The sequence below is a fragment of the Cibotium barometz genome, chromosome 32 (assembly GCF_041138505.1).
Source record: "Cibotium barometz isolate CiBa-2024 chromosome 32, ASM4113850v1, whole genome shotgun sequence".
Taxonomy (NCBI): Eukaryota; Viridiplantae; Streptophyta; class Polypodiopsida; order Cyatheales; family Cibotiaceae; genus Cibotium; species Cibotium barometz.
The window spans coordinates 47,115,745-47,259,923 of record NC_141077.1 but is presented as its reverse complement, the minus strand read 5'-3'; the positions used below and the strand labels follow the sequence as shown (position 1 = coordinate 47,259,923).

Genomic DNA, 144,179 nt, shown 5'->3' with positions numbered 1-144,179 from the left:
CAACATCACTATCACTAGTGATAATCAGATCATCCACATAAATGACTAATAGCATGATCTCTCTATTTATCTTTTTCACATAAAGTGAAAATTCTACATTGGATATCTCAAATTCAATGGTGACAAGATACTCCTCTATTTGACCATGCTCTGGATGCTTGCTTTAAGCCGCACAAAGCTTTACGTAACCTACACACAAAATTTAGATATGCATCACTCTCATAACCCGATAGCTACATCATGTATACTTCTTACAAATCACCATGCAAGAAAGCATTCTTTAAATCCATCCAATGTAAAGACCAACCCTTCACTGAAACTATAGTCTTCTCACAATCGGAAAAAATGTCTCCTCATAGTTAATGCCATAGGTCTATACATAACCCTCACCAACCAATCTTGTCTTACACCTGCTTATCACTGATCCATCTGAGTTATGCTTGACCTTATACACCCACTTACATCCAATTGTCTTCTTTTTCTTAGGCAAAGACAACTCCCATGTTGCATTTGCATCTAATACTATCATCTCCTCATTCATGACATCTTCTCGTTTTTTATTTCCAAGTGCCTACTCAAAACACGTGGACTCCAATTCTTGTATTGCTTTTACCATGTAAGCATAATGATCAAATGTATATCCATTATATCTCAACCTATCAACAGGATATCTAACCTTCGTAGACCTACGAACATTTAGATCGCTACCATCAGGTGTCCTCAAAACAGTCTTGGTTCTCCTTAGACCAGAAGTAACCTAATAACAGAATGCTAAGCTCCTCATCAAATGTATATTCATTATATCTCAACCTATCAACAAGATATCTAACCTTCGTAGACCTACGTACATTTAGATCGCTGCCATCAGGTGTCCTCAAAACAGTCTTGGTTCTCCTTAGACCAGAAGTAACCTAATAACATAATGCTAAGCTCCTCATCAAGGCTCTGTTCAGAGCCACTAGAGTTACCATCCATATATAGATAACCTGCTAACAGATCAAAAACAAAAGATTGATCTACCTTTTCCTTTCCTTTGTGTGATACTTGTGTGCCTATATATATCCTCAACCTGCATGACCATGGATTAACACTAGATCCACTGTTAGAGAACTCTCCGGATCCACTAAGCACCTATGATTACTATTAGAGAACTCTCCAGGTCCACTACACACTTGTGATTACTGCTCAACTTATGAGACATCATTACTTCTTATATCTACATCTTTTGTTGCTTTCACTGGTACATACCAACTCCTCATCTCATCAAAGATAATCTCTACTTACTCGCATCTCATGAGTGATAGGGTTATATTATCTATAACCTTTCTACTCCAAAGCATAACCAATGAAGATGCAATTTTCTTCCTTTGGATCCAACTTTGTTCTCACTTCATCAAGAACATGCACTTATGCAGTACACCGAAATACTTTCAAGTGAAACACATCTAGTTTTATGCTTGTAAACTTCTATTCAAGCATCATATCATGAACATCTGCAGCGGAGTCATATTCATAGTGTACACATTGCATTTGCTACTGCTTCTGTCCAAAAATAATCTGACATTTTCTTTTTAAACATCAAGACACGTACCACTTCTATAATGTGCCTATTTTGCAGTGGGATCATATTCATAGTGTACACACCGCATTTTATACTGCTTCTGTCCAAAAATAATCTGACGTTTTCTTTTTAGACATCAAGACACGTGCCACTTCTGTAATGTGCCTATTTTAGCTTTCTTCAACACCATTCTATTTGCAGAGTGTACCTACATGCAAATTATCTCTTGATTTCTTGCTTTCTCAAGAAATCACTAAACTCATTGGAGAAATACTCTCCCCCACCATCCGATGTGAGACATTTGATCTGCATACCTTTTTCCTTTTCAACCAAGGATTTAAATCTATGAAAGTAAAAAAAGACCTCACTTTTCTCCTTCATAAAATAAACCCATTCTTTTCTCGTATGATCATCATAAAGGTAACATAATAGCTACATCCCATAATTGTTGCAGTCTTAATCGATCCCCATACAATTGCATATATAATATTCAATGACCTTACACCTGACATATTTTTCATGTAAAAAAACATGTTTGACATGCTTACCAAGTTGACAAGCTTTATGGTAGCTTGGTAAACAAACCGATGATAATATTTTGAGCCTGTATAGACTTCAATCGATGTATTCACATAACCAATGCACGTGTGCCATATGTTAATATCTGCAATGACACACAACCATTGTTGCCTTCACCTCAAGCATGGTCACGTCTAACGTAAATATCCTACCATTTCTATTGCCCTTTTCAACCAAGCGCCGCTAATTTTCAAAGTCTTCTACAAAAGATCCTTGAGAACTAAACCTCACTTACATATCTTGCTTAACTATCTATACACCAATAGAAACCAAGTTCTTTGTAATATTTAAAACATGAAGTACATCTACAGAGTACTTCATTTTGTCATCTTGCATAAACAATGACAATTTACCAATATGCGCAATGGAATGTGCATATCTTCACCTATTTTCATAGAATTTGATTTTTTCATTTTATATGTCTTTAAACCACTCACCATGACTAGTTATATGGTTAGAGACACCAAAACCCACATACCAAACATCTCTAAATCGTGACACATCTCATGTTATGGAACTAAGCATGCATCACAAACAGTTGCTCACTTCTTTTATCACCACCCTGTTTCTTTGATAATGCATAGTTACCTTGTTACAACTTTCTACTTTTCATATCATTCTACTATTTATGGCAGTCCTTTACCATGTGCCCTGGTTTGTCATAGTAATAACACTCTTGTGTTATTTTTACTCTAATTTCTTTGCCAACCACCTCGGCCCCTCTGCCCCCCCCCCCCCCCCCCCCCACACCTCTAGAGTGGCCCCTTTCACCTGTTTGAACATTTGAATCCTATTATTGTAATTGTCCATGATTTCTATTTCCACAACAACCTCCACCTCGGCCTCTAGATGATGATCTCCCTCTGCCTTTACCTATATCTGAGTAGAAGGCCTGCTCATTTGAATTTCAAGAGAGTGAACCTCTCCCAATATTAATCTCCTCACGGATGAGAAGAGCAATCAATTTCTAAAAATCAAGCAAGTTCTCTTGAACTCCAATGGAGAAATGAAACTGATTGTATTCTTTGCCAAAACCATTCAAGGTCACAGACACCATATCATCATCACCTAGTGGTGATCCAATAGAAGCAAGGGCATCTGCAAGCCCTTTAACCTTCATTGAGTAATCATTTATACTCAGCTTTCCTTTTGGTCACATTATGGAAACTACTTGGAAATACCCTCCAACTCTTTCCGACTACCTTGGGTAAAGTACCTAGCTTTAAATTGGGCTATTTATTGCCCCAAAAGGTTCCTAATCCCATACTAAATCTGGGGATTAAGCATGTCCATATAATATGCATGTGACAGAGGTCAACCCCTCGGCATACAAGCATGTGTACAAAGCTAGAGGAATAGCAAGCTTTTAGAGGACCTATTCTACATTGGACCATATCTTGACATCAAGTGGTATGATTGGGGAGGCTGCTTCTTGTTGCTTTATGGACTTCTGCAGAGCACTTCACACTATTCCCCAGACACCTCTTCAGGATTTGGCCCTACCAATGGAGATGATGTGGAGAATCCTAGCATTAATTGAGTAGGTTACAAGGAGAGATGTCAACAATTAAAACTGCCGCCTAGTAATCAGGCCCCATCAATCATACCAGGCCGTGGACAACTCAAGGTAAAAACTATCTAGCTTGGACATCCGCAGTCATAGCTCAGACAGAAGGGTCTACATAATTCAAACCCTTGTTGTCAAGGTATAGACTTTAACCAACATACAAGGTATAGACTTTAACCAACATACCCATCACCAAGTATTGTCGAGCACCTGCCATGGGCGATGGAATAGTATTCAGGACTCGGTGTATTTGCTCTTGACCTGTCCCTGATCATTGGTGAACCTCACTTGCCCTAAATTCTTGTTTCAGAGAACTACACTTACTCATTTTGGACTCTCACAATAAAACCTACTTTCCCATTGCTGCTTAATTCATTGTATTAAAGGCATCTTGCTCTGTGCTTATACACTGATTCTCTGGAATAGATCATGCAATACAAACAGCATTCCAATTCGACCAAATTTATTGTTTTGGAAAAACACAAACATCAGTCTTATTCCGGAAATTTCTGTGTGCAGCATCTCGTGCAATGCAATTTCTTAATGTTCATCACGAGCAAGCTATCAAAGCTTCCATGGCAATATTTTAAGACTACAGACACAACTTGAAACCAAAAAGGAAGAATTTTGCAGAAGGCAAGATTAAATGAGGTATATGGTGTAGATCACTCCCTTGATTGACCAGCACGAGAAGAAAGGATAATTCCCACAATCAGACCATACAAAGCGAGTGCCTCTGCAAAAATGAGGATAAGTATCATGCCCACAAAAAGCTTGGGTTGCTGTGCATTTGCTCTGCAAAAAAACAAAACATACACATCAGAGACAAAAAGGGAAAGACTGCAGACCCAAACAATCACCCCGGGCAGTAGAAGAGGGAAGCAGTGGACGGGGGCGGGGGGTACTGTGGGGGTGAGGGGGAACCCCGGAGCCTCATCTTCATCTGAAAAGCTAATAAATTTTTTCAACCTAGAAGCTAATTTGTAAAATGAATCTTGAAAGTGGCATAGGGGGGTGCATACTGTGTCAACCAATTAACAGAGCAAACATTTACTTAAACCAAAGCCTTGCTATCGAGTTGAACAAACAAAGAAGAACAGGCTACCTGACACCTGCATCGCCAACGATACCAATGGCCATTCCAGCAGAAAGACCAGCTAAACCACAAGCAAGGCCGGACGATAGGTGCGCATAACCATCAAACAAATAATAGGCTGTACTCCTGGGATTGATCCCAGTACTAATTATCACAGCTATAATCAAGCCATAGATACCCAGCACACCAGCCATAACAACTGGAACAATTGACTTCATCACCAGTTCTGGCCTCATCACACCCATGGAGGCCACACCGACGCCACTTTTCGCAGTTCCATAGGCGGCACCCATACCTATTTCGTCCAAAATATCAACATTAAATCAGCACAAAAAGACGATGAAGCATTTGGAAAAAAAAAAAAAACTTTGACAGATCTGCCTACCATATCCAAAAGAAAGTCATGTAACTCAAGACTTAAAACAGTCACAGATAACCCCCAGCCATCAGAGTGACCAAATCCCATTCAGGTGATGGAGGGCCTTCTGCCAAACATGCAAAATCTGTCAACCAGTTGGCAAACTGATGCCAAGGCACATCGGGCCACTTCCAATCTTGTCTCTAAAACCCTTCCGAAAGTGAGTTTGGACTTCAGAAGCCCATTCAAGCCAGTCACAACGTGCACAAAGTGAGTTTGACTCCAAGACACCACACCGATAAAGATGTGATCAAGATAAAGTAGTGGATGAAACACTAACAACAGAGTTCATGTTGTGGCGCAACCACCTACTGTCCTCAATGCAGTGGACCCGCCAAGAAGACACTAAACTGTAACTCATCACTCCTAATTGAGCATATCATACACATGCACTACCACTCTTAAAAGCAAGGCAATACATGTAAATAAGGACATGGAAGCGCTAAGCATGAAGAGCACTGACCAATATCATGGCTCACTTACTTGGCACGACCTCTACAAGCGAGGCGGTCGTACAACAGGACTGCACGGAAATTGCCGTACGTACGGGGAGCCGTACGGCGAGGGGTGATCATGATCGGATCCAGCCACATTCGAATGTATCCTAGCAGAAATCTCAAACAACGAAACTAGCAACAAAATCTACGACACAGAGAGGGAGAAGGAGAGATGTACAGGAGAAGACGAGGGCTGAAGCAGCTCCAAGAAAGCCGAAGAAGGGGGCTGTTGTGTCGCCATTGAACTCGGTAGTCGACATCTCCGCAAGACGAAAGATGGTAATCACTCTCAGCCTGCACCCACCTGAGAAGACGGGGAGTCTGAGAATAAGAGTTCTGCTCGTACCGCAGATTTTAGGGTCTCCCCCGCAGCTGCGACTGCGCGAGCGCTGACCGACTGCTGCCAGTCGCCTCCACCGGACTACCCGGTGCTCCAAAGGTAGCCAGTGATAAAATTAGTTGTTCCTTCTCTTCTTCTCTTCTCTCTCTCTATATATTATATTATCTTAAGGAAGAGTTTCATAAAGCTACCACTTGGTATGAATTTGGAGGTTTTTGGAGGTTGAGGTAAAATTTGAATTAAGAAGTGGGGAGCACGGGTCAACTTACTAGTTCTTTTTTATTGCACTAGTGTGGTGAGACCTGTCTCCAACGGGTTGAACTAAGCACACTATTAAAAAAGACAACTTTGTTAAGAAGGCATCACCAATCACACACATTGAAATTCTTTCTCTCTCTCTCTCTCTCTCTCTCTCTACCTTTGATGACACGTGTCAAAGGAGAATGCAATCTCCTTTATATATAGTATAGATAATACGATGGTGTGAGTTTATCAGATATGATTAATACGATGGTGTGAGTTTATAAGATATGATTAATATAGCACAGTTTACTGGTGGGGCGGGGTGATCTGTTTATTACCATGGTCATTAAATAATTCCATTTGCTATGCTGTAAGGCAATTAATCGCGGTTGGACTTAGAATTTATGCTTTATAGTTCATAAGCAATAATAAAAAATTACAAGATGGTGTGCAATATAAAAAAAAATCCACCAAATGGTGAAAAACCTCCATCTCTAAATATTGGAGGTATATTTGAAAAAAAATCCAAGGTTTTTATAGCCAGAGTCCAAACCTTTAACTTAACCCTCAAATTTGCTAGTAATTTCCAAATTTCAAATTTATAAAATACATTGCGTACTTAGGTTTTTGTGCGCACTGAGCTATAGTTATACGTTACTATGTACTTGGGCCCCCACCTCACGACTAGACTACCTTCATCGTTGTTGAGTTGCTTCTCCACAGTAGCACCACCTACAAACTGGATGTCGTTGCCTTGTAGGCAGAGCCACAACCTTTTCATGTTGCACCTCATGCATGCGATGGAGCGACCTCCCTTCTTCCTCTTTGTCTTCTTTGCATGGCACCACCTTGCGAGGTGGAGCTGCTCGGCACTTGTTCTAAGCTCCAACATGTTGAGATGTCAAGCTCAACATAAGCTGACACTCACGAGGCACCTGCATGACCGTTCGACATTTATATCACTTGCAGGTTTGGTAGTTGGCACCGACATATCTTTGCCAAAGATTCTACAACTGGACTACACCAACTAGTCCACATCTATCCACTCCTCTTAACGTGTTTACATTATGGACCGCTTGTATATACTCTATTATGTGTGTTAGTCGCTTTATCTTCTTTGTAGACCTCTTTTGTTGTGTGAAGAAGAAGAAGAATTTTCAGCCTCTCACCTTGTGTGTTCCTCTTCTAGGGTTTGCGTGAGTATGTGTGTGCTTGCAAGAGCTCAAGCTCTCTTCTCCCCTACATCTTTTTATGGTATCAGAGCTTGGTTCATGCTAAGAGCTGAGTGGCAAGAGAGCGCAAGCTCTCCTCTCCCCTACATCTTTTTATGGTATCAGAGCTTGGTTCATGCTAAGAGCTGAGTGGTAAGCAAGAGAAGCAGTATGAGGGTAAGAGCTTCATCTACTCTTTTCTTTTTGTGTTGGCTACTACACCCTTGTTGGGAGCTCTTCGGGAGGCACCGGCAAACGAACTCTGATTGAGAAGCTTTCTTTATAGGAGGAGAGCTACAGAGCAACTATATGGTCCATTGGACATAATTTTTTCGGGCCGAAATCACATTTCAGGCACGTCTGAACCTCCATTTTTCAGTTCGCAGGTGTTCACAGCAGGCACTGCGGGTAAGTTTTGATTCTCTGCAGAACTCTGTTTTTTGAGACTGTAGGAAGGGCGATTGGTTGTGCAGACACTGTGTGTACTGCAAAGAGGTCTTAAAGTTGCCATTGGGTGTATGTATGCAAAGTAAGGTCACTTGTTGTGATAGTTTAGGTGCAGTATAGTACCACCGCAGAGAATACAAGAGTTTGTGCAGGTCAAACAAGAGTGCTATTTTTGGTAGATTTGTGTTGTAGACAAGATGTCGAAAGATGGAATAAACCAGATTGTTGCTGCAGAGAAGCTTGACACAAGAACAACTTCCATGCTTGGAGATTCAGATTGACAAATTTTTTGATGGGAAAAGGTTATTATGGGACTACATTGAAGGTGAACATGAGGAGGCACCAGAGATATCGGAGATTAATCCAACTACCTGCAGATATAAAAGAATTTAAGAATTGGAATTAAGGAGCAAGGAAAGTCATATATTGGCTTTCTATCAGCATACAGGACACTATGATTGGGCATATATAGGATGCCAAGTCACCTAAGGAGGCATGGGACACCTTGGTGAAGCTATATGAAACCAACACCAAGGCATGAAAGATTCAATTGAACAATGAGTTTCATACTCTAGAGAAGAAAAATATATCTGTGAATGATTATGCCTTAAAGATCAAGGGCATTGTGGAATCCCTTGCATCAATTGGTGTTTGTGTTGATGATGATGATAAGGCGAAAGTGTGTTTACGTGGTCTCGGGCCACAATACAAGGCGTTTAAGACGTCTATTTAGACTCGGGAGAACATTCCCAACTTTACAGATTTGGTGTCAATACTGATTTTATTGAAGAGAAGAACTTGGGTGAAGATCAACAATCTTCACAAAACAAAAACAATTCAGAGCAGCATGCCTTCTACACAAGTGCAGGTAGAGGACGAGATAGAGGTCGCGAACATTGCCAAGTTGGTGGCCGAACAAGTAATCAGAATTATGGTCAGCAGTAGCAATAGTCCCAGGATGCACAACAACAACACACAGGTGGAAGAGGCAAGTTTAGAGACAGGGGGAGTCAAAGAGGTTATGGTAATTTGCAATTAGCAAAGACAGCACAATGATACATGAGGGTATTTTTATTGTGGTAAGCCTAGACATGTGTAGGCAGATTGCTATAAGAAGCAGAGTGACATGCAAAATGGAAAAGTGCAGCAAAACAACTATGTATCCTCTAGAAAAAATAATGAGGATAATGAGAGGTTACTTGTTATGCATGTAGTTAATGATGTGTTTGGAAATGATGTAGCAGCATGTAAGGATGATGTATGGTATGTTAATTCAGGTACTTCGAACCACATGACAAGTCATGGTAAGTGGTTCAAGGAAATAAAGAGTCTTGAAAGACGAGGTTTTGTTGAAACACATTGAGGTACATTGCCACTTCATCAGGGAGAGAGTCTTGGTAGGCGACATCGACTTGGCCTACGTCAACACACAGGGTCAAGTCACTAACATCTTCACGAAGACCTTGGGTGCTGAGAAGCTTCGCATATTTTGAGATATGCTTGGAGTTCATGAGCTAGAGTTGAGCTTGAGGGGGAGTATTGAGATTTCAAGCTCAACATGAGCTGACACTCACGAGGCACCAGCATGACCGTTCGACATTTATATCACTGGCGAGTTTTGAAGCTAGCACCGACATATCTTCGCCAGAGATTCTACAACAGGACTACATTGACTAGTCTACATCTACCCACTCCTCTTAGCGTGTTCACATTATGGACCGCTTATATATACTCTATTATGTGTGTTAGTCACTTTATCTTCTTTGTAGACCTCTTTTGTTGTGTGAAGAAGAAGAAGAATTTTCAGCCTCTCACCTTGTGTGTTCTCTTCTAGGGTTTATGTGAGTGTGTGTGCTTGCAAGAGCTCAAGCTTTCTTCTCCCCTGCATCTTTTCACAACATGCTAGCATAGCTATGTGCTTTCCTTGCTTGGCTTACAGCTTACTTGCCATGCAACAAACGCTGCTCCATTTTCTCTTCCAGCACTACATACTATGAGAAGTCAAGATCCCTTATTAGGTCTTTTTACGGCGGCTTGACCTGCGGGAGGATTATAACCCGTTACCATTTCCCTTAACTAAAATTCAAAGCAACCACTAAGGCCTTCTAAGGGTAGGCCAAAAAGAGCTATCAATGTGTCACGCTCTCAAGAGACAAAAATTGCAAGAAAGGACTCACAAAGTGGAACTCTTAGCACAAATAAATGCGAATTCAGATATAATCAAGTCTTAATACAACCAAAGCAATGATATACAAAGTGTTGGCGGATGCAAAAGAGACACTCAAAGGATAAGCTCACAACACAGCAACTTGTTACTTTCACTTCAAATTTAGTGTAATTTTCACGGGTTAATTTTAATAACAATGTCTAATCTAATCTAATGTAAAAGTCTAAATGTGCATGGACTTTGGCCGACACGTGGGAGCACGAGGCAAGTGCGATTGAGAGGGCCGGTGGGAGCCAATTTAGAGCATCGGGACCAGGGTTGCTCTGTGTCAAACCTGCAGTCCGCTCCTCATCAGATCATGCTTCTTCTTCTCTCTCTTATGTTGTGACTGTGTTTGAACTGTTTGTCCTTAAGAGACGAGTTGTGAGACTTGTGACATCAATGTAAGAAAGAAATTACAAAAATTTGAGGTCCCCTCTAAAACCTCGCTGTTCTTGACCCTCTGGCTGAGAGCAGGCGCAAGGTTAAGGGCAGGGGCAGCAAGCTAGCAGCTAAGAAGCAGCAGCACCTAAGCAAGACAAACATAAGATGCGCCTCGTGCCATTCCTTGCCGTTTCACAAGCAAGGAAGAACGGCTATGCCGGAATGGGAGTTATAATGGCAGCAGGAATCGCAGCAGGAGCAACCCTTCTATTTCAGGTGCAGCAGAGCAAGGAAGAACGGCTAAGCCGGAATGGTCACATGTGGCAATGATAACGGTAATCTTGCTCAATCTAACGGTCAGAAGCACCCTCGGGCTCATTCGAGTGGCCAAAAGAAACCCCGGGCTACGGATCAATTGAACAGCCAGATGCAAGACTGGCCTCCAGCACTCTCTACCTTTCAGGAGACGGCACAAGGGCTGAAGACCAAGGTGATAATCCAAGATATAGCTCCCATTGAAGAGTACCAGTACATACCCAGCCCCTGTGATGATCTCGCCCTTCTCTGTCTTGCCCGTGTGCCTCGATCCGATCATAAGAAGTGCATGCAAATTAACCGTAAGTTCTGTGCCCTCTTCAACAGAGGCGATCTGTTCAAAATTTACCCGCAGACATCGGATTACCGAGCAATGGATCTACATGTTTACCAGTGACCAAGTATATCTAGGCACCTCCTCCTTCAGCGCTTACGAGAGCTTATTCATGGAGTACACGGGCTGGAGAGCGATCCAGGGAGAAAGAAAGCTGAGTTTGCTTTGGATAGGGCTAGCAAAACAGCCCTCAAGGAGAGAGAGGCTGACCAAACATATAGTTGTGTCTCATTAATAGGAGGGGCTTAGCAGTAACTGTATTTGAATTTAAAATTTGAAAATAGAGAAAGAGGATGTGTAAAAGCTAGTGTAGTCTAGAAAAGTGAGTTGAAATAAGAGATGCCTATAAAGTTTGCCAAGTGGCATGTAGGTGCAAGCCTTGTAATGTATACTAGTATTGCACCCGCGCGTTGCTGCGGCGGCTGACCAAGGTTCCAGAAAAGAACTATTCCCTCTCTACAACCATCTCTCACTCTCTCTCTCTCTCTCACACACATGCACATGCACATGACCCTCTCCCTCTCTCTGTCACGTACACACACTCTCAAATGTTGAAACTCTCTCTCTCTCTCTCTCTCTCACATGCACACACATATACACACCTGCTCTCTCTTTCTCTCTCTCTCTCTCACACACACACACACATGCACACACTCCCTCTCTCTTCTTACACTCTCCCACACATAGAAGCGCTCTCTCTCTCTCTCTTTCAATCTCTCTCTCTCTCTCTCTCTCTCTCTCTCTCTCTCACGCACACATACACACATGTAAATATATAGTATATACAATATTATGTTTTAGATACATAAACCTATACATAGACGCATATACTTATACATATATACATGTATACATATACTTATATATATATACATGTATTTAAAAATATAAATACAAACATCGACATAATTTAATTAATTTTGATTAAATTTTAATGTGCGGAGATGGGTGATAAGTTGTGGTCACTTTTAAATATATAGATAGATATATCATACACACATCTAAACACACACACACACACACACACACACATATATATACATATACATATACATACATACATACATATGTATGTATGTATATATAAATGTAAATAAAACACACACACACACACACATGTATACATACATACATACATACATACATAACGTCAATATTAGATAAAATGGAAAAAATCCCTCAAAATGGGAATGTATTTAAAAAATTTGTTTTGGCCATAACTTGAACATGCAAACTCCAAATTTGTCGGACAAAGTAGATCTAGATTCTACTTTTCAAGCTCTTTCTAATGATATGTCACATGAATATGTTTTGACAAACTTTTGGATGAGTTTACCATACCCCCACTTTTTTCATGGGAATGGGATTTTTTCCACTTTATCTAATATTGACTTTCATACATGTATACATACATACATACATACATGTATACATACATACATACATACATATGTATGTATGTATATATAAATGTAAATAAAAACACACACACACACATGTATACACACATATACATATATGTTTTCTATTTAATTTATATTTTATTAAAAACTACTTTTTATTCTCTCTCTCTCACTCTCTTTCACACACACACACACACATGTACACACCGCACTTTTTACAAATTCCATTGGGTAGATTCGTGAACTTGGTAGACTTCCTCTTTGACAAACCTAGTAAACGTCCTCTTTGAGAGATACCAATGAATGGCAAAAAAAAAGTTACTTAATCAAGCACCATGGGATAATGATAATTCGTTAACCGTGGGTTGAAGAACTTTATTGCACCATTCACTAGACATATTTCACTCCATATGTATTTAGGGCTTGATTAATTAATTAATACCTTAGTGTAGTCTAAGGTATTAAACCTTAGTGTAATTCCATATGTGCAATCACAATATCACAAGGTAACACATCAATATCACACCATCAACATATATCTCCTTACACCATAGTTGTGATCCTTAGACCAAGACGACACACACCGTTGAGCTCGATCACTCCTCGACCACAGTGGTGATTGGAGGAGCCTGCATGTCTCACATCCACCTCAACACACATGCCATAATCATAGGTGTTGCTTATACACTAGTTTTCATATATCCCACATGCACGAACACTCTAGGTATCGACATCTCAGGAGCCAGGTATGTCTAGTGCCAACATGCATACTTAGCCACCAAGCACCACCCTGCCTGTTTCACTCCAAAGTCACTTCCTTATCCATCACACCAATCGTGCTAGGAGCACACCAACATTTTACCAATAGGGTTCAAGGTCTCAGATGACCACCTTCGTGTGATGTACCCCACGGCGGATGATATCCATACGGCAATCCATGAACCTGTGTGGTACCTTCACACGCTTGTACAAACAAACAACATATATATATCACATAAATACATCAAAAATGAGGGTTTATTACTTTGATTTAATTCAAACTTGATTTCTCATAGAATTGACAATTAAAATGCAAGAAACGAAAGAAATTATAAAATTTGAACTAAAGGTCTAATCATACATTGATAAATGACTTGTAAGAGTGGTATAGTACCCTATGTGCAGCTCTGATGGAAGCCTTCTCCTCCACAAAAGCTCACAAATTTTTTTGATAATTCCAAGAGCTTGTACAAGTCCCAATTGTCTTCTTTTGGGCCTAGATGAATTATAATCATATGACTAAAGAGCATGTATAGCACTGATTTCTATGGAGAAGTACACTCTCTTCTCAAGAGAGTGTACAACACTAAATTCTATGTAGAAGTACATATTTTCTCAAGAGAAAAAATCATGGATTTCTCATGGGCAAGGGGGACTCATTATACTTGAAAAAATCATGGATTTCTCATGGGCAAGGGGGACTCATTATACTTGAAACTGACGCGGCTAACCACTCCATGAGCTCCCCTAGTTAACTCAAGGTTGGTAGCCCACAATATCTATGCAACTCAACCTTGATCTTCATGCATTATTGTTACCATATTATAGTAGTGATGTGTGTGAACACACTTAGGACCGCCGGGGCACTTTTTCCCTCACTAGGAGGTTTTTTCCCCCGTGCATTGTATATACGCCCATTATCTTCTAGGGCTTGTTATCTTTCATTTTTGGCACTCATAATACACTACTGTGTTGTGCTCAAGCTTCCTCATCTTCTTGAAGTTGTGTGTGCATTCCTGCAACCCTAATTCCAACAATTGGTATCAGAGCAGGCTTCCTTCTCCCGGGCAGCATCACCGGCACCTGCCGCTTCATCTCCTCCGATTGCAACGAGGTTTCACGAGCGTCTGCAGGTTAGTATATGCAGGTTTCGCCCTCCGTTTTTGCATTCCAAGTACTGCGCAGGCAAAATCGTCCTACTGTGCAGATTTTCTGTCAAGATTAAAATCTGCAGGACAGGTGCCCATTCGTCTGTTTTGGGCTGTGCTATATAGCACAGGTCGATTTTATACAGGTTTACCTCTTGCAGACAGCATTTACATCTAGTAGTACAGTCATTGGCCATGGCTGACAACAATGATGTATTCCGCATGTTGGCTGCTGAGGATAAGTTGGATGGCACCAACTATCCATTGTGGGCATATATGATGCGACATGTATTGGTAGCAAAGGGGTTATGGAATATTGTGCAGGGTATTGATGCACGTCCTATTGTGGCTGGAAATGCTGCAAACACATCAGAAACAGGTACTGTTGATGATGGTGCAGGCACAAGTGCTGTAGCAGCTGTTCGAGAACCACCACTTTCAGCAGAGCAGATTCGTTGGGATGGTAGAGATGCGCAGGCTCATGCCTTGATTGCGCTGTCTGTCAAACGTACCATTATCCCACATATTCGCTCCTGCAGGACTTCTAAGGATGCTTGGGATGTACTTGCCACATTGTATCAGGCAAGAAATGAGGCTCGTGTTGCTTACCTCCGAAAACAGTTGGAGAATGAGCATATGAACGAAGGTGATTCTATGGATAGCTTTTTGACAAAGATCAAGGATTTCAAAGAGCAACTCATTTCTGCAGATGAAATCCTGTCAGACAGTTCACTTGTGCAGACTGTTTTGAATGGTCTACCAGATTCTTATCAGGGTTTTGCTTCCACTCTTCGCTTGATGATGAAAGGCAATCCCAATGCCTTATCATTTGAGGAGTTAGTTTCTGTTTTGCTGCAAGAAGACCAGTCAAGGCAAAACAGGAATATTATGCGTGTCGCAGATCAAGCTTTCGGTGCTAGTCAGAGAAGCGGGAAAGGTAAAGCTGGCTTTTCTTCTAGTAAGCAGAAATCTGCAAATGCTGCGCAACCAAAGAAGGAAGACAAAGATGAGAAGAAGGGTGACAAACAGAAGACATTTTGCAAGTACTGTAAGGGAAATGATCATGTCATCAAAGCGTGTCCTAAGCTGGCTGCGAAAGAGGCTAAGAAGAAAGAGGCTGGTATGGCTGTTGCAGATGCCTCTCCTTCTAACAATGAATCTGCTAATGTTGTGCTAGATACAGAATGGGCATTCAATGCGCAGTGCAGTTATGACCCATCTTTGCATGACACATGTATGTCTGCAGTAGATTCAGATGTATGGTACTTTGACAGTGGTGCCACTAAGCATATCACCTCGCAGCGCAGTTTATTCACTTTCCTTGAGTCTGCTCCCACAGGGAATACTGTCACTTGTGCCAATAACTCCTCTTATCCCGTTAAAGGAGTTGGACAGATTGTGCTGAATGTTGCAAATGGCAACACCTTTACACTTTTTGATGCATTGTATGTGCCAGGGATCAAAAAGAATCTGCTGTCAGTCTCCGCATTTGCCAAAACAGGTTTGGTTGTAAAATTTGTGGATGACAGATGTACTGTTCATGATCTCTCTTGTGGTGACATCATTGTAGCATCTGGTTCACTATGTCGAGGGCTGTATAAGCTCAATATGGATGGCAAATGTGTAGAGGATTCAGCATGTGCTATTATGGATACGCAGGCTATTTCAAATGCAAAACTGTGGCATGCACGTTTTGGTCATCTGAATTTTGCAAGTTTGCTGCGCCTGCAGAAATCTGAAATGGTGTCTTCTTTGCCTAAGCTTGAGGCACCTGTCAAGCATGTTTGTGAGGGCTGCATATTGGGTAAAATGCAGCGTGCTTCCTTTCCCAAAGATGGATCAGTGAGAGCTGAACGCAGATTGCAGCTTGTTCACAGTGATGTTTGTGGACCCATGCAAACTCCATCATTTGGAAACTACCTTTACTTCGTGACTTTCATTGATGATTTTACCAGGCATGCATGGGTATATCCTTTGAAGGCAAAGTCCGAAGTGTTTTTGTGCTTCAAACAGTTTTTAGTTATGGCTGAAAATGTGTCAGAAAGTAAGATGGGCACCCTCCGTTCAGATCGAGGGGGGGAGTATATGTCTTCAGAATTTAATGCATTTCTGGCTGAGCGTGGGATAAAACACCAATGTACAGTGCCGTATACACCACAGCAAAATGGTGTGGCTGAGAGAAAAAACAGGTCTCTCATGGAAATGGCAAGATGTATGGTTAAGAGTCAAATTCTACCACATGGTTTTTGGCTTGAGGCTGTCATGTGTGCCACTTATGTACTAAACAGGTGTCCCACCAAAGCATTACAGGTTGTCACTCCATATGAGGCTTGGCATGGCCGCAAGCCATCTGTTGGCCATTTACGTGTTTTTGGTTGCCTGGCATATGCATTAGTGCCTGTGCAACATCGCAGAAAATTGGATGACAAAGCTGTCAAATGTATTTTTGTTGGATATAGTGCTGAGAGCAAAGGCTATCGTTTGTATCATCCACAGACAAAGCGCATTTTGGTTAGCCGTGATGTTGTATTTGTGGAAGATGCAGTTCAGCCCTTGGTTTCATGTACTAAGGAGACAGATATCAGCTCACGTGATGTCTATGATACATTGTTGCCTCTTTTCAGTGGTGCACAGTCAAGTGCAATACCTCATGAGGCAGTTTTTCAGCCTATGCAGGTTTTAAATGATGGCACAGATCAGCCTATATCTGATGCAGATGTGCATGATGCACTTGAGGATGAGAGACAAGAGATTGAGGGCTCTAGGAATATGCCTAGATGGCTGGTGCAGACTTTGCGTGACAGCAAGTTGGATGCCCCTTTGTCTAGTCGCACTCGTTCTGGCTCTCATGGTGCCTCTTATGCGTCAGATTGTTATGCATTGGCTGTTTCTAGTATGTGCGATGAAAGTGAGCCTGTTTCATTTGATGAGGCACAAAGTTCAGAAAATTGGATGGCTGCTATGCAAGCAGAATACGATGCTATTATGAAGAATAGTACATGGTCTTTATGTGACTTGCCCCCTGGCAAGAAGGCCATTGGCACTAAGTGGGTATACAAATTGAAGCGTAAGCCTGATGGCACAGTGGATCGCCATAAGGCTAGGCTTGTTGCAAAAGGTTATGCTCAAGAGAAGGGCATTGATTTTGATGAGACTTTTGCTCCCACATGTCGTATGACCACTGTTCGTAGCATCTGTGCATTAGCAGCTCATAATGGTTGGAATGTACATCAGCTGGACATAAAGACTGCGTTCTTAAATGGAGATTTGCATGAGGAGGTGTATGTATCGCAGCCTCGTGGTTTTGTTCAAAGAGGGCAGGAAAACAAAGTGTGCAGGTTAAAAAAGGCTTTATATGGTTTAAAGCAAGCTCCACGAGCTTGGTATGAAAAAATACATGCATATTTGACTGCACATGGGTTTCAGAATAGTCCAACAGAAAGCACTTTGTATGTTAAACGTGTGGATGGTGTACATCTAATCATTGCTCTCTATGTCGATGACATGCTGCTCACAGGACCAAATGAGAGTCATATTGCTGATTTTAAGGCTGATTTGAATGCCTCTTTTGAGATGTCAGATTTGGGGCATTTGCATCATTATTTGGGGATACAATTTAAGCAGTGTGATGGAGGAATTGCTTTGTGTCAGACAAAGTATATTGAAACATTGTTGCGGAGATTTGGCCTTGAAGACTGCAAGCCTATTGCTACTCCAATGGAGACAGGTTTGAAGTTGAGTCTTCATGATGCTGGAGATCACTTTGATGTCACACTCTATCAGACAGCTGTTGGTTGCCTCATTTATGTATGCATTACGAGGCCAGACATTCAGTTTGCAGTCTCACAGGTGAGCAGATTTATGCATAGCCCAGGCATTAAGCATTGGCAGGCAGTGAAGCGTATCTTTCGCTATTTGAGTGGTACTCGGCATCTTGGGTTGTTTTATCCCAAGGGGGGATCATTGCCGCCAGATTTACATGTTTTTTCAGATTCTGACTGGGCTGGTTGTTATGACACACGCGTGTCCACGAGTGGTTTTTGCTTCATGCTTGGAAGCTCATGCATATCATGGTTGAGCAAGAAGCAGCCTACTGTGGCCACTTCTAGTTGTGAAGCTGAGTACAGGGCAGCTTTCACAGCTACGGTTGAGTGTGTGTGGCTCAGACGCCTTATGGCTGATTTGGGTGTTGGGCAGCCATCTGCCACCACCATCTTCACTGACAGTCAGAGCGCATTGGCAGTTGCGCGGAACCCAGTGTTCCATGCTCGTACGAAGCACATTGAGGTGCACTACCATTATGTCAGGGAGAGACTCTCTGCAGGAGAGATCAGTTTGGCTTATGTGCCAACGCAGGATAACCTTGCAGACCTTTTCACAAAGGCTCTGCCTCGTGAGAAGTTCGAAGCTTTTCGCAAAGCTTTGGGCTTACTCCCTTTTGTGGATTCGTCCACATAGCTAGACACTTCCCTATACATGAGTGCTAGCTCTTGTTCACCGCATCACTCCAGGGGGGATTTGTTACCATATTATAGTAGTGATGTGTGTGAACACACTTAGGACCGCCGGGGCACTTTTTCCCTCACTAGGAGGTTTTTTCCCCCGTGCATTGTATATACGCCCATTATCTTCTAGGGCTTGTTATCTTTCATTTTTGGCACTCATAATACACTACTGTGTTGTGCTCAAGCTTCCTCATCTTCTTGAAGTTGTGTGTGCATTCCTGCAACCCTAATTCCAACAATTATCTATGCATCCAATCATTGTAAACTCTTACATCAAGTTAACTCCACAAGCTCCGCTGGTTAACTCAAGGCTGGTAGCCCACAATATCTATGCAACTCAATCTTAATGTTTATGTATTTTCCATGCATCCAATCACTTTAAACTCTTACGTCAAGTTAACTCCCTCATTTATGCGCAAATAGAGAATCCATGCTTATCTTCATTTATGCACAAATAGAGTCTCCATGCTTATCTCTTTGTTTTTTATTTATTTTACACTCCAAAAATTTGTCTTAAGGTTTTACACTTTACCATCCAACCTTAGACTTTAGATTTTCACCCGTTCAACCTTAGCCCAATTAAAATGTGCACTCTTCTCTATTTACAATTTTTTCCTAGACTAATGCTCACACACCCTAGCATATTTTTTTTGCATATGAATTATTATTCATATTCAATTTTCTTCAAAATACATCATTTATTTCTTCATAATTTTTTTAATATTATCTTTTTTCTTTCTAACTCCAATGTATGCACCACGACAGGGGGTGGCACATGTGCACATGGGAAAGCTTCAAACAAATTTATGCACATTTGGCCAATTAACTTAAATTTTTATTTTTTTTAATTTTATCTAACTTAAATTTTTATTTTTTTAATTTTATCATCTCAAACTCCCAAGCTTGTCCCATGAAATGCACACCTTCAATAAAGAAAAATGTGTTCTCTCACTATAATGTACACCTTAGAAAAATAATATCTCAATGAAAAATATGGTATAAGAAGAGGGATCTTACATTCTCCCCCAGTTAAAGATCCAAGATGTTCGCATCTCACAAACTGGGGTAGTCTTTTCTCAATTCTTCTTCAAAGTGGTATGCTCATTTGGGAAAATTTTCCACTTGACTAAATACTCCAATAAGATCCTTGTTAACCCTCATCAAAGACCTCTATAACATCGATAGTGGCCATCTTACCATCTTCAACAATTTTGGCCGAAGTCGCTAGAAATGTCGGATTTCATTAGAATGTACTTATAATGTATTATTTTACGTGTGTCTTAAAGGCACACAATGGGATCTTAGGTGGAGAGTACTATTTGTGGATTAGGTGTTTACATAAGCTAGAGTGGCCGAATGAGCCCTAGGACCTAATTTGTAACTTTGGCCGCCCAAGAGTGTAAACCCTAGCAGCCTACACATAAGAGGCAAAGTTACATAGGAGGAAATTAAGCAAGCTATCTCTACTTCCATATATGAGGAAGAGCGACTTCGTATGGTCGTGGAATGTATTCAGGCTATTGTAGAGCAAGAGACTCTTAGATAGGGAATCACCATGCCCATGCGACTTCCTGTGACACAAGGTTGGACATGAAATGCGCGAGGCCTTTACCTTGAGTGAGATGGAGAAAGCATCAATAAGCCCTACTGATCCCACATATGTGGTGCCTGGCTACATGATGGACCAAGCCCCCGACTACTGCTATTGTTCCTTAAGGTTACACAAGACCCCAAGAATCTACTAGCATGCGCTTCACATTCTGAGACCGTAGAGAGGTACCCACTTAAGATGCTATTAGCACAAATTTAGACTGTGGTATTGGGTACTACACCACTCATACTGACACTACTCGTGTCCAACCACGCAATATTTATTGTTAATCCCATCTTAGATTAACAAATATGCTCCTCCATTTGAGGACATTAATAAGTGTCATGCAAAGGCCTATAAAAGTTGTAGCATTATGAGACACTAGCCACCCAAGGCCTTAGTTAGTAAGTTTTGGGCGCCCAAGTGTGAATAAGGGCCAGTTGTATATAAGTCATTTTTACATAAAATGAATGGACACAATCCCCCTTTGTGCTATGAGAGCTCTTGCCTTGTCTTGAGAGAGAGTGTGAGAGTGTACTCTAGTACATGTGCCTTCTCTATGCTTGTATGCTTGTGTAGAGGAGTGAGAGAGAGAGAGAGAGAGAGAGAGAGAGAGAGAGAGAGAGATTGCCTTCTTGTATGATGGTGCGAGTGACTCTATGGTGATAGCGTGGAGGTGGAGCCTAGAGGATTGGAGCTTCTCAAAGTGAGCTTGGAGACCTCAAGGGACATAAGCTAGAAGCATTGGTAAGTTCCCTATGACGGTTGTGATCTATTGCTTCTTCTAATTATGAATGCTTAGAGTTCCTTCTTGGGAGGTGTGGTAGCCCATAACAACATTACCCATTAGTTTCATGCCCTTGGTCACAACTATGGCAACCATGGTTGCAACAATCCCTACAATAACAATGGCTCCAGGCCTCGTTAACACATCCATATTATCTACTAGGGCCACAAGAGGAACCTTTACCCAAAATCCTCGATTCCTTGCATCTTCTTCTCTCAAAATAAAAGAAAAACCAGACAACCCTTAGTTGATGTTGATGAGCAAAGAATTCCAAGAGAAGCTCTTAATGTGATGTATTTCACGAACACACACCCTATGTAACCCACACTCTTAGCTTTCTTGACAAGAAACAAACTCACCCAAAGTGAAACACAATAAAACTCTCTATAAAAAAAAACTTTGATTTGAGTAAAATGAATATAAGAAAGTATATCTTTTATAACAAAGGGGATACAAAATGATTCTTTGAGATAAGAAAAACTAGGTTAATCCTCCCCTTCTTCACCATTATCAACCATGCAACAAGTACAAAGAAGAATTTTCACCACCCATGAGCAATTGCAACACAACACCCCCAATGGGCTACAAGGATTCAACTAGCGGTAATCTTGTCCTCATTGGGTAGAGGTTTTCTCGAGTGAAAAGAACTTGAACTGTCTTGCTAATACACCCACATAGGTCATGACGAAGTTAGGCTCCTCTCTTACATGTAATATTGAGCTCTACCTTCGTACCTTTCACTGTCACACACATGCTTGCTTAAATAGGTTTCCAATAACCTTGTCCTCCTCTTCTTTCTATTATAAAAGACTAGTGCTGCAATGAGTGTAGAAATCGGTGTTCTTTATCATTAAAAAAAAACTTCTTTTTTAAGCAAAAAAAATTCTCGTTTCAATCCCGACTTCCTTCTTTTTTCTTTTCAAAAATTGGGGTATAGCGCGGCACTAGAGACATGTATGGTCTATGGGCAATGCGCACAATCATCGAGGCAACAGGTGGCTCACAACAGTCGAGGGCACCGAAAGAAGGTGCAACTCACGCAGGCGAAGGAGCGAAGCTGCCCAAAGCGTTGGGCGTGCAAGCAGCAAGAGCCACAACGCCCTCTCTAGGTGTTGTGAGAGAGGGGCACCCTTTTAGCCTATAAAGGCTCTCTTTTCCATGGAAAGGAGGGCAAGCGGGATTTTAAAAACCCATCCCCACGGCTTTAACAAAAAAAGGGAAAAAAAAAACCTTATCCCCTAAATACAAAGCTTATTGTTAGGGCATTCAAATGCCAAAATTAAATGAACCTACACATTTATTTGCCAAACAAAATAGCTAAACCTCACTAAGGTTTTCAAAGTCCATTCCTCTCTTCCCGTGAGTTCCAAAAAAGAGGGAAAAAAATCTTGATCATATTAACCATCTCCCAAAGAAGTAAAGCATTCATGCCTTACATGCTTCTCCTTTGATATGTGCTCCTCAGAATTTCCGTTGCCATGCGAGATATGTCCAAAATGAGTGAAGTAAGGCTTGAGATGCCAACCATTTATGGGGGTAGAATGCACACGGACCAATAAATTGATAAGTTAATAACTGCTATTGTCATAAACCTTTTTGATAACGAATGAACGTTGTAAAAATTTGGCATCAAAGCAATTATCTAGGTGGCTATCATATCTGAGTACAAGCATGTCCTTCTGTAAACCTTTTTCCTTAAGTAAAGAATCAAACTTCTCTTTAGCATTTTGAGAACTAGTGATAGGGTAGCTACTTCTCTATCCAATTCCAAAGCAATGCAAGTTTATGAGTCAATCTTGAAACACATCACCAGGGTCCTTATTTACCTTCTGTCAGAATTCAACACTTGGTACATCAACTTCAATGGGAGCAAGTGTTTCTTGTCCATAAACAAGATGAAAAGGAGTGAATCGTGTAGAGGCTTTAAAGGTAGTCCTATATGCCTAAGCCAATTGACAAGCATGGCAAGTTTTATAGCAATAAACCACATACATGTAAACTAGGCCAAGTATATCGTGCCTCTAAGATCTTTTTAATAGTCATCATGTGCAAAGTTTCCACCACATACCTCATCACGATAAAATTGAAGAATGTGTGGAATATATGTACCTTTTGGAACCCTCCTTAAGACCATATCCTTACCTTTGTGATAGAGAAGATCCCCCATAAGTGAATATGAAAGCCCTTTTAAAAGCCTTCGTTTTTGTATTGCTGACAAACCAATAGGTAGCTCCCCAATTTTTAACCATTGTAAAAGCTCCTTCAGAGTTTCTTCTCCTTGAAATTTGGAAACCTTCAAAAGTGCATTGCTCACCATAACTGCCACTTGTTCTTTAGGTAATTAATCTTCTTCTTAATTTTGTTCCCTATGTACATGTAATAGCTGCACCTCTTTAAATTGCTTAAACAGAGCTCGGATCCATCATACATGCTCTTTTAATTTTTCATTTTTACATGCCTAGATACCAAGAACCTATTTAACGAGTAATAATGCATCCCCTTGAATGATCAACTTATCCCCTCCTGCTTGTTTACATCTCATCAATCCTTCCTCAAGAATGGCATATTCGGCCTCATTATTGGTTTGTACATTTTCTAAAACTATCCTCTCTTTGAACACGGTTTGACCATGTGGATCATATAAGACTAGTCCACCACCAACTTTCCATGTTTTTCTTTAATATACTCCATCAAAGAACAATAAGAAAGCGTTATCCAAAGGTTTCAAAGGATGTATCCCTATAAGTGTCTCTCCAATCCTTAGCCATTTCTCATAAACTTTGTGAGGTAATATGTCTGAAAGTGAGGCCCTATTACTTTCTTCCACTTTAAAGGTATAGTCAAATTCAATTCCAAAATCCACTTAACAATCCTATGAGACCCTGTCATATGTTGAATAGCAAGTGGAAAAAGTTTATTCACACAATAAAAGTTTTGTTAAGAAAATATGCACGAAATTTCTCACTACAAACATCATGGCCAAAATAAGATGTTCTTTGTCAGAATAAACTCTTTTCTCTATTAGTCATCACCCTGCTAACAAAACAAATGGGTCGCAAAAGAGAAGTCCTAGAATCTTTCTATAATAGAATGGTACCAATAACATCTTTCCCAACGCTTAGATTCACAAAGAATTGTTGGTCCCAATTAGGTGGCAACAAAGTAAGAAGAGTGCTTAATACCTTCTTCAGCTCACCAAAGTATGCATCATACGCCTCATTTTAAATAAAAATAATTGTCTAGTTGGCTAAAGAATGTAAAGGGTGCAATAACTGAGAAAGTAAATGAATAAACTTGGCCATATACCTGATTTTTTGAATAAAAGAAATGAGTTCATTAGGATTGGAAGGGAAAGGTAAATCCAAAAGTACTTTAATTCTTCTTGGGTGCACTGAAATTCCCTTTGCTGAAACTAAAGGTCCAAGTAGAACCAATTCTTTTCTAGCAATCTTACATTTTTCATAATTCAATTGCCCACCCAAGCTATCCAATCATTGTAGACCTTCTTCCACCTTCGAGAAATGTGAAATACGAGGACTATAGATGTAAAAATCATTAATGTATACCCTAATGGACTTCCCAAAGAATGGCTTAAAAACATAATTCATATACCTCTAGAAAGTCAAAGGAGCATTTGTCAATCCAAAAGGCATCACACAATAAGTAAAACATCCCCAAGGGGTAATGAATGTAGTCTTTTTATGATCTCCTTCTGCAATCTGTACTTGGAAATAGCCTGAATAACCATCACATATTGTATAACACTCATGACCATCCACTTTATTAAGAATCTCATTTTGAAAGGGTAGGGAAAATTGATCTCGCTTTGTTGCCATGTTGAGTGGTTTATAATCCACACATACCCGCCATTTACCATTCTTCTTAAGTGTAACCACTGCAAGAGAAACCCACTCAAAATTTTTGACACGGTAAATAAATCCAGCTTTTAACAACCTAGTTACCTCTTTAAGTAAATAAATCCAGCTTTTAACAACCTAGTTACCTCTTTAAGCAAAGCATCATGCTGTACTACTCCCAATCGTTCACAATTTCTAAGCCATCGGTTTGGTATCTTCTTTCAACTTAATGTGGTGTTCTATGGCATCTACTCCTCTAATATGTGTATAATAAAAAATAAATAAGTTAGGATACCTGTTTAGCATGTCCAAAAATCCCTTCCACTCTCTAGGCTCCAGGTAGCTTCCAACTTATTTTGGTATGTCTTCAACCTTACATGAATAGTTGTACAATGGATTCGAAAATCCCAAACAAAGGGGGAAATCTCCTCCGAAGCATACCCATCCACTCCGATCGTCGGGTGAAGTGACCGAACAAAGGCAAGGCATGATGATGAAACTTACACAAATCATTTACCAAAAATTAACCACAGTTCCCTTGCTCCCTTATGAGTAAAGTGTCACCCCCATTACCTCCAAAGATGAATCCTCAATATCACTAGAGGACACAAATGCTTCCTCTGAATACGAATACTCTTCATCATCAGTTTTCGCATTATCCGAATCCTTATACTAAATATCTTTCTGCTTCTTATCTTTTATGTTATAAACCACTGCTTGCTGCATCACCGATGGCCCTTTATCCCATTTTTATTTAGCTTTGACAGAAATCAACCATGAACGACCCAAAATCAAAGGATAGCCATCTCCCTTGGTTGTATAACATAAAAGTCAACGGTAATAAAAACCCCAAAAACACTAACTTTTAAATTCTTAATGACTCCAATACAATTAACCTTGTTGTTATTTGCCATTTTCATCTTGATTGGAGAAACCTCATGTATCTTTAGTCCCAAATGATGCATTAAAGGCTCCATCATTAGGCAAATCTATGTTCCACCATCTACTAAGACCTTAGAAACCATTTGTCCTTCAATCACACAATCCAAAGTGGGAACAACATCTTCATAGACCTCCAAAGGTGCTATGAGAACAATAGGAGTTGGTTTCTCACTCCTCTTTCTAGTAATTTTGATGCTTGTACTCATGCTAACTTCCTTTCTTACCTGCGGGGACATAAAGCAAAAAACTAAGTTAATGTTAGGTCCATGCTTCCTCATATCTTCTCTTAAGTTGTATGGTTCCACTCCATGGCCAAGTGTAAAATCTAACAATCCTCCTCCTCCTTCTCTTCTTAATCCCTTTTGTAATATCTTCTTTTTTCTTCTTCTTTTGTGCCACATTGGATGATTCCTTATTTTCTGATTGCTTATTATGAGCTCATGTTCCTTTCCTAGAAAAACATTCTACTGTCTCTTCTTATTGGATTTCCTCTTGCTTTTCATCCCTTTCTTCCAACTCAACTACATGCACCCCCTATCTAGTAGAGGTGGAATAGGTGCAACTATCTCTACTAATTCTCTAGGTGGAGGATTATTCCCCCTATCTTGATTCCCTCCTTGCATAGGTGGATTTCCTAGCATATTAGTCCTTCGAGGCACTAAAACTGGATAGGCTCACCTAGATTTCTCCTAGGATAAGGACAATTATACATACCATGGCCACGTTCATTACAATTTGAGCAAATTAACTCTTGTTGTTGTCTCCTAGGGGCGGTCTTCCTCCACCTTGTTATGGTGCATGAGGTTTAGATCCCCCTCCTTGAGCTAAATGGATTGTTAATTTACAAAGTTGCTGAGTAAGTTGTTCCAAAGTGTTAGCATCTTGAGATTGTTGTAAAAGCTGTGCAAAAAGTTATTAATCTTGAGAAGAAATTCTTAGTACAGATACCTCAATGCTAGGGCGTGTCTCTCCAATGTTTGGCAAGTGCATATTAGAAGCCAAATCTTCATCTCTTTTACCAAACTTCTGCTTTTTGTAATTGATCTTCATTGCTTTGTAGACTGTGAATGCTGCTACTTCAAGGTAAGTCTTTGGGCTGATTGATTCCACCTTGGCTCTAAGAATAGGATGGAGAGCCCCAAGAAAACGATCCTTTTTATGGATTTTCGCAACCTTACTCGGATTTATAATGGAATGAAGCCAATTCATCCAAGCTGTGTTATTTTTTCTTCATAATCATTATATTCCTCTAGCTTCTCGATGTAAAGATTGGATTTTTTGGCTAAAGAATTTTAGTAGTTTGAGCCTTGATATATTTTGCTTGAAAAGCTGCTTCTAATTTTGCAAAATTCTCATGAATTTCTGGATTAAGAGATAAGAGCCAAGTATGAGCATTCTTTCGTAACACCATTGTGAAAGCACCTAGCTTTTCTACTAGTGTTTCTTTCCCAATATGAAAAATGACATCTTCATATTTTTCAGAAAATCCTCCACATCTTCATTAGACCCACCATAAAATCACAAGTACCCATGGAAAGAAAGTAGACATTTCATGGGCTTGTTGCACAGCCATATCAGCTTCTTGTAAACTAAAGTCATTGATGGGGAACTCCTCAATGGGGGCACCAAAATGAAGGCTATAAAGGATAATAATCCTCTATAGCATCCTCTATTCCCTCATTAGAAGATAACAACATTGTTAAATACACATGCACTCTCCCAAGACAAAAGAAACACTCGACAACCCCTTAGTTACAAGAAACTAAAGAGAGAGGGAACTTCAAGAGGAGAGGGAGAAGAGAAAAGTTAATGTTGATGAGCAAAGAATTCCAAGAGAAGCTCTTAATGTGATATATTTCACGAACACATACCCTGTGTAACCCACACTCTTAACTTTCACAAGAAACAAACTCACCCAAAGTGCAACACAATAGAACTCTCTCTCACTCTCTCTTTAAAAAAAACTTTGATTTGAGTAGAATGAATATGAGAAAACATATCTTCTATAACAAAGGGGATATAAAATTATTCTTTTAGATAAGAAAAACTAAAAGGAATCCTCCCCTTCTTCACAATAGAACTCTCTCTCACTCTCTTTAAAAAAAACTTTGAGTAGAATGAATATGAGAAAACATATCTTCTATAACAAAGGGGATATAAAATTATTCTTTTAGATAAGAAAAACTAAAAGGAATCCTCCCCTTCTTCACCATTATATCAACCATGCAACATGTATAAAGAAAATTTTCACCACCCACACGAGCAATTGCAACACGACTCCGACAATGTCTCTATAAGGATTCAACTAACACAATAATCTTGTCCTCATTGGGGTAGAGATTTTCTGGAGTGAAAAGAACTTGAACTCTCTTGCTAATACACCCACACAAGTTGTGATGAAGTTGGGCTCCTCTCTTACGTGTAATATTGAGCTCTACCTTCACACCTTTCATTGTCACACACATGCTTGCTTAAATAGGTTTCCAAGAACCCTGTCCTCCTCTCCTTTCTGCTGTAAAAGACTGGTGCTACAATGAGTGTAAAGAAATACATGTCCTTTTATTATCGAAAAAAAATCTTTTTTAAGGAAAAAGTTCTATTTTCAATCCCGGCTTCCTTCTTTTTTCTTTTTGAAAATTGGAGCATGGTGCGGCATTAGAGACGTGCACGGTAATGGTAGTGCAAAATCGTTGAGACAACAGGCAGCTCAAAACAGCCGAGGGCACCCAAAGATGGTGCGATTTACATAGGCAAAAGAGCGAAGATGCCCAAGCACCGGGCGCTCAAGCAGCAGAAAGAGCCACAAGCCACCATGGCCTCTCTAGGTGATGTAAGACAGGGGCACACTTTTAGCCTATAAAATCTCTATTTTCCATAGAAAGGAGGCGGGATTTAAGAAACCCATCTTCAGAGCTTCAACAATAAAGGGGAAAAAAACCTTATCCCCTAAATACAAAGCTTATTCAAATGCCAAAATCAAATGAACCTACACATTTATTTGCCTCACTAATGTTTTCAAATGCCATTCCTCTCTTCTTGTCGTCGTGAGGTCCAAAAACGAGGGAAAAAAATCTTGAATCAATGGCAAGACTGGTATTGGTATCGGATCCTAAGAGTTGGAGAACTTTATCGCTCTTTCCTAAAGTAGTTTGTGCTTGAGGGAGCTTTTTGGAGTGTGGCTTCATTGTGGGCACTATGGTCATGAAGCCTGAGATTGCCAAACACACCTACAGGTTCTTGCCAACATAACGAGACCATAACTAACCTTGCTCTGGCACCACTATAAACACTAGCCCTTGGTCGTGTAACAACATCAAGAGAAATAATGGGAACTGAAATAAAAACTGTAGGGAGTAGCTCTGAGGCAAAAGGACTATAAACGGTTGGCCCAAAGCACTATAAATTTTTTATAATTGGTGATTGCAAGTTAGTGATTAATAATGCCACACGAAAACCAAGTGAGACAAAAGGAGTTTATGATGGTTTGTTGGCTAAGGTAAAGGAAGTAAAGTTGGCTGCTCTGGGGAAGACCCTAAGGCAATCTTTATAGCAAAAGACCTCACTCCGAATCAGAAAGTTGAACTCATTGATCTCCTTAAGGAATATAAGGATTGCTTCACATGGACTTACCATGATATGAAGGGTGTACCTATGTTGAGGTTGTGGATCACACAATCCCCATGGTACCAAATGCTAAGCCTTTCCATCAATGACCTTATTCAATGAATCAAAAGTATGCTAAAATTGTTAAAGAAGGGATAGACAAGCTCATCGAATGTGGATTCATCTATGAGATTGAACATTCGGATTGGGTTTCACCCATTGTGGTTGTGTCAAAAAAGAATGGAAAATTGTGACTGTGTCGATCTCAAAAAGGTTAATGCAATAACAAGACGAGATTATTACCCCTTACCATATTCAGAACATGTACTTAAAAATGAGTAGCTGGTAAGGAAGCATATAGCTTCTTAGATGGGTATTTATGGTATAATCAAATTTCCATTACTTTGGAGGATCAAGCTAAAATTGCTTTTGTTATGGAATACAGAGTTTACACTTATAGAGTTATGCCATTTGGCTTGACAAATGCACCAGCCACATTCTAAAGGCATAAGATTTTTTAAGGATGTTTCTTGAAGCTTTCTTAGATGATGTGTGCATTCATTCATCATGGTGGAAGGAGCATCTATCATGCTTATGAAAGCTATTTGAAAGATGCAAACTTTATCGCCTATCTCTAAACGCATTCAAATGCCAATTTTGGGTTAAACATAGAGTTATTCTGGAACATGTGTCCAAAAATGGGATTTCCATAGATGAGAGTAAAATCAAAATTATGTTAGAATTACCCCCACTAACAATCTACAAGGGACTCCAAAGGTTTATCGAAACATGTAGCCTACTATAGGCGATTCATCCTCTTCTATGCTAGGATTACATATCCCTTGTACAAGCTTCTTATCATGTTTGAGTGGACAAAAGAATGCCAACAAGCCTATGATACATTAAAGCAAGCTTTGGTTAGCACTCCCATATTTATGAGTGCCAAACTAGGATGTTATCTACCATGTGCACATTGATGCTTCTAACTTTTCAATTGGATATGTCCTAGCCCAACCAAGTGAACATAAACTGGACTACCCCATAAGTTTTTCCAGTCACAATAGTTATACGAGGCTGAGATAAATTATACAACCACAAAGCGTTAAGGTTTATGAATAATATATGCTGTGAAGAAATTTTGACATTATCTCCATACCTAATGGTGAAGCACCAATTGGAATAGATGATGATCTACATGATGCTATACTGTTTAAAGTTGAGGCTATACCAACATGTCTACCTCTACCTCAACACCACAAACAATTACCTTTACACTCTTGATAACTCCTAGGCACTTGATGCATACATTATTAGCTAGTTTAGCTTTATAGGGAGATGGAGCATTGACTTCTAGTCCTAATCTATGCATGGTTTTCTCTGTCATTACACACATTTGGGCAGCCCCATCCACATACACCTTAGGAATATTATATCCCTTAATCCAAGCATCCACTAGAGGAACAACATCTTCATCAAGATTAGCTTTCACCACCTGTCCACTCAGGGGCCTTTTCGATAGTTCCTAGCTCATAGTAATCGGCAATATATTCACATATCAAAATGGAATCTCTGTTGAAGATCAGCAAGATCAACCAACGGATCCATATAAAAGAGCCATGGACTCATCCGTTGAGGACCAGCAAGGTCAATCAACTGGAATTGTTAACTTTCCAGAGGTAAAGAAGCTAAGGAAAGATCTACCAAGGAAGTTACTTAAAGAAGCAGAACCTCACCAATTGATTGTTGTTGGAACTCTTTATAAAAGAGGTAAGGATGACATATTAAGACCTTGCCTTAGGGAGGATGAATACTTATACATCCTTAAACAAGCACACCAAGGGGTAGCTGAGGGTAGCTCACCCACCACAACATTCATGATCTCATGCCACAAGGATGACATATTAAGACCTTGCCTTAGGGAGGATGAATACTTATACATCCTTAAACAAGCACACCAAGGGGTAGCTGAGGGTAGCTCACCCACCACAACATTCATGATCTCATGCCACAAGTTCACTCCATATTACCCACCATAAGCAAATGGTCAAGTTGAAAGAACCAACAAAGTCCTCATTTCCATATTAGCAAACATTGCTGAAGCTCAACGCAATGATTGGGAATTCAAGCTCACAACAACTTTATGGGCTTACCGAACCTCTTACAAAGCTGCAATTAGTTGCACACCATTTAAGATGGTATAAGGGTTTAAGGTGGTAATGCCTTGGGAATTCATGATACCCAGCTTAAGGGTAGCAGTGGCTAAGAGACTTGAGGGTAACATGTTGGCTAATCGGCTAGTCATTCTTGAACACTTGGAGGAAGAAATACAAATTGCTAAAGGATCAAAGAAAAAAGTGGTTTAATAATAATCTCAAGGATAAGGAAATTAACGAGGGAGACCTTGTACTTATGTACAGAGTCCGTAACAAAAAAAAGAAACTAAAGTATACTGAAAAAGGACCATTTTGAGTCTATGAAGTAACACCTCAAGGTACCCTTGACAAGGTTAAAACCGTAAGCTTTCTTAATGGCAGTAAATTTAAAAAGTATTATGGTCCTCTTACATAGGAAACCTTGCGAGTTACACATGATAAAAAGGTAGCCAAGGAAAAAGCGGAATTAAAGAAAGCTCAAGCTCGATAAGAAGCTAAAGAAAGGCAAATCCAATAGTAGCAAACAACGAGAAGCCATCCTTGGATTTGGACAAGCCTTTGTGGGAGAAGTTGGACACACAGAGGAGCACATAGCACCTCTATGAACATCCATTCAATTGCATAGTCCTTATAGTAAAGTTCTCTATAATGCATTACTTGACATGGGGGCTAGTCACAATTTCATTTCCTTTTCAATGCATAGAACCGGTTAGGAAAACCTCAACTCGTAGACACCTCTTTGAAGATGAAAGGTATCAATGGTGGTAGAAACAACAAGGTTCTTGGGCTAATACAAATAGAAACATATTGTGAAAGCAACAAGCACCTAGTGGGAGACTTCCTAGTTATACTGAACAAGAACATTACCTTAACTAGTAATACTTGGTTGCACATGGATGAAAACTGCTAGATATATGATTGATTGGTTAACGGGACATGTCTTTATGATTGATTGTCATAACCCCCTACCACCTCTTACTCTTGTCGGGGTGAAACCATGGTTGAACATTTGACTCATAACCCCCTACCACCTCTTACTCTTGTCGAAAGTTGCAAAACGAGGAGGAAGCTTTAACTAAATCTAAAGAAACCCTCTCCACTTCATCGCCCACTGTTTAAGGAACTCTCATTTCTTTAACCTCCACACATGGTAAATACCTCCATGTTAAAAGTGGCAACCCAAATCTACCTTGAAATGGGTTCCCAAGATTTCTCCATCTGTACCACCCCAAAATGGATACCTAAATGCTCATTGAAAGTTCAAGGCTACTACGAGAGTGACCATTGTATTTGGATCCCAAAACATAAATGTATACCACTAGCCTCACTGTCGTTGCTTACCAACTCCCAAGCCTCCTCAGTGATGGAAAAAGCATCAAATTCAAATGAAGGGAAGACTATTATAGGAGAACCTTCACCACAGTAACACCCAAACAAATCTGGATCCAAAAGAGAAAATCTATCACAAGAGGTAGGGTGATTGATGGGGAAGCTTTACCACCAGTAGCACCCAAACAAGTCTGGATCCAAATGAGAAAACCTATCACAAGAGGTAGGGTGATTTATGGGGAAGCTTCTACATCACAAAATGTTATAAAACCATTGTTGGTTATCCAAGGCCAAAACCCCGTTAGTTTCCCTAGAGCACCCACTACGTAAGTACAAATTGCCTTCTCGCAAATGCCACCTCCATTGATAAGGGAGAACCCATAAGCTCCGTCCGGTTTTATGAAAGCCCCTTACCACCATTAAAGTTGGAGATTGATATGCCGCAAACAACAAGTAACAAAGGGTGCTCTTAGCCAACAAATACTAATGGAGCAAAGTTGGAAAGGATGGTTACATAAAACCTACAATACCTTCTGCGAAGTCAAGGTATGAACATGAAACTGGTAGGGGGGGTTTATGCTAATATCATCACTTTTACCCCCCACGTTTCTCTCTCCAATAAATTTCATGTCCATATTAGGTGTTGGAAATAGCTAACGTATGACAATATAGCTTACACCACCATGTACAACAATATAGCACTTATACACATAATAAAAATCCAAATAACAATAAAAATTTAAAAAGATGATGAGAAAGAGCACATACCAAAATAAGAGAATGAAAGTATGACTCTGATGTTAGTACAGGCCTTGAGCATGGACTTTTTGTGGACTAATATGAGTGACCTATCATGGACCAGGATTGTGTGGATTGGTACTATCAAGGGTAGATAAATATTCCACCTTTCCAAACCCACTCATTTCATGATATTTTTATGCACCATGAGGGGATCGATGTTGTGGAGCATTGTCCCCTTACACCATGTCTTAGCTGTGATGAGCATCACATGTTATCCGCAACGTCTTACTTATCTGGTAGTGTAGAACTTTATTTTATGTGTTATAGGACAAGACTCTTGCAGTCCATGGTAGGAGAGACACCATAACAACATGATGATGTGAATCTAATTTACCCAGTGAGACGACTCTTATCATGTAAGGAATGCACACGAAGAGCTTCTAAAGCAGGGAGGAGGGCAAGAGCTTACACACACCATCATTCTATGAAATAATGTTATCGACTCCTTGTCCCTTCTTTTGGAGCATGGTGGGTCATTTCCTTGATAGCTTGGCTAGCGGTAGCTACTTAGCTCACTTGCATATGGTACCCATGCCATATCATAGAGAGGATGCTCTTAGACTGTTACGTCATACCCCAGAGGAGGCATATCTATTAGAATAAAACTGTGAGGATGATGAGCTTAGTGACAATGAGTCTGACCCAACATACAAGTTATGCCTATCTGATGACGACCTTGCGATTATTTTGAAGATTTTTTTAAAAGGTTTACAAGAAGCAACAAATGGAAGCTCCCAACATTACAAGTATAATTCTACAAGACTGACTTCCCAACCCTACAACTAACTAGGTGTATTCTAAACCCATCCTCAACTATTGAATTTGTTTTTAATTTTATTTTTTTAAATAAGTTTTCTATTGAATGTTTGTTTGAGTGCTTGTTGCGTGCATCCTTTGCTGGACTAGTCTATCTTTTTTCTAGTTATTACTTGGATAACCATTAAGGATTTGGTCCTAGTTTAATTGTTACTTAGATCGACCTTGATATATGCCAAAGGAGTATGCCGCGTACTCCACCTTTCTTTTAGTGTGCCCTCTTTAGTTAGAGTATAGCCTTCTAGGTGAATTATGAAAGTGGAAGTAGTTTAAAAATTAAAGGGAAATTTTTAAAAATTAAAAATTAGAAAAGAAAGAAAGGCCCAAGAAGATAACCATCGCTATGTGGCTCTTGGTGGGACTTTTGGCTCTTAGTTTTAGAGTCTTGGGACCGTAATCTTGATCTTCATGGAATGGGACCTTGTGGCTAAAAATGTACCAATAAAGGTCAAACACCATCATTATCAAGGTACTTAGCAGTTCTTAGATACTCTTGTATAAGGTCTCTCAGCCATTGCTTAGGTCTCTGCAGTGTGGTGCCCTACTCTTAAATTTTTATCTTAGAATCAAAAGTTATAATTTCTTATTTTAAAAACCAAAAAAGAAGAAGAAGGCAAAATCTTGTAATAAATCACTTAGCAATTTCATTTATGAGGTCGATAATAGCTAGATGGTTTCACATAAGTGATGGTGTGTAGAGACTAGGGTCATAACCCCAGGCATGTTCTTTACTCAGTTTTAGTTTAGATAGATTTTGAACTAGCCTTAATATACCCCTTGTCTTAACTAGGAAAATTTAACCAATCACACAACAAAATTTTTCTCACTGCTTGATTAAGTGTGCATTATGCTTAAAATTTAATTATTTTCCATTGACACAAGTTACTGGTTATGTCATGTTGCCTTGTAGACCTTACAAGTCACCGGCATTTCCAATGTCAACACGCATCTAACATACAACCTCGATGCATCTTCATCGACATATTTCGATGACGGAATCTGTATCAAGAAGGGGGGTATGTTAATCGTTGTTGTTGCTACTGGAGGCCTCTATAACGTTGATGCTAGCCACCTTACCATCTTTAACAATTTTGGTCGAAGTTGCTGGAAATGCCAGATTTCATTGGAATATACTTATAGTGTATTATTTTGCATGTGTAATCGCCGCTTGTCTATTAAATGCACACAACGAGATCTTAGGTGGAGAGTACTATTATTTGTGGATTAGGTGTTTGCACAAGGTAGAGTGGCTGAATGAGTCCAAGGACCTAATTTCTGACTTTGGTCACCTAAGAGTGTAAACCCTAGTAGCCACACATAAGAGGCAAAATGTAACTCTCACCACTCATTCTTTGATGCATAATGATAGAGTGCTCTTCTTCTCTACTCTCCTATACTATTACTTATGTGCTTGCCTTTTGCTTGTTTGAGCTCTTATGTGTGCTTGCTTGCATATGTAGGTGAGAGTGAGTGTGTAAGAACCCTTGCTGGAGACCTTTATAACATCAATGGCAACCACCTTATGTTATGGGCTACCACACCTCCAAGAGGGAACTCTACACATTCACCTAAAGGATGAGCAATAGATCACAACTGTCGTAGGGTACTTACCAATGCTTCAAACTTAAGTCCCTTGAGGCCTCCAAGCTCACTTGTTAAGCTCCACCTCCACGCTATCATCGTAGAGTCCCTCACACCGTGGCATAAGGAAATCACTCTCTCACTCACACAAGCATGAAAGAGGCACAATGCTAGAATGCTCTCACTCCTTCAATCTCTCTCAAGACATAAGAGAGAGCTCTCTATAGCACAAAGGGGATTGTATCTTCTCATTATGAGAAAATGCCTTATATACGTTTGGCCCTTATTCACACTTGGGTGCCCAAAACTCACTTACTAGGCCTTGGGCACCCAAAACTCACTTACTAGGCCTTGGGTGGCCAATATCTCATAATGTACAACTTTTATAGTGCCATTTCATGACACTTATTAATGTCCTCAATTGAGGATCATGTTTGTTAATCTAAAATGGGATTAACATCCCGCCTTCTTCCTGATGTAGGTTTTGTCCACAGAACCTGTTTTATCGAGGTCTAAAGACCTTGTCACACTGAACTCATGTCAGTAGAAATTTCTCCTGGATTGGAGCTTCTTGAGTGTACGTTGGAAAGCTGAATGTGACCTCCAGAATCCGGTATCCACGTCTTCGAAAGTGATGTGCATGTATCCTAGAAGACATCGAAGCCGGTGGTAATAAAGCATGATTCCCCTATCTGATGGTCCTTGGTTCATGTCGGACCTCAGGTGTTCTGCCTCATAGAGCCATCATAAGGTTCCTTTGGTTGGTCTATGAGCACCACCACTAATTTCAAAAATCTGACACTGGCTACAATAGCGGGGTTGGGAATGCTGCGCCATGCCCTGATCCATGTCAGTATCTACTGTCTTTGTTCCTGAATGTGGGCAAATGTTGCTGGTATAAATATGGGAAGTTGTAGCACACATGCAAGTCACACCTTTTGGCTTCTTGAAACTCCAACGGTGTCCATCTTCTTTTAACTGGCATGTATAATGGATTGACCTGCAATGTTGGTGGCGCGCTCATGTACACTTGGTTGTATTTTGGAATTGCCAAGTACTCTTTTCTCCATTCGGGTTGAATTCCGAAATCTTCCAGGCGAGGGTGCTCTTCAGTAGTGACTATTGTGGCGTAGCCACCTCTTGTGTGCACGGGGTTTGCTTTCTGCCACCTGCGGCGGTAGTCTCATCATAAATGTTACTATCCTTATCTCCAGCAAATCAGCTAACCGAGGATTGGCTAGCTTTGTGTGCTTGCCCACATTTGCCCATAAGGTGCCCTCTCCCGCCAATGGAAGAAGTTCTTCTAAGTCAGGTCATGGGGCACAGAGAGGGTATGGTACATTATGCTATTTCATTGGAGTGACTTCTGAATATGCTTCTGGCATGATTCGGCGTCTGGGCTCAAAGGAAATAATTTGCATGAGTACCTTGAACATTAATTTGGGCTTCAAAAGAGGATTGCCTGCTCGTATGAGTCCCTCGTACTCTGCAGGGCTGACAAAGAATCCAAGATGGGATCATCAGTAAATGGGTCAAGATTATCTTGCGGGATGGTGTATCTTACCTCTTGAGAGTGCCTTGTTGGAGATGGGGTAGGTGCCAGTACCTCCTCGGGGGCAAGAGTGTTAGTGGGAAAATCTATCTCGGGAGGATAAAAAGATGAGAAAATGCATTTAGCTTGAGATATGGTAGTAAGTTGTGTGTTAGGATATGGGTTAAGTAGCTTACTAGTAGCGACATTAGAGTAGACAGGTTAAGTGGATTTTGAAAATGAAGAAGAAGATTCTTCTTAACCCTGTCCTATGCTAGGGAGTGGGTGACTAGGCTTATGAGACTTAATAAATTCCCATAAGTCTGGAATTTCTTCTTCATTTACTTATAGTGGGATACTCTATATGGGTAGCATCAAAATTGTATTATATAGTTGTTAGCATGGCTTCTAAATGTTTGTAGATATTAGTGTAGAGTTTTAGAATGCCAAAAGGATGATAGAGAGTGGACTCACATAGGTTTAGATGTTGGTGAGTGTTATATGCCTCTAGCCAGCCGTAACTTTTGACCCATTGGTAACTATGTGCTACGACTTCGTAGTTTGGCAAGCATCTCTGGAATGTCATCTAGGACAAACAAGTCTAATTTTTCAACACTATTGTCCAGAATTTTTGAGTTTTGGAGAATGCGACACCAACTACAAAGGTTTAGCATGATAGGATGTAGGGGATAGAAAAAGATATCCTGGGGATTAGTCAATACTAAGTCACCCCTCAAAATTCCCATGATTACAGTAGGATCAGTGTCTCTTTCCATATTTTGTTTGATTAATGTTAGTTCTCCTAGGCCTATATCTTCAGATAGATTTATGTCATATTGAAATAGAGAGAGGGTTAGTGTAGACAAAAACAAAGAAAGAGTTTGAGAAGGGGCCCGAGGAGTTACTGGCAACTATCCCAACTCGGAGGCGTGCTCAAGGAGTAGACGAAGATCATCATTGGCTTTCGGCCGGCTGACTTCTTTCTTGGATTGGGATTTGACGCTCCAATTCTTGTAGGCGGGAGTCTGTGTTGCTAATGAGGTTTGAAATTGCTCTCTCTGACCATCCTTACAACATCCAATTTTTTAAATCTTCGTGTTGCATCTTCTTGGGCTCGCCGCGGGCGGTTGCAGTCAAACATGCACATGATGAGTGAATGCTACATTGCTTACCTCGTACCCATTTTTGCAATCATTGGATACCTTTTGTTTATCACCATGAGAACCAAGGGGTCACCTGGGCACTTTTGGGCATTTGTTGATGCAGTCGTTTTAGTTCTATGTGGGAGTTTTTTATTGTTCCTTCCACCCAACTGAACAATTTAGTTGCTGTGCCTGGTTGTGGAGGGCTTCTATCTGCATCTCCTTTGCAGAATTTCTTTGTTTTTACCCTTAAGTTTCCTGTTCAGTTATGTAGCCAAAGTGGGTACTTTCATTGCTTTGGGAATTCCCAACCCATTTGGTTGGGGTTGCTTTTTCCTCCACACAAGTGTTGGTGTGGTGCTTGCTTGAGTTGGGAGTTGATGTTGCACACTCTTACCACCCTCTTTTTGATGATTCGACCTATTTGTGGTATTGGTCACTGAGTGGGGCTTGGGTACCCATATGGCTGCATTGCCTTGATAATATCCTTGTGCTCGCTTAGACCCATTGCTCACGGGCTCCTTGAGGTCTCTTTGGATGCTTAGAGTCTTGCCAATTGGTTCGAGTCAACAAGGTATGACTTTTGAATTGTTTGTAGGCTCTTCTTGGGTTCTTTTTTATCATTTATGGTGTCCATTTTGTTTGGTTGATCTGTTAGTTGATTCTTGGGCACCCACTTCTGTGTACCCTTAGATGTAGGGTATTGTGTGGGTAAGCATCGCGAAATGGTTACTGGTTCTGTCCTCTGAGGTGTTTCCATTGCACTCGTTGTTTATTCATCAGTTATGACGTGCTTCCCTTTGTTTGTCGAGTTCCATAAGGATATGGACATGAACTTCTCGCCTGTGCTTATCAATGTTGTTCGTTCTTCCATTGAATATTGCATTTACTGGCACAGATCCAGGATTGTCCTAGAATCATCTCTTTTTCCATGGAACTTGCAAGCATGACAAACACCTTCCCGACCAAGGAATTAATTTTGATAGAAATGTTAACATTTAAAAATCCCTTGGCTTTTGTGGCTATCAAAGTGAATGCTACGAACTTGTACATCAATGGGTTCAAGGTGTGGTTTACCTAATGCTACCCAGGTTTCATACGAGATCAAGTTATGACTTGACCCTATATTTATTAATGCAATGCTTGTTGCATGGCCTTTAGCTGTAGTAAGTCCCACCTTGAGTCGTGTTGGCTCAATGTTTAGTTCCCCTTCGTCCAAAAGGGTCACAGAAGCCATGTTGACATGTATCAGTCTTTTGTGCATTAATTGTTTGGCTTTGATCTCTCTAGCCTTAGTCTCTTCGTGTGCTTGCTGTATCTTTTCTTTTGCAAGCTATTTCTATTGTTTCAAGAGATGTTCTTGCAAGAGCATCTCTTGGATCAGTGGTCCAAAGTACTTTTTTAATTTACTTCCATTGACATAACCCTCCATTTGAATGCCGTCAATTGTCTCAATTATTTGAACAAACCCCTGAGGTGTGATTTTTGAAACTCGGAATGGTCCCAGGCCTCGGTATTTAAGTTTCTTTTTCCTGGCGCTATCGACACCATACATGAGGACAAGGTCCCCTGTTTCAAGTTCTTTTTGCTTAAGGTTTTTGTCGAACCAATGCTTCTTGCATAATTTTTCAACCATGAGTCCATGCGATGCTATCAGTCTGTTCTCACCAAGCTTCTCTAAGTCGATTAGTCTTTCAGCTAATGCATTCTCCATTAGACGCTCTTGTACGGCAATCCTTAAGCTTGGAACTAGGTATTCCATAGGCATAACTGCTTCCACACCATAAGCTAGACAGAAGGGAGTGTAACCCGTCGTCACACTGCCTTATATGATGTTTGATAGGCCCATAGGGCTACTGTCAGCTTATGTTCCTAGTCTATTTGACTTGCCTCCAAGGTTTTTGTCAAGATAGTACACAAAATCGTGTTTGTACGCTCTGCTTGACCATTGGCCTGTGGAAAATTAGGTGATGATTTTCGATGGATCACTAAGAATCCCGCAAGTAAATGATCAATCACCTCATTGATAAAATGTGAGTCGCGATCACTCACCAATTCTAATGGTGGGCAGTCGAACCTTGAGATGATTTGCTTATATAAAAATTTTGGAATTGTTCGCGTATCAGCTCTCCTTGAGGCTCTGGCTTCTACCTATTTCATGAAATAGTCTGTGGTGCCACGATCACGTATCGGGCTTGGGATTGTTGTGGCTCTGGACTAATTGGTCCCACAAAATCTGTCCCCCATTTCTCAAATGGTTGTCTTACAATAATAGGGGTGAGCGGCATCTTGTCCTTTTGCTGTGGAATAGCGAAACGTTGACATTCTTCGCATCTTTTGACAAATTCTATGATGTCTCCGAATAATGTAGGCCACCATAGTCTTGCTTGAAGCGCTTTTCAAGCTGTAATTTCTCCAGCAAAATGCCCGCCTGCTATTCCTGAATGAGCTTCTTCCAATATGGTGAGACAAACTCATCCTCTCTAACACATCGTCTGAGCACATTATCTTTTCCTAGCTTATATAGTTCTCCCGCAATCAGTTTTGATAAGGTGTAGCCAGCTTGATAAGCTACCGCATTTTATCTTTGTTCAAAGGTATTTCCTACGAAAAACCATAAGCTAGATACTCTGAGATTTCTTCACTCCATCTGGGTACCTTGTCCAACTTAAATAAACAAGCATCCAGAAGGTCATCACTCATCAACACCAGTTTGCTGGTTCCCCATTTGGAATTCTTGACATCCAACACATGCTGTGTTCCCTTCCTTATTGTGACTATAAAGTCGAATTCCAACAACAATAGTAACCATCGTGTGATTCTCCCCATGGTGCAAGGTTTATTTACTAGGTATAGTAAGGCTTGATGGTCCACGAAAAATATGAATTTGTTGGCCAAAGAGGTAATGTCGATATTTCTTGACAGCGTAAACCATGGCCAATCCTTCTCTCTCTGTGGTGGTGTAATTCACCTCTGCTTCATTTAGCTGACGACTAGTGAAGCAAACTAGATAGCCCAATTTGAACACACCAGGTTGGGCTAGTACGCAACCAATAGCAAAATTTGATGCATCAATATGCACGTGAAATATGAGATCCCAATTTGTGCCGTGCTTGCCAACGCTTGCTTCAGTTGATCATATGCTTCCTGACACTCCTCGATCCACTCAAAGACAATGAGGAGCTTGTACAAGGGTCTGGCTATTTCTGCATAAAAAATTATGAAGTAGCGATAGTACCCCATATGACCCATAAACCTTTGCACTCCCTTGTATTGGTAGGCGGTGGCAGCTCCAATATCAGCTTGACCTTGCTATCGTCCATGGATATACCATTCTTTGAGATAATGTGTCCCAATATCACACCATGCTTGAACCAAAAATAACACTTCAAGGGGTTTAGTGATATACAATATAATCGACACCGCTCGAACACTTTCCTCAAGCAGGCCAGATGGTCTACCCATCGAGAGTGTGTACATAGATCGTCAATGAATACCTCCAAACACTTTTGTAAGTAGTCCTTGAAGGCTATGCACATCAACCGTTTAAAGGTTGCTGGGGCATTTGTGAGGCCGAATGGCATAACTTTGTATGCAAATGTCCCCCGCATTGTGTTGAAAGCTGTCTTGTGCTGGTCCTCTGGTGCTATGGATACCTGATTGTAGCTGGAGAATCCATCCAAGAAGTTGTAAGCTTCTCTCCCAGTCACTCTTTCCACAACGTGTTGTGTATAAGGCAACGGATAATGGTCTTTCCTAGTGGCTGCATTAACCTTTTTAAGATCAACACATACCCTAAGCTTTCCATTCTTTTTTGGCACTATCCATATGTTTGATTTCATATATGAAATCCGCATCATCAATGAGCTTATCAATTTCCTCCGTATAATTGCCACATACTTAGGATTCATCTGGTATGGTTTTTGTCTAGTTGGTCTCAGACCTTCCATGATTGGAATCGTGTTGTACCACCTTAGGTGGTACCCCCTTCATCTCCTTGTAATTTCAGGCAAAACACTCCTTAAATTCCTTGAGGAGAGCAATGAGCTCTTCTTCTTCAACGGAAGTCAAATCTTTAGCAATGTATACGGGCCGAGCTTCTTCCCCTGGTCCTGCAATATCCACCTCCTTGATTTCTGCCGGGCCATTGTATGATGTGGACAGCCCATCCTCTTTCACCCTTGTAGCTGTCAGTCAGACCACCTTCCGTTCACCAATAGTGTAGGTTTTGAAGTGGTCGGGTAATAAAAGCAAGTTTGGTTTGTCCTCATTGTCACTTTTGGCTTTAGTCATGATCTTTTTAGCCTCACGTTCTGCCTTTTCTAGGACTTTATTGCGTTTTTGGCACCCAGCTTTTGTAAGCTTGGGTGTTTCTGGCTCTTGAAGGACAATTTTCTCTTTATGCCTTCCCTCCAACGATATCTTTCTCAACTCCTCGCCCCAATCCTTTGAGAACTCATTGTATACCTTGGTGGCCTCAAGGTACCTCAGCCACTGGACATCCGTGGGTTTTCTTCGTAATAATAGGGCATTTCGTCGGGCTATATACCGTTTTTATTTTTCGCCACTGTCTGAGGCGCTAAGCATTGGTACGGCTTCCAATTAACGATGCAGGTAGAGATCGTGGGGACAGTTCCAGATTCCAAATACTGGGTTCCCCTAGGTTGCATTACATCAATGGTGGCCAACACATGCATCTAGTTTTCACTGAAGTCCAGAGGAGGGAGTGACGCATACATTTTCATTTCCTCTTCATCCTTGGGATCTCCCTCTGAGGGTTGGCATATCTGTATAGAGGTGGTTCGTTCCGTTTTGTGACCGAATTGTTACCAAACAATTGCCCCTCCATGGGTTGTGCTTTCCATGTTCTTAGATCAATCTTTAAGATTTACGAATCCCTACAAACATACACATGATCCAAGGCCCAATCATGCACCAATTTGGATTCCCTCATGAAGGGTCTCCCTAATATTATGTCATCTGTATCATGTTGGCATAGGAAGTCCAGGACCACGAATGTATGATGATAGCAAAACATAAAAAGTCTAAATTTAACATTCTCCAGAAGCCCAATGGGCTTCAAAGATGGGCTGTCAACCATTTTAACACGATCAGATCTGCTTTTTTTAGATCTTTGAAGCCCAATGGGCTTCAAAGATGTTCTGTCAACCATTTTAATGCGATCAGATCTGCTTTTTTTAGATCGGGTTTTCCCCAATTTTCCCAGCAACGTTTTGTAATGATGCTAACCCCCACCCCCACCATCCAGGATAGCCAGTTGCCTGCTGGTACCCATTATGATGAATTAGAATGGTAGCATTTGTGTCGTCGCTTTTGTAGTAGCGTCCCAGTTGGTTAACTAGTATCTTAATGACTCATGTTTTCCTTGTATGCCTCAAGGTTCTTTCTGCCAGAGGTGGCAGAGTCTCATCTATAGTATCGGCTGGCTTTAGTCCCACCCTCTACCCATTCTTTTATGTCTGTCCATAGGGTTGGTGAATTACGTAACAGTTGCCCTAATGACATTTGGACAGGCGTGGATAGCACAGCCGTGAGACTTCCTATGTCTCTAGTTTCTTTGGAGATAGAGGATTCTTCCCATGTATGTGTCTCGTATTCTTCCATAGGGAAGGAATGGATGGAATCCCCCAACCCATTATCCTTAAACATTCTGGACAGTGTGTGCTTGGGACTCCTCTTCTATTCCTTTTGGAATTGGGGTTGGCACGTCCAATTCCCTATCTCAGGTTGGCTCGTTTCGTGGATAAATTGTATCCCTTACACGGTTGGCCCTCAGCTTGGCTTCATGAAGCCGTTGGTACTCTTCGACTAAGGCCTTGGCATCTTCGAGCTTTCTTATTTCCTCGTCGGCATTGGGGCATTCACCAACCCCCTTAGGAGTTGTTGGTTGCTCTCTTTGCTTTTCTTGGTCTGATCCTCTGTGATCCCTTGACACCCCTCTTCCTTCGATTGGGTGGACCCGGTATCAATTGTATCTTCTTCGGATCCATCATGGATTGTGACCCTTGTGTCACCCTTACCTACTTTTTTCACTCCTCCTGCGGCCAATTCCAGAAATAGTTGCATCCGCTCGATTCTTCCCTTGTCTCTCCTAGTTGAGCTTGAGCTCTTGTTAGGACATTGAGCAGTGTGATCTTCCCAGATTGTACACTAATGGTCCGGATGGTGGCCTGATTGGCAGTAGAAGTAGAGCCACTTGCTCGTTATGGATAATCCTTGATCAAATGATCAATTCCACATTTAGTATAGGTGAGCACTGGCATGTCATTGGGCGAAGCCGCCACTTGTTGTGGTTGATGTGTATGACCCATATTCTTGTTTGGGCACTCGGCGACTCAAATGTGGCCCTCCGCAGCCAAATCATTGTAGCGGTCCTCTTCTCAAATTCGAGTTCATCTCCTTGACCTTCCATTGAACCATGGTTTGAAACACAGGTACTGGCATGTTATTCTATAGGGATGTAGTATTCTGGCATAACCTTAGCCGTTTCCTCGTAGTACTCCTCACTAAGTTCTATTTCTCGCACCATGTCAACATCTTCTGACGGCTCTTCGATCAATACTTGATTGATCTTAGCCTATGGTGGTTGTGGTGGTAGAATTGGTGGCGGCAAAGGTGAAGCATCTTGTACCTGGAACCCTGGGTTGTGTAGCAGTAGCGATGATCTGTACAGGTGGCGTCGGTAAAGCCAGTGGGGCTCTAAGTGCTGGTAGCTGTGCAACATTTTGAAACCTTGGATATCTATACATTGAAGTGTCATGATTTCCTAATTTTACACAGTGAGCACAATAGAGTAATGGCCTTGCTCTTAACTGTGGACACTCAGTGGTGGTGTGATTTAATCTGCACATAGAGCACTACACCAATTCCCTGCGAGGGTAAAGGTGATTATGCCCATGCCCGGATTTTTCTCTTCCCTCTTTTACTTTCAATTTCTCTAATATGGTATTATTGAGCTCATACACCATCATGTTTTCGACTTGCTTGCTTCGAGTTCCAATTTCTTGGTGGCTCGAGACACGTGAAGTCATAGTTGTTGCTGAAGATGTTTTAACATCTTCTGGTTGCGGCAATTCCAACACATTATCTTCATATTCGATTGCCAATTTGCAACATGCATCAAGAGTAGCAGGTCGGGCTCCAAACACCAACCTACTTATTCACGTAGGTGTTTTCAGTGATGCGAATATCAAAATTAACAAGAACAAATAGTGAAGCTTTATCCTAAAACCACTCCACCACAAACATACACAACATCACAACCAATTTCTCACAATTTATTTCTACCACACACATCTTATCCATTCATTTTCCATACAATAATGCACTACCAAAATACAAGGGAAATAATGAATCCTATGCAATGGGAGCTAAAACTCGAAGAGGATGGAAGAAACAAAGGTGTTTCACCATCAGCAGCGGCACTAAAAATGTTATGGGCTACCACACCTCTAAGAGGGAACTCTACACATTCATCTAAAGGATGAGCAATAGATCACAACTGTCATAGGGTACTTACCAATGCTTCGAACTTGAGTCCCTTGAGGCCTCCAAGCTCACTTGTTAAGCTCCACCTCCATGCTATCACCGTAGAGTCGCTCACACCATTTCATAAGGCAATCACTCTCTCTCTCTCTCTCTCACACACACAAGCATGAATCACACAAGCATGAAAGAGGCACAATGCTAGAATGCTCTCACTCCTTCAATCTCTCAAGACACAAGGGAGAGCTCTCTATAGTACAAAGGGGATTGTATCTTTTCATTATGAGAAAATTCCTTATATACATTTGGCCCTTATTCACACTTGGGCGCCCAAAACTCACTTACTAGGCCTTGGGTGGCCAATATCTCATAATGTACAACTTTTTATAGTGCCATTTCATGACACTTATTAATGTCCTTAATTGAGGATCATATTTGTTAATCCAAAATGGGATTAACACCTTACCATTTTCAAGCAACAACAATTTTAGCTGAAGTCTCTAGAAATCTTAGATTTCATTGGAATGTATTTATAGTGTATTATTTTGTGTGTAATCACCACTTGTCCATTAAAGGCATACCACAGGATCTTAGGTGGAGAGTACTATTTGTGGATTAGGTGTTTCCACAAGCTAGAGTGGGCGAATGAGTCATAGGGCCTAATTTTTAACTTTGGCCGTCCAAGAGTGTAAACCCTAGTAGCCACACAGAAGAGGCAAAAGGTAACTCTCACCACTCATTCTTTGATGCATAATGAAAGAGTGCTCTTCTTCTCTACTCTTCTATACTATTACTTCCTTGCTTGCCTTTTGCTTGTTTTAGCTCTTATGTGTGCTTGCTTGCATGTGTATGAGAGAGTGAGTGTCTAAGAACCCTTGTTGGAGACCTCAATAACATTGATGCTGGCCACCTTACCGTTATCAACTTAGGATAATGGTACCGGCCCCTTGCTCTATGCATGGTTTACACAGCCACTTGTGTAGCGAAAGCATGGGTGCCGAGAGTTGAAGAGTGATGGCATCATTAGTGTAGATCTGCCTTATTGGGTCTTGCCTCCATCTCATGTCCCCCAGCTCTAGTTCCAATCGTATAGCGACACTCCTTGTGATTTTGGCCCAGGCACTCTTTGTGGGTTAGTCAGGAAGGTCCGTTTGGTGAGGGGACTTGATTGTACTTCTCTCTACTTGAGCCTTTGCCATCTCACCCGGAGGAACTGTCATGAGGTAGAGCCGCTTCCTTGGAGTGCCTTAGAGCTCGTGGCCTGGTTCCTTCTATTGGATCCTTTGGATGGCCCAATCACCGTCCCTGTTTTTGTAGCTAAGCTCTCTCATTCTCCTCTAGAAGCTCTTTGATTTCTGGGGTTGCCATTCTAGCTCTCATTGCATATTGGGTAGGTTCTAGCGTGCTTGCATGCCATCCAGATCTTCTCTTCTGCTATGTCCTCTCCTCTGGTTAGGTCTACAAGTAGTCTATTTTTATCCTCCCTAATTCCCTCTACATCTCTTCTTCTTTGGTGAACCATTCCTAAAATTTAATTTTCAGCTCATCTTTTGTTTATAACTCTGGTTTATACTATCTCCACTTCTCTTTTGGCCAGCTCAGCCCAAACATGCATGAGTTTAGTAGTTTGCTCCTTTGGAAATTCTTTTTCCTTAGTGCTAGTTCGTGAACACCCTAGGTGAATTATCCTTCACCTTGTTTTTTAGCTCTTTGATGGCCTTTGTGTCTTTTTGCTACTCTTTGAACTCCTTGATCAATCCATCCAACTCCTCTATATGAGTTTGGAGTGCTTGTTCTTCGTTTATTTTCTCTTCCAGTTGTCTCTCGTAGTGGCTCTTGCAACACCTTCTCAGGTATATTATCTATTGGTGTATCTGTCCTGAGAACCAACTCCCTCCTGGAGGTCTTTTCCTGTTTAGGTTCTGAAACTTTTCTTTCCATTCATGCTCTTGAGACCACTTCGGTAAACAGGTCCTCCTTGGAGATTGGGTGCCTGGTTCTCTCCAGAGTGTTTCCTTGTCCCCAGATTCACAGGTTGTAGCATGTCTTATTATCCTTGGCCCTCATCTTGATTCCTGTTACCTTCTTTGTAAACAACTAGCTCTCTATTGCGATTTGAATATCTAAAACTGTAATAATGCGATATGTATTTAAGACCGCTTTAGAGAGAAACGTGTCTTCACATGCTCAAGGTTTGAGTCCAAAGCATGCCACAATTCTTGCACTTGTAGAGCACACATAGTAGTAGACTCCTGAAATGATTTAAAGGACTGTGTTTAGAGGAGTGATTGTCATGTTTTGTTTCATTGTCAATTTGGTGTGCATGGCCTTTGTATTGTCAAGACTCAAACTAAGATGACAAATTAAGAGCATTGTAATGTCTATTTAAGATGCTTTATCATGTGCCTTTTATAATCATTTCTTCTACTTTTTGTAAACTTTTACTACAATTTAGGCTGCATTAGTTTTGGGGGCCAATAACAAATTTTAGGGTCAAAATGATGAGCAATACGGCCGAATTAGAATGGTAGAAATACGAGGGTCAATATGAGAATTTTTGCCAAATTTAAGTCCAATTTGGTAGGATTAAATGGAATTTTTGAAAATATTGGGTTAAATTGAGAATTTTGAAAATACTAAGATCAAATTGGGATTTTTTGAAAATACTAAAGGTCAAACTGAGAATTTGGCTACATATTGTAGTGTATACATATTCAGGCTAGCTACATATCCAATAATTAATAAAGATCCAATGAGCTCGATTAATTAACGAATGTTATAAAGTTTAAAATCATAACGACCATTGCATATTCGTAGTTCACAAAAACACTAAGGTTATTTTTTTTAAAAATTTCACAGAATAGCACAATTTGCAAAACAGAGCGTCTCTCTCAGGTGTAGATCGCAAAACGCATGTCTCTCTCTTCGTTTTCTCTCTCTCTCTCTCTCTCTCTCTCTCTGACTTTGGAGGCCACTGCCTCGAATGGCTTCAGCTGTGGCCCACCTTTTATATTCATCGTGAGGTGGTTAGGAAAAAGCATCAAGAGACATCTTTAAAATTCCATTTTTTTTTTCTAACTCACATTACACGTCCTAAGGGTTTCATTTCAACCTACTCCTAAGGTTTTACTACTACAATTAACTAATTAACGTGAAAGAAAAATTGGGACAGTCAAATTGGCAATTCCAAAAAAAACAAACGCAACGTGTCTGTCCATAGTCTGCTGGAGGAGGCTGCCTCTCACAACTGGGGAGTGTGCGAGGGGTTGATAGAAGAAATACAGTGCAGATCTTAAATTGCATGTAAGCTCTACACGTGAATCCAGGGAGGGCTTTAGCTATGGTTAGCCTAGTCATCGCAATCGGGGGCACCTTGCTCATCGCAGGAGTCCTTGCTGCACTCTACCTCTACCCCGTATTCAACCGTATGTGTTATCTCTGCGTATTTTTGTATCTTTGCTTGATTTCTTTGGTTTCTATCCCAGTAAAATCAAGTCTTCTGAGCCCTCTTCTCTGCAGGTCCAAAGAAGCCAGCAGCTGTGAGCTCCACTGTGTATAAGGTGCCTAACTCCCTTTACTCATAGCTAATCACGTGTTTTTACTTTTATACTAAATCTGAAGACATCCTTGCAAAATCCTTCAAGAATCTGGATTCATTGAACTTTTTTCTTGCTGTTGAGAGCCTTGATCTGTAGTTCATGGTGGTGATGTGAATCAGTGAATGGCATATTATCTTGCTTGTACGAGCACTTGGCAATAAGATCCTAAGACTTGTACTTTCATATGGTACAGATTCTCGCAATGAGGTCCATGGGGGTTAAATCCATCCTATGGGACAAGATAACAAGCTTTTGTTAGAGAATAGACCCAAGTGTCCACATAAAAGATTGATTGTACAATGCTTTGAGACCCAAAGCCTCTTATGTTATAGCTCCTATAGCTTCCACGGTTCTTGTAGAGTGTCCATGTTGATTACTTGGACATTGATCACATGACATGCAATATTCTAGATGTGATGTTGCGTATTCTATTCCAACCTATGGTGCTAGCTATTGAAGCGTCATTTAAAGGTTGATAATTCTTACAACTCACATAGGAGATTGGATTTATGACAAGGTAGTACTTTGACTAGACAACTTAATGCACGTATCTTCTTCTGTAGCACAGGTTCAACAAACAGTACCATCAACTATCCTCAATCTCCGGCATTTTGTGAACCCAAACGGAGGAGGGTCTAGGAGTACAATTCACTCTCAGACTTCTGGTGGGGTCTAGGAGTACAATTCACTCTCAGACTTTTGGTGTTCAAGGAGGTAACACTGTTTTCTCCTATGGTTCACTTTCTGTCCCTGCTTCAAATGTGTTATGGAATACTGCCCAACTTCAAGCACAAAACCCTCCCACTCAACCCATGGTTTTTCCTACTAGTGTTGGCGTGCAGTCATCACCGCCTGCACCTCCTTTGGGTCCTGCGTATGGGTTCTACCCATCGCAGGTCTCTCTCAGCACTATGCCCTCTGGCACTGCGGTGCCATCCAACATTCCGGGGTATCAGGTGGTTTATCAACCCATCCCTGGCACTAATGTTTTTCCTAATTATGTGTCCTTTCAAGGACTCGTGCCTCAACCAGGTATTCCACCCATGCTGAGTGCCCAAACTTATATTCCATCCTATGGGGTACCCTCGACAGGTCCCACACCTATGCCTGGTCCTAGAGGATTTGTTGGTTTTTCTCCTCAAACTTTACACTCCGGATATGGACACCAGCCATCCTGGACCCCCCACCATCTTCCTTTCATGTTTCTATGTCCAAAAATGCTATCATAGAAAAGACTCATTTTAACAGGTCTAATTATACCACCTGGGCTAATCTTATGGAATAAGTTTTTACTTCCCAAGGTTCCTAGAACCTAGTAAAGGGATTTGAACCAAAACCCCACCCTTCCCTAGCACCTCCTGAAGTCATAAGCCATTGGGAAGCTAGAAATGCCACTGCTATAGTGGAGCTCATGCAAGGCCTTCTGCCAGAGTTTTATTCTCAACTCCAGTAGTTCCTCTATGTCTTTGACAGATGGGCACACCTTGCGAAGAGAGATGCCGCACGTGATCGCACGTGTCGCATGGATCTCGAGCATCAAATTCAAATTTTCTCTATCAAAGAAGGGGATGACTAGACCGTCAAAGTTGGTGAATATCGGTGCCTTAACGCCGAGTATGCCACCACTGGTTTTGCCAAGTCACAGGAAGACCAGGTTATCACTTTACTAAACAAGTTGCCACCTAGTTTCTTTACTTTTGTCACACAGACCATTAGTTTAGAACCTATGCCTAACCTATATGAGTGTGAGTGCCAACTTTTGCGCTTTGCTCGGTTGCATGACCAATTTCATCCCAAGAAGTCATCCTCTTCCTCCTCCACTCAAGAGGGGGCCCTTGTGTCCAAGACCACTTCTAATAAAAAAGGACAAGGAAAGGGAAACAGCAACTCAGGTATTTGAAGCAAACCTTCCGGCAACAATACTGATTCCAAAAACCCTGCCTCAACACCCATTCCCCAATGGCAAAATATTCCCAAAAAGAATAGATTTTGCAGTTATTGCCAAATACCTGGACATTTTGATGATGAGTGTGTCTTTAAAGCCAAGGAAAATAGAGGCAACACCTCCAACACCACTACCTCCACCCGCCAAAACAACCAAGGTGGTAGCAATGCCCCAAATTGGAGATCAAGAGGGGGTAATATTCTTGCACCTACAGTGCAGAGCTCCCCGCCCAGGACCCAGTAACAAGGCAATGGTTCGACTTGGCCGCGATCCTCTTAGTGCCGATTGCCATTTAAAAAGACACTCTTAACATCCATTTGATAGACTGGCCATTTGTGTTGAGTAGCTAGATTGAGTAAAAGACGGATTGTCGTCATTCAAGCAGTGGGTGCAAAGGTCTCGTCGAAATCAATGCCTTCTTTCTGGTGAAAGCCTTGCACAACAAGCCGGGCTTTGTATTTGTACCATCAGCTTTAAATTTGGTGCGAAAGATCCATTTGGTTCCAATGACCTTCTTATGACGAGGGTGATCCACAAGGGACCACGTGCCATTACGGTCAATGCTTTCAAGTTCTAGTTACATAGCTTGTTTCCAAGATGGAAGTTTGATAGCATCTTTCCACGATGTTGGCTTATCATGCGCCACATAGTTTGTGGAAAAAACAGAGGCGAACGAGGCACTAGGAGCGAGTATGGTGGATCGACGAGGACCATCCAACGGGGTATCATGGGGAAGCATGCGAGAATCACGCATGGTTTGTTGATACCAGCGAGGTAAAGGGTCGGGTGGCTGTCGGGAGGAGGAAGCCTCCTCAAGAGGTGAAGTTGTAGGTGACTGATGGGGTTCATGTGGCACAGTCTGAGATTCTTGTTCAGTTGGTATGGGCAGCGGAAGGCGAAGTAAATCTCGCTCATCAAAGACGTCTCGACGAACAAAGACTTTGTTTGATCTTGGATCAAAAACTTTGTAAGCCTTTGATTCAAAAGAGTAGCCCACAAAAATGAGCAACTCACTCCTTGGCTCAACCTTGCTTCTTGTGTCATTCGGAGTGTGAGTGTATGCACGACACCCAAAGACACGGAAATGGAAAATGGTTGGCTTCTCGCCAAAAAATGCCTCAAACGGAGTCCTGTGGGGAGGATTGGCCACTCAAGTCGAAATGAATCAGCTTGAGGATTCCCGAAGCACGATGAGTAGCATGTTGTGGGAATGGGGAGAGGTGCTGCTTACCCATTTGACAGGGCTGGCAGACATCCTTTGTTAGTTTGAGGCTGGGTATGCCTTCAACTAACTGGCCTCGAGATAACTCGTAGAGTGTGGCATAGGGTAGATGACCAAAGCGAAAGTGCCATAGTCGTGTCGAAAGTGCCATAGTCGTGTCATGTGCAAGTTTGCCCATGGACATGTCCTGGAGCTAGTCTCTTGAAGGGGCAGCCAAAAAAAGATGACTAGAACCAGGATTTGGAGCATAAAGTGCAGATGTGGTAGTGTTGGACTAGGAGAAAGACATAGAAGGATGCTATCGGTTGCATGAGGGGATTGTCCGCTGTACCAGAGGGCTATCGGCTGTACCAGAGGACTGTTGGCTGCAGGCGCATCAACGCTTGAGGATATATAGTCCAGTCGGTTGGCCGACCAGCAGTTGGCCAGCACTCCAAGTGTCCAAGAGCCTATAAATAGGCATGTGTGCTCATTGATAGATTCATTCACTCCACTAGGGAGTGGGTCCAGCATCAAGACTATTTTGGGTGTTTCCACCTTTTCATGGAAGGCAGCCTATGGCTGTAGAACCTAGGTACCTTTTTGTACCATATGAATATACTGAATTTCCAGCTATCTCTCTCTCTCTCTCTCTACTCTCCCTTCTGTCTGCGGTTTTTGCATCAGCATGTTCTAAGAGGTGTTTAGGGCTGAAAGAAGACTCTCAGAGCTTCCGTGTGTTACAAGTCGTTCAATGTCGGATGGAGCTGGGGTCACATAGGCACGAACCCAATGAAACCCTGAACCAGCAGAAGATGGCTCAGTTAAAAAAGTAGACATCCGGTACAAACCATCCTTCTAAGCTCGACCTTTGGCAACAACAAGACCCGTAGTCTCATCAATTACCTCGACAACTCGTTTGTTGAAGTGAACTCCACGATCGAGTTGGGTCAGCTTGGATACAGAAAGTAAGTTGAGGCCTAAATTAGGGACAAGTTAGACATTGTCCAAGGTAGCCTAGTTGGGGCCAGTGTTGGTGCCAACAGATTTGATGGGCATCATTGTGTTGTTGCCACATCGAACTTCTCCCTTAGTGGGATGCTGAGAGATGAAAATGTCAGCATTGCGTGCCATATGGTGAGTAGCTCCACTGTCAACTACCCAAGTGACTGGATGATCACATGGAAGAGTTGGATGGGCCTCAATGATGGGCATAGAAGGATTGTTAGGTAACTGACAGATCTGAATGAAGGCAGAGGCTTTCCCCTGCGGAGGGCCTCGTCTAGGCCTTTGTTTCTTCTTCTTTTTGGAGGAGTGGCCAGAGTCAACCTTAAATGTGACTTGAGCGACAGTGGCCGAGGGGCCGGGATGAGGTGTAAGGGAAGACTAGTCAAACATCTCTTTCGGGGTGGTGAAAGAAACTGACTGGGAGGGTGGGGCTTGAGCAACCTGATCGGTGGATCGCCATTGAGAGGAACGCGGCCAAGTCGAACCATTGCCTTGTTGCTGGGTCCTTGGTGGGGAGCCTGGCAGAGTAGGTGCTGGATTATTACCCCCTCTTGATCTCCAATTTGGGGCATTGCTACCACCTTGGTTGTTTTGGCGGGTGGAGGTAGTGGTGTTGGAGGTGTGGCCTCTATTTTCCTTGGCTTTAAAAACACACTCATCATCAAAATGTCCAGGCATTTGGCAATAAGTGGAAAATTTATTCTTTTTGGGAATATTTTGCCATTGGGGAATGGGTGTTGAGGCAGGGTTTTTGGAATCAGTATTGTTGCCGGAGGTTTGCCTTGATTACCTGAGTTGCTGTTCCCCTTCCCTTGTTGTCCTTTTTGAGTAGAGGTGGTATTGGACACAAGGGCCCCTTCTTGAGTGGAGGAGGAAGAGGATGACTTCTTGGGATGAAATTGGTCATGCAACTGAGGGAAGCGTAAGAGTTGGCACTCACTCATATAGGTTAGGCATAGGTTCTAAACTAATGGTTTGTGTGACAAAAGGAAAGAAACCAGGCGGCAACTTGTTTAGTAAAGTGATAACTTGGTCTTCCTGTGACTTGGCAGAACCAGTGGTGGCATACTCGGCATTAAGGCGCCGATATTCACCAACTTTGACGGTCAAATCATCCCCTTCTTTGATAGAGAATATTTGAATTTGACGCTTGAGATCAATGCGACGCGTGCGATCACGTGTGGCATATCTCTTTGCATGGTGTGCCCATGTGTCAGAGACATAGGGGGATCATTACACTCTCTGAGTCAGTCATAGGCAGAGTACGGGCTCCAGGAGGTGACTCAGAGATCATACACAGCACTATTAGGGTGAAACAGGGTTGCCCCTTGTCTCCTACTCTATTTGGTCTATACATTGACGAGATCTCGGATTACATAGAGAGACAGGGAGGACCAGGAGCACATTTGACAGGAGTCCTGATATCGATCCTCTTGTATGCAAATGATATTGTTCTTATTTCTGATTCACCAGAGGGGCTGTAGAGGCATTTGGATGCATTACGGGCCTTTTGCGAGGACCGGGACCTTACTGTGAACCTTGGAAAGACCAAGGTCATGATCTTTAACACCTGCTCACAGTGGATAAGTAGATCTGCAGTACAGTTTATATACAGTGGAGAGCTTGTGGAGTATGTTACCTCATATGTATACATCGGGATCACTTTTGCTGGACCTCAGTTCTCGATGCGGAAGGCGGCCGACGCTAGATTAATGAGGGATATGCAGCCCTTGGCTCGCTAGAGAGGCAATGCTCACAGATACAGTTTCAGGAGCCGAGGACGAAGCTTTGGCTATTTGATACTCTAGTTACACCTGCACTACTGTATGGTGCCCCCATCTGGGGTCCTAGCTTATACCACAGGAGGAGACAGAGGAGAGAGCCGGCCGAGATAGATACAGAGGAGGTATAAGATGGGTGGAAACCGATGGAGAGGCCCCTAGTGGTGATGATCGCACGCATGATTAGGAGTAAGCCATCAGACAGAGGCTCTATTCCAGACAGTGACATACTGGCATAAGCTATGGGAGCTTCCACTTGATAGATACCCCCGGCTAGCCCTGGAGTCCTTGAGACAGTTGACACTTGAGGGAGATACGGAGCATAGTTACAGGGAATGGGCATTTTTAGACTCGGGAATGTTGGGGATGGCAGCATCTTCCCGTCTCCATTCCTGTCCCTTGTCACTCTATAGTCACAGGGAATGGCCATTCTCAATCTTTTCCGTCCCCATTTCGCGTCCCATGTGACTATGATATAGAGTGCTGGTATGCACAGGTAGGCACTTGGTTTGGCATGCACGGTATGCAGATGGAGGCACTCCCCCCCTTCTAGTACAGCATAGAGGCCCCATCATTTGCTCTCAGCTGCACAGAGCGGAATAGGGTTATTAGGAAGGACATTGTCGGACTGGATACTCAGAGGACATGGAATTCACGTAGTCGTCCACTGGGGACGAAGACGGCCTTCTACAGAGATCACCTCCTATGGCTGAAGGAGGATGGGTTCATCATCCGTCCACGTTACATGGACATACACCTATCCTTTGGGGTGAGATGTGCGATCGGCCAGATCCTCACCTCATCCCACCTGCTGAGAGTGGAGACTGCTAGATATGGGCCTAGGGCGGCCACACCAGAGGACAGGATATGCCAGCTCTGTCACACAGTGCCCGAGATAAGAGGACCATTACATATGCCGATGCCCTCTATACTATGAGATTCGGGGGAGGTTCCACTACCTCTTCCGAGCTGGGTTCGGACCACTTTCCAGGATCATAGACTTCCCGGATCAGAGATGCCTGAGACTTTTTCTTCTATAGCTCCGTAGACACAGGGAGTCCTTAGTGAGATCTCGATTAGCTGTACTTGCTCGAGGACCAGCACGGAGATCTCTCACCGACTTCTTCCATACCAGCACTCCGAGGGCCGATCCACCCATCATACCCAGACCACAGGCTAGTGTAGGAGCTCGGCCGAGAGGTGTGACACTCAACAGAGCCACTGAGTTATGCAGAGCTCGACGCCCCAGACTCCGTGGCCCTCGCCCACGGCCACGCCACCACAGGGGATCCGGGCCATCATCTCCCATCATCGCAGGACCTTCTCGCGCGAGCTTAGTTTTACCACCTTGAGCACCATGTCACAGCGGCCCATGAGGGATGTATTAGGGTGATATGAGAGCTCTCTGCTCATGTACCTAGATCAGATTTTAAAGTTCTAGTTTTTTGTTATCTTTCTTTATTGCTATTTTGTACCCAGGATGATGTACCTCATGGATATGATGTAACCTGTTGGTCTCATAGGTCATTTTGGCCTTTTGAAGACGTTAACACAACTTTTTTTTTTTTTCCGTGAAATGGTGTTTTATATTATATGTAAAAATGTACATCAAGCACATGGCTCACACAGAACCTATGGCCCCAAAAACCCCCACAAAAGATCCTCTAAAGGATCATGACCATGCAAACCTGTACACTAATAAGAAAGCCTCCTAGCCAAATAAGCATCCTAGATAAAAGCATCAAAGATAAGCCAGCCGAGCCAGCCGAGCCGCCGTAGACCATAACGAAATAACATCTGCATCCAGTAGCTGAGCTGAGAGAAGAGAAGAAAACTGCCAAAGCAGCAAACCGCGGATACGTAGAATGTGCCCATATATTCCGGACAAGGAATCAAAGATGAACCCCTTCCGTGAAGTCCAAATATGCCAAAGTCCTGTCCATCTAAGGAAATGGAATATCACAAGGTGACTGTCCGAAGTAATGACTTGAGGACAAATCCCAAATATCCACTGATGAGCCGAAACAGTAGACCTCTCTACTGCCTCCCAAACGCGAGAGACAAAAGACCAAATTTGACGGGCTACTGGACAACTCATGAACAGATGCATAATTGTTTCAGTGCATGTCGTGCAGAAGAAGCAAGAGGCCAATGTAATTTTACGACGGCTGAGCTGATCCCGTGTAGGTAAACCTCCCACCAACATCCTCCAAATGAAAACCTTACCTTGGTAAGGGAGTTTAGACTGCCAACCACGCATAAGAGTTTTCTGCCACCATGATTTAGACTTGTGCAATCCCCACACCTTATTGGCCTTGGCTGAAATCCAATCTTACTTTGATACGAGCTTATGATAGACCTGGTTAGCTGAAAGTGATATCAAGTCACCAGATTTACATAGTGCCCAATCAAGCCAAGGCTGATGTGCAGATGGCCGAGGCAATGGAGTAAAAGGCTCAACTGCATGCATGATGTCAACCCATAGTGACTGAAATGTTCGAGGAACCTTAAAGTGCTGCCGAATACGACGAAACGAATATGGCCTGTCACGACCAGGTATCACAACATCTCGGATTCTAACCAAGCCTAACCTGACCATGCGGTTGAGTCGTATGTGTGAAGCATCTCTGTCTGGCCAAACAATAACACGCGACTCCACAAATGTTTCGAACTGCAAAGAGTTCAAAAGTAGTCTTTCATGACCAGGATCCCACCGAGCCAATAGTAGAACTTCATGCCAAGAAAGGAGAATATGCGATAAAATGTGAGACGAGCGAATACGGACAGGATGAGCCGCATTCACAATGTCCCACCATGAAGCCTGCACACGTGTCCGTCCATGTGACAATCCCTCCAACTCAATCACGTCACGAGCCATGAATACCCAAGGCTGCTCCTACAAACACATATCCTGAAAAAGCGCCCACCTACGCGCCACCATATGCAAGCGGACATCTAGTAAAGCAGCCCCACCCATTCTTTTGGGTGCGAATTTGTAGTCAAGACAGATCATCAAAGCTTGAGATTCTTTCTATCTCAAACAAAGCTTTCGGAGAAGCAGATGAGAATGGCAAACTTTCTTTCCATGTTTCATTTTCAGATTGTGTATACTCCGGGAAAGAAAAATGTGGTGGCAGATGCATTATCCAGGAGGCCTTATGTGGCTCCAGTTTCAGTGGCCTGTCATGGGGACGTGTCTGCTATGCGAGATTTGTATCATTTGGATGCTGATTTTTGCCATATATGGACTGATTTGATGGCTGGTCACTCACATGCCTCTTATGTTATCAAAGAGGGTTATCTTATGAAGGATAACTGCCCATGTGTGGTGAAGGATTTGCGTCCAAAGGTTATGGAGGAATGTCACGCTCCACCTTATGCTGGTCATAGAGGTATCATGTCCACTACACGCATGATTGAAAGATATTTCTTTTGGCCAAGCATGCTTAAAGACATTGAGGCATATGTACGTGCATGTATTACTTGCCAAAAGGTGAAATTTGACAGGCAAAAACCTCTAGGTTTGCTTCAGCCATTGCCTATTCCCTCGCAACCTTGGGAAAGTATTACTATGGATTTTATTATGGACTTGCCTAGATCCCAGCATGGGAATGATGCTATTTGGACCATTGTGGACAGGTTTAGCAAGCAAGCTCATTGCTTGCCCGTCAAGAAAACCATTAAAGTTGATCATATGGTAAAGCTTTTTCTTGCTAATATTTTCAAACATCATGGTATGCCTAAATCCATTGTTGGGGATAGAGATCCCAGGACTACGAGCCTCTTCTGGAGGGCTTTATTTGATAACATGGGCACTAAACTTGAGTTTTCATCAGCTTATCATCCCCAAACAGATGGCCAAAGTGAAGCTGCAAATTCAGCCGTGTTGGATTTGTTGAAGTGTTATGTGGTGGCAGATCAAAAGACTGCATGGGAGAAGTATCTTCCACTTGTTGAATTTGCCTACAACAATATGATTCATGTCTCCACGGGAAAGGCCCCGTTTGAGATTATTTATGGCAGAGTGGTATTGCCACCCATCCTTCGTACAAAGGATGAGATTTTTGCAGCTGATGAGTATGTTCGTGACTTGGATGTAGCCTTTGCTCAGGTACGGACAGCCATTGCAAGATCACAAGATAAGCATAAAATGGCTACTGACAAGTATAGAAGGGACATGCAAGTCAAAGAAGGTGATTGGGTTTTGCTGAAATTTGAGAAGGCTAGGCTTCGGAAGAGGCCAGGACGAGAAGGATCATATCCTAAGCTTTCTCCTCGCTATTATGGACCCTTCAAGGTGATTCAAAAGATCAATGAAGTGTCATACAGGCTTGCTTTACCTAGTCATTGGAAGATTCACAATGCATTTCATGTGAGTCTTTTCCAGAAATATGTCGGGCCAGATCCTGACGAGCCTGTCTTCACAGAAGATCCGCCAGAGATTTATGAGCTTGAGGAGATCCTCCAGCCAGAACAGATTGTCTTTCACAAGGAGCGAAAGCTACCTGCAGGAAAGCTTTCCAGTATGGGTCCTTTTGGGACTCGCCATTGTACAGTGCATATTCCTTCGTGGGTTTTCACCTTGTACTGAGGTTTCCGACTAGTAATATATGATTACTATAAAAAAAAAACAAGAGGCACTTCTCTTAACTCCAGTATCTGCATATGCTTCCATTAGGTTTCCTTCATGTGCCTAAACTCACTTTTTCTTCATAAATCTTCCTCAGATCCTTGCATGGATGTGATTCCTATCTGTTCGGTAAGAGGAGTACTTGTACGGCTGCAATAGAAGGTATAGGTTGTATTGCAGCTGTATGACCTGCTGCATAGCAGACAATTGTACGATCAGCATCATACATCTCTGCAGCACTGCATGATAGCAGCAGTGTCATGTCAGCGTGTGCGGACTCTGCCGCAGCGCCTGCCGTGTATGTGGACAGAATGGATTGCCATACAGCTGTACGGGTTGACATGCTAGCAGTACAATGCTGATTGTCATCAGTAGATACACATGTGACTTGTACGGTAGCAGGTGCAACAACAATTGACATTGTGGTTGCACAATAGAAGATGATGGATGATGGTGGCATGTGCCACCATTAAAGTATGGAGAGCAGATGGTTTGCCACATCCTCATTTACAGCTGGGTTGCCACATCATCATTTAGCATGCAGCCGGTATGATCGTGTAACACATAGCAAAACTTTCTTTATACCTTTTATGTTTGAGTGAGTTAAAACAATTTACTTAAATTCTTGAACAAGGAGATAGAGCTGTAGAGAGAGAAGATGGAGGCGACACCAGATTGGGTCCCAACTACCCACTTAAGGGGCCCCTCCCGCAAGCAAGAGTATTTTCTTTTATTACTTTGGAGAGCAACTTTACAATGCAAACTTTACCAATAACTTATTGAGGACGGTTCACTGTGGAATGCCAAACACAAGGACAAGGTAGACCAAACGTTGGCTTAACCATCATACGGTCTGTAGACAACTTAGAAGGCAACTTTGGGAGCCAATATGCACACCCAGATCTATTGAGGGAGTGCAGGACTGTTGGCTGAATGCTGAAGGTAACTTCTGGCTACTTGGGACTGTAGCACTTGAAGGTGCTCCGCTGTAGAGATGTATGCACAATTCAGAAGACTCAAGCACACATGATAACTGCTATGTTTCACTGCTGAATTATGCAAGATTGAGATGATTTAGTGAACGGGCTGAAGGCTGCTTATATAGGCAAACCCATTTCAAGTCGGCTTTCTCATATGTTGTCAGTCTGCTGAAATATGTCCACGACATGCTGAAAAATGACATTTATGCAAGCGCTTTCCATACATGTGGGCAGATATCTTTGTCTGCTGCTGGCCGACTGGATGTTGTTGACCGACTAGGGCTTTCCCATGTTGGGCATGCTGGTCATGCCCATGGGCTGGCCCTTGGGTAGCCCATATGCAAGGCTTCCTAAGGCTGGCCAAAGGCTAGCCTATGCCTTTGCTTCTACATGCTTGCTACATGTACCTACTCTAGAATGAACTAAATACTTTGTTCTCCGAGTGGGTTAAGTGACATACCGACATCTAAGGCCTCAGATGTGACCTAAGTAGCTTGTGTTTGACATGTCCCTCGACTAGGGCTCACAATGGGGTCACAGTACACGACAAGGGCCTGTGCATTTACTTCATTTCCAACAACCCGCAAAGAGTGTCTTTGAGGAGAGTTCTGAGCACAGACCAAATGGTCAAGTGCATGCTGTTAAGAAGATCCCTAGTACAAGCTGGTGTCATGACTCACAAGGGTTGTAAAGATTACAAATCTTTAGGGAGTTTGGGAAAAGGGTTTAAAATGAGAGGCCTTTAAATAGTATCCTTTCTTTCAGCTGGATTCCATGATCTAATTACTTTTTGTGAAGTATTCTAAAGGTTATGCCCTCAATGTTTTTTAACATGAGAGTTCAGTGAAACTTTGGTACCTTTTCTTTGCTGGTTGTTTTACAGGGAACTCAACAGACTTTCACGGCAGCAGAGGTTTCCAAACACAATGTGCTGAATGATTGTTGGATTATTATAAAGAATAAGGTATACTATTCTTGTTCTATTTTTAATCATCACTCGTAATGACTTTGAGATAGGTATTGAATGAATCATCAGGCCAATGAAGTTTTCCCTTTGTTGATACCTCAAGGAGAATGAAATGCACGTAGAGTTCATGCAAGGATGGATCCAAACCTCAGTGAGATTAAATGAATCAATTACACATAAAAAGTCACACACCACAAAGATGAGACTCAATGGACAAACTTGAGAGGCATAGAAGATTTTGCGAAGTAATCTCACACTTAGTTGCTATTTCTCACAAATCAAGAACATCAATATATAGTCTCACAAGACCTCCAGAACTGAGGTAGGTGCCATGCAGATTTCTGGATTTATCCTAGGTAGATTTCCTTTTGTAATCATTCCACCTCTCACCTTACGAGATTCTTCATATGTAGCAATGTACAAATAGTGTGACCTATACTCTGAAGGAGATAAGGCTTACTTATTTTGAGCCATGTAGATCAAAGTTCACCCCATCATTTGAAGCATGCATATTATTTTCATATGTTTCATTGTTACATGTGTCGTGGAAGTCATCTGATTAAGGTGTGCTAATTATGTACTTTGTTGCATTCGCTTTACTTAATGAAGAGAGTAGAAAGAGAAAAGTGCTTGGTACACCTGAAATTGGGTCCCAATTAAACCACTTAAGGGTTTCTGTCTTGTGGTCTAGGTATATGGTATGAGAGCAGGAGACCCCACGAGGTAATCCACCATACTAGAGCCTCCACGATGTGGAAAACATGTAAGGACGTTTGACTGTGGCCATCTGGACATTCCGTTATATATAACCAGCTCATGCATAGACCCCATCTCCAAGAAGTGTCTACCATGTGCTGTTGCCTCCCCTGTATCTGATGTCTTCGGTGGGAAGTAGCATACTGCAATATGCATCACTCTCAAGCAAGGTTTGGCTAGCTGCATCCACATAAAGCGGGCCTCCTCATCCCGTCTGACCATTGAGCATTTGTTTCAGATGAGGCCGAAACAAGCATGCCACTCCTCTTGAACCATGCACCTCTCCAGTGGTGTGTGTCTGTCCTCTGAAGGCTGATTCCCATGTATAACCTGCCACCTCGGATAGCCCTCTCTCAGGGCTTTGATGGGTTTCCATGTAAAAGAGGATATCTCTATGTGTATAAGTCTGTGAAGCCTCCTGTGTCTGACCATAGAGTTCTGCCGTTGCAGTTTGATAGTGCCATCCTCAATGCGTCCATGGTCTCATAGACCTCGTGCCATCATGTGAGGCACTGCCATCACGTTGACTGCCCACTTACCTTCTTTCCTAGCTTCCATCACCTGGGCCATCCCCGTCTTGTGATGCTCCACCTACAAGGGTGTAAGATCGTCTCCTAGATAGATCTTGGTGTCTCGGAGAGCCACCCTTTTGAAACATGACCCGTGATGCTTGGTCTGGGAATCACAGTATGAGGGATTGTTCCCTCCTTACGTCCATCCCCACTCACCATGCATGGACCAAGGGGGTATTTGTAACTACCATTTTTGTGCATAGTGTGGTGCCATCATCGCTAGAGAGAGAGAACGAACATAATTATACCATGGATATACTGAGCCATGGAAAAAGTAAATGAGAGAAAAGAAAAAATGACTATCACTTGTGTATACAAATGTGATATCAGCATGTGACCATGTACGGGAGAAACTAGCCATGATCAACTAACAATGATGCCCTCCTCAGCTAATACGGATCTGATCACATAGCCCTCTATGATGGAAGCATGTTATCGCATCAAAGAACCTCCTGGAGGGTCGTGCTGCTCTGGGTCAAGGATGTTTGGTGTATTCGCATTTACTTCTTGCGCAGACAATAAGCGATTACGGGATTGGTTACCTTCATACACAGCATACTTATCTTACAAAGTGATAAAGATTAAGATAACAGCATGACAGATTTAAGACAAGTATGGAAAAATTTGCACAGAACATCACAGCAGATTTGATTGATTGATTCGTGCATACAATTACATCCATATATAGGAATAGTATCTTGTGATCCGAACAGACATATCTTCCTATGACATCCCTTGGAATCCCTAACTGACTATTGTGCATTACAATTTACCCAATGCGGTTACAAGAATGCGGTTGCGGTGTGCGGTTAATGCTGCAACATTTGGCACGCACGGTGGATTGTGCGAACCCACAATGTCCAAGCATCCCTTGATAGAAGTCAAGTGCCTTATATATCTAGCCACATCTGCATCCCTCTTTAAGCTTCATCATCCGAATCCAAATTTTCAATCTGTTCACTTGCAAAACCGGAAACAGCTGCATCCTCTGCAGCAACCACAGTTTGCTCTCCCGTAGATTGTGGAACTCTGGCTCTATGCAATTCATCAATTTTCCGAACCATATCCGTGTATCTTTCTGTCACTACTGGCCGTGTCACAGGCCAGTGCGTGCGAGGGATCCATTGCTGCACATAATCATGCCTGCCGGCCCTTCTTTCTTCAGGTGTAGATTCCCTCAGAATTACCCTTGCAGCAAGAGGGGCTTGAAGCTTAGCAAAAGGCACATGGCGCTCATAATGCCGGCTAAGAAATGAATCAGCTTCAATCCAATAAGATCATTAGTGCGGTGTCTAGCAAGTTCTTTATTGACAGCTCTGCAAAATACCTCATGATTTTCCCTTGTTGCCTCCTCACTGCTCTCAGCTACATGCAACCGCTGCTCAAGAGCAGAAATTCTATTTTGAAGTCCTGGAATCCTATTAGCTTCATGCAACAAAATATCATTTTGAGACTGAAGCTGCACCATCTGTGCTTCAAGAGCAGTTATTTGAGTAGTTTGGGCATTAGCTTGAGGAACATTTCTACAAAAATTTGCGGTGCGCTGGAGCAACCGCACAACACTATCCAGGTGTGCTGGCTGAACCTCATACTGCGGGGTTTCCCAAGGAAAAGGGAGAACCGTGGTAACTACCGCATCAGTTAAGACTGCGGTCCCCACCCCAGAGGCTGAAACCGCAAGCGCTGAAAACTGCTCAATCCCTGCAGGCATCAGTACTGGTGGAAGAGTAGGACTCGGCACAACTACCGGTGCCGTGCTTACCAGTGACCGATCCTGAATCTGTTGGCGCCACCTGTGCATAGCAGAAACCCCCTGCGGTGACATTGCGACCGTAGGGCGCATAGGAGTAGCCACTGGCACAACCGCAGTGACACTTACAGAAACAGTGCCATCAACTCTTTCAGCATCACTGGCCACTTCTGCATGAGAGCGCTTTTGGCCTCTAGAACTGCTACTTGCAACCGGCACTCCATCAGAAACAATAACAGTCACACTGAAGCACTTGTAGAGAATGGTGCCGAAAAATGGCAGGCAGGCCGAAGAGAAACCATAAAATTGGCGAACAAAGGGAACAAAATCTGCAGTATCTGCCCCACCTTAGAGTGCACTTCTTGCTCTTTCTGCATCTGCGAACACACCCTCTGAGCCTTAAATCTAATTCTGTCTTTTAAAATGCGAGCCCACGAAACAGATCCGAACTTAGAGGTTTTGATCAACTGTTTCACTTTCATTGACATTGTGTAAGTTTTTTCCTGGAGCCAAATAGCTTCTAAAAACCATATGTAACATTCCTTCGCTGCCAAATCTGTGCAGCCAGAGAGTTTATATTCCCCACTGATTTTGGGACCAAATTCTGACTCCATCTCTGCTGCAAGAACCGCCACTGTTTTGCTAGCAGCAATAGCTCCATCTACGGGCAAGTGCAGCTTCTGTTGACTAAATTCCACGGTGAGCACCACCGCGGCATTCTGTGTGTCCACCACATCTCCGACAGCTAATTGCCTTAACAAGGGCAATGTCTGTGGGTGTACCTGCACACGCTCCCAATGAAAATTGGAATAAATGCGGATGCGCTTATCTGTGAGCCAAGCATCAATAGCAGGCCGCTCCACCTGAACGATCAGCGTTACAGGCAAGAACTGCGCAAGAGAGGCTGTCATGGCAGCTTCAGAAGAAAGGAGCGCAAAAAGGAAAAACAGAAGGCAGGCGGAAAAATGAGAGGGAAGATAGAATGCCTTCCCACAAAAGAGGGAGTTGTTGCATGCAAAACGCCGAACGCTTATTGATGCATGACTGTATGACACGTGGAAAAAGCCAAGAAAAATAAAATGACGAAATCCGCCCTTGATTTTGAATGACTGAAACCATCATGAGAGAAAATGTATTCTTCTCAGAAACCGAAAAAGGGCATTGAAGAGGAACCGCCGTAAAATAATGATGCATCCGAAACCCATTGACCGGAGAAGAAAGGACTTTCCTATAAAGATTTGCGAGGAAATAAGAGGTGGGACCGCAAGAAGCATGTACCCAAAACGGCCTGGTTCACCGCACTTTCAGTTTTGCGGGTTTCTTGAACATGCGCGAAGAAAACACTAGCACCAATTGTCCTCTTTGGAAAAGTTTCTTCTTCAAATGCTGATCCACTTGCCCCTTTCTGCGACTTTGAATTTCCTGTGCCCAATAAAAGCTTTTCATCCTCTCTTCATCTAATTCCTGAGATGACATCCAGTCTGTATGCCAATGAATCCTCTGGCAGCAATCTGTCCGTAACCGCAAGGTGCAAATTGGGAACCACAAATTCGATAGGTGTGATGGCCTCCATGCCAAAAGCAAGTTTGAATGGTGTCAACCCAGTTGCGACTTTAAACGCTGTGCGGTAAGCCCAGAGTGCGGTTGGGAGCTTCACGTCCCAATCTATCTGATGAAGACTGACCACTTTAGTCAGAATGCGAATTATCTGCTTATTTGAAGATTCAGCATGCCCATGGCCCCATTGGCCTGAGGGTAATATGGGGACGATTTGTGATGTAGCTTCTTATTTGATACCTTCTTGTTGCTTTCCAATAGTCGAGACCTCTCTAGGCGACTATGTTCACTTGCTCATGTTAGTCTAGCCTTTCATGCCATGCCATTCTGGTCTTCCACGTTGGCCATCGGATCTTCAAGCTTTATCTAAGGCTTAAAATTTTTTAATGATCTTAAGCCCCCCACAACTAGGATCATACCATATAACCCAAAGCTCTATCTACTTCAGCTGCCAAGACCTTGTATTGAATATAAAGCCACATAAGGAATCTCCTCAAAAAACGGTTATCATGCCTTGAGCTCAAACACACATACCACTCATGCAAGTAGACAATGCTATACTCATGCAAGTAGACAATGGATACAAAATGTAATTTTACAAAACCTAAAACACCCCCAACATAGTGACAAAGGAAACATGCCATAACACCTACTCTAGATACAACCAACTATCATTGCTTGGAACAAAAACACCGAAATACTACACATATACATGTTTTTTTGGTTTGATTTCTCAGCCTCACAACGTTGTAAACCACCATGAATAAGACCTATGGGCACTTGGATGGTCATCGTAAACAGCATTGTCAATGGTAATTAGAACTAGCATTGACATCATAGTAGCCATGGATATTTTGTTGAGGGAGGGTGTTAGAAATACACCAAAATATCATGTGACATTGGGGATATGGGCATTATGTCTATAGCCAACTTGTGAAAGAGTGCACAGAGCGGAAGCAAAGGGGCACTAGAGTGTGCTGAATAGGGAGTGCAAGAGAGAGAGAGATATGGAGCAAACTATGCTGAATATACTGAAGCAAAACTGTCCCAAGCAAGAGACACTACAAGTCTCATAAGTGAGGGAGCAAAATATGTACAAGACTGAATGAACAATGAGAGGCCAGCACCCACTATTTATAGTAGAGGTAAGCTGGCCGACTGGAGCTGCAAAACAGGCCGACTGGAGCTACTGGACAGGCTGACTCGAAAATGCCAGAAAAGCTGGGAAAAATCCCAGAAAAATACTAGAAAAAGGGGTGGCCAACCCACAAGCAAGGGCCATACAAAAGGGACCAAATGGGCACCATAAAAGAGCAGAATCTGGGGATGAATGTGCTAACAACTTGGTGTGAATAAGTGTGAACAACCTCTTAGTTAAAAGGGTATTGTACTTGGTGGTTCACATCATTTCATTCATAATACAATCAATCACCTAGTGTTGTGCCCAATTTTCTCTCTTTTGTGCGCTCAAGCTTTCTCTTCTCTCTTCCTTTCACTCCACAACCATGAAGAGATTTCATCCTCCATTGCTCCATGGTTGATCATCCTGTGATTGCCAATTGACGGATCTCCAATAGGAAGAGTCCAAGACCATTGATCTGGATGCTCCATAACCCGAGATAATGGCCCAAATCCCTCTTTGGATAGGCAGTGGAATCTCCCCCCGATCTCATAATGCACCAAGCAGTGACAAATATAATGCTCCTTAGACAATACTCCTCCATGGCACAATCTACAATATGCTCTGTCTAGGGATCCGTGTTGGTCTGCCAATCTCAATCTTGAGCCTATGGGATAAGACCTTGAGCTGACCAAGTGCTATCCTCATGGCATGTGACATGAAACATCTAGGTACCTTCGCCTTTGTATGAATCCATCCTCTGTAAGCCTCAGAAAATGGTCATTGTAGGACAAAATGAACATTAAATAAACTATGAAAGTAGTGAGCTAGTGGGGGGGTGTGATGGATGGAGCACTACTGCTAGAGGCTCAGTATGCAACCTATATGCGCAGGGTATACAAGAATGCAATGCAGATCTGTCTAGCTCCAACCAGTACCATAATGGGGGTGTAATATGTGATACATAGGCAATGGCAAGGCAAAAATACCTCGGAGCATGATCTCCGGGTGTGAGTGTAAGTGAGCTAGCCGCTCCTGGATATGGCGCTGATGTCGAGCCTGTATCTCTGTGATCTCCCTCTGATGTAGTCTGAGAGAGAGAGAGAGAGAGAGAGAGAGAGAGAGAGAGCCTAAGAAAGAACAAGTTGTTGCTACCAAGGATATCGTTGATGGGCAGTTGCCCGTGGAAGATGAGCATGATGCTCCTTTACATGATGCCCAGCACATGGATGTACATGTGGATGTTCAGAATGAGGTTGAGCAGCTATGGGTGGAAGTACGTGGTAAAAAGACACGATTTGTTGCCCTGGATTTCTCAGATGTTGTTTGGCGGCGGTCTTTGCGTACTCATCAGGGGCCCTTACATACATATGCTCGTCGCCCTTTGGATTCAGGTGCCCAGCAACAGACTAGGATTGAGAGGCCGGGAGGCCAACTTTCTCAGGGTACAGGGGCTCTTGGGGTGGATAGAGTAGAACGCTGAGGTCATCTTGCCATGGGATGGTCATTACCCTTCGGCACGTGCTCGGGAACTCCAAGGGCAGTCTGAGATCACAAATACCATGTCTAAAAATGCAATGCTTCAAAAGGTTCGTGATTTGGCAGATTGTCCTGGGCCTAGTACACAGCCTTGTTGATTCCTTTTCTGGGAAGGCTTATGAAAATTGTACAATGGAATGTAAAGGGTATTTCTTCGTGCCAAAAGCAGTTCAGGCTTTGGCGTACAATTTTTTGTCATGGTTGGGATGTTTTGTGTGCAGTTGAATATAAGCAGCATAAGTTGGCTGGCAAAGCCTATGTATATAAGGGGTTTCATGTTTTCTACAGCGGACATCCTGCTTCGCAGTCAGGTGTTACGTTTGCTGTTCGTTCGCAGTTTCAGTCTTCTCTTGTGATTCAAGATGTTCATGGAAGATTTCTAGTGATACAGATTGTTTGGGATGATACGCCTTTATGGTTGTTAGGGGTGTATGCTCCAAATAATGCTTGTGCACGCCATTTGCTGTGGAATGACTTGTGTGCTCTTTCAATCTCTCGTCCTGGCTTTGTGATGGGAGACTTTAATATGTGTGTCTCCAGGGAGCAAGACACGTCGCCTCATTCTGTAATGGATGGCCCGGAGAGAATGGCGTGGGAAGCTTTTGCAGCAAGGTCGCTAAAACAAGACATGTGGTCTTGGTTACATCCAGATGAAAGGGGTTACACTTATGCCTCACAACAGTTTCGGGGCACTTATGCTAGATTGGATAGGATGTATATTTTACATCAAGATCTCTTTTTGCCAGAGGTTCTTACTATGATGGTTGATCAGCAACAGGTTTTCTCGGATCATTGGCCGCTTGTGTTTGAAACGGTCTATCATCTTGTGGATGCATATAAAGGCTTGTTGGGACGCTTGCCTTTACGCTTAAATCACACTTTTTTGGAGCATGAAGTTTTTGATGTTTATATGCGTCAGTTGATACGACATTTCTCCACAAGAGTGTCCATGGGGGCTGATTATCATGCTTGGCCAATGTTCCTTACCAACACTCGGAAATTAGCGCAGCATTATGGTCTTGCTAATGCCTCTATACAAAAACAGCATGTCGCTCTTCTTGAGTCGCTTTTAAAGGGCTTGCAGGCGTTCATGTTTACTGACTCTATGGATGCTGAAGTTGTGGATGCCATAGAATGGCTGAAAAAGGAGCTATTTAGGGTGCAGGAAGAGCACAATATGGTCGCTTTAAACTACTTGCACGTCTTGATGCTTTGCGGGATGCCAACTGTCAATCTCATCGCTTCTATGATAAGTTGCATCAAAAACATATGCGTGAGAATATTGTTAGGGTGATGGATGCCCAAGGCAACCTTGTTACTCAACCTTCTGAGGTTATTCAGCATTGCATCAGCTTTTATGAAGATTTGCTTGCCCCTCGAGAGGATGTCTCGTCGGTTGTCCTGGCTGCAAGGGAGTCATTGTTTGCTGAAGTACGATATCAAGTTGACCCTGATGTGGCGGTTCAGCTTGATGCTCTTGTTACTCAAGGGGAAGTGGAAGCTGTTCTCTCCAAACTTCCCATGGGAAAGAGCCCTGGTTGGGATGGTTTGACAAATGAGTTTTTGCGAAAATATGCTGATCTTGGAAGTTTGGCATACTTCGTTTGTTGCCCAAAGTCCCTTCGCCTACTTCTTTGGCTCAATGGCGCCCGATCTCACTTATGGGTATTATGTATAAAATCTTTACAAAGATTTGGGCCAATCGCTTGCAGAAGGTGTTTCCTACTCTTATTTATCCATATCAATATGGATTCGTGCATGGCAGGAATATTTTGCATAATATTCTTAATGTTCAAATTGGAGTGGATTATGCCAAGGCAAAGAAGCAAGAGATTGTGATGGTGCAGCTGGATCTTGAAAAAGCTTTTGATCATGTCAGCTGGTCTTTCCTTTCTCAGTTAATGACAGCCATGGGCTTTGGTCCCAAAATGGCTAATTTGGTGCATTTACTTGGCTCTGGCTCTATCACGCGGATTATGCTTAATGGAGGACTTTCGGATGGTATTTCTCTCACCCGTTCTCTCCGGCGGCAGGGCTGTCCTCTTAGCCCTCTTTTCTTTGCCATTGCCACTCATCCTATGTTATCTCGCCTAGATGCTATGGCATCGCATGGTGAAGTGGTTGGTTTGCATCTCCCTCATGGCACGCAATTGGTTGCTCAAGGCCTTGCGGATGACACTTTTATGTTTCTCAGGGCCGAAAAAGCCAATATAGATCGAGCAATGGAGGCTTGGAATAATTTTGCATTGGCTTTTGGGCTGAAAATAAATTCAACAAAATCAGCCCTCATTGTATGCACGGAATTTGATCTTGAGGCATTAGGGTGGCAAGGCCGTGTGGTGCATACAGGAGACATTGTTCGTCATCTTGGGTATCCGGTGGGTGTGGATGTGGCCCCCAAGCGCTTCTTGCTTGGATTTCTGCTCGGATCTCGGATAAATTTGTGTATTGGAAAGCTCAAGGGTGGCCTATGCACGTGAGGGTTAAGGTAGCTCAGGTTATTATGCTTAGCATGATTTCCTATTTTTTGCCTTTGCTACCTTGGACGCACAAATCTCTTATTTGGTTGCTCCCATTCAGTTTATGCTGTGGAAGAGGCAAGGAAATATTATGGGTCAAACATGGATAGCTTGGAATCACATTACGACGCCCAAAAGAATGGGTGGGGCTGCTTTACTGGATGTCCGCCTGCATATGGTGGCGCGAAGGTGGGCGCTTTTTCAGGATATGTGTTTGCAGTAGCAGCCTTGGGTATTCATGGCTCGTGACTTGATTGAGTTGGAGGGATTGTCACATGGACGGACACGTGTGAAGGCTTCATGGTGGGACATTGTGAATGTGGCTCATCCTGTCCGTATTCGCTCATCTCACATTTTATCGCATATTCTCCTTTCTTGGCATGAAGTTCTCTTATTGGCTCGGTGGGATCCTGGTCATGAAAGACTACTTTTGAACTCTTTGCAATTCGAAACATTTGTGGAGTCGCGTGTTATTGTTTGGCCAGACCGAGATGCTTCACACATATGACTCAACCACATGGTCAGGTTAGGCTTGGTTAGAATCCGAGATGCTGTGATACCTGGTCGTGACAGGCCATATTCGTTTCGTCGTATTCGGCAGCACTTCATGGTTCCTTGGACATTTTAGCCACTATGGGTTGACATCATGCATGCAGTTGAGCCTTTTACTCCATTGCCTCGGCCATCTACTGATCAGCCTTGGTTTGATTGGGCACTATGTAAATCTGGTGACTTGATATCACTCTCAGCTAAGCAGGTCTACCATAAGCTCGTATCAGAGAAAGATTGGGTTTCAGCCGCCAATAAGGTGTGGGGATTGCACAAGTCTAAATCATGGTGGCAGAAAACTCTTATGCGTGGTTGGCAGTCTAAACTCCCTTACCAAGGTAAGGTTTTCATTTGGAGGACGTTGGTGGGTGGGTTACCTACACGGGATCAGCTCAGTCGTCGTAAAATTACATTGGCCTCTTGCTTCTTCTGCATGACATGCACTGAAACAGTTATGCATCTGTTCATGAGTTGTCCAGTGGCCCGTCAGATTTGGTCTTTTGTTTCTCGCGTTTGGGAGGCAGTAGAGAGGTCTACTGTTTCGGCTCATCAGTGGATATTTGGGATTTGTCCTCAAGTCATTACTTCGGACAGTCACCTTGTGATATTCCATTCCTTAGATGGACAGGACTTTGGCATATTTGGACTACACGGAATGGGTTCATCTTTGATTCCTTGTCTGGAATACATGGACACATTCTACGTATACGGCGGCTCGGCTGGCTCGTCTTTGATGCTTTTATCTGGGATGCTTATTTGGCTAGGAGGCTTTCTTATTAGTGTACAGGTTTGCATGGTCATGATCCTTTAGAGGATCTTTTGTGGGGGTTTTTTTTGGGGCCATAGGTTCTGTGTGAGCCATGTGGTTGATGTACATTTTTACATATAATATAAAACACCATTTCACGGGGAAAAAAAAAAAAAAAAAGAGAGAGAGAGAGTACTTGGGGGTGCCGAGGAATTACAGAGGCTTGTGGTCCACCATACAGGATACTTTGGCTCCCATGGGAGATATCCTGCCTCTAGATATATACGTCTCTTTGGATGTTCGCGAAGCCTGGTGATCTCATGCTTGTCACAACGAATGATGTCTATCATAGGATGGTGGAAGGTAAAACATGGGTCACCGGTAAAGTTAACAAGGAATGGCATAAGAGGAAATCCAAGACTTGATAGAGGACAGTCCTGGATAGGGGATGGCACTCTAAGCTGCCATTCCAAGGAAGGTGTTTCTATGGAGAATGGTAATCGGTGGGCTGCCGGTGGGAAGCCACTTGAAAAAAAGGAAAATCGCGAGGGGATATTACTTCTTCTGCACCACCTGTGTGGAGACATCTAGTCACCTCTTCATTCACTGCACGGTGGCTAGATGTGTCTGGGATTATCTGTCTCGGATCTGGTATTTTGTTCTGCATGCCGAGGTGATGGCACCTATGTGGGTCTTCGGTCAGGCCCCAAGTGGACTGCTCGAGCCAGAGCATGATGTGATTTTTGACTTCTTGCGATGGATTGGGGCATGACATATATGGTTGACTAGGAATGCTTTCTTTTTTGATGCTGCGACGGGCATTCGTGGTCACCTTGGCCGCATTCGGGGTCTTTTGCTCTGGCAGATTTCTTCCATGATCAAGGGACATGTGATTGATCAGCTTAAAGCTGACCCATGGATTCGAGCATTACAGGCTACTCCTTTCTAAGTTCTAGATTCTTGACGGCAGGGGCTGCTTAGCCTCCGTTCTTTCTTGCATGTGACTTTGGACTTTGAGATGGCAGCCATGTGGCTCTTGTAGACAGCTGTAGATAATACATACACATTTCCACGGAAGAAAGAAAAAAGAAAAAAAAGAGAGAGACTAAGCGTCTACTAAAGACCCAATGGGTCTATGAGACCAAAGTGATACAATAATGTCCATGGCATATCTCATCATGGAATGGAAAATAAAACAAAAACAAAACATAAACATAGCTATCTCACTAGGGTGATACAAAACTGTCCATGGAATACTAAGAACATAGAAACACGAGAGAGAGAGAGAGAGAGAGAGAGAGAGAGAGAGAGAGAGAGAGAGCTCAAAATAACATTTTCTTTTCAGGTTTACAATGTCACTCCTTATGTGGAGGAGCATCCTGGAGGGTATGCAATCTTGAACCATGCAGGAGGTGATTCCACAGAGGGGTTTTATGGGTATGCCAATACCTACGCTTATGTGCCAGTCTAGTATGAGCAGAGGAACATTTATCATAGTGAAATCCAATCAATGATTGAAGGAATCTTACTTCTTTTTTGGTGAAAAGAAACTGCATTATACGGTGTGTTTCTTAGTATCTAGATGAGAAAATGTTAAGGCAGATGGTATAGCAATAATGGAGGTCTAAACGATTCCTTTTGGACTGTCCAGGTTTCAAGTGTTTATAAAATGTTTCATGCATCTTCAAACAAGACGTTTTAACCATTTTGGGCTGTGCATGCAGTACAATTTACAGCACAAATGTGCATCTTATAGAAAATGAGAGGGGAAGGCATCACGTGCAGCAGTTTTTAGGCTGCCATGTGCACATGCTAATCAGCTCTGGGCAGGTTTTGGGGCTGCTGACTAGCCCACGCAGATGGCCAAAAGAGCCCAAGCCAAGCGCTCAAAGGTTGGACAACTTTTTAGCCCAATATGTGCATTGGTACCTGGATAGCTTCACGGTTATGCTTATGTGTGGATCTTGGCTGGGTGTGGGTTGCCAAAGTTAGGGATGCATGTACTAGAGCCTCTGCCATGCGAGAAACAGGTAAGACTGCTAGAAGAGGGCCAGCTGGCCATCTTCCTGTTGTAGATGATTTGAGTCCATGGGCAGCTTCCATGTCAAGGAAAAACCTGCCAAAAGCTGTGGTGTCTCCTGCTGGGCCAAGGTTGCCTGTAATTCTGCCAATTTTTTTTTCATCTACACTCTGTCGAGTTGAATCTAGAGTTGCCGTATTTGCTTCTTAGCTTCTGGGTGTTTTCGTCTTATTTTTGCGGAAGCGTTTCTTTGAATGGTTCTTCTTTAGTGATGTCTTCGGAGCTTGATGCCATTGTGGAGGGGCGAGTGGTTTTTCCCGATCTTAGCTTTGGTTGAATAACGTCCCAAGCTCTGATACCAATGTAGCATGCACCGAGCTAGGACCGTGTGAAACAATGAAGCCTTTCTTTAAACTTGAGTTTAGTGAGTCTTTAGCAATCCTTTAAAACAACATACATGAATCTGAAAATAGATGTAGTAGAGACGACACCAGATGGGGTCCCGAATTACCCACTCAACCCTCCCCCGCGCCGTTGGCAAGCAGGATTATTTGCTTTATTTCTTCTTCTGGAGAACTATATACAAGCTGAATTGTGTCCACAAGACTGAGCGGACAAACTGACTGACTGACTGCCAAACGCAAGGACAAAGCGACCAAACGTTGGGCAGAACTGTGCATAAGCTCTAGGCGACTGTGAAGCTATCTTCGAGAGAAATACACTGGCCCGAGACTGAGGGAAGGTGTGCTGAAAACTCCTGAAGAAAATGACTTGGCCATCCCAAGCTGCCAATCTGTTGTCACGTAATGTATCCAACAGCATCTAGGCACCCGTCTCTGGACTCCTAAATGGCTGTTTGTTCTTCATCCACTGCATCCCCCACAATAGCCTCATCTATGGGCTCTGTGGGCTGTAAATCGGGCTGAATCTCAGCCAAAGAGGGCTGATTTGCAGCTGTTAGGGGCTAAATTTTAGCACCCCGTTGAACACCAGAAGGCTCCACATGTGGTGTTCCAAATTATACAAGGGAAGAGATCCTGTGAGCATACAACTTGCTGTTTTTTGCATGAAAGCATGGGCTGAATTGATGAAAACCACATCTCTACACTGAGCAAAATCTGCATTGTGGCCGGATGGTAGAGTCTATACCCCTTGCTTTCTGAACTGAAGTGGCTCAGTGGTGGCTGTAAAGCTGCAAATGTATTGAAATTTCAAGTGTAGGGATAGAAAATACTAGTCAGATGTCGGAATTGAAGGCATTGGAGCTCGATTTTACGAAAAGCCCCATTTGATTGGCACCGGTGATGGTCCAATTGTTTGATATTGGCCTGAAAGCCCCAAAAATCTGATGACGATGTTTGAAGAAGCCCCGATTCTCCTTAATCTAGATTTGATTTTTTTTTGAGAAACCCTAAAATATAACGGGAGGGCGGCGGAAGAGAAAACAAAAATCCCAAAAATTTGGCGGGAGTTTCAGTCTTTGTATAGGTGGCGGAGGGCACTGCCATAGTAGAGGCGGCAGCGGTGGCTGCAGGATGTGCAGGCAGGAGGGGGCGTAGGGAGCTTAGGTGGGCTGGATGTACGGGCTGATGTTGCGTGTTGGCTGGGCGGAGATGGCGGGCTGCTGCAGCATTTCTGGTTGTATTGAAGAAGCTAGGGTGGATGGAAGACACCCATTGTGCAAGAGTGTGCATTGTAGATGAGAGAGAGAAAGATGATAAGGCTCTCAATTATGCATTTTATTGATTGAAATGTTCACCTAGTTCAATGCTTTTATAGGCATAAGCCTTATCTTTTGACTCACTCACACACCCTAGAATAGTGACACATGGCATATTCTATGACATCACTGCTTACTGCACTCAAACACATAATATCTAGCCTTGGAGGCTGTTCACACACACACACACACACACACACACGAGGTGGTTCAAACATACTAAGGGTTGTTTCTTACATATGAAGCTTTGATTACCAACAAACCCTCCCTCGAAGCAAATGGGGAGTAGTGCCCGAGAAGGCCTCTAGCAACAACAACAACAACAATGATGGCCTTCAAACTGCACACCACTGGTGCTAACTTTTTTTTTTTTGTGAAAGCAATGTTCTGTTTATTAATTAAATGTACAAAGGAATGTGTCTCACTACAAGACACGCACTACTCAGAAATAGTGATAAAACACCTCTAACTGATTGTAAGGAAGCTCTCCAAGACCATGGCAATCTTGAAGAGACAGAAGAAGAGATCCCTTGAAGTGAAGCAAGAGAAATCAGTAGTATGAAAGATAAGATGATTTCGGGCCATGTAGATGGTCCACAGCCCAAAATCTCATCCAAGTAAGAGAGGGTGTATAATCTGGTAATGGTGGTGAAACTGTGGAAAACAGCCAGAAGTCTCAACTGAATCTTCGACCTGGAAATCTAATGCGTAAATGTGTCGAGAGATTGTTGAGGAACTGACGAGCAGAGGGGCAAAACCATAGCATGTGGGGGACTGTTTCCTGTGTTCGAGAGCATCTTCTACAATCCGGTGATGCAATGCGCCTACGGGCTAAGAAAACCCCAACCAGCAATGCTCCCACCACACATCTCCATAGAAAGACCTTTTGCTTAAGAGAGAGATTACTTTTCCAAATACGTGAGAGCACATCATGCCACCACCTTTGAGGCTTGTTTAGATGCCATGTTACTGAATCCATTGGGGGTGGGGGCGCGCGCAAAGAACAAGTGATATGCTTTCGCAGCAGAAAGCAAAGGCATAGAAAAAGGGAAGAGTTGAGGCCTCCTTAGAACAAATGACCAATCATCTAGTCTCTCTTGGCTTTCAAGAGGAGGCACAGGCTGTAATGGGGCAAGCAATTCCACCAGTGTATTCCAAGTCTGCCTATGGTGCATACCCAATCCAAGTCTTTGCCTTACTTTTGGGAAGGAAATTAGCATGCCATGCATATCAACCACATCATCTATGCTGTGCAATCCATGTGCATGAAGGAAATAAGATTATGCGAGGCTCTAAAGCGGCCAGAGGCTCTTGAAACACCCTGCTCCAATGAATGTTTTCGAGGTGCAAGGAATTGCCGATTGATTGTTGCCGGCCATTCCAATGTAGGTATTCCAGAATAACTTGCCAACCCTGAATCAACCCGATGACATATGGGCAACTTGGGATTCGTCTTCTAAACTTTCCAAAAACTCTCTTTGTAAGAAATAGACCAATGCCCAAAAGCTTTGGTTTGCATGAGTGTCACCAAGTGAGAAAGCATGATGGCCCAAGGTTGTCGTTGACTTAGAAATTCCAATATAAGGGTGCTTTTTCGAGCAATGAGATGTAGATGAATATCAAGTATGTTTCCACCATGCATCTATGGAGTGCAAACCAATTCCTTTTTGAGAAGACGGAGAGGTTTTCGATCCGTACTTGTGCACCAAAGACAATCTAAGGCCTTTGACATAAAACACATCCAAATCTGATTTTGTCCAAGGCAATAATGGCAAGTGAAACTGAACATACGCAATGAGAATGGATTGTACAATTCTCAAATGCACATGTAAGGGCCACGTAGATAGCTTCCAGTAGTTGAGTTTCTGTCTGAGTTTCTGGAGCACCCATTGCCTTTCTTGCTTAAGGGAAACATGCCAACCAATAGGATATCCCAAGTGTCTTACAATTTCTGTGGGTGGGATAATCTGTCTTGGCCATAGAATACTATGCCAGTCACAGTAGTTCACGGGCAAGAGCTTGGATTTCTGAAAATTCACAAAAAGGCCAACAGCCAATCCATATAGATGCAAGGCATCCATGTTATTTTGAAGTCTGTTGGCATGTTTTTGGGGAAGGAGTCGTCATCAGCATACGCATGACTGACAAAGTCTCTTCCTCTAGGTATGGTGATGCCATGTAAGGTGCCATTCTCTACCAGCTTATCTATGTATAATAGCATTGGGTGCGTTGCAATGGCATAAAGAAGAGCACTAAGTGGACAGCCTTGTCTAACAGAACGACCCATCTTCTACGGCATAGATAGACCATTCTCGATGATGCACTGTGCTTGGCCATCCTCATAAAGCTAGTAAATGACGTTCTTCATTTTATTGCCAAACCCCATCCTTTCCATGACCAAGGCTATATCCATACCCTTGGGTGGCTACTACCAGGTGGAGTTCGACACCCCAATAGCTTTGGATCGCGTGCTTCAGCTAAGCCTTGTTGCGTTGCGCATAGCCCATGCGTTTTTTGCATGCTAGTAGCACAATTTTGATCCTGCCTCCGACCCTTTTGTTGGAGTATCCGGATTTCCGATCATAGTCTGTTTTCTAGGCCCTATCTTCCACTTCTCCTTGTCATTGGGAGAACGATAGGGAAAGTGTTGGAATCCGTGGTGACATCCGCCTCAATGTTGGCGCATGTGGCTGGGATCTTTTCACTTTGCACCAGCATTTTGCCATCGGAGATAGTACCCCACGTCATCTTCCTTCGATGCCTCCGAGGGGACCTCATCCTTAAGTGGGTGGAGTACTAAGCCTTCTTGGGGCCTGTGCTTCATTTTCCATCAAATTGGCCACCTCACCAAAGCTTGCCCTCGTTGGGAGTCTACACAAGCTTCACAGGCCGGTCGTGCCCCCTTCTTCCATACAGAGTGGAGAGAGTGGACCGAGCGCCCCAACGCCACCTCTCCCCTCCGGCCACACATAGCCCCATTACCCTACCCCCGAGGGCGAGAATGGGGGTAGGTGGCGAACGGGCTGGGCGAAGACAACGTCGATGCCTTGCTAGAGTAGAATGTTGCTGCTAGGCGAGAGTACGATGGGATCCAGGCGGAAATGGTTATGCGAGAGAACCGTTTTGAGCATTTATTTCGGGATATGCATCTGGAGTGGAGGCCCCACTTGCACCCCCCCCTTCTCCCCAAGAGGGAGGACTTAGCGTTAGGTTGAGACTGGTCCCACAGAGTGGTTTGATACCAGCCTTTCTGATTTTCTAGATCCAAACTCCCCACCCCCCTTCCCCAAGGAGGATCTGATTTCCCAGTAGTAGGCGCCTTCTCAAGATCAAGAGCATATGGTTCCTCCTCCACTCCCCCCTCACCTCCTCCACCTTGACCTATCTCGGTGGATGTGAAATTAAATTAGCATTAAAAATAGAGCTTTTTATGTGCACACTTATGTGTGAAAATTATGCACATAGTTGTAGTTTATGTCTTAAGAATTGCCTAGGAAACCTAGTTTTGAACGAGAAGGAAATAAATTAGGTCCGAAAAATATACATGATAAGTCTTTACCTAGTGTTTAAGGACAATGAAGTGATTTAAATGAAGTGTACATTTACATGTGTGCTAATAGTGTATTATATTTATTCTTAAAGATGGTCATGGATACCTTATAAGTTAAGAAGTAGGTCTTCCTTTTTGAAACCCTTAAGAAGTACCGGTAAAATAATGGGTCAAATTCACATACTCTCCAATAAATATGACTCTAGCTCTAGGGAAAGTCTAGGGAGAGAGAGTCAATTGTAGGGAGAGAATGCCACTGCTAGTGGGGTTTCTCTCCATAGAGGCCGGGATTATAATAGAAACTAAGGGTAGAAGTGTCATCAAGGGTCTAAATTTAAAAAAATACTAATGAAAGGAAAGGCTCCAATGAAATCTTGGAAAGAAGTAGCATTAATTTAGAGAGTGATAAGGAAAAAGCTAGAGAGAAGTAATCAGATATCATCAACTGGAGGCCCAATAAACTAAGGCCAGGGAAGGTCTAAACATAGAATAGTACCTTAACTAAATCAAATCAAGGTAGAACTAGAGTTTAAATTAAGAAAGACCTTAGAGAAGAAGGAATCTTGATGGTGACTTACCTTGAAAAAACTACTTAAAGTAGTAAGATTTTACCTGAGACATTGGAAACTATCATCAAAGAATTGTGCTATGACCAAAACCTTGATACAAGGCTAGGTGTACAACTTGAAGTTTAGTTCTGATCCCAAAAAGGATGAGTGAAACTGTGTTGTCATATTTTATAAAGCTTTGACCTCGAAGGAAAGTGCTTTTAGTCTAAATATTGGTCTAAATAAAGGATAAGTTTGGAAATTGAGAAATCAAAGGATCGAACTTTAGACTTAAGGCAAAATAGACTCGAAAGACGTGAAAATATTATTCGAAGGCTTTTACCGCGTTTGATTTGAGCAGGAAGCGCGTTCGGAGATTCGATGGAGGACCAAGACTGTCTCATCGGGACTTGCGATGGTTTATCCCGTTTTGCGATGCATGTGTGATGCATGGTTTCTTGATCATGTTTGATATTTGTTTGGATACTGTTGAAATACTTAGTGGAGCTTGTAAAAGTACCTCACAAGTTGATGTGATGCCGGACGGATGTCATGCGAGTGGTGAGTCCTATCTCGAAGACAGTTGTTCGAGATCTTGACCCATCTTGGCGGATTTGGGTGTACTTTGGAAAGTCTAGTCAATTGTAGGGAGAGAATGCCACTGCTAGTGGGGTTTCTCTCCATAGAGGCCGGGATTATAAAAGAAATTAAGGGTAGACGTGTCATCAAGGGTCTAAATTTAAAAAAATACTAATGAAAGGAAAGGCTCCAATGAAATCCTAGAAAGAAGTAGCATTAATCTAGAGAGTGAAAAAGCTAGAGAGAAGTAATCAGATATCACCAACTAGAGGCCCAATGAACTAAGGCCAGGGAAGGTCTAAACATAGAATAGTACCTTAACTAAATCAAATCAAGGTAGAACTAGAGTTTAAATTAGAAAGACCTTAGAGAAGAAGGAATCTTGATGGTGACTTACCTTGAAAAAACTACTTAAAAGTAGTAAGATTTTACCTAAGACATTGGAAACTATCATCAAAGAATTGTGCTATGACCAAAACCTTGATACAAGGCTAGGTGTACAACTTGAAGTTTAGTTCTGATCCCAAAAAGGATGAGTGAAATTGTGTTGTCATATTTTATAAAGCTTTGACCTCAAAGGAAAGTGCTTTTAGTCTAAATATTGGTCCAACTAAAGGATAAGTTTGGAAATTGAGAAATCAAAGGATCGACTAAGTTGACCTTTAGACTTAAGGAAAAATAGACTCGAAAGATGTGAAAATATTATTTAAAGGCTTTTACAGCGTTTGATTTGATCAGGAAGCGCATTCGGAGATTCGATGGAGGACCGAGACTGTCTCATCGGGACTTGCAATGGTTTATCCCGTTTTGCGATGCATGTGTGATGCATGGTTGCTTGATCGTGTTTGATATTTGTTTGGATACTGTTGTTGAAATACTTAGTGTTATTGGAAAAGTACCTCACAAGTTGATGTGATGCCGGGCGGATGTCATGCGAGTGGTGAGTCCTATCTCGAAGACAGTTGTCAGAGATCTTGACCCATCTTGGCGGGTTTGGGTGTGAGGATAGAGGCGCTTCCAAAGTGTACTATGCGAAGCAGGTGTGGGTTGGATCTACGCACTAGTCACAAGACTGGTGCGAATGCAACTTGGAGTGCTCATGCCTTGGGAAGGATATGGCCACTAGAAGCGGCTCCTGCCGATCTGGGATGCAAGGTTTGTGGGCTCGTCGCTGGACGGTTGCACAAGTTGGAATGCTCGGGCTCAGTGGTGCATATCTTCCTGGTTCGAGGAGGTGTTTTACAAGAAGATATTTTTGGATACATGTGATATTATTTTTATTTGCTAGTTGAATGATACTCAAGAGTTCTCAAAATGATTCTTAGAATGTATGTTTTTCAGTACTTTTAATATATAAACGTTTTAAGTGCAATGTTAGCTGTCAAAAGACTTGTATGGCGTGGAGTGTGTATGTGAATTGTTTTTCATTGCTTCAGTTGGGTGTGTGAGTAATGAATTAGGAAATATCAATCTTGGGGGTGTGAGTTCATGTTAGCTCCATAGATGATAGGCCTAGTGGTAGGGGCAGGCTAGACCCAGGGGATTGGATGGGGTCTAGGATTCTTTCAGCCCTAAACACTCCTGGAAACAATCTGATGCAAAACGCAGACATGCAGAGAGAGTAGAGAGAGAGAGATATGCTGGAAATTCAGTATATTAATATGGTACACAAAAGGTACTCCTAATCTACAGCACTTGGCTGCCTCCTTGGAAAAGGTGAACATCACCAAAATCTGTCCCTAACTGGGACCCTAAGGACCCAACTCCTAAATGAGTTGAATGAATAAAACAATGAGCACACTTTGCTATTTATATGGTTCTTGGACACTTGGTATACTGGCCGACTGCTGGTCGGCCAGTCAAAAATACATTAAATGCTCTTCAACGCAGCCCAACTGGACCTCTTCCCTTGGTATGATGCGCCTGCAGCCCGCCCTGTCCTCTGGTTCAGCCAATCACCTCTGTGAGCAACCGACAGCCTCCTTTTCTTCTAATGCACTGACAGGACATCCTCTTCATGCCCTCTAGGCCTTGCTCCAAGTCCACACTGTCCACTTCTGTATCTTGTGCTCCAAATCCCTAGCTCTAATGGTCTTTTTCTGGTTGCCTCTTCTGGATAATCTCTGAGAATGTCCATGGCATATTCATGCACATGACAAGGATGTGCCTATGGATCTGGGTGAAGTAGAAATTGGATACGCGGGTGGTAGGATGGATCCAAATAAATGGGTGCTTTCCAAAAAAAACTCCAATTTTGTTTGAAAAAGCTTATAAAAATGGGAAAAAATTGAGAAATTAGATTCTATAGGAGACGATGGGGTTAGTCCAAGGTGTAGAGGTTGTCTGTTTCATGATTGAGGAGTAAGACGCTGGAGAGTGTCGTTCACATTGTACGAAGCCACCAATCGTCTCTTACTCGCGAGAATCAAGAAGGTACCCCACAGGAGGATTTATACGCATTTCCTGGTGTAAGGTCTTTCCGGCAGATATGGGACGTATACTGCTAGTTAGCAGAACAGTAGGCCAGTGTGTATGATGCCTCTAGGTGGGACTCTCTACCGGATACTTGTGTACATCATTGCCATACTTTGGAAAGACGTATTGTATAGTATGTAGGGGGTAGGGATCTTCACAGCCGGCCACTCCTGAGAGTGGTGCAGTAATCTTCTCCTACCCACTGAGTGTAACAACAGAGCGAGAGTGGGGTCTGGAGTCTATCTCCATCACTATTCATGTATAGGTGATAGAGCTCTTTCATTACCTGGGAGACCTGTGCCTCACCGACATTGTCACTCACTTTTGGTCCTTGGCCCGCATGAAGTATGGAGGATCATGCCACGTGGACCAGGATGGTGAGCTCAAGAGCTCGAGTTTGGAGGTGTTCCTCTTCGTCTACCTTCATGTATTGCTGGCAGTCCCCCTCCCCCCCTCCTACCGATACCTCTATTGTGATAGTTGGAGCCGAGTTTAGGCAAGAGCGCAGTGGTCCCACATGGACCATAGGATCCGGGAATACCTCGGATGTTAGCGCACAAGGACAGACTGTGACTACTGCGCCATCCAAACCATTGCCCAAGTCTCACCGGGTTGAGGGTAGCTCAGATAGATCTTACCCCACTAGACCCCTTGATGCAGATGGTCTCTTGGAACATTTAGAGCAGCCCGCAGTGCAGCTCTAGGTGTGGAGTCCTTTCGGAGGAGTTGCAGAGAGCCCTAGTGGGAGGCTCAATCGGCATTTTCTTTCTTCAAAAGCATCATTCCTTAGCTGGTCGTACTCGCAAATGAGAGAAGATTTTACTGGGCAGGTGCCACACTTTTTGATCACAAGCCTTTGGCCCATCTGGGGTTCAGGGCGGAATATGTATCTCAGTTAGCGAGCAACTTCTTCTGGTGGTGGTGGACTGTGGCACCATAGTCCTTGAGAGGGCACAATGGTTGATTAGCTTGGGGAGGACTGGGTGAGCCTCCTCAACATCTATGCCCCTAACTCCATTGCAGGTTGAGCAGACTTCTGGAGCATGATTCGGCAGGGTCTCCCTCAAGCTGATTTTTGGTGCATGGAGGGCGACTTTAATATACTGGAGACCACAAAGGATAGATTAGGTGGTAGTCAGGATACCGTTTCTGGTGCAAAGCTTGCGGCTTGAGAGGAGCTTGTCTTCACCATCAGGGGACAAGACCCATGGCATCTCCCGGAGTTTGGGCATAGCCTGTGGAGTTTGAAATTCTCCGAAACTGACAAGAGGAATGCAGGCCCTAACCTCTGCCATTTGGATCGTTTCTATGTTGATGAGTGGGCTTTTGGACGAGGCGGTTTGGTGGGTATTTTATTTTGCACTTCCTTTTCAGACCATTCGCCCGTCATCCTTTCTGTAGAGGACCCCTGGTGACAGGATAGTCAGCAGAGCCTCCGCATATCTGAGGGCTTGATTCAGGACCCTGAGATCTACGGGAGGATTGAGGAGCTATGGGAGAGCTTGGTATTTCATGAGGGCAAAGCAGCAGCGACTTGATATACTGGGCTTAGCAAGATTAGTGCCATTCTCCAGGAGCCAGTGCAGACAAGACTAGCAGAGTTTAGAGAGCAAGAGTGGAGTCTCTGCCGGAGCTTAGGCTTCCTTTAGCGCTTACAAGAGCGCACACTAGACAGCGTGTGGATTGAGGTTTAGATGGCCACAACCCACATTGAGATCAGTTCCATAGAGGAGAGGAGAGTGTAGTATAGATTCCATGCTCGCTCGTCTTTCTAAACTCAGGCCGGTGAGAGAGGCACATCATGGGATTTTTTTGAAATGACAAGGCCTCACCACTGGAGAGATGGCATTCAGAGGCTTAGAGGATGAGACACCACCATTGTTTCCGACCTGCCCCAGGTCCGAGCCAGAGCCATTGGTTTCTTCGGTTCCCTACTCACTGCAGAGCCTCACTCCCTCCAGGTAGAGGATGCAAGTGAGGGGGTGTGGCACCATACTCGTGAGGTGGTCCCACCTGCTTTCTGGAGTTTCCTAATGACACCCTTATCTTCCAAGGAGATTGCATAGGCTTTGCGGGCGCTCCCTAGGGGCAAACACCGAGGTGAGGATGGGCTTCCCGCTCCCTCGTTTCTTCATCACTAGGGGCTCATGGAGGGCGGCTTCCGAGCAGCCTTCAATGACATCATGGTTTCTGGATCTATGCCAGAGAGACTAGCAGAGGGATTGATTCACTTGATCCCTGAGGGAGGCGATAGGTTGAGGTTTCACTAGTGGAGACCTATTACCCTTTTGGGGACAGCCTACAAAATCCTAGCCAAAACCATCAGCCTTCCTCCTCCTAGTTCTTATCCATGGCATGCGGATAGGTTTTATCTAGGATAGGAGCATCCTGGATAACACCTTCACCTTCCGGGAGGCAACCACCACGACCCGTCTACGTCAATGTGGAGAATCTCCAGAGGTTTGCGGGTGGATCCAGTTGAGATCTTTTGTCGGGCCTCAGGCGCACAGATCAACTGGCACAAGCCATGTGGACTTTGGGTTAGCGCATCCCCTACCCCCGCTTGGAGACTAGTTGAGTCCTTCCAATGGTTTCGGAGAGGTACCTCAATTCGTTATCTTGGTTGCTGAGTTGGGATTGACATCACCTCAAAGCACCAGCTTGCCCCCCTTCTTCTGAGCATTCAGAAGAAGCTTCCACCTACTAGGCCTTTCTAGGGTGTGTATTTGTCAGGTACAATGGTTGATCCACAACTTCTTTTGGGCAGCTAGTGATGGCAAGCCGTCATGGGCCAAGGTGGCGTGGAGAGTCATCATTGAGCCTCGCCACAGAGGTGGCCTGGGCATTATTGATCCTTCTATGTAGAGCAAAGCCCTTCTAGGCAAGTTGATTATCCTAGGACTCCTCCTAGGTGGTGAGCCCTAGAAGGACTTTTTCGTGGCCCGCATCTCCTCTCGCACTCTAGTTCTAGGCGGTCCTTGGTTCTGAGCCCGCGATGGATCTTCACAAAGACGAGGATCTGCAGCCTTAGCCTTGCCTTGGATGATTGATTTGTAGCCAGCCTCTTCTGAGCCTAGGACCACAGCCCTCTAAAAGTGAGTAGAAAGATGCCTCAGATACAAAGGGAAACTGGTCTAAGAAGCCGGGGGGTAAACACAATGATTTTGGGCTCTCAAAACAGTAGAGGCTTGATTATGTACGTGATGGGAAATGTTTTGGTTGCGGTAGTAAGGATCACATATATCCTAAATGCCCGCAGAACCCCAAGAATGCAGATTCTAATAGAAAAGCCTCATGTGAATGTTGTGCCCGATGTGCAGGGTAACATGGGGCAACCCCCGGATCATAGAACAATATGTAAAGCATGGGGATAGTTGAAGGATCAGCCCGCACTCTTTTTGTTTGATGATGCATCCATAGATAATTTCATTTCGGTATACATGGTTGTATAGGCTTGGATATATCAGATTTTGGGACTCAAATGAATGTAGATGCCGCCTTTGAGGGTAAAGGAGTTGATGTAACGCTGATCATTGGCAAACTCCGAATTCATATACAAGGATATCTTGATCACGAGAGTTTCTTGGTTGCTCCTCTCACAGGATGTGATGTTTTGTTGGGGATGCCTTGGCATGCTCATATGGAGCCCAAGAAGGACTAAAAGTCCAAGAAAATCAGCTTTGTTCATAGAGGTAGAGAGCTTGTTATAGAAGCTGGTACTCCAAGTAGTACCATACCTATTCTAAGTCATGTTTAGGTTTCCAAAATAATGAAGAAGTCAGCTTGTTCTTACTTGGTTTTTGTACGAGAACAATCTGAACATGAGAATGTAAATGCAGATCATCTAACCCGAGAGCGCATAGACTTTTGCGTGGTTATGGTGATTGTTTCAGGGATGCATTACCAAGAGAGTTGCCACCTGAGCGTCCCGAGGATCATCGTATTGATGTGATACCTGGGAGTACGCCCCTGAATAGACCTCCTTACAGGGTGAGTGCAAGTTAGCAAGAAGAGATTATGGCGCAGGTTAATGACTTGCTTGAGAAAGGGTTGATACGCCCTAGTTCATCTCCTTATTGCTCACCTGTGTTGCTGGTGCAAAAGAAAGACGGGACGTACAGGATGTGTGGGGATTATCGTGCCCTTAACAAGGTGACGATAAAGAATAGGTTTCCAATACCATGTATCGATGATATTTTGAATAGGTTGGAGGGTGCAGCATGTTGCAGCCGCATCGATCTTAAGAGTGGATATCATCAGATACGGGTGGCTCCTCAGGATATTCACAAAACTGCTTTTCGTACGCAGTTTGGGCTTTATGAGTTCTTGGTGGTCCCGTTTGGACTTACCAATGCTCCTGCCACATTTAATTGTATGATGGATCGTATCTTCAGAGCACACAGAAAGTTCACAGGTACTTTCTTTGATTACATCATTGTGTTCTCTAAAGATGAAGAGCAACATAAGGAGCATTTGGCCATAGTTTTTGAAGAGCTTCGTCGCCATAAGCTCTACATTAATGGCAAGAAGAGTGAATTTTTCTTGGCTGAAATTCATTACCTTGGTCATATTGTATCCAAGGATGGGGTACTTATGGATCCCGCCAAGTTGCAAGCTATAAAAGATTGGCCAGAATTGAAGAATGTACATGAGATCAGGAGCTATTCGCCGGTTTATTAAGCTCTTCACCGAGATTGCTTCGCCTTTGCATGATTTAACAAAGAAGAAAGCAACTTTTCACTGGGGTGACAAGCAAAGGAATGCCTTTCTTAAGTTAAAGGAAGCAATCATGAATGGACCGGTGTTGATCATTCCAGATTTGCATAAACCTTTCTCGGTGGAATGTGATGCATGTGGGAGTTGTATTGGTGCAGTGTTGAACCAGGAAGGCCATGCAGTGGCATATGAGAGTCGTCGGTTGCAACATGCCGAACTCCACTTGCAGGTTTACGAGAAAAAGTTATTGGCAGTGATTCATGCTCTCACGATGTGGAAGCATTATCTTTTGGGAGCTGAATTTACCGTTAAGACTGATCATCAGAGTCTACGGTATTTTCTTACATAGACTAAGCTATCTGAGAAACATATGAGATGGGCAAACTTCCTATCTAAGAAGAATGTAGTTGCCGATGCACTATCTCGAAGGCCTCAAGTAAGTGCTATTACAGTAGCCTATCATCAGGACTTATCAGATATGCGAAATTCTTGTCATACAGATGATGATTTTCAGCATATATGGGCTGGTTTTCAACAGGGTATAGCAGCCCCGAATTACTCCATACGTGATGGGTATTTGATGTTTCATAATCGCTTATGTGTACATAAGGATTTGAGGCAGAAAGTGATGGATGAATGCCATGCACCGCCTTATGCAGGGCATAGAGGAATCCTTGCCACTACATAGGCTTTGGAGAGATACTTTTTCTGGCCAGGAATGCGTAAAGACATAGATGACTATGTGCACCAATGCATGGTTTGCCAGAAAGTTAAGTTTGATAGGCATAAGACTCCGGGGTTGCTTCAACCGTTGCCGATTCCGAATCAGCCTTATTGCCATGGATTTTATCACAGGTCTTCCTAAGACGCAGCAAGGGAATGATGCCATCTGGACTATTGTGGATAGGTTCAGTAAGCAGGCACACTTTATCCCGGTACAGAAGACCATAAAGCCAGAGCATATGGCAAAGATATTTATGGCACAGATTTTCAAGCATCATGGTATGCCAAAGACGATTGTGGGGGATCGTGATCCTCGCACCACAAGTCTCTTTTGGCAAGCATTGTTTGATAACATGGGATCGTGATCCTCGCACCACAAGTCTCTTTTGGCAAGCATTGTTTGATAACATGGGAACAAAGTTCAATTTCTCTTCTGCATATCATCCAGAGACAGATGGGCAGAGTGAGATTGCAAATTCAGCAGTGCTTGATCTTTTGAAATGCTATGTGGCTGATCGCAAATCAGATTGGGAGAAGTATTTGTCACTGGTAGAGTTTGCTTACAACAATACAGTGCATACTTCTACGGGCAAGGCGCCCTTTGAGATTGTTTATGGCAAGATTATTTTGCCACCTATCCTTTGCACGAAGGATGAGATATTTGCAGTAGATGAGTATGTAAGGGATTTGGATATGGCCTTTGCACAGGTTCGGACAGCCATACAGAGATCCCAGGATAAGCATAAGAAAGCTGCAGACAAGCATAGAAAGCAATTGGATTTGAAGGATGGAGATTGGGTTTTATTGAAATTCCAAAAGGCTCGCTTTATTCCACCCAAATTCACCTAGCAACAGAGTTAATTAAAAAATCTATGAGTGACATGCCGAAGTCGTGAACGTGCGCTGCTGTCCCTCCCTACCCTCTGTTGCCTCCGCCTGCTCCTTTGCTTCTCCCGCCTGCCTCTGCTGCCTTCGCTTGCCCAATTGCTACCTTTGCCTATCCTTCTGCAACCCCCCGCCTGTCCCTCTGCAGCCTTCGCTAGCCTTTCCTCAGTCCCCGCCTTCCCTTCGCTAGCCCTTCAGCTGCCCCCACCAGCCCTTTAGCTGCCCCCGCCAGCCCCTCTGCTGCCCCCCGCTTGCCTTCGCCTGCCCCTTTTGCTGCCCCTGCTAGCCCCTTTTGCTACCCCGCCCCCTGCCTTCTTCAGTCCCCGCCTGCCCCTCTCCTGCCCCCGCTTGCTCCTTTGCCCTTGCTTCCCCACCTGCTCCCGCCTTGCCCCCCTTCCTCTGCTCCCATTTTCCCAGTAGCTATTTTATCTGGATTCAAGTCGGCCGCCCACTTTTCTTGATTGGTCTTATGGCTTTTTTTGCCGTAGCCAATCTCTCATCACCCCCACTGGCCGGGAGAATCATCAATTTTTCACAAGACGAGCTCACCTCTCAGCACGACATTGACCTTGAGGTCCAGACTACCGTTGTTGCGAGAGTTTATGGTTCCCACCCCTCTCGTTCGCAGGCCCGTGAATAGCTTCTAGCAGCTCTCCCTTCGGAGCTGATTGTGCACTTTCAAGATACTCGTTTACTTGGTCGAGGCTTCTTCTAGGTGGACTTCCATTCTTTAGAAGCTACTTCTGAGGCTTTGGCTAGCAGCCCCTTTCCTCTTGGTCCTAGGAAGATTTTCTTCTTTCAGTACCAGGTGGGCTTTGATCCAGTGGTGGAGGATCAGCGCCTTACCCCGGTCTCACTACCGTTCCCTGCTCTTCCTCAGTCCTATTGGAAGCTTTTAGCTTCCATAGGGGCATCCTTTGGCCAGGTTCTAGAGGTACCAATCCTCCGAGCTCTCCCGCCTCAGCTTCCGCGGCCGTTACGCCACTCTTGATGGTGTACCCTAGGTCCTTGTGCTTGTTCTTGATCCATCGATTACTGATGATCATGTTATGCTTCAGAGACGTGACAAATCTCATTTCCACCAGAGGATGGAGATTGCAGGTAGACCCGACCAATGTCGGATTTGTCGTTGACAGGGTCACATTGCTAGAGATTGTCTCAGATCGAGGGGCCATGCTAGGAGGCGGCGTGGTCCTGCCCATCAGAGGCCTTCTGCAGATGCTGAGACTCCAGCTGCTTTTGCCACAGCAGACCACACAGCGTTGGGTTGTGGTTAGGGATGGTTGGCACCCTCGGACCCCCGTACCTGCCCCTTCACCCACGCCCCCTATGGAGCACCCTAACCCCTATGCAGCTCTTGCCTCACAGGATGTTGATCCTTTTTTGGAGGATGAGGCCTTGCAGGCACATGATCTGGATCCCTCATAGGAGGATGCTACATTACGGTTACAGGATGATTGTACCCTTGAGGATGATGTTGCACATTCGCATTGTCATGGTATCTCCCCAGTTTTGAGGACTCGGAGTGGGAGAGAGAGGTAAGGTTTACATCGTCAGATTTTCCCTCCCTTACCTATGGGAGACGTACTTCTGCCTCTAATGGGGGTCCTTCGTCGACCACGAGATCTGGTCGTTCCTACTCTGAGTCTTTTTTTTTTCCCCCGAGAAAAGATCCTTTCATTAGTTATATAAAAACGCCCGTAGGGCTACAAAAGATCCTCTCCTGCTCATAAGAAAACAGAGCAGAGAACAAAACAAGGCAACCAGGGAGACTCTCCCTAGGTGCTGAAAAGTACAAGCATCAATACAAAGAACTGAGGGGCTATATCATACAATAGGAGGGGGGAAAAGCCAAACAGGCGGCCTGTAGTGCCAACGGGGGGACCCCGCGTGTAGGGTATAAAAGGGGCCGCTGCACCAAGTGGTGTGAAAAGCCTGGCGCCGCAAGATCGCCTCATCCGAGTCGCCCCGGATGCGGTCATACTGTCCTCGTAGGTTGTGGATCAACTCCTGCCAAATCCCCCGAACAGTCTCTGCTGGTGGCTCGTGTCTCCCCTCAAAGGCCCTGAAACACCGGGCCCTCCAGGTGAACCAGATGGTGAGGCTGCTGAGGAGCTCCCATCGTAGATCCCTCTCCTGCGTCCAGCTGTCGGACGAGAAATCCGGTGAAGGAACAAGGCGAGGCTGGTCCCTAATGAATCTGATGGCCTGGCTGTCCTGCTCCGTCTCGTAGCCCATAGCAGGCCCTGACGAAGTCGACCAAGCAGCGGCACCCCACGTATACATACCCTCTGGAGAGAGGGGGGCCAGAATGCGCAGCATCCGCAACCAAATCTGCTGCGCCTGAGGGCAGTCCCATAGGCAATGTCTCTGTGTCTCCAGAGGGTGGCCGCATCGGAGGCAGGCCGCCGGAAGACCGCTGTAGACAAGCCAGCTGCCAACTGCTGAGCCCCTGTGGGCGACCAGCCACTGGAAAGTCGAGATCCTGCGTGCCTGTCGACTAGCCCAGAGCCGGGTCCAAAAATCCTCCAGGAGCTCCTATGAGAGTCCCTGTAGCCGCCAGTGCCCCGATGCAGCTGGAGAGACCATCCTCCCCGCCGTCAAAATATGTCGCCCCAACCGAACAGTATACTGGAAAAAGGTGATCTCTGTGGCCTCAAGGGATGCATAAGGATCATGCCACTCATACTCACCAGGGTCCCACTGGAGCCGGGCCAAGGGGCGCGCTGCATATGCCCATATGCGCCAATCAGGGAGCACATCTACAGGGTTTGGGTCAATATGCCACTTCCGAGAAGCGGTGGCCACTACCCGTATCCTCTGAAAGATGCACTCTGCAACCAAAGGCGACTCCACCTCCACTCTCTGAAGTCTGCCCTCATCTTGGATGTCATAGTAGAGGCATCTGCCATCCTCAGTGCAAGCTCTGACAGCAATCAGGATCTCTGACTGTGTAAAGGCTCCCATCCACCGTGGGGCCACTAGCTCGAGAGGCGTGAACCACTCCTCTGTGAGTGCCTCCTGAATGTCATCCCTCATAATCAACCCCCCTCTGAAGTGACTCAGCCTCTCCACCTAGATCTCCTCTGGGAGGCTGCAGAAGGCCTGCCAATCTCCAAAACTTTGTGCTGGGCCTGCCGCCAATGGTCCCCAGGCTAGACGAGGCCGAGAACCCAGCATATGACCCTGCTCTGTGCGAATCGCTGGGCTCCAGATGAGCGGCTGTCTGGCCCGCTCCTCAACACAAGGAGGTCTCTGAGAGAGCCCCGGTCTCAGCAACTCCCAAGCTCTCAGGATGCTCAAGGAAAATCTGTCCTCTCATCCTCTACTGAGGCCTGTCCTCCTCATCTCTATGAAGATCGATTGTATCTCTGGTGCCCAAGTGCCCCCTGCTGGGGGAGCCCGAGCCTGCAGTCGCTGCAAAAGAAGCTCTTTCCAAGGCTCAGCGCCTAGAAGCAGCCCTTGAACAATAAGCTTCCCCAATAAGGCTCTACTCTGATCAACTGGATCTATAATGCCCAAGCCTCCCTGGGCCAGCGGAAGTGTAATAACTGCCCAAGCAACCTTTGCCCGGGCTGTCTGACCATCCCGCCCAGACCAAAGAAAGTTCCTGATCAGCCTCTGTACCTAGCTGATGCAAGAGCTCGAGAAGATCTAGCAAGACGTAATATACCACATGGTCGCTAAAAGCACCTGATTTGCCACCACCACCCTCCCAGCCAAGGATAGCCGAGCTGTACTCCAATACAAAAGCTTCTTCCGAATGCTCAGAAGAAGCGGGGCAATCTGCTGCTCAGGTGACAAATCTAGTCCAATCTGGCATCCCAAATATATCACTGCTGTGCCAGGAGAAATCCATCTAAAACCCGGGTCTGGGCTCCATGCCGGAGTGGGAGCGCTACTGATCCAAAAGGCCATTGTCTTGCGCCAATTGATCAATGCTCCCGAAGCTGCACTAAAAACCTGGAGCGACTGCTCTGCCCGATGAAGATTGGCCTCCTGGCCATGCAAAAATAAGCCTTGAAGGTTGCAGCCCCCATAATAAATGAAAATTTTGTGCATCCATTAGTAGTTTGGGATTGTATTGGTGCTAGTTTAGAGAAACCGAAGAGTGGGAACATGGTGAGTAACTTCACTCGTGCCTATTTGCATGGTCAGGTTAGTGGGGCGCGTGGCTGGTGTACATCGCCCATGCAGGGTGTTGGGCCTTAGTCATGGAAGAGGTGTGGAGGGAGCAATGTTGGGGCGCATGAGGAGATACACGACTTGGGAAATTGGGACTAGAACAAGCTTGAGGCCATGAAGCGATCCCACGAGCGAAGAAGACGCCATGGATGCGAAGAGAAAGCATCCGGATTGGGTCGCTGCTAGATTGAGCCCTAGACTTCCATCAGAAAAGTCTGCTAAAGCTAAGGTATGTGCAAGGGTTCCTACCAATCTGGTAAGAAGGCAGATAACCTTGTTCTCATTGTGCAGCGTGACGTGACATCAGCAAACTTAGCATCGAGCAGGTCCTCCCCCCGGATTGGGAGCTGGAGTCCTCTCAAACCAACCTCCTCTACCGTCCAATACATGTTTATAGCCTCAGCAAAGAAGAGAAAAAGAAACGGGGCGAGAGGACACCCCTGACGGACTGATCTGGTCAGCTCAAAACTCGGCCCCCGTCCTCCTGCAATCAGCACCTGGTTACGAGCTGTGGAATACAAAGCCGCCACCCCTCGAATCCAACCTGGCTCAAAGCCCAGGCAAAGCATAGTGCTCTCTAAGAAACCCCAATCGACTCTATCGTATGCCTTCTCAAAATCGAGAAGCATCACGACCAGGTCCTTACCGAGAAATCTAGCTCGGGCCGTCGCCTCCCAGAAGGTGAAAATGTTGTCAAGGATACTACGCTCCTTGACGAATCTTGTCTGGGTAGCATGAATCAACTCCCCCAGGAAGGGCTGGATCCTCAAACTCAAGGCCTTTGCTAAGACCTTGTAGACAGTATTGAGGATCGTAATAGGTCTCCAATGCCGAATATCATCTGATACTCCCTCCCCCTTGGGGATAAGAAAGATCAAGCCCTCTGAAAAGCTCTGTGGCATCACCCCAGTGTCCAAAACATACTGAAAGCCCCTGCGGAGGCCTGGCCCCAAAAGGTCCCAATAGCGCATAAAAAAGGTAGGCATCAATCCGTCCTCCCCTGGGCAACTATGGCGCGGGAGGATCCTCAAGGCCTCTGCAAGCTCAACCTCTGAAAGAGGCTCACCCAGAACTGTATGCATACGATCTGTGACCCTCCTCTGCACATGGGCCCACACAGTCTGTCTGCAAGCATCCCGAGCCTCAGTGGCTGGCTCCGCTGAAAGCAGGTCTCTATAGAACCCAGTGGCAATGGCTTTGATCTCCTCGGGCTCAGTAGCTACCGATCCGTCCGGCCTCCCAAGCTGGCGGACTCCTGCTCGAGCATGGCGGGGTCCAGTAATCTCAAAAAACTCCCCAGTCACTCTATCACCAAGTTGCGTCCACTGAGAGGCCTGGCGACGATAGTAAAACTCATGTCTCTGCTCCTCTGCCTCTCTAACCTCTTGGCGTGCCTGGCTCAGCTGGGACGCCATCCACTCACATGCAGGATGCTGCTCCTGAAGGCGCTGAAGCGAAGCAAGGCTGCGTCTCAGCCGATGCTCCCGCTCGCGAGTCTCTCCCAGCCGTGTCAAGGCTGTAGTGTGCAGAAAAGAGCTAAGCTCGATGAGTCCCTGGGCACACTGGCCTGCTGCATCCTGGTCGGAGCTCTGACTATCATGCCATATCCTCTCAATGTCCTCAGCGAGACTGGGATCTGTAAGAACCCTCTCTGGGATCCTCAACTGCAAGCTGGTCTCCCGTGTCCTATCCTCAAGTGTCAAAATAACTGGCGCATGGTCTGAAAAAGAGGTGCCAGCGAGAATGCCAATGGAGCCCCCTCGCTCCCCTAACCTATCGTCGCCCACATAGAAGCGATCTATCCGTGATAGATTAGTCCCTCCCTGCCGGCGATCCGACCGAGAGAAACTAAGACTGTCCTGAGAGCGAGAGAAGGCCCCATGCTGCCATGCATCACTGATCCTCAGTGACATGCAAAATCGCTCCCAAGCTGCAAGCTCCGTGCCGTGCACTGTAACATGACTGCCTCCCACCCTATCGGCCGGGTCCTCAAGCATGTTGAAGTCTCCCCCGACACACCAATGTGCGGCCTCTGGCAATGCATCCGTAACCTCGGTCCAGAACTCTGCTCTGGCACTAGCATGGTTGGGCGCATAGACATTGAGCACGCCAAAGAGCTCATCATGCGTCCTCAGAATGACATACTGTGCTCTACCAGGCACAATGATCCCGCGATCGACAATGGCTTGCTGCCATACATCCGTAATGACCATGCATACTCCTCCCTGCCCACCCAAAGGGCCAAACCCTGCAGACCAAAAGGTGTCCCATCTACCAGGCATCACCGACCCATATCTCCGGATCCTGCTCTCACCCAAGTGGTGCTCCTGCATCATCAAAATATCAATACTGCCCCCAACCAGGCATCTCTGAAGCTCCTGCCTCAAGCAACCACGATAACATATATAATGTGCTCCGCCAAGGCCCTGTACATTCCATGAGATGATCCTCATGGGTGACTTGCTGAGGTGGATGCTGTCTCAGCCGTACGGCGGGCCTTCGCTAGCGGCTTGGATGGAGAATAGTCCCCATCCGAGCGGCTACGAATCTGCCCACCCGGTGTACTGCAAGAATCACGGATCAGGCGCCAATGGCTGTGTCCCATGGCGACTGCCTCCCGCTCAGACAGAGCAACCTCGTGTATGCATACATATCCAGGGTCGCGTGCTAAGTCTGCCACTATGCGAACGACCAAATGACGAATCCCTGAGGCATCCACACTCCGGGATCCAAGAAAAAATGAGCCAACTCCCATAGTCGGCCTATCACATCTGTCACCTCCAGATCGCTCACATGGTGAGAAAACTCAACTGCCTGAGTCTTCAAAGTGCTAAAAGCGAGCTCCAGAGTCCACTCCCGGTCGCATGGGCCACATAGAGGGAACGAGAAGGCCACTGCTGAATCAAGTGCCTCCTCCCCGCGGGGCGGAGGTATCACTACATGCACTCTGATGGGTGCTGGCTCATGGGGGCCCTCTGCTCCAAAAAGCCGTGTGAAGGAGTAATCAAAAGCCTCCGAGCACTGTCTAGTGCCAAGACGACTTAGCCGACTGCGGATAGATGATATCCGTGAAGCCCGAATCGGCATGGTAAGTCTCCTCTGTGGTGCTCGAGCAAGGTCGGTGCTCAAGGCGCTCCGGACTGCAGGTGAGCGCCAGGGGACTGCCAGGGCCTCCCGGGGAGCTAAGGCGGGCGGGGGGGGGGGGGGGGGGAGAAGGGGGTGGAGAAGAAACCGGAGCGGGGACGGGAGGAGGCGAAGGAGGAAGCGAGGCGGGAGGGGGGGGTGGGGGCGAAGGAGGGGGTGCTGGCATCTCCTGGTCCTCAGTCGGCACTGGGGTCTCCTCCTGGAGGGAAGCAAAGCAGTTCCTCACGGGAACCCAGTGATGTTGAGACTGTGGCTGCTGCTGCATCGGTCTCTGGGGCGTGTTGCTGTGGCTGTCTCCCTCGATGGCGCCCCTGTCCAGGCTGCCACTCTGAGGTCTCTGTGGGCTGAGCAGGTGTCCCGGAGGCTGCCTGCCGAGCCGCATCTGTGGGCGGGCCATCAGGGGCCTGCTGCTACGGTGAAGGTCGGGGTCTCCTCCGAGGGTAGGCCTTGGCCAGGTGGCCGACCTGCCTGCAAATAAAGCACTGGTTCGGGAGCCCCGAGAACTCCACTCTGTGATCAATCCATCCCCCCCCTATCCTAGGTAACTGAATGACCTTCGGAAGGGAGGAGATGTCAGGAACCAAAACTCTGACCGAAGGTAGCCCAGCTGCTCTAGCCACCATTGAAGCTGCTGTGGGGCCAGTCTCGAGCACCGAGCCCACCAGTGCTCCTAGCCTCGAAAGGAGCGGAAGGTACTCGCGACGGAGTCCTGGGAAGCAAACTGTAACATGGAAAAGGCGCTCTCCCTGCTTGGTCGTTGCTGGGTCAAAGCCATGCTGCCAAGGTCTGAAGAATGCCCGAGCGCCCCTGATGTCAAGGGGACTCATGGCAAGGACGTGGGCCACGCTCTGGGTTGTCTCGAACTCGATCTGGTAGTGTCCATGGCCCAGTAGCTGAACGTCCAGGAGCTTGCCCACATCTGCAAGCAGGCGGGCCTGGAGAAGATCCCGGATCTCCCCTCTGCTGGGGCGAGTGCGGCAGATGGTGGAATGTGCCTGGAGGCGTTCCACCTCTGCGGCGAGGCTCGCTTCCTCTTCTAGCGAAAGAGAGAGCCTGATGGGGGTATCCTCAGGGGCGGGCGAGGGGGCTGCGGAAGAGTCCCTCTGAGGTGGGGCGGGAGGAGCCTCCATCAGAGTCTGAAGCTATGGCGAAGGCGGAGCGAATGCGGAGAGACCTGCAAGGACCGAGCTGCACACGAAGGGCGGAGGGGGAAGGTGGAAGGTAAAAAATGGAAAAAACCCCAGGGGGCAGAAAAAAACCACAAAGATGGGGAGGGAGGGGGAAGGCGGCGAAGAGAAAACCCCTAGAGGGGAGGGCGGAAGCAGCGCGAAGGAAGAGCGGGGGGAATGAGAGGGCTGGCGAAGGGGAGGACGGGGTGCTGAAGAGGGGAGGGGGGACGCGAAGGCGAGGAGAAGGGGGCGCTTCAGCGCAAGATGGCCAGGCGAAGGGGGGGCGCATAGGCGGGGGCAGGCGGGAGGGAGAGGGCACGAGGGAGGGAAGGGGGGAAGGGGTGTGCAGGTAGCGCGAGGAGGGGGGGGATAGCGGGAGCTTCAGCGGCGAGCGCTCCTACTCTGAGTCTTTATGAGGATTGTCTCTTGGAACATTCAAGGTCTCGGGGGTTTTTTCCGTGCCGACGGAAACAAATTGTAAAAACCCAGCTTCATTGTGCAGTCACAAGTGGACCTATGCATATATTGCTCTTGCAAGAGCATAAACTGGATGCTAGTCAGTGTGGGAGATCAGGCAAGCTTCTCTCGGGACACACCTTTTGGTCACCGGCTGTTGGTACCAAGGGTGGTGTTTATATCTCTGTTTCAGCTTTGATCTTGCCTTGCATCATTGGACATGGTGTCATTTTGCCTGCGAGAGCGCAGTGGATCCTTCTTATGCAGGGTACTACACGCATTGGTATTCTCAACCTCTATGCTCCTAACCATAGAGGTGAGAGGATTGCCTTTTGGAAATCTCTCACTACATTGATGCCTCTTGCCGACTATTGGATTATTGGTGGGGATTTTAACATGGTTGAGATGCCAACGGATAAAAGAGGTGGACATGAGGGCTTGGTGCATCCTCTTGAAAGAGCGTCTTGGGAGAGGTTTGTACTCTCCATTCATGGTAGAGATTGTTGGCATGAGGATGACATTTTGAGGAGTCCATCCACTCTTCTTTATTCATGGTCTAACAGGAGAAGAGATGTAGGATGTATCTATGCACGGTTAGATAGATTTTATGTGGATGATTGGGTGCTTGACAGAGGTGGACATACTTTTATTGCTACAGGCACCTCCAAATCGGATCATTGCCCAGTGGTTTTATGTATTAGAGATCCGAATTGCCATGGATCAGCACCCCATGTATGCATCCTTGATCATTTGTTTTCAGATGCAGCGCTATCGCGTCGTATGCTTGATATGTGGAGATCTCATGACTTCTTACAGGCCTCTTAAAGCCTGGCCTCTGCTCTCTGTGATATTAGTGACTTTTATCACGCATGTGCCCTGTCTAAGAGGCAAGAGGCTTTGGACTTAGAAAGGGCTATTAGACGTAGATTGGCTGCCTTGCAGAAAGAGCACGAGAAACATTCTCATGCTCAATGGGTTGCAGATTCTTTATGTACTATTAGAGCAGAATTTCATCACTCTCTTGAGCAGCGCGCGGAGTACCGTTTCCATGCCTAGTAATCCTTTTTGGACACAGATGGGTGGCAAATGTAACAAACATTTCTTTGCTTCTCACGGCCCATCTCATGCGAGAGAGTGTGTCAGGCAGTTGCAGGATTCACATGGCACTCTTCACTCAGATCCTCTTATGGTTAGACAGATTGCCACCGATTTCTATTGCCAGCTTCTTAGTGCTGAGCCGCATTCTGATTTGAGACACAGGGCACAGAGGAAGGTTTGGAATGCATTGCCACATTTGATCAGTGAGGAGATGTATGCCGCTCTGGATGCCCCTTTTTCTATGCAGGAGTTCAGTCATGCTCTTCATGCCGTACCTCATGGTAAGTGTCTAGGGGAGGATGGCCTCTCCCCTGTTTTTTTCATACTTTTTGGGATGAGATTGGGGCTGAGATCACATCGGCTTTGCAGGAGATGTGGGACACAGGTTCTATGCCTTCTTCTCTCACTGAGGGGCTTATTTATCTTAGTCCTAAGAGCGGGGATAAGACATTAATTGGCCAATGGAGACCTATCACCTTACTTGGGACTGCCTATAAGATTCTTGCTAAGGCAGTGAGCATCAGGTTGCAGCCAATTTTGCAAGATGTTATTCATGATATCCAGAATGGATTCTTACACGGCAGGAGCATCTTTGATAACATTTTCTTGTTTTGGGAGGCCATCGAATGGGCTAAAGCGAGCAATCAGCCCTTAGCCATTCTGCTCTTGGATTTTGAGAAGGCCTATGATAGAGTGGATTGGGACTTCCTTGAGGGTACCCTTAGTCATATGGGCTTCTCTCAGAGATGGATCAAGGGAGTTTCATGCATGTATCATGATGCCCACAGTAGAGTTCTTGCTTGCGGTGATAGAGGAGAGCGGTTTCAGATTTCTCGCTCAGTACGACAGGGCTGCCCATTAGCCCCTTTATTATATATCATAGTTGTAGAGGCCATGAGCATCTTTCTCCGCTCCACTGCTGGTATTTCAGGATTGAGGTTGCCTCTTCGTAGTCAAGAGGAGTTGGTTGACTCTGAGTTAGTTGATGACACAGGCGTGTTTTTGGAGGCTTCACATATATGCTTATGTTCCTTCCGGGTAGCATTAGAGGAGTTCTGTTTGGCAGCAGGGGCACTCATTAATTGGCACAGATCTGTTGGTTTTTGGGTTAGTGATTCACCGAGAGTTGATTGGGGTGCAGAACTTGGTTTTACTTGGATCAGTAGAGGATGCACTGCTAGATATTTGGGATGCCAAGTTGGGATTGATATTTCTCCTACACAGCAGTTTGCTCCGGTACTTATGAGTATCCGGAAGAAGCTCCTCCATTGGAGCTCCAGGAGATTAGATTTAGCCTCCAGAGCTTTGGTGGCTAATCAAGTTTTGCTTGCCTTAGCTTGGTTTATTGCCTCTTGTTGGTGCTTCTCTCGTGTGTGCATTGGCCAATTGCAGAGATTGATCCGTAATTTTCTTTGGTCGGGCTTGGATGGCACCTCAAACACTTGTGCCAGGGTAGCTTGGATCACAGTTATTCAGCCCAAACGAGAGGGGGGCTTGAATATTATCGATCCGGATGTTCAGTGCAGGGCGTTGCTTTGCAAACTTGTGGTCAGAGGTTTCCTACCAGGCATTGAGCCTTGGAAGGATTTTTTCTCGTCTCAGATTTCCAGATGTACACCCAGGGTCGGGAGAGACTGGATGCCCAGCACGTTTTTTGTTCACAGAGGCTGATATTAGGGCACCATCTTCCCCTCTTATTGCAGCCATTGTCAGAGCATGGAGACGCATGAGATATTTTTTGCGACAAAGGCTTCCTAGGTCTTTGGACGAGGCTGACCGACAACCTATTATGTGGAACAAGTTCATTAGGGATGAGGCTGGTCGGCCACTTGGTGCATCTCGTTATATGCAATGGTCAGGATGGGAGAGATGCGTATACACAGTTCTTGCTTGGAAGACCTTTAAGAGTCTTCCGGAGGATCAGAGAGTGCATCCACTTAGCATCTTACGGGCTCTCGCATTCGTATTGATCAGATTGATGCAGCTATTCCGCATGAGTGGCTTTCTAGGACCTTTCACGGAGACTATCATCCGAGTCAGCTGGGAGTTTTTTCGAGGATAGGCATACCTCTGCAGGTCATTGCTCTCCCGGGCCAGGATGATACAGATTGCCTCATTTATTCTATCATGCCTGGTGGGAGATTGAGGAGATGTAGCATGGAGGAGATCATCCCAAATACTAGGCTTAGTCCAGTGAGGATTGTTGGTCGCTCGGGGAAGCACTGGTTCATTGACCCTTCTCCTCATATAGTGACTCATGGCTCTTGGTGTTTGTGGCTATATGGTGGCAGTCCTATCAGATATCTTCAGTGGGATCCAGGAGAGTGGGAGTGGATTGATGCCTTCGATCCTTTGAAAAGCCTTCCTTTTTTCAGCTTCACTGTTCGGAATGCTAGGCTTCTCCTCACTCGACAGATGCATAGGATCCCTACTCTCAAGCCTCATTGGGAGAGCTATGATATTTCTCCACTGATACAGCGCAGATATTGGCATAGACTTTGGCACTCATACAGGAGGAGCCAGATCTCTCATTTCTTTTGGTTATTCTTACATGGTGCTCTCCCCACCAATCAATGGAGATCAATTTTCGGTGTAGCATCTTCCTGTCCTAGATGTGCGGCAGATTTTGAGTTCGTACAACATTGTCTATGGGGATGCAGCATTGCACACTAGATTTGGGGTCCTGTAGTCCAACTTATGGGCAAATTGAGTGGCTGAGCCATGCATGTGACTTGGGGGGCAGTTACTTGGCTCTCCCAGTCTGGTCCGCAGCTTTTTTATGAGGGCAGTGGTACAGATTCTTCTGCTTTTTTCATTCGTAGAGGTATTGCCCAGCATGGTTTATTGCAGGATGTTCCTCACTCTGATTATACACCCCCTAGACAGAGGATTGACACCAGTTGGGAGATTATTGCCAATATTACAGCATGGCAGATCTGAAGAGCTAGATGCACGGAAGCTATTGAGGGTGTCCAGATTTTTGGGTCTCAGTGCATTAGTACTATATGGGGTGATATCATCTACACTCTTATGGCTACTTGGGTTCGCATTCAGGGGACCTCTCGTTTTGCGCAAGTGAAGTGTGTGATATTTATGCGGGAATGGGACCATGGCATCTTCTTTTTCTCTATGTAGGCATATGCTCACTTATGGTAGTGCTATGTGTGAACAGGGCTTAACCAATGGCACTTTTTCCCATGTGGTTTTTTCCCTTGGATATCAAGTGTGAAAGGACACTTTACATATAATATTTTGTACTTCTATATTATATGGATGTGGCACACATGCAAGGGTTGACTTGCATTTTGTGGCTACCACACTTTTGGCTCTCTCTCTCTCTCTCTCTCTCTCTCTCTCTCTCTCTCTCTCATTTCTATGTGTGAGCTTCTCTATCCTGCACCTAACCCTAATGTGTAGGTTTGTGTGTGTGAGTGTGTGAGTCCAACACCAACAATTGGTATCAGAGCTGGGAGCTGCCTCTAGATTTCTGCCCTTGGAAAATCTGCAGCAATCTCAGCTTCCGTCGCTACGAATTTCCATCGACGGACCACCTTCCGTCCGCCAGACTTGGCCGCCCTACCGCCCAGGACCGGTGGCACTAGTGGAGAGCAAACCACCGCCGCTCAGCCCACGGGTGGCACCTCCCGTCTCAGGCGGCGCTCGCATCTCCGCCGTTCCGCCCGGCTCCTTCAGCGGCGCTAGTGCACGCACAACCGCTCCCAGCCGGTGCTGTTAGTGCGCAGGCAGCCAACGCAACCGGCGCTCCTGCGCCCATCTCCACCTCTGCCCATCGTCCTTGCTTCGTCACTGGCCGTGTGCTGGAACCAGCCCAGAGCCATCACAGCCCAGAGCCCAGTGCCTCCATCCATCGGTTCACGTGCCCAGCAACACCCCCGGCTGACGCCTGCATTACACGTCAATGCCATCCGTACTGCAGGAACTTTTTTGACAAAATTTTACTCACATGAAAATACACTTTTGCAGACACTTCAGTGCAGGTCAGATTCAAAGAAAAGTTGCAGGTGGTACAGGGTTCAGGCAATTTGGGGGATTTCTCAATTTGAGGCCAAATTGAAAAATTGGAGATGTTGCTTTGCTTGCAATTTGGGGGTTTTCCAAATTGAGGTCAAAATCAGCAAATTGAGCCTCTTTCAGCTGCAGAAATTTGGGGCTTTTGTGAAAATTGGCCAATTAAATGCACATTGAAGCGATTGGAGTGCATAAAAATTGGGGCTTTTCAGATTGGAGCATGTAATTGGGCATTACAGCTGTGATTTGTCGCATATGTATACACATTGTGTGTAATTGGACAATTTGGTGCAGGTTTACACTTGCTTCAGTTTGCAGGCAAACATTTGCACAGGACATTTGGTTGCCTGGCAGTGCACATTGGCGCTTGGTTTGCTTGCAGGTATATTTTGTTGACATGGCTCAAAATGCTACAGATGTATTTGGTGTGCTCACCCAGGAGGACAAGTTGGATGGATCTAACTACTCCCTCTAGAGTTTCATGATCCGTAATTTGCTGGTAGCCAAAGGGCTTTGGGGCATCGTGTGTGGTGATGACACACGCCCACTTACCATACAGCCAGCCACGTCTCAAAGGGGAGGTGCTCAAAGAGCTCCTGATGTAGAACCTGCTCCCACACAAGAGCAAAAGAGATGGGACTCTAGGGATGCACAGGCCATGTCATTGATAGCCCTTTCAGTGAAAAGGACTATTATTCTGCACGTTCGTTCTTGCAAGACATCGAAGCTTGCATGGGACACATTGGAAGCAATGTATCAGGTACGCAACGAGGCAAGAGTTGCCTACTTGAAGAGGCAATTGGATCTTCTTTCTATGGATGAGGGTGATTCCATGGCAGATCATCTCACCAAAGTGAAAGATTTGCAGGAACAATTGCTCAACATTGATGAGGTTATCCCAGACAGACAGCTGGTCACCAACACTCTTCATTCTTTACCACCTTCCTACTTGGGCTTTCACACCTCTCTCAACCTCTCAATGAGAGGAGGTGGTGATCCCGTCACTTTTGAAGAGCTGGTGGGTTTACTCTTGCAGGAAGAGCAAACAAGAGCAAACTTAGTGAGCAACCGTGGTGGAGACAAGGCATTTACAGCCAAGGATAAGGGTAAAGCAAAGAGCTTTAAGCATGGGGACAACAGTCTAGCAAGGCTGGTCATGGACAGCCCTCTTCTGGTGGTGAAAAGTCTGATAAAGGGGATGCAAACAAGCCCAAAAAGAAGGGCAAATGTCACTACTGCCATAAGCCTGGACACTACATCAGTGAATGTAGGAAGCGGATTGCAAAAGAGAAAAGGAAAGAAGTAGGCAATGCAGTAGCAGACTCTTCTGATGACAAAGCACAGCAATCAGCTAATGTAATCCAGGAAGAGTACACTTTTTTTGGTCACATGCACTAGTGGCACACCAAGTGCTTTAGACAATGATATGTCTTGCATTGCATCTGACAGATATGATGTATCATGGTATTTTGATAGTGGTGCTTCGAGCCAGATCACTTCATGCAAAGATGTATTTCAGCACTTGGTTTATGCTTCAAATGGCCGCACTGTATCATGTGCAGATCATACCACATATCTAGTAAAGGGAATTGGCAATGTCATACTTATTGCAGCCAATGGTGCCAATATATGATGTATTGTATGTTCCAGGGATAAAGAAAAATCTGCTCTCCGTCTCAGCCATAAACGACCAAGGTTTAAAGGTTGAATTTGAAGATGGGAAGTGTTTGGTAAAAGACCCATCAAAGGGTTATGAAATAGTCACTTCTGAAACACGATACAAAGGCTTGTATAAGCTGGACAGCTATGACAAGCGTATTTATGATGCAAATACAGTGGCTGCCCACACTCCTGCTATGCATGATGCAGAGCTATGGCATGCTCGTTTTGGGCATGTAAATTTTCGGAGTTTGATGCTTTTGCAGAAGCATCATATGGTTGATAATATGCCGCCTCTTGAGTCTCCATCAAGACATGTATGTGAGGGGTGTATTTTGGGAAAGATGCAACGAAAACCATTCCCCAAAGATGGAGTTGTTAGAGCTGAAAGTAAATTACAGCTCATACATAGTGATGTATGTGGTCCAATGCGGACACCATCCATAGGGGGGCATCTTTACTTCGTCACATTCATTGATGACTACTCCAGGTTTGCTTGGGTTTACCCCTTGAAAGCGAAAGCAGATGTGTTTACATGCTTTCGACACTTTGTAGCAATGGCTGAAAATATGTGTGGATGTAAAGCCCAAACACTCCGCTCAGATAGAGGTGGAGAATACATGTCAAATGCATTCAAGGATTATATGCTTCAAAAGGGCATCAAACACCAATGTACTGTGCCTTATACACCGCAGCAGAATGGTGTAGCTGAAAGGAAAAATAGATCTCTCATGGAGATGGCAAGATGCATGGTGAAAGCACAAAAGTTGCCTCACAATTTTTGGATGGAAGCTATAGTGTGCAACTCATGTGTTGAACAAGTGTCCATGAACAAGTGTCCAACAAAAGCTTTGAAAACCATAACACCATTTGAGGCTTGGTATAGCCGAAAACCAACAGTGGATCATATGCGTACATTTGGGTGTTTGGCATATGCACATGTGCCAGAATAACTCCGAACAAAGCTAGATGACAAAGCAATGAAATGCATTTTTGTGGGCTACAGCAATGAGAGCAAAGGATACCGTCTTTATAATCCAACAACACGAAGGATTTTTGTCAGTAGAGATGTGGTATTTGCTGAAAATTCAGAACAGCCCATGTATAGCTTGTATAAAAGTAATGATACAGGCATATAGGACATGTTTGATGGACTATTACCCATTGCAATTAGGGGGGATACAGATCAGCCAGCCCCTACACAAGAAAATCCTCACGTAGAACATGTGAAACAGCCAGCCATTCAGCCCCCTTCTATGGAAGAAGTGGAAGATCTTGTCAGGGAAGAGCAAACAGCCATAGACACAGCCAAGTCAGTGCCAAGATGGTTGCTGAAAACTTTGCAAGAAAGCAAACTTGCAGCAGGTAGAACAAGGGCTAGTTCCAGCCATGCATTGAATATACATCGTGGGGAGTTTGCATTAGCCATGGGTGGTCTCTTTGATTCAGAAGAGCCTTCTTCTTATGAAGAAGCACATGAGAATGAGCATTGGGTGCAAGCTATGCAAGCTGAAATCTCTTCTATCATGAAGAACAATACTTGGGATCTTGTGGAATTGCCTAAAGTCAAGCATGTCATTGGAACAAAGTGGGTGTACAAAGTCAAAAGAAAGTCTGATGGTACTATTGACAGGTACAAAGCAAGACTTGTGGCTAAAGGCTACTCCCAGAAAAAGGGAATAGATTATGAAGAGACTTTTGCTCCTACTTCGAGAATGACCACAATAAGATCAGTGATTGCATTGGCTGCACATAAAGGATGGAAAGTGCATTAATTGGATATCAAAACTGCATTCTTAAATGGGGATTTACAGGAGGAAGTATATGTAAATCAGCCCATTGGTTTTGTAGTTACTGATGAGGAACATAAAGTATGCAAGTTACACAAAGCATTGTATGGGTTAAAGCAAGCTCCAAGAGCTTGGTATGATAAAATACATGCTCATCTAACTAGCCAAGGTTTTGTGAATAGTCCAGCTGAAAGCACATTGTATGTGAAGAAAACCGATGCTGATATTCTCATAGTCATCTTGTATGTAGATGACATGCTCATTACAGGTACTAGCAAAGCACAAATTTCAGATTTCAAAGCTGATTTGAAAGCTGAATTTGATATGTCGGATTTGGGGCCTTTACACTACTATTTCGGCATAAAGTTTATGCATACAGATGATGGCATTGTTATGCAGCAAACTAAGTACATAAAAAGTTTGCTAAAAAGGTTTCACATGGATGAATGTAAGCCCATTTCTACTCCGGTAGAACCAGGTGTACGGCTTACTATGCATGATATTGGAGAGCCTTTTGAGGTCGGCATTTACAGCCAGGCAGTGGGATGTCTCATTTACTTGTGTAACACGAGGCCAGACATATCTTTTGGAGTGTCTTTGTTGAGAAAATTCATGCACAGCCTAGGCACAAAGCATTGGTAAGCAGTCAAACGCATTTTTCGTTATCTTCAGGGTACCCTGGATCTTGGTTTGTTCTATCCCAGGGGGGGGCAGCTTGCAGCTTTATGCATGCAGTGATTCAGATTGGGCTGGTGATTATGATACCAGGCAATCCACCGGTGGGAATTGTTTTTTTCTTGGTAGTTCATGCATATCTTGGTTGAGTAAAAAGCAACCCACTGTTGCCACATCTACTTGTGAGGCTGAGTACAAGGCAGTCTTCACAGCTACAGTAGATTGTGTATGGTTGAGAAGATTATTGGCTGATCTTCGTGAGTGTCAGCAGATACCCACCACCATTCTCACTGATAGCCACAGTGCTATGGCCGTGGTACAAAATCCAGTATTTCATGCACGTACCAAGCACATTGAGATTCATTATCACTATGTTAGAGAGAGGTTACATGCAGGGGAGATGAGTTTATCTTACTGCCCTACACAGGATAATGTTGCAGATCTATTCACAAAGGCTTTACCTCGAGAAAAGTTTGAAGCTTTCTGCAAAGCTTTGGGCTTACTCTCATACAGAGAGTGATCTGCTACCTTGTACAGGTTCACACTTCCACTACAGGGGGGATTTGTAGGCATATGCTCACTTATGGTAGTGCTATGTGTGAAGAGGGCTTAACCAAGCCTCAAGGGCACTTTTTCCCATGTGGTTTTTTCCCTTGGATATCAAGTGTGAAAGGACACTCTACATATAATATTTTGTACTTCTATATTATATGGATGTGGCACACATGCAAGGGTTGACTTGCATTTTGTGGCTACCACACTTTTGGCTCTCTCTCTCTCTCTCTCTCTCTCTCTCTCTCTCTCTCATTTCTGTGTGTGAGCTTCTCTATCCTGCACCTAACCCTAATGTGCAGGTTTGTGTGTGTGAGTGTGTGAGTCCAACACCAACACTCTAGTACCAGAGATCTTACATGGCATCATGATGCTCCTCAATGGTTGAAATGAGATTTCATCCACTATGTTTGTGCACTAGGATATGTATGTGAGTTGCACATGCATGGATGACTTGTTTTTTATGCTTGGACATTGCTTGGTATTTTGCTTGTGAATGTCCACGGGCACCGAGGACGCCTGGACAACCCGTAGATACGCATGTGCACACCTATTTGGGACTCATATGGTTTCCTTATGTGTTTTGCAGGTGGTAAGTGTGCACACTTAACCCAATTTATTTTTTATTTCATGTTACTAAGGTTTATTGGGTGCAGGGTTCACATTCACTTACAAGTGTGGGCGGACACACTTATAATTTTATAAGTGAGTTCACATCAAGCTGGACTATTTTTAATGAACCAAGGCCAATTATGAGAGATGGGCACCCGGGCACTCCCAAATAGCTGCACAAGTTGCTATTCTGGGTGTGGGAGGGCCAAAGTGGGCAAGCCCTGACTTGTAGAGCACTCATTTGAAAAACGTTGGCTGTTAGGAGCTGTTTGGACAGGAAAAACAGCAAGTTTACTCATTTGCATGAGCTACAGGTGGAGTACATGCCAAGAGCAAGATTCCCAGGGTTGGCTGGCTGCTATTTCTCTCTACAGGGCAGGCCGACTGCATATACAGGGCTGCAGGCTGATTTGACTTGGCTCCAAGAGCTTGCGCATTGCTGTTGGGACTGATTTTGGGTTTCTCTGCTGAAAATAGGGCTTGGACGGAGTGAACAGAGTCTCTATAGGAGCTGGCCGACTGTTGTAAGGGCCATTATTGGCTGTTTTTACAGGTTTGCAGGAGGTTTCTCGCGAGACGAAACTTGAGCAAACATGTCCCTAGACAAGTACTAGGCTTGGGGATGTGATCTGGTGGAACCTGTGGGTGGCCAATGAGCCAAAATCATGGCTGGTTACTGTTTTGCAGGTTTAGGACACCACTTTGTTAGAGGGTTGGTGACCGCTCTATCAAAGTACAGGAGTGGTTGGTGATCACTCTACCTTGGTTGGTGACCGAGGGCATTTTCTACAGGAGTGGTTGGTGACCGAGGGTGTTGTAACAGGAGTGGTTGGTGACCGAGGAGTTGCAGGTAATGTGTTTACCTATGTTTCCACAGTTGGATGAATCTGGTGTCAGCTGATGAGTGTGTACTCTCTGGGCACCCGTATCTTGTACATATAAATACTTCGTGATCAAACATACATTGAAGCAAAGCTGGAAAGTAATGACCACACTAATTCAATGTTATAACTCTTAGTGTGGGACTCTCTTCATAGAGTCAATAAATGAAAAGCAAATCGATTTGAGGAGAAACTGGCTTTTTAAAAACCCACTTGACACATTTTTTCAAATGCTTCATGGCTCCTTGTTATATAACCTGTAAAATATATTTATTTTTTCACTCGCTCACACTCACACACATTATGTACATACATACATACATACATGTGTTAATTTCTTTCCCTCAGAGCTTTTGTTGTTGCAAAATTTTTATGCGAATAATACGTCAAATACTTACAGCTTGTGTTTGATGGCTTTTCAGACCCCAGCATGCCTCAAGAGTGTTTGACATGGTGGATGAATTTTACATTGGTGACCTGATTTGACATCACACAATCCTAAAGAGATTTTGTCCTGTGCAAACATTACTTTCTGATCTTTTAGGGCTTAGGCAAGTGCTCTTGAACAATTTCGTGTATCTTAGCAATGCCTTTGATGAAATCATTTGTGCAGCAAGAATTATCATTCATTCAGGACAAAGGGCTTAGAGCAAGTGCTCTTAAACAAATTCGTTATCTTAGCAATGCATTTGATGAATCATTTGTGCAAGAGTCTCGACTTCCACCTTTGGGAACTTCATTGCTTTTGCTTGATGTGAAGCCATTTTTTACATTAGCAATTTTATTGATAAATCTCTATTTTTTCTTTTTCAATGTTCTCTCAGTGAAAATGGTATATACATGCCAACTTCCAAATGTCTCTTATTTCAACTAAACCCCTAGAGTTTGCATACCTGCCGCACGGGCTCTAGAGTTTAACGAATTTTCACAAATGATGTTTTCTAAAGAGGTTTACTAATATGACTTAGTAGACCATCCAGAATTAAGAGTTCGTGCAAGTAGTAGCTCTAGAATTACTATGGTAATGCCATTAGTAAGGTAGTATCAAACAACGAGACTATACTTCCAAATGCCTCACCCGACTTCAAGAAGCTATGTTGAATAACTAGAAGAGAGCAAGGAGCTTAACTAATCATATAGTTCCATTAGTGATGAGCTTAACAGAGAACTAGGGGAGCTTGGAATAGCTAGGAAACTTTTCCTCAATATAATGTGTAGACAATTAGAGAGAGGAAATGGCAAAAGAAGCTATTTTGAAAGGATGAGAAAATTTGTTCTAGAGACTTCATGGTGATTTTTAGGTGGAGGTCGAGAGGAATGCCATAAGGAGCTGATTTTCCAAAGGAGACTTGTCCAATTTGAGTCTACCATGTAATTTCAAAACCCACTCGTCGAAAAAAAGAAATTAACTTTCAAGATGAGACATACAAGCCTCAATAAAATTGTGTAGATTTATTGTGATGATATGATGATGTAAATCTTTTAATGGTTTTGTCATCATGTAAATAAATACAAGTAGGTGACTTGCACATTGTTGTGGCCAGGTCATACAACGAAAAACCATAGCCCAAGCTTGAAAAATTATATACCTTCATCTCAAACGTCAAAAATCCAAAAAACCTCCTTTCTCTCTGGCCCCTTTTCTCCCTCTCGCTTGGCCACTTGGACAAGGAGAGCAGATTATGGAGAGCTGCAAAGCGTGAACCTATCATGGGGCTTACTCATGTTACAATGCAAAGTTCTTTAATTTGGACCTTAGTCATCCAACCTCCTCTACCTCATTGTCTCCCACATTTCATGTTGACCAAATCTTTGTCCCTTTTCCCATGGCCCCCTCTCCTTTCCTCTCTCCATATCATCCCTACATTCTTAACCCACTTTCAGATCTCCAAATGGCCATCCTAGTCAACACTTTAATTGTTTTTGTGCACAACTTAATGGCCAATAGCCAACCTTCTTTCCCACAACTTAGTTTTCCACTGAGAAAGATACGCCACTTTGCTCCATTCAGATGAAGTCTCTACAAACTTGCTTTGTGGATTTTTTTCATGGATATGTGCCTCTCATGAACAAAGGGATTCTATTTTGAATTACCCTTAGGGAGGGGTGGATGCGTAACAGTAATCTCTAATGTTTAACATCCAAAGGCTTGACTACATACTTCTTTCGATGGTGTATTTGATGTGAGAAGTGCCTCCCTAGGGAGACCTCTTGTGCTCTTGTTAACATTGCAACATGTTCATGCAATCTTATACACCTATTGAAAACCTATACCCCAATGAGATAATGCCTAGTTATGTTGGCTAAAGTCCTTCTACCATTCTATTCCAATGCTTTGAAAACTAGTTGTGGGTAGGAAACTTAGCATATTATCATTACCATTCTATGGGGTTTATTGTAAACAAATTGACATTATGCAATTGGTCACGATCTTCATTTGGGGGATGTTGCATGCTAGATGCCTTGTTTGTGCATTCTTTTGAAATCATACTTGAGGAATACTGATAATTAGCAATTTTGAATCTCACTTGGTGATGGTAACATTGTTCTACCTATCAATCCATCAACCAAATAGACAATGAAAGGATGAGATGATTCAATCCGTCTCGTGATTTAGACCTTACACCCCCTTCATCCCTCCTATACTTCACATGGAAAATCTTCAGAACTAGATTTCTTTGATGGACATGAAAAACCATTAAATCCCAACATGAGATATTTACCTTGGGGGGGGCAACCTAATAACACCCTTGCACAAAAAAAACAAGGTATGAGGTCACGTGAGAGTGTTTTTTAAAAAAAGAAAAAAAAAGAAGCATGTAGAGGCAGGCAACAAGCGTAATAAAGCTAAGCACACAACGTAGGTAGAAAATCGTAAAGCTAAGCACACACGATTGGCGTTGTTGAGCGTTTCTTAGCCCGTTCCGCCTGTGAAGGAGGAGCTCCGCCAACACACCTCCTCCTCCTCTGGCGGCGTTGTGCTTAGCCCGCCCTACTTGTTGAGCTAGGACGGACCGATGTCTTCTGAGCGTGGCTTAGCAGGTGAGGGGAAGAGGGAGAGGCGATGATCCGACAGAATGGCTTTCTTCGCAGCAATAACCGTGCAGTCACCGCAGCTGTGCTGAACGAGACTTTACTAACAATTTACTATATGGATGTAGACCCTTTGCATTCAAACTTGTATGTAGGGGAGCCCTCTAGCCTTCAAACTTGGGTCTTAGACAATCTACTATATGGATGTAGACCCTTTGCATTCAAACTTGTATGTAGGGGAGCCCTCTAGCCTTCAGGGTTCAAGCTTGGGTCTTAGACAAGGCAAGCATTCATTGTTATTTGTTTAGCAAGTGTTTTCGTCAATCAATCTCCTTGCATGCTTTGGTTGAATTCTTACACACGGGTTTGCATTTTCTCTCACATATGTGTAGGCTTCTTCAGTTTGAGTAGGTTGTCTTCTATCGGTGGTTGATCCCTTGTATCTTGTTACCACAATTTTCTATAGTGCGTGTATGCTTTTCAATCGCTTTATGTTGGATTGTATCCTTCCCAACCAATTCTTGAAATCCCTTGTAGCCTTGGCATCCTTGAGTAGCTAGGACATTGCTTTCTTTATTCCCCTTACTCTTGAGCTTGATACACACCCTTGTGGATTGCAAGATAACTAATGATCGTTGTCTTTTTCCAACAGCCGTCTCATGTGGTGTAAGGTGCACACTAGCTTGCTAGTGATTTGGGTTTAATTCCCAATGAGATCTTTGTTGTTGACCTTGATAGCTTTTCATTAAAGACTGTGCAATCTTGTTGTTCCCACTATTAATAATCTTTCTTCGCATACTTTCTTACACAACATGGATTTCTTGCAAGAAAATAGTAAAAAAGTGATAAAGATTGAAAGACTTAATCAAGAATTCCTCACTGTTGCTTCAAGAAAATAGTTAAAAAGTGATAAAGATTGAAAGACTTAATCAAGAATTACTCACTGTTTGATTTTTACACTGTCTTTGCATTTCTTTATAAATTTACACTAAGAAACTTGTAAATAGTACTTTGCATAGATCTGCTACATAATTGTGAATTACACCACTCTGCACAACATATTCTGTAGAACTGCACTCTACACTATAATATACTCAAATATGTATCATCACTATAAACTGCACAAGATTTTAACCTTAAAATATGTACTTTCTTTTGTGGAAAATTTCTCCAAAACTTACACAACAATCAAACGTTCTCTCCAAACTACCAAGATTTCTTAGAAACTAGGCAAGTGTGCAAGAAAACTCAGATTTATGAATAGATTTGATAAAATAAGTCTCACTTATTAAGGAAATTTAGTAAGAAAGATCCAAGAAAATTGCTTTGAAAATGGTTGGAATCTTTAATTTGGAAATCCAGAAAATAAAAAAAAAATCAAAATTCTTTGAAATTTGAGGATTTTTGAAATTTATGATTAGCATATACTTGAAAATGATTATCATTAATCTCATTGTTAATCCACTCAAAATAGAATTAAAAAATCGTAAAAGGGTGGTTGCAAGATGAGGTTATCTAGTTTCGTTTAGTGTGCGCCCTTGGGTGTAGCCTAAAAACATGCATTTTTTCAAGAAGAATAGCCAGTCTCTCCTAGAGTTAGCCAAGGGGTTTCACTTCAAGGTCTTCTAATGAAACATCATATGCAAATTTCGACACCTAAAACTATAATCTGATCGAATATCTAATAATTGTAAATCCTCCTTTTCTTTGGGAATCAAATTGTATACAAGCCCTGTCTTCGGAGGTTTAGACAGGTACACTGAATGTGAGTAAATTGCATATAACTTTTACATTATTACTCATATGATGTTCCCACTTTGCAAATCACAAATTCAAATAACATAGAGCTTAACTTGATTTATCGAGTAATTTTTGATGTGTTCTACTATTTTTTATATTATTTAAAAGGTATTAGAATTGTTAAAAAAACATACTATTTTGTCCTCCCATCACATCTACCATTTAAAATGCTCAATTTGTATGGATCTAGTGATGATTAGATTGAGGAAGATTAGTAAAATGTGGGTCTAAGGTAAAATTACAAATCTAACGGTTGGATTTTTATAGATTTACTTTGGAAAATTTCTTATGATTATTAGAGGCCCATTAAATCAATTGTAATTTAATTCTAGAAAATAAAATAGTGACACACATGTTGTTGTCGCTACCATGTTGAGTTCTAAATTTTTTATGATATGTTATGTTCTCTTAGTGGGCATAGAGAGTTGCCTCGTAGTCCTTGTGATTTCATCCACTCTCTTTTGTGTGCACACACGGAGGATGGCCAGTTCCATAGGATGCCTTGTGTGGAGAGCAATTGCACATCATGTGGTTCACTTGCACATCTACAGATGGTAGATCTTGATGCTAGTGTGACCAAGAGATAGTACCATGGTGACGTTATAAGTATGTGACACACCAACTCCAAAGTGGTGGGTAGTCCAGGAAGTTGTAGCTCGTGAACAAACATACACCACGTTGTCACTTCATAGCCACATTTAGGTAGCAGATCTACCCCTATATACGACACAGTCATTGTGCCAAGTGGCAGGATCGTTGGTTCCGAGCATGCATGATCGTTAGATCCGAGCATGCCGCCTGACAAAGTTTCCTATTGGTGTGGTCATCTCTGTGGTTGATTTTGCAGAGAACTACACCCTCATACCTTTTCAGGAGATACAATCTGAGTATTACTTCTCAGAGCAGGTAATGGTTATATTTCATTATATTTATTTCGTGTTTAATCTATATTACTTATTTGATTTTTTGTGTCCTAATCGTCTCTCTTGCTTACCTCACCAGGTTGCTATTATGATCCACATTAGCTATCGACATGCAGAGGCCCATGTAGATGGGAGAGCAAGTAGTACCCCCAATGCTCGTGTGATTATTCGAGAGTATCATTTCTATATCAGTGATGATGATCGTTCACATGATGCACATTTTGTGCAACATTGTTTTCGTCTCTATGACAATTTTTTACGAGATTGTGGAATCACATGTGGCCAGTGATAGGTTTGGTCGGATGGATGTGGCGCACAGTTTAGGTGGCATGTGCAATCTAGTATCCCAGTGATTTGGTCATTCTTTAAGACTGGTCACACGGGAAGGGAGAACATGATGGTGTGGGCGCGTGTGTGAAACGTGTCCCTGAGACCTCATCAACTGTGCGACAGGATGCTGAGCGGTTTAGAGATGTGGGCCACGTGGTCGAGTGGTGCTCCCAACATTTGTGTGGGAGTGCAGCATCATCATATCCCAAACGTGATGCTCGGATTGTCAAGAAATTTTTTTGGCATGTGGATGGTGGCATGATTAACCGTAGAGTCTCCCATGATTGTGACACAGTACCTGGCACCTTGGGCTTACATTCCATCAGGAGCACGTGCATGGCGGCCCCCACGATTTACACACGACGGTTTGCATGCTTCTGTGTGGAGCATGTATGGATGGCGATTGGTCACATTGTGCCTTGAGAGGATGGGCAGATGCATGGATACAGACAGTCCTCTCCCTCGAACTCCTTCATAATCTAATGTTGTCCGATGAGCACACAGGTCCTATGTTCATGGCCAGCTATGATGACCTGACATATTTGCTACATGAGGGTGATTTATTTGCTGTTATTGTCGGTGAGGGAAATAGCGAGGGATCAGACTACTATCTGATGAGTTGCACTAGGCTAAAGTGCATCCTTGGCCAGGATACAGTGGTGGATGATCATGGGTTTTCTTTTGACGCCCATAGTATGATTGTGGTGGCAGGCCGGTTCTACCAGTAGATTCGACTACATCGGGGGAGTCTTGAGTTCCAACAGTGGAAGTGGGAGTTAGAGGCATTTCAGTTCTCTCATCTAGTGGTTGCTACCAGGCTCACTCTTGATCAAGTACAAGGCTAAAAACAGGCTGAAAACAGAGTTCTCGCGCTTGTTTTCGGCTTCGAGTGGATGACCATGAGAGCATTCTAGAGCATTTGAGAGCTAGAGAGGGTGCTACTGACTAGATCTCTATCTTGATAGTGACTAAACTCAGACTGGCTGGGTTAGCTCACTTACATTGTACTTAGATTTATTGGCAGTGACTAACCTCAAAATAGCTGGGGGTAGCTCATTTTCATTATGCCTTGATTTTTTGAGTTAGTGGTTAAACCCAGAGTGGTTGGGTTGGCTCACATTCTGATGTACTTAGTTGATGTTTTTATCATTATTATGAGTTTTTTTATTATTGAGGATCATTGCATTTTAGGTAATGTTCATGGTTTTTTAATTTTTTTAACAGTTTGGCTATCATATTGTTTGTTTAAAATTCCCATGCCATCATACCCAAACATGCTCCTATGGGTGGGGACCAAACTTTGCAAGCATGTGTGTGGGACCCACCTCCACATACTTGCAAAGATTGGTCCCCATCGGAGCATGTTTGGCTACGATGGTATGGGGAAGAGTGGTATTTTCCATGGCCTCTTAAGTACCAAGAAACTTGAAAAATCCGCACTGGGCGCTAATTGCTAACCCAAACATGCTCCGATGGTAACTAAACTTTGTGAGCATGTGGGAGAGACCCACCCCCACATGCTCGCAAAGTTTGGTCCGCATCGAAGTATGTTTGGGTATGATGGTATGGGGAAGAGTGGGATTTTCCATGGCCTCTTAATAAGCACCAAGAGACTTGAAAAATCTACACTAGACGTGCTGATTGCTAACCCAAACATGCTCCGATTGGGTGACCAAACTTTGCAAGCATGTGAGAGGGACCCACCCCCACATGCTCGCAAAGTTTGGTCCCTATCAAAGCATGTTTGGGTATGATGGTATGGGGAAGAGCAGAATTTTCCATGGCCTCTTAAGCACCAAGAGACTTGAAAAATCCACAGTGAGCGTTAATTGCTAACCCAAACATGCTTCGATTGGTAACCAAACTTTGCAAGCATGTGGAGGGACCCACCCCCACATGCTTGCAAAGTTTGGTGACCATCGGTTTGGTGACCATCGGCGGAGCATGTTTGGGTACGATGGTATGGAGAAGAGCGGGATTTTCCATGGCCTCTTAAGCACCAAGAGGCTTGAAAAATCTGCACTGGGCGCTAATTGCTAACCCAAACATGCTTCGATGGTGACCAAACTTTGCAAGCATGTGGGGGAGGACTCACCCCACATGCTCGCAAAGTTTGGTCCCCATCGGAGGATGTTTGGGTATGATGGTATGGGGAAGATTGGGATTTTCCATGGCCTCTTAAGCACCAAGAGACTTGAAAAATCCACACTGGGCACTAATTGCTAACCCAAACATTCTCCGATGGTGAACAAACTTTGCAAGCATATGGGGGTGGGTCCCCCCCACATGCTTGCAAAGTTTGGTCACCATCATCATCGGAGCATGTTTGGGTGTACGATGGGATGGGGAAGCGCGGGATTTTCGATGGCCTCTTAAGCACCAAGAGACTTGAAAAATTCACACTGGGCGCTAATCGCTAACCGAAACATGCTGTGATAGTGACCAAACTTTGCAATCATGTGGAGGGGACCCACCCCCACATGCTCGCAAAGTTTGGTCAATCGGAGCATGTTTAGGTACGATGGTATGGGGAAGAGCGAGATTTTCCATGGCCTCTTAAGCACTAAGAGACTTGAAAAATCTACACTGGATGCTAATTCCTAACCTAAACATGCTCTGATAGTGACCAAACTTTGCAAGAATGTGGGAGGACCTACCCCCACATGCTCGCAAAGTTTGGTCCCCATAGAAGCATGTTTGGGTAGTACGATGGTATGGGAAAGAGCGGGATTTTCCATGGCCTCTTAAGCACCAAGAAACTTGAAAAATCCACACTGGATGTTAATTACTAACCCAAACGTTCTCCGATGGGGACCAAACTTTGGAAGCATGTGGGGGGGACCCACATGCTTGCAAAGTTTGGTCCCTAATCGAAGTATGTTTGGGTATGATGGTATGGGGAAGAGTGGGATTTTCCATGGCCTCTTAAGCACCAAGAGACTTGAAAAATCCACACTAGGCGCTAATTGCTAACCCAAACATGCTCCGAGATGGGGACGAAACATTTCAAGCATGTGGGGGGGACCCACTCCCACATGCTCGCAAAGTTTGGTCCCCACCATCGGAGCATGTTTGGGTATGATGGTATAGGGAAGAGCGGGATTTTCCATGGCCTCTTAAGCACCAAAAGACTTGAAAAATCCACACTAGGCACTAATTACTAACCCAAAAATGCTCCGATGGTGACCAAACTTTACAAGCATGTGGGGGGGACCCACCCCCACATGCTTACAATGTTTGGTCCCCATCGGAGCATGTTTGGGTACGATGGTATGGGGAAGAGCAAGATTTTCCATGGCCTCTTAAGCACCAAGAGACTTGAAAAATCCACTGCTAACCCAAACATGCTCTGATGGTGACCAAACTTTGCAAGCATGTGGGGGGGGATCCAGCTCCACATGCTCGCAGAGTTTCGTCCCCATTGGAGCACGTTTGGGTATGATGGCATGGGGATTTTCAACAAACAATATGATAGCCAAAGTGTTAAAAAAAATAAAAAAACCATGAACATCAACTAAAATGTAATGATCCTTAATAATGAAAAAACTCATAATGATATAAACATCAACTAAGTACATCAGAATGTGAGCTAACCCAGCTACTCTTCCACTAACGCAAAAGATCAAGGCATAATGAAAATGAGCTACCCCAGCTAGTCTGAGGTTAGTCACTGCCAATAAATCTAAGTACAATGTAAGTGAGCTAACCCAGCTAGTAGTATGAGTTTAGTCACTATCAAGGGGAACCCAATAAATATCATCATCTTTAACTGGTGGTTGACGTGCACGTCGAGGCTGCTGTGCATGTCGAGGAGACTGTGTCGGCTATGGGGGTCGTCAAATATATGTGGGGAGGTCTGTCTCAAAGGCAAGATCATAAGCTGGTGCTGGTGTACTCGGGAGCTCACGAGTCCCATAAGCTGCTATAGCCCTCTCCCTCTCTCTACGTCATGCTATTGCAAGATGTCTCTACCTGTAAACCCAAAATCTGTAATCAGCAATGGCAGGTGCTTGCCACTCTGCACGTGTAAGCTCCTTTGTTGTAAGGAAACGCTGCTCATGAGAAGCAACACTACTGCCAGCACTATCACCCGAGGTGCCACTAGGACCAGCACCACCCACACGCTTGTGTGCTGTGAGCTAGCTCTCGTGAAGGACTCCACTCAATCTCTTGAGGCATCTCAGGCTCCTGATCTCTGTCACATCGGCAGCGTTGAGTCCTAAGTCAGTAGTAGCTGAGGTAAAATCAAGTGGCCTGCCTATCCTAGCATCTACTCGAGTGAAGCCTAGGTGAAGATCGTCAATGCCTCAAACTCTATATGTCGCTAGGTCGATGCGTGCACGACAAGAGGGACATGCCAAGAAGCGTACTAGCTCCTGGTTGGGTGATGCAAGACAAATGGAAAAAAATACCCACATCCCAGAGCATATCCACCAGTACTGTTAATGTCCTCGAGGCATGGAGCGCAGTAGGTGTTACGGAGAAATTGTTGTAACGCCTCCGGTACGGCTGCGTCTTCCTCAAGCCGCCATAGCCTAGGCGTGGAGAAGAAGAGAGGGTGGAAGTCGGTTCACCTCCCAACCATATAATGATGAGTTAGGGTTTCTCGTTGGGTTTTATACCAAAACCCTGGCCTGTGTCCACACCTCCTAGCCCGGCCGCCCATCTTACTTAAGAGCCGTGCTAACTTAGATGTGTACACACATCGACCAAACCCTAACGCCCATTAACCCCTGAACCCCGCTAGCACTAATAATACTCTCGAGACTTTGAAAGCTATTAACTTATGCTAGGGTTCGACTTCCGTAGGACCATAGTCCTGACATTACTCCCCCCTTCGAAAAGAGTTTTCGTCCTCGTCGAAAACAAAAGTGGGGAAACGTTTCCTCATCACACTAATGTTTTCCCAAGTGGAGCCTTCCTCTGGACGGTCCTTCCACTTGATAAGAGCTTGTTTCCGAACTTGGTGGCGAGTACGTAACATGTGGTAATCCAATACTCTTTCTGGTTCATGAGGCAGTATTGGGGGTTCCACATATTCTACCAAGAAAGAATCATCCACCGGCCTTTCATGACCCATAAGGCGTTTCCTCAAACGGCTTACGTGAAAGATGGGATGAACCTTGGAATGTGCTGGTAACTCAAGTTTATAGGCTACTGGGCCCACCTTCTTGAGTATCTTAAACGGTCCACAAAATCGGGGTGACAATTTGGGTACGGGACCCGTTTTTAAACTGGTGGAGTTTTCTGGTACCTTCAGAAACACCCAATCACCTTCTTGAAAGTAAAGTGGCCTACGTTTCTGGTCCGCAAACTTCTTGTAACGATCTTGCGCCTGACGAACATTTAATCGTGCAAGGCGCAACATATCCATATGGTCTTGGATAAAATCCTTAACCTGACTGATTTTCTCATTCGCCAGTCCCACCGACACTGGTGAACGTGGCTGAAAACCATACATCAACATGAAAGGGCTAAAGCCTGTCGAGACATGCTTTGCACTATTGTAAGCAAACTCGAGAATAGGCAAATAAGACTCCCAATCAGATTGTTTTTTGCTGACATATGCCCTAAGCATATCTTCTAGCACTTGATTAACCCGTTCAGTCTGACCATCTGTCTACGGATGATCAGCTGTACTAAGGTTCAACATAGTACCCAGCTTACTGAATACTGCTCGCCAAAAATGGCTGTTAAACTTGCGATCGCGATCACTGACAATATTGGACGGTAAGCCATAAAGTCAGTAAACAGTCTCCACGAAAATGCGTCCCAATTCTGGAGTTGTAACTGTTTTCTTAGTAGGCACAAATCTACAAAGCTTGGTTAATCGATCCACGATTACCCAAATGGCATCATGTCCACGATTCGTTGTGGGCAAGCCCGTTATAAAATCCATAGAGATACTTTTCCACTTTTCGTCGGGAATCTCTAATGGATGCAGTAACCCGCCAGCTTTAAGACGTTCTGCTTTGTTCACTTGACACTTCTGAGACTGCAGAACATAGTCAGTAACATCCTTGTGAAGTCCAGGCCAATAGAAATGCTTTCTTACGAGAGCATACGTTTTGCGAATGCCCGCATGACCTGCACTTGGACTATCATGACACTCAAAAAGAATTTGGCACCTAGTGTCTAAGTCCAATGGAACACAAACTCTCCCCTTGTGGAGTAAGTATCCATCATCGATGGAAAAGTTTTTCCATCGCTGTAGTTCATCTTGTGATAAAGAAGAACCATGTGTGGAAGAACTGGGAACACTACCGTGTGAGTGAGAGGGACCCATCATTTGAACATGATTCCACACCTTTGAGTATGTTGAATCCTGCTTGCATTTGCCTCGTAAAGATTCTAACAATTCGCTTTTCAACTCTGTGAATAACAGCGAATTAATCTCTGGCATACGACTCAAAGCATCAGCTACAATATTGTAACGTCCTTTGCGATAGTGTAGCTTGCAATCATACTCCTGAAGGATCTCAGCCCATCTGGCCTTTCGACCCTGCAAATCTGTGTGGTTCATAAACCCCTTTATGCTTTCGTGATCGAAAACAATCTTGAATTGCGCACCATATAAGTAATGTCGCCATTTTCGTAAGGCATATATGATGGCAAAGAGCTCACGCTCGTAAGCTAAGTAGTTTTGTTGAGCACGATTGAGCTTCTTGCTCTCATAGGCAACAGGATGACCATCTTGAATGAGAACCGCACCCACTGCCTTAGCACTGGCATCCGTTTCAATCACAAATGGTTTTTGAGGATCCACAATTGCCAAGATGGGAGCCGTAGCCAAAGCAACTTTAAGCTTATGAAAGCTACGTTGTTGCTCCTCACGCCATTGAAAGGTAATTGCCGTACCTTTCAATTGATCAGTCATGGGAGCGGCAATCTTTGCATAACCGTTCACATATTTGCGATAAAATACTGCCATTCCCAAGAAGATTTGAAGTGCTTCCATACTTCGGGGTATTGGCCATCGCATAATAGCATCAACCTTACTAGCATCCATAGCAATTCCGTCTGTAGAAATTACATGACCTAGGTATTGTATGCTATCCTTGAGAAATTCGCACTTACTTTCTTTCGCGTAAAGTGCATTCTCGCGTAGTAACTGAAAAACTTTTCGTAAGTGTTCCAAATGCTCTTCTAAAGTCGAACTATAGACCAAAATGTCATCAAGAAAGACAATGACAAATTTGCCTAAGTACGACCTTAGTACGCTATCCATAAGCGTCATAAACGTTGCCGGGGCATTAGTAAGCCCAAACGGCATAACCAAAAACTCATAGTGTCCAAAGCGAGTCCGGAACGCAGTCTTGGTTATATCATCAGCATTAATACGCACTTGATGATATCCTGAACGTAAATCAATTTTAGAAAAATACTTCGCACCTTTGAGTTGATCAAACAACTCATCTATCTTAGGTAGCGGGTATTTGTTCTTAATTGTTACCGCATTCAAGGAGCGATAATCCACACACATGCGCATGGATCCATCCTTTTTCTTCACCAAAAGAATGGGCGATGCCCATGGGGAAGCACTATGGCGAATGAAGCCCTTACTAAGGTAGTCAGCAAGCTGACGTTCCACCTCAGCTGCTTCAGTCGCACTAAGCCTGTACGACGGCTTACTAATTGGTTTGGTGCCCGGAATGACATCAATGCGATGAGGCAAAGCTCGTTCGGGTGGCAAACCCTCTGGTAAATCATTAGGAAAAATATCTTTAAATTCTTGTAACAGTTGTTGCAAAGACAAAGCATTAACTGGTTGCTTAAGATTATTTAAAGAGATTTTAGAAGAAGGTATCGCTGAGGAAGATTCATTTGAAGAAGAAACATCATGCACATCAAACCCACTAGTTTGCGATACACAATAACAAAAATAGACTTCTTCTATTTGATTACTATGCTCCAAAAAAGAGAGTTCAGCATTACATATGAGTGGTGTTGGGGGTACATCACGTTCCCCAATAAGTAAAACATGCTTACCATTGGCCTCAAACGTAAACGTATTATGTTCATAACTCCTTTTGAGTGATGACCCTAACCCATACAACCACTCCCGTCCTAAGATGACATCCGCACGAGACATATTCATCACTTGGAAGTCAAGAACCATAGTGTGTTCTTGCACAAACACAGGCACTTGCCGTACTAAAGTATCCCACACATCGTGATCATCCCCCTGAATGGTGGACACCACATAACGATGAGAACTCTTTGTCTCCGGCAACTTTAATTTCTTAACTAATGCATAGTTCAAGAAATTGTGTGTGGCACATCATCAATGAGAATACGTACTCAATGACCATAAATGGAGCCATGCATATGGACCAAATCATGTGGTCCAACTGTCTCTTGCCACATAGATGCAGTGAGATTACACTCATGCATCTCGACAGTGTGCGAAACCTCTACCGCAAAATACTTAGGATCAGCATCCAAGGGAAGCGTTTGCACCATGTGTATAGCCTTCTCCTTGACCTTATCCTTATTCTTGCGAGGCAACTGTGGACAATTTTTCTTCTCATGATCACTACCTAAGCAATGATAACATAGTTTCTCCTTCTTGGCCCGTTCATAGTCTTGTGGAGACAACGGACCACTTGACCCTTTAGACTTCTTTGTGTTTTCAGTAGAATTGCTGGCTAGTTTACGCTTATTAGCATTAAATTGCGAGCCATTGAATTTGACCGGTCTATCCATGCCCTTCTTATCCATGGTGTCATCAAAGATAAGGGCACTTTGGATAGCCGCTTCCAAAGTTTTAGGATACTAGGTTTAACCTTTGCCTGATATTCTTTATCAAGGACTCTAACAAACCCACGAACCTTTTGAAAGTCGTCCAAACCGTCTAGCTTGAGAATGACTTCATGGTATTTGGACACATACTGATTAAGTGTAAGACCTTCCATCTTGCACTTGTCCCAGGCTATCCAACTCCGATCTTTCTCATTTTACGGTAAGAACTCCTTTTTAAAAGCTGCCTCAAACTCCTCCCAAGTCTTAGGGCGAGTTTCAATAGGTAGACTTATCCACCACTTGTAGGCTTTACCTTCAAGTGTGAGACTCGTCTCAGTGGCCATAACAGCAGTGGGAGTGCGGCGTAAGCGATGCAAGTCCGTCCACTTGTGTAAAAATGTATGGACCGCATCCTTGTTACGATCGCGCTCCTCTCCCTTAAACACATGCGGCTTCACGTTTTTCAACATAGCCCCTTCTTGCAGGGTGCAATAGATTCTACTGTAGGATTTGGAACAAGAGGAGGCATAACTATCGAAATAGGCCCTCCACTTGCCGCGCCGATCCACTTGCAAAACGTGCCATAAATTCAGTGAAAAGCGTGCTCATGTTTGTGAGATTGGTATTGACATTTGTTATAGTGCGCTCAAGTGCAACTACCCTTGAAGTGAGACGCCCAAACTCTAACGTGTCTACCAAACCATAATCGTCTAGTGGACTCGCACCCCCTTCGGCATCGGTCATGTTGGTATCCCGATCAGGCGCAACGGCCTGTCGCGAATCACCCACACCACCACCCAAAGGGTGTGCCTCACTAACAGCAGGCATATCATTCTCAAAATCGAAGTGAACATGAGACGGTACCGCTGAGGCCATGGTATGCACGTGCTTACAAATAGAGAACGGATTACCTTAAAAAGCGAACTCCAATTGAAGCGTCGTAGAAGAATTCCTCTTGCATGCACGAAAATCGAGAAGAAATCACCACTCGAGTCATCAATCAACACATGCATGCAAAAAAGTGTGTTGCATGTAGCATGTCGTTGAAGATCCGTCCACCAAAAACTTCCAAACTTGGAGCATAGAAAACTCCTCTCACAAATTGAAAGAAGGAAAGTTGAAGGTGAAAAGGTCACTTTCCTTGTAGTTTGTGTCCTCCCTTGAAAGAATAAGTAGAGTTCTTTTGAAGAGAAGAACAACACAAGTGAAAAGGTGAAGTGGCTAGCACACTTGCCTTGGAGCTTGAGGTGGTGGGTTCAAAACCCTTCACTCCTTGGATGGTGAAGCCTCCCCCTTGTGCCACTCAAGTAAGGGAGAATTTTCGCGCGCTCGCCAACGGCGCGCCAACGATCGCTCACCGATCGCCTTCTAGGACTGTCGGACTGCCTTAGTCTCTCACTAGTAGGTGTGGGACCCTACGTGACACAATCAACCATGCCGCTCATTTTAAAAATATAGAAAAGTACATATAAACATGTAAATAAATGACTATGAAAAAACTTAAGAAGTAATAAATGTGTAAATACCTCGACATCTGTCGTCGTCAGTATCAATCATGAGAACAAGCACACCACGTGCTGGATGCTCTCCGTGGTACTCCGTATGTCGATGCCCACCTGGGTGCCAAGATCCTCAACCGTCGATAAAGGCACAAATGCAAGATCTGTAGCAGCTACACGAAGGGCTAGTGGAGGCCGCCTACCCTCGTCCTGGAGACCTCGTCCTGGTGGCCTCAGCCAACACCGCCACTGGGTCGATGGCTAGTGTAATCCACCTCCTCTCCTAAGACAAACTCCGCATATTATTGCTTTGCGAAGTATATGGGAATCTGGTGGTTGTTCGGCATCCTCCCATATGCAGCAACATATCGACTATAGATATGTGCCGCCATACGAGGATGCGAACACCGCAAAATAGTAAGGGGATTGCCCGCCCCAAGCCTCATCCCACGGCTATCAAGGAAAAGGTCTAAGTAGGCTCCACGGACCAAGATCACAACCTGACGATATGTCAGGCCATGTGACACAGGAGAAGTGCGATGGTGGGCTATCCACTCATCTACATAAACAATATCGTAAAGGCTACGAAGGGACGATAGCATCGCCTCCAAGTCCGACATGTGCAGACAGTGTATCTCTAGCAATCCTACACGGATAGCCGCTAGCTCGCGGTCTATCTTCGCGAGATGAGGTCCACAATAGACGAGCGGCCCTCCTTGTGTGACTCCATGCTAAAACCTAAGCCTAACATAAACGGGCAGGTCAATGTGAAAGGCCCAATGCTAGTAGCACTAATGAAGCTATAAAATAATGTTAATGAGCCCACTAATTGCTAATCCAAATCAAGAGAGCAAGGAGAGTGAAAACGACATGTGACGACGATGAGGTGAAAAAAAACTTTCCGGTTTTATAACCTTGATCGAGGTTCGGTGGCATGCATTTTAGGGTTTGCAAGATGTACGCTCCAAATGTACGCGTTTTAGGGTTAGTGAGACAAATGGCCAAGATATGCATTTGATTTTAGGGTTGGTGAGGGATTGACCGACGGCTGAGATTTGAATTAAGTACCTCGTTTGAGGTACATGGACAGCTTAGATTTTGGGTCATTACCATGATTGAGGTATGTTTGACGATCGAGATTCACTTCATACCTCGATCGAGATATATAAACGGCTAGGATTGCATCTTCAAATGTGCGCGAATGGACGAGTCAGATTGTGTAGATGTATCTCGTTCGAGGTTTTTGAACGGCTTCGATTTCATCTTGGTATCTCAAACGAGATATGTCGATGGTTGAGATTATATTTCCTTATCTTGTTTGAGATACGTGGACGGTGGAGATGGCATCTTTGAATATGCTCAACTGTACATCTGAGCGGGCATGTCTAGGGGGATCCACCGCCGTGGCATTGACGTGGATCCGAGTGGCATGCATATCTCGATTGAGATAATGTGGTGGGTGACATGGATGGTGACTTGAAACCTAGACCTGCTGGCATGGCGTTGGTATCTCGTTCAAGATATGGCGCTTTAGGCTCGGGAGGCACGTGTCGTGTTTTAATTGATGGTGATATCACAATTAAGGTATCCGCCCGAGTTGCGTCGATGCACCAATTTTAGAGAGAGTGAACGAAAGTGAGTACCCTCATCTTGCAACCACCCAAAAATACTAATTCAAAAATAAATTAAGTATTAATTTATTCTTTAATCAAAACATCAAGATCTAAGCCAAGAGCTTTGATACTAATGTAATGAAGAGAATCCTTGGCTTTGATACCAATGCAATGAAGGGACCTAGGGGATTGCACTCATTAACATGAATCACACACGTGCCACTCATCTTAGGGAGTAACACCTAAACATGGAAAGATTGTCATGAATCAGTCATGAAATCTTAGGCATAAGCTCCAAGGGGATGTAATAGATATACGTCCAAAAAGGTGATAAAAGGTACAATAGCTTATGTCAAGATTACTTATATCGTGCCTGGTCATTTCACATTGGCTAATCAATATGCCCATGCCCCCAAATCTATGCTCAAGGGACCCAAGGTCCATGTGCCTAGGCCCATATCCATACATGTGCATGTGCATATATACTTGTTTCGTTTACAAGATCCATTTTTGTGTGTTTTAAAACATGCTAGCTTTTGGTTATGGCCGACAACAATTAATGTAATTTTAGGAGCCTATAAATAAGCATATTGAATCTCGCTTGTATTCTTATGCTCCCAAGTTTGTGGGACAGGTCATAGGCATAGGAGATTCCTTTTGGGAGGCCACAAGGTGAGGATCTATTTATATATTGATAAACACTTTTTAGCTCTCTTCTCTATGTTTATCTCTACATTTTGCACAATTCTTAACGAAAGAAAGACCACAAAATGACACACAGCATGGAAAAGATGGGACTCAAAATACCTTGTTGATGGCAAAAGTTGCTAAAGTAGCCCTCACACACGCAACCGCCGGTGCTAAAGTAGCCCGGTGATTCTTCTCTACTTTGTTGCTTCAGATGCAGATGCAGAGAGAACACACATGAACATGTGATTCTGCTCGATAATCCTACTTTCAAGATAATCCATCACAAGGTTGAAAAGGAAACTTGAAATGGAAAGTTGGGAAGGTCAATTGACACTCTTCCTTTGGTTGGTAGCTTAGAGGAGCCTAGCAATGGGCACTTGCCTTGTGATCGTAGCCTACAAACTTGAGAAATCTCAAGGACATTGTCTTTGGGATTTTTCTCGAAGGTGCAATAGGTGGGGTTAGGTGCTCACAATGCTGGTAGAAATGGACTATGCACACCCGTGTTGATTAGAGGTGTCATAATCCTTCTCCAACCAAGAGGAGGCTTGTGTACTGAATATGGCCATGGTTTCCCGCCATGAAGGGAAGTGGGGAGTGACTCTCTCTTATGTTGAAAATTTCCAAGGGGACATCGTGCCAAGAAAAGATCGCTAGATTGCCATCGAGGGGTCGACAGAGAGAGAGAGAGAGAGAGAGAGAGAGAGAGAGAGAGAGAGAGAGAGAGAGAGAGAGAGAGTAATTCCATCATCAGTCTATGTGGAATGTTTGGTTGAACACAATGCTAGTCAATACACTAAGATTTAATGGACAACAAACACAATACAAAATTTAATTTGTTGAATTGACAAGAGACGTACAATGAGCAGGAACCCCGCCCCCCTAATAATATTTACTGATCTTGGGAGAATCAAGTACATGATGTCTTCGGCATTTCTGACGAGATCTCGATACTAATGCATATGAATATAGTATTACAAACAATATAGTTGTTGGTGAAGATCTCCAACTCCTCAAGTGCCCACGTTTCCTACCATCTGCTCTCTATTGTTCTACCCACACATAATAGAAACAATCTTCAGGAGAGCACGTAGGACAAGGATATGTGAACTTGGAACCTTGCTCATAGGGTATGTGAACACAGAGCTCCTTCCTCTTACTACTTGCTTTCATAATTGATCATTAAAACTTACCAAGTGCAAGTAGAGTCGATGTCAGTGGAATTTTCATGATGGAAGTGTGTGGCATGTTGAAATCTTCAATTTGTCACGATCCTTCGTGAGACAAAAGTCTTCAAGTGGTTGGAGGGAACACTAGGAAAGATTTCCCTATGGTTCAACTTGAGAAAGGAAGGCGAAGATTAGGGTTTTTAGCCAAAAGTCCATAAATTACAACAAATAAATGGGTTGTTTTGCTGAATTTGAGTCATTAGGAGTGTGTATGAGAGTGAAAATGACTTGGAAATACTCGGAAGCTTGGAAAACACTCTATTAATCTTGGAAGAAGTGCAAAAAATGGCAACCAACTGGGCTAGTCTTCTAGCGTGAGCTATGAGCCCCCTGACCTGTCCCTGCCTACCATCTTGTCATCGCCCCCCTCCCCCGTGCTCACCATTGCCTTTGCCCCCATCCCTTGCTCACCTTCACCCCTCTTCCCTTGCTCGCCACCCCTCTTCCCATGTTCGCCACCCCTCTTCCCTTGCTCGTCACCCCTCTTCCCTTGCTCGCCACCCCTCTTCCCATGTTCGCCATTGCCCCTCTTCCCCTTCTTGCCTTAGCCCCCTCCTCCCCTTGCTCGCCTTTGCCCCTGCCTCCCCCTGTTTTGCCATCACCCTCTCCTCCCCTATCCCCATGTGCCTTGTGTCTTTTCCCCCCTTGCACCAATCATGCCTCCACCCCTACTCCCCCCTGCCCACATTTGCTATCTCCTCCCCCTTCCTCAGTCACCATGAGCCTTGTGTTTTCCCCTTACCTCCAGCAGCCACCCCCTCTCCTTCCCTCTACCTGTGCACTGCCCACCTCCCTCCATCACCTGTTGCTTGTGCCCCTTGTCCCCATCTCCCTCCACCTCTTGCCCTTGGCCATCCCTCTTCCCCCCCCCCTTTTTTCTCCATTGTCACACCCACCTGCCTCTCCCTGTTTTTCTTGTTTTTCCTCCTCCCGACTCCCCATTTCTCCTTACCACCTCTCCTCTTCCGTGCTTCTTAAGGCAGGTTTTTAGTTTGCAGGAGTGTTTTTCTTTCAGCGCAAGTTTTGGCCTCTTCTGGTCTTTAACCCCCAGGAGAACTCCATGGCAGCCACTCTGTCATCCCCGAGACTAAGGTCACCACACTTGCCTATCCTTTATAAAATCGGACCTCTAGCTCCTTGCTTCAATAGTCACATCCTTCGAGGCCTCCACTTTGGTATGTAAGATTGTTGGTAGTCCCGGCACCACGCGAAGACAGCTCAGGGATCTTTTATAGGCTAGCCTCCTTGGTGCACCTAGAAAGATTATTGATATTCATCCTTTGAGGGCATGGCTACTACCAGGTTGAGTTTGATTTGCCAGTGGCATCCAGATAGAGTCATGCAAATGAGCCTCATCGCACTGCATATGGCCAGGTCTTCTTTGCAAGGTGGCATCACAGCTTCGACCTAGCATTCGACCCTCTGGCTGGCGTTTCAGGCCTTCCTGTGATAATAGTCTGCTTCCAGTTGGTGATTGATGTTGGTGAGATCATGTTGTTGAGATGTCAAGCTCAACACAAGCTGACACTCATGATATGCTTGGGTGATCATTTCCGCCACTTACATCACTGGCATGTTTGGTAGGATGTTGACATGATAGATTTTCACCAGTGATTCTACAGCTGGACTACACCAGTTACTAGTATACTTATCTTGCCAGCTCACTCACTTAGCGTGTTCACATTATGGACCACATGTACACAGTACTTTAGTACTTATGTTGTATTTCCATTATCTTTTGGTAGAACCCTTTTGTTGGGAAGAAGAAGAACAATAATTTTCAGCCTCTCATCTTGTGTGTTCTCTTCTAGGGTTTATGTGAGTGTGTATGTGCTTGCAAGAGCTCAAGCTCTCTTCCTCTTTGCATCTTTTCATAGTGTCAAAGCCTGGTTTATGCTAAGAAGCTGAGCGGCAAGTAAGAGAAGCACATGAAGCGGTACGAGGGTAAGAGCTTCACCTACTCTTCCCCTTTGTATTGACTATTACATCCTTGTTAGGAGCTCTTCGGGAGGCATTCGCAAATGAACTCCGACTGAGGAGCTTTCTTCATGGGAGAGGAGCTGCAGGGCAACTATATTATCCTTTGGACTCATTTTTTTCGATCAAAATCACGTTTCGGGCACGTCTGCACTTTCGTTTTTCAGTTCACAAGCGTTCATGTGCACTGCATCAGGTAAGTTTCGATTCTCTGTAAAATTTTGCTTTTGGTACTGTAGGAAGGGCGATTGGTTGTGTAGACAGTGTATGTATTGCAGAGAGGTCTTACAAGTGCTATTAGGTGTATGTATGCAAATTGAGGTCACTGGTTGTGATAGTTTAGGTGCAGTATGGTACCACTGCAGAGAATACAACAGTTTGCGTAGGATAAATAAGAGTGCTATTTTTGGTAAGTTTGTGTTGCAAATAAGATGTCGAATGATGGAATTAACCAGATTGGTAGAGAAGCTTAACAAGAACAACTTCCATGCTTGGAGGTTTTGATTGATAAATTTTTTGATAGATACCGGAGATTAATCCAACTGCTACAAATGTAAAAGAATACAAGGATTTGAATCAAGGAGCAAGGAAAGTCGTGTATTAGCTTTTTATTAGCATACATGACACCATGATTGGGTATATACATGATGCTAAGTCACCCAAGGAGGCATGGGACACCTTGATGAAGTTATATAAAACTCGCACACTAAGGCAAGAAAGATTCAGAGTTGAAGAATGAGCTTCATACTGTGGAGAAGAGAAACATGTCTATGAATGATTATGCCTTGAAGATCAAGGGCATTCTGGAATCCCTTGCATCCAATGGTGTTTTTGTTTTTGTTGATGATAAGGTGGAAGTATGTCTATGTGTTCTCGGGCCATAATATAAGGCATTCAAGATGTCTATTAAGACTCAAGAGAACATTCCCAACTTTACATATTTGGTGTCAATGCTGATCATTGAAGAAAAGAATTTGGGTGAAGAGACCAGTCTTCACAAAACAAAGGCAGTTTGGAAGCAGCATGCTTTCTACACAAGTGCAGGTAGAGGACGAGGTAGAGGCTGAGGCCGTGGCCAAGGTGGTGGCCGAATAGGTAATCAAAATTATGGTTAGCAACAACAGTCCCATGAATCACAACAACACACATGTGGAAGAGGCCAGTTTAGAGGCAGGGGGAGTCAAAGAGGTCATGGAAATTGGTAAAAGTAGGAAAATGATACACGAGGCTATTTTTTACTATGGCAAATTTGGGCATGTGGAGGCAGATTGCTACAAGAAGCAAAATGACATGAGAAGTGGAAAAGTGCAACCAAATAATTATTTGTCCTCTAGTTGAAGTAATGAGGACAATGAAAGGTTGTTTGTTATGCGACATGTGCTTGATGCTGTGTCAGAAAATGATATATTCGCATGCAATGATAATGTATGGTATGTGGATTCAAGTGCTTTGAACCACATGACCAGCCATGGCGAGTGGTTCAAGGATATGAACATCCTAAGAAGCTAGGTTTTGTTGAAACAAGGGATGATACTACTTATCCAATTATCCATGTTGGAAATGTGCCATTGTCTATGGAGAATGGTAAGGTGAAGTATCTTGCAGATGTACTTTATGTTCCAAATATTACAAAGAATCTGGTTTTTTCTGTTGGCCAGATAATTGAGTAGGGTTTGTAGGTGCACTGGTTGTTATGTCGAAGACTTTAAAAACAAGTGTAGGTTGGTTACAGAAGGCAATAGAGTGGGCAGAATGTTTACACTAGGTGTAAATATGCATGAAGTGAAAGCTGTAATATTTGCATAGGGTTTAGGAGTTATTGCAGATACAGACATTTGTCATAAGAGAATTGGGCATGTAAATGTGCAAAGAATGAAGTCTATGTAGACTAAAGAAATTGTGATAGGGCTGCCTAAGTTTAAGGTTGATGGTATGCAAAAAGTATGTGAAGTGTGTCAATTTTGGAAAGCAGACAAAGCATGTGTTTCCACATGATAGAAATGTGATTAGGAATGTACTAGATGTGGTGCATTCAGATGTATGGGGTCCTGCAAAAACTACGTCAATGGGTGGGTGCAGGTATTATTATGTAACATTCATTGATGATCACACGAGGAAAGTGTGGGTGTATTTCATGAAGGAGAAGAGTGAAGTTTTCACTCATTTTCAGAATTTCAGAGTGACGACAGAAAAGCAGACAGGAAAGTGTGTGAAGTGCCTAAGGTCAGATGGAGGGGGAGAGTACTTCTCCAATGAGTTCTTTGATTTTTTGTGAAAGAATAGCATTCAAAGATAATTTACATGTAGATACACTCCGCAACAAAATGGAGTTGCTGAGTGGTAAAACAGGTACATTGTAGAGATAGCACAAGCATTAATAATAGAGAAGAATATGCCACATAGCTATTGGGTTGAAGCTATTTCTACAGCAGTTTATATCATTAACAGGACTCCTACTGTATCCATATATGATGTGATGCCAGAGGAGAAGTTTAGTGGTGGCAAGAAACCTGATTTGTCTCACTTGAAAGTTTTTGGATGCATAGCTTATGTGCATGTGCCAGATGAGTTGCGTAAGAAGCTAGATCCAAAGGTAGAAAAATGTGTGTTTATTGGATATTCACTCGAGCAAAAGGGTTATACATGCTATAACTCTACTACATGTGAGTTGAGGGTAAGCAGAGATCTTGTGTTTGATGAAATGAGTAGTTGGTATGTTGCTGAAAAATATGTTATTAGGGTTGATGTAACTGGAAATGTGGACCTGGAGAGTCCTCTTGTGTTGGGTCTATTGACAAACCATGGAGTGGCAGGCTGCGTCAAAATACCGGTCTTGAGAATGCAATTGGTACATCACAGAAAGGCAAAGAGAAGGTTGGTGAGCCTCTTGGTATGCCCAACATTTCTGCACTGCATTCTTATGTTGATGGAGAGTCTAGTGGCTCGGAGCAGAGCCTTGATGATGAGCTTGGGATTCTAGCTATTAGAACACTTGGTGTAAGAAAGGCAAGAGAAGTTGCAAAAATACAAAGGTAGTGATCATGGATAATGCAGGTCAAGGAGATTCAGAAAACCTGTTGTTGACAGGTTGACATATGATGGTTATGTCTCTCATCATTATGCATTATGGCTAAAGTTGTGCAAGATGTTGAACCCACATGTTTTAAAGAAGCTGTTGGGAATTTAGATTGGGAGAAAGCCATGGATGAAGAAATGGCTGCATTAGATGTAAATGAGACTTGGAAATTGGTGCCATTGCTTGAGGACAAGAAGGCTATTGGATGCAAGTGGGTGTACAAAATAAAGCACAACTCAGATGAAAGTATTAGCAGGTATAAAGCAAGATTGGTTGCCAAAGGTTATGCTCAAACCTATGGCATTGATTATAAGGAGATGTTTAGCCCCGTTGCCAAGATGGCAACTGTGAGAGATGTTATTGTAGTGGCTGCATCAAAAAGGATGGGTTTCACATCAAATGGATGTTAAGAATGAGTTCTTGCATGGTGATTTGCAAAAAGAAGTGTATATGGATCAACCACTAGGTTATGAAGATGTGGGTCACCCTGATTTTGTATGCAAGTTGCGTAAAGTTTTATATGGCTTGAAATAAGCATCGAGAGCATGGCATGATAAGATAGCACAATATCTTATCACCATTGGCTTTCATGTGGGGCAGATGCTAATCATTCACTCTATGTGCGAAAGAGTGATAGGGGTCTTGTGGTCATCACAATCTATGTGGATGACTTGATTGTTGCGGGTGACAGTGGAGAGGAAGTTGAGAGTGCGAAATGTCTCCTCAACAAGAAATTTGACATGAAGGATTTGGGTGAGTTGAGGTACTTCCTTGGCATTGAGGTTATTAGGATGGCCAAGGGCATATGGCTATCACAGAGGTAGTATGCATTGGACATGCTGTCCAAATATGGTATGGTTGGTTGTAGGCCAATTTCTATGCCATTAGATTTAAATGGCAAGTTGAGTGCAGTTGTAGGTGAGATTTTTGAGAACCCCACTATGTACAGGAAGATAGTGGGCAACTTGATTTACATGACGATTACTAGGCTAGATTTTAACTATATAGTTGGATTGTAGAGTGAGCTTATGCAACTTCCTTGGAAGCCACATTTGGATGGTGTGAGGCGCACATTGTGCTATGTGAAGTCTACAGTAGAATTTGGTCTCTTTTATGAGACTAGTATAGAGTTGCAGGTGTTTGGATGCACATTGTGCTATGTGAAGTCTATAGTAGACTTTGGTCTCTTTTATGAGACTGGTATAGAGTTGCAGGTGTTTGGATGCACCAATGCAGATTGGGCTGGTAGTAATGCAGATAAGAGATCTACTAGTGGACTTATGTTCTCCTTTGGGAGTGGTGTTGTGACATGGAGCAGCAAGAAGTAGCCAATAGTTGCCTTGTCAAGTACAGAGGCAGAGTATAGGGGTGCTCCAAGGGCAGCATGTGAGGTAGCTCGATTATGCAAGATACTTGGTGATTTGGGGCTGTAGGTTGACAGACAGGTTATCATCTATTGTGACAATCTTAGCAATATACAGTTAGCGAGGAACCCGATTTTTCATGCACGGACCAAACACATAAAGGTCCACTATCACTTCATCAGAGCGAGGGTCTTAGCAGGAGACATTGATCTCATGTATGTTAGCACAGAGGAGTAGGTAGCTGACATTTTCACGAAAGCCCTGGGAGCAGAGAAGCTTTGCCAATTCTAGACAATGCTTGGATTCCTAGAGATGGAGTTGAGCTTCAGGGGGAGTGTTGAGATGTCAAGCTCAACACGAGCTGACACTCATGATATGCTTGGGTGACCGTTTTTGCCACTTGCATCACTGGCGTGTTTGGTAGAATGCTGACATGATAGATCTTTGCCAGTGATTCTACAACCGGACTACACTAGCTACTAGTCCACCAACTAAGTTATGGGATACTTATCTTGCCAGCTCACTCACTTAGTGTGTTCAAATTATGGACCACATATACATAGTACTTTAGTACTTATGTTGTATTTCCATTATCTTTTGGTAGAACCCTTTTGTTGAGAAGAAGAAGAACAACAATTTTTAGCCTCTCATCTTGTGTGTTCTCTTCTAGGGTTTGAGTGAGTGTGTGTGTGTGCTTGCAAGAGCTCAAGCTCACTTCCTCCTTGCATCTTTTCACATGTTACTACCGTTCATCATGAGATAAGGACGTCTATGAAGATTCAGATGATGGTAGCCTTGATGATGAATATTTTCACTATGAGGATACATGTTCTATGCTTGGTAGTGAAGATTTTCATGTGTTCATTTCACATACTACTCATCATGAGAGGAGGAGATTTGCATTGGTAGAGTGTATGTGGATTTTGAGGATGATGCTTATGCTCATACGGAAGTTAGCTATGAGGTGTGTACCTTTCCTTGTGGATGCCAAAGTGGTTCTATGGGCATTCACTTTTGGTCGGATGCATCACTTGCTTGAGATGCATGGTACATGACTATGTGGCACACCATAGTGCAATGGGTGTCAAGCAAGCTTCCTATGAGAGAGGTGTATTAACCTTAGGTCACGAGGCTTCTCTTGCACATCGGGTATTGGATATATGCTCAGGCTTGATGGATGTATTAATGTGTCTTCCTTTTGACCTGAGGATATGTAGCAACCATATGGTTTGGATCGGTGATCAATGTAGCTATCCTTTTGATCCAAGTGGCTACTTGTGCTTGAGGAGGCTCGACCATTTGTCTCTTAGGTTCCTTTTGATCTGGGAGGTCAAAGTTTTTGTTAGTTGTCCTTGGACACCTTTGAGAGGTCTATTGGTGAATGAAAACAATGACCATAGCTTGTTGGAGTTTTTGGGAATTACTACTTGGATAGCCTTATACCCTTTGGTTTTGGATGCATAAGGTTGCAAAGCTTCATGATGCTCATATTCCATTATGGAGTATGTGTTGTGGCTTGATTTGAGGTTATAGCCATACACATGTGTTTTCGACTACTATATACATGGCTCATGCATGAGCTTGCTATTTGGTGTGAGTCCTTGGTGATGCTCTCCATCCATGTGCGGTTACACATGCATACATAAGGTTTTGAGGGTGAAACCTCTTGGGTGGGGATGGTTTGTAACAAAGCAGAATTAAGGCTCAAGTCTAATTGGGCACAAGGCCAAGCCTAAAGGCCACCCATGGGTAATTGGGCCCAAGGCCATGGGATAAAAGGGGATGTGAAAGGGGCCAAGGGCTAGGACTATAGGCTAGGGCATGACCATGGACACTTTTAAGTGTAGTGTAAAAGGGCTCCCATGTATATAATCTAAAAATAAAGCTAATGGGGTATCAATAATTATGCTAATCACAATTAACAAGGTTTCTCCCTAATTAGGCTCTTTCCTTTACAAACCTAGGCTAATCTAGGAAATCCTAAGCTAATCCTAGGCCACACACACACACACACACACACACACACACACACACATACACATACACACACACACACACACACACACACACACACACATATACATATATACATACATACATGCATACATACATACATATATACATACACACACACATATACGTGTGTGTATACATACATACGTACATGCATACACACATACATACATACATGCATGCATACATGCATACATACATACATACATACATATATATCTATATACATACATATATAGATATATACATACATACATATGTATGTATGTATGCATATAGATATATATATACACACACACACACACACACGTGTGTGTGTGTGTGTATGTTACAGGTATATATTTTTATGAATTAATAATCGTACAAAAATATGTTTAATTTAATTTGTGCAGGATTCAGCTTAATGGAATGTGCAAGTGAGCACAAGATTAATATATATGTGCAAATGTGCACAAAGTCATTTTATGTAACAAGGCCCACTAGCAATTTTATTTGGGCAAATGTTTTTATATGTACAAACCTTAGGGATTTTGGTATGATTAAAAAATGTGTAAAGCGATACCCCAAAAGTGGGAAAAGCAAGCCCGATTTGTATGCTCATCTATTCTTAGCTCCTTGGGCTATTTTTATGAAATAAAATTCTCTAAATACTCAAGTCGTGGAAGTGGGGCTACACGCTTGAGGGGGGAGATTGCACCCCAATGCTTATTGTGTGGTATTCTCTATTCTATCCTTTTGATGATGACGTTATTTTATTTCCTTTGCTTTGTGTTATGTTATGTTATTTGATTTCAATTTAATTCAAGTGTTTGTTTTAATAATTGATGTATTTTATGAGCTTTTAATTATTTCTTTAAGAAGTACAAAAGGGTCCCGTGACAGTGTATACACACACACACACACACACACACACACATATATATATACATATGTATGTGTGTGTGTGTGTGTGTATGTATACATACATGTATATATATATATATATATATATATATATATATACGTATATATATATACGTATATATATATTTATATGTATGTATGTATGTACGTATGTATGAATGTGCATATATATATATATATATATACATACTTACATACATATACATACACACACACATATATATATACATATATATATATCATATATATATACACATATACATATACATATATATATACATATATATATACACATATATATAGACACACACACACACACACACACACACACACACACACACACACACACACACATTATGTATATATATGTAGCATATAATGGCCTTAACGTACATACTGTTGTTGTTGACCTTTCAATGGCTGTGTTGCAGAGTGCACATAGTAATGCATACTTGGTGGGTGGTTATACTAGGACTGGGGACCGGGACTGCAAGCCTCCAAATCTTTCCATAAGAACATAATGCCTTTCATACACTAAGAGTTACATAATATGCTCTTAAATCATTCCAAAAATGATCCCTAACAATGACAATGTATATTCCCTATATGAAAGGTTCTTTGCATGAAGACTCAAATCTTCCACTTGTGGGACTCGAAAAACTATCATAATAGTAAATTCCAGCAATCAACAGATAGCTTCCATTTGGCAACCATATCGCTCGTGATATGTGTTCAAAAGTCCTTCAATCCTTTCCAACATAAAATCAGGTTGCCACAAGGAGCTTCGCATTGATCACATAGCCTTAAGGATCAAATGAAAATTGGGCACCACCAACATAAAAATGTAACCTTCGGTATTAAATGGATACCCCTTATGTGCACAATGCTCCCATAAATTAAATACATAACCACTTGGATCAATCACATTTCCAAGTAGATCCATGCTTACATTCTCTATCACAATGCCACCCGGGTCAAAGGGAAAACTCAAGAGCCCATCCTTGCGACCATAACGATGATCCTCATACATCCACAATGTCATCCATAATGTCATGAGCATGCATATTAACCACATCAATGACATGATCCATGTAATGCTGAACATCAAGACCACTATTATGATAATTCCCATATACATAAACATCATCCAATACTTCATGATCACCATGTACATAAGCACCATCCAATGTTTCTTGATCATCATATGAATGCTATTTCAATCCATGAAATGACACCATATCATCATAGGTAACATCTCCAAGAGTGCAAATATATAAAGAAGATAAACTCTTTTCATTCGGCAATCCATAAGATGAGTTCATGAATGTACGCACATAGATGAATCCATGGATGTATTCATAGATGTTTCACAAGATCCACGTGACAATCCAAGATGGCTTTCCACCAATAAGGATCACATCAAGGCAAGTAACTCCATATCATGCAAAGATGATGGCTTCTTACAAAAGCTATCCAACTCATCACCATTCATATTCTTGTCTTGTAAAAAGTCATGATTGTCAACATCCATCTCATCAATCACATGAGTTGTATTTGTTAAATTTGCAGCAATGTGATGAGCTATGGTGGATCAAATGCTAGAATCAACATCATTAACAAAGAGATTAGACGATAATTAAGACGTGATTAGTGAGCAATTAACTGATAGCTTAATGTCGGCATGGGTAATCAAAAACCAACAAATTCTCATTAGGCCAATGCCTCAATTTATAGAGTTTACATCCAAGCATCTAATCCCACTGATCTCTCCTTGATTCACTCCACCTCTTTTGCTTGATTCTCTCCACCTCTTCCCAGAATATCTCCACACCTCCTAAATCTCCTCATGCTACCCTTTATTCTCTCCCAGTAGATACTTCTCACATTTTCACAGCTTCTCTCACATTTACAGATTCTCTTTTACAGCCTCTTGCTAAGGGCTTGTTTTCGCACACACCCTATTCACCTGTATATTTCAACACCTCCCCTCAAGTGAATACTCCTAGCACACCTGGACCTTATACCAAGTTTCCCTCTTACTTGATAGTCTGTGATGACCAGTGCCTAGCACACCTCCCCTCAAGTGAATAATCCTAGCACACCTGGACCCTATACCAAGTTTCCTTCTTACTTGATAGTCCGTGATCAGTGCCTCAAGTCCCTAAACTCATAGTCCTTGACACACTCTCTCTCTATGTGTCCAAGGCTACTACAAGTGCCCGTGACTTTGACTAAAGTGCTCACACATACATTTACTACATGGCCTACATCATCGGTGGCTCAGAGGTGGTTTTACTCTATTGGGGCAGGTTACATTGGGTTGTGGGTTTTCTCTCTCTCTCTCTCTCTCTCTCTCTCTCTCTCTCTCTCTCTCTCTCTCTCTCAAAGATTTTCACATGGCTCCTCACTTCTTGGAGCCTCACGTCTTCTCTTGTCTTCAGTCTTCTTATCGTGGCAGCTTCTCTTCACGCGTCCATGTCTTCCTTCAATGCTTCGTCTAGCTCTTCTTCTTGGTGTTGATCTTCCTCTTGGAAAGAGATCTTCTTCTTCTTTCATGGTTGGGGCCATGAGCTTAACCGTTAGTTCTTGCTGCATGTGAGCAACATGTTTTAATGTATTGTTGACAGTTCTTTTGGGCTTTTGATGTTTATCTTGTGTCATTATGCAATGCAAACCCAAATCTATGCGGGAGGTCTTGTCTCTTGCCTTATTCTGGACAAGGGTAGTGTCTGATCCCATTTTTACAATGATGTAATGTGCCCAATACATAATGCATATAGCATTCATTCTTATGCACATTCCCAAATGCAACTCTGGCTGTGAATAACTTGAATTTGTGTGGGTTAAATGCAAGATGATGATTACCACAAATTTATTAGCATAATTTACCAAAAATTACATTAAACCAAGGGTAACAAATCTATACGGAATGGTTGGAGTGTCAAACCATCTCTGAATTGCAATCTGAAGTTATAAGGATCTGTAAAAGATACCTAATGGTTAATTTGAACCCTCAATTGCACCAAAAAATAGTGATTAGTGTTGATTAATCATCACTGATTAGCAAATTAATCCTCTATTTTGTGTGCAAAAATAGAGTATGCGGGGAGTCCAGATTTGAGGCCTTAGAGTTCAAATGAGCTCAAATCCTTTCAAGGCTATCAATAGCAATTAGTCTAGTAGACGATTAAGCCAAGAAACACAAGATTTGACCAAACATTGAATGCTTAATCTCTGTTTCACCAGTCACCTGTAGATTTGATGAAGAGCTTGGATCTCACTGTAGACTTGATCAAATCCAAATCTATCTTCACTAGCTTGTAGAGCACCCTTGAAAACCCCTAGGGCCAAGAGGAATTAGAGCAATTTGATCTCTTTCACATCAACATCACGATGAATGCATGAATTACTTCTTCCAAAACAATCATTAAAATCCAAGACATCCTCCATAAAATCAACACAAGAATGATCCACTAGTATAGAGGTGTGATCAAAACATAAGATGAAGTCCAAATCCTTGCATTGATACGTGTATGGCTTCTTCTCATCTTGTTGTCCAGAAATTACAGTAAGTGTCTTGTCCACTTCAACTCCCATAATGTGCTCATAAAGTCCCACATAATCATAGTCCATGCATTGACCAAATGT

The 144,179-nt window shown here is 43.6% G+C and overlaps 2 protein-coding genes across 3 annotated transcripts; one reads left to right on the top strand and one right to left on the bottom strand.

The window, feature by feature from the left end:
• Window positions 1-4,149: 4,149 nt before the first annotated feature.
• On the bottom strand, window positions 4,150-6,166 carry LOC147620268 (V-type proton ATPase 16 kDa proteolipid subunit). Of its 2 annotated transcripts, XM_086772455.1 has the most exons (4): window positions 5,897-6,033; window positions 5,189-5,288; window positions 4,813-5,098; window positions 4,150-4,502 (listed from the first exon to the last, which is right to left on the bottom strand). In XM_086772455.1, exons 3-4 carry the CDS (start codon window positions 5,094-5,096, stop codon window positions 4,373-4,375), a joined length of 414 nt encoding a protein of 137 aa, XP_086628581.1. In that variant the 5' UTR covers window positions 5,097-5,098; window positions 5,189-5,288; window positions 5,897-6,033; the 3' UTR covers window positions 4,150-4,372. The 2 variants fall into 2 exon arrangements, with proteins under 2 accessions (XP_086628581.1, XP_086628582.1); XM_086772456.1 differs by lacking the exon at window positions 5,189-5,288 and having other exon boundaries at window positions 5,897-6,166.
• A 43,614-nt stretch (window positions 6,167-49,780) lies between these two features.
• On the top strand, window positions 49,781-112,019 carry CB5LP (cytochrome B5-like protein). Its single transcript, XM_086772454.1, has 5 exons — window positions 49,781-50,077; window positions 50,172-50,212; window positions 62,680-62,760; window positions 75,219-75,310; window positions 111,762-112,019. Exons 1-5 carry the CDS (start codon window positions 49,993-49,995, stop codon window positions 111,823-111,825), a joined length of 363 nt encoding a protein of 120 aa, XP_086628580.1. The 5' UTR covers window positions 49,781-49,992; the 3' UTR covers window positions 111,826-112,019.
• The last annotated feature ends 32,160 nt before the right edge of the window (window positions 112,020-144,179 follow it).

What these genes read in the sequence shown, in the direction of transcription:
- CB5LP (XM_086772454.1), top strand. Translation starts at nt 49,993, where the DNA reads ATGGTTAGCCTAGTCATCGCAATCGGGGGCACCTTGCTCATCGCAGGA. An exon ending in TGAGCTCCACTGTGTATAAG is followed by an intron (nt 50,213 to 62,679) that starts GTGCCTAACTCC and finishes GTTGTTTTACAG; the next exon opens with GGAACTCAACAGACTTTCAC. An exon ending in TCCACAGAGGGGTTTTATGG is followed by an intron (nt 75,311 to 111,761) that starts GTATGCCAATAC and finishes ATGGCTTTTCAG; the next exon opens with ACCCCAGCATGCCTCAAGAG.
- LOC147620268 (XM_086772456.1), bottom strand. Translation starts at nt 5,978, where the DNA reads ATGTCGACTACCGAGTTCAATGGCGACACAACAGCCCCCTTCTTCGGC. An exon ending in TTCAGCCCTCGTCTTCTCCT is followed by an intron (nt 5,099 to 5,896) that starts GTACATCTCTCC and finishes TGGACGAAATAG; the next exon opens with GTATGGGTGCCGCCTATGGA. An exon ending in GTTGGCGATGCAGGTGTCAG is followed by an intron (nt 4,503 to 4,812) that starts GTAGCCTGTTCT and finishes GTTTTTTTGCAG; the next exon opens with AGCAAATGCACAGCAACCCA.